This window comes from Equus przewalskii, chromosome 11, assembly GCF_037783145.1.
Source record: "Equus przewalskii isolate Varuska chromosome 11, EquPr2, whole genome shotgun sequence".
In the NCBI taxonomy this organism is placed as follows: Eukaryota; Metazoa; Chordata; class Mammalia; order Perissodactyla; family Equidae; genus Equus; species Equus przewalskii.
In genome coordinates this window covers 25,315,796-25,433,467 of record NC_091841.1, presented here as the reverse complement: position 1 = coordinate 25,433,467, position 117,672 = coordinate 25,315,796, and the positions used below count along the sequence as shown (strand labels likewise).

General features: G+C 42.0%; 2 protein-coding genes and 1 long non-coding RNA gene across 6 annotated transcripts; 1 reads left to right on the top strand and 2 right to left on the bottom strand.

The window, feature by feature from the left end:
• Positions 1-2,874: 2,874 nt before the first annotated feature.
• RTN3 (reticulon 3) lies at positions 2,875-65,550 on the bottom strand. Of its 3 annotated transcripts, XM_070564153.1 has the most exons (9): positions 63,620-63,970; positions 49,023-49,079; positions 37,239-39,587; positions 10,425-10,632; positions 8,274-8,412; positions 7,792-7,861; positions 7,281-7,327; positions 6,417-6,475; positions 2,875-4,987 (listed from the first exon to the last, which is right to left on the bottom strand). In XM_070564153.1, the coding sequence occupies exons 1-9, from the start codon at positions 63,762-63,764 to the stop codon at positions 4,942-4,944; spliced, it is 3,120 nt and encodes a 1,039-aa protein (XP_070420254.1). In that variant the 5' UTR covers positions 63,765-63,970; the 3' UTR covers positions 2,875-4,941. The 3 variants fall into 3 exon arrangements, with proteins under 3 accessions (XP_070420254.1, XP_070420255.1, XP_070420256.1); XM_070564154.1 differs by lacking the exon at positions 37,239-39,587 and having other exon boundaries at positions 63,620-64,135; XM_070564155.1 differs by lacking the exons at positions 37,239-39,587; positions 49,023-49,079 and having other exon boundaries at positions 63,620-65,550.
• A 4,495-nt stretch (positions 65,551-70,045) lies between these two features.
• ATL3 (atlastin GTPase 3) lies at positions 70,046-114,900 on the top strand. Of its 2 annotated transcripts, none has more exons than XM_070564158.1 (13): positions 70,046-70,545; positions 82,084-82,298; positions 82,439-82,582; positions 86,597-86,701; positions 87,496-87,546; positions 93,651-93,707; positions 94,505-94,597; positions 95,301-95,439; positions 106,852-106,979; positions 107,590-107,646; positions 108,752-108,823; positions 109,212-109,643; positions 110,420-114,900. In XM_070564158.1, the coding sequence occupies exons 2-13, from the start codon at positions 82,092-82,094 to the stop codon at positions 110,504-110,506; spliced, it is 1,572 nt and encodes a 523-aa protein (XP_070420259.1). In that variant the 5' UTR covers positions 70,046-70,545; positions 82,084-82,091; the 3' UTR covers positions 110,507-114,900. The 2 variants fall into 2 exon arrangements, with proteins under 2 accessions (XP_070420259.1, XP_070420258.1); XM_070564157.1 differs by having other exon boundaries at positions 70,191-70,885.
• On the bottom strand, positions 71,683-73,767 carry LOC139074374 (uncharacterized). The gene is made up of 2 exons (XR_011523935.1): positions 73,658-73,767; positions 71,683-71,950 (listed from the first exon to the last, which is right to left on the bottom strand). It is a non-coding gene; the product is annotated as an uncharacterized lncRNA (long non-coding RNA).
• Positions 114,901-117,672: the final 2,772 nt, after the last annotated feature.

The following is a 117,672-nucleotide window of genomic DNA, read 5'->3' as shown; positions in this document are numbered from 1 at the left end:
AGGCGGGGCGATGGGGCCCGGGAGCCCGCGGGGAGGGCGCGTGGCCCGCGGGCGGGGCGGGGGCGGAGCTGGGCCGGGCCCCGCCAGCCTCCCGGGCGGGCTCTGCGCTCCGCCGCCCCGCCCACCGCCGCGGCCCCTGCCACGCCCGCCCGGACGCGGTCTTGTATGGGATCAGCACTTTTTCCCTTTGCTCCCCGCCTGCTCCGAAGGCCTCCGTTCACCCCGCGGCTCAGTCAGGCGCTCCTGCTTCAGCGCCCCGCTCGGTCGGAGCCCGGGGCACTGGAGGTCCCGGCAGGTGGCGTTGTATCCCCGTCCCCTCCCCGTCCCCCTTTGTACGCGGTGGACGCGCCACCCGTTCTCAGCCCCCAGGGCCTGGGGCCGGGCCTCGGCCTTCCTTTCTCTTCCCCGCAGCAGCGCCAGGCCCTGTGGGGCCGGGAAGGGGCCCCGCGATCTCCCAGGCAGGTCCGAGAGGGATGTGTAGATTCATTCTCCCGTGGAGAACACGTGGCCCCGAGATCAGGCCCTTTTTGCTCTTTGTATTTTATTTTGAAACTGTATTTAATGCTTTTATATGAAAGGGGGAGGGGCGGAGAGAGCTGTCCCGGTCACCCTTATGTGCAAATGTCTTATTTATTATGCGTGTATCAGAGATAAGCTGTGAGGTGGTGGAGGAAAGACCTAAAGGAAGGAGCAAAGACAGAGGCTGGGATGGGAGGACCCCAAACACCCCAGACTGTGTGACTCTCCAGGCCTCTCCTCCAGGCTCTGGGCCCCACTGTCTTGCTCTTCGCATAACCTGGCCAGTTCCTTTGGTCGTAAAGCCTGAGAGCACGGAGTTCAGAGGGAGGGGCTTAAGGCCTGGGTCGGGAGGAGGGGACCCGGCCCGGGGGGCTGCCTCTATGGGTAGGAAAGCAGAGAGCGAAGAGGAAGCCCTTCCTCTCGTCCCAGCCCCCAGGCCAGAGCTCAAGGTTCAAGTGCCTCGGGCCCAGTCCCTTTGACTTCTAGATTGGGAACTGGATTTTATACCACGGATTTTATAGCATTTTTATATAATTCAAGACGATCAGAGTTGGAAAGACCTTGGAGACCAATTAGTACTCATCCCCACCCCTCTTGCAGATAGGTGAAATGAAGCCCAGGAACGGAAATGATCACACAGCCAGGTAGGAACAGCACGAGAACTAGAATAAAAATCTCAACTCCCAATTCAGTGTTCTTTGCCACTACGCCACACTGCCTTCCCATCTCTGCTAAGTGGCTAGAATTTTTTTCCCCATAAGGCCTGCCAAGGGCTGGCACGTGCTGGGCGCTGCAGGCCATCACAGTGCGGTCGTGACCTCCTGGGGATGGCAAAGAGCTGCCCTCGGCCTTGGAAGGAGCATCACAGGGGAGCTCTTGCCACCACAATTTCGGCTGGAGGGTGCGGGCAGCAGCCTTCTCCATCAGAACTCCAGAAGTGGGGCTGGCCGCCATCTGGCCCAAGGCCTCCCCAGTAGGGCCAGGGCCCTGGCATTGTATTCTTTGTTCTTCATGCCACCAGGAATTCAGGAAAGACTGCATGGTCTGTCAGTTGAGAATTCCCAGTGAGTTGGGACCTCCCGGGTTTTGAAGCAGCATTAAAAGCTTGAGAACAGGCATTATGGATGGCACCAGGCTGGGCACTGCCATTCTTTTATTTTCTTTCATGCATGTTGTTTTCAGCTTGACATTCTACCACTTTTGCCACTCTGCCTGCTCAAAAACAGCAGGCGAGTTGGGGCAACCCATTAGAGTCAGCCAAGTCCACCGCCCAAGTTTAGGGGAGCCGGGCTGAAGGCGGCTAGGGAGTGGTTGCTCCCCTCCATCGGTGGGCAGCCAGCCTTAGGAGCACAGGAGCGGGTGTCTTCATGGAGAGGCAACCCGAGCCCTCCAGCGGTTCTAAGTGTGGCCGCCCAACCAGCAGCCTCACCTTAGGAACTTAGTAGAAATGCAGTCTTGGGCCCCGCCTCACAGAATCAGAAGCTGGCGTGGGGCCCAGTGACCCACTCTGATCAGCCCCCCAGGGAGCCTGAGGCACAGGGACGTTCTGAGCGCCCATGGTCTAGGACGTGCCACTGTACTGACTCCTACTTTTGATGGCAGCTGTGGCCTTGTGGGTTGGGGTCAGGGGTCAGGAGGTCATCTCTAGCTGGGCCTCCTTGCCTCGGGAGTCTGACAGGAACAGGTGAAGCTTCATGAATTTTTTGTTAATGGTATGCTTGCTATTAGGGCCAATATGTAAATGTTACTCTGAATACATATTTATATACCATGTTAGTGACATTATTCAAACATTTGTATGCCTATTTGTGAAGTTGTTTGCATCAGTTATTTTTTAAATTTCAGCCTAAGTTTTCTAAGAGGTATGTTGAATAAATTTAAAAAATCCAGCTGAAGGGTCACGGCAGCCTTAGTTTTGGAGAAGAGCAAATCCGAGGTGAGTTCTGTCAGCAGAGACCTGATGTGTGGAGGTCTGATGTGTTTGCTGTCCTTGGGGGCTGACAACTGAATCGCAGGGACTGGGGGGTTTGCAGGCCGCCTCTTGTCGCGGGCGGGGAACCCTCCTAGGTTGGCGTGAGGCTGAACTGGGATAACAGACCTGTCTGGCCACTTCCACTCCTCATCTTCCTCCTAAGGCCACCTCTTAGAGGGTCTCATTTCCATTCAGAAACCAAATGCACACTTTTGCTCCACTATGGAAATTCCACAATCTGGGGAATCATTCCCAGTATTGACTACGAGTCACTTTTTAAAGCCTCAAAAGTGGAGTAGGGGTGGGGCCGGTGGCAGCCTTGTCTGGTTCTTACTTTACCCAAACTGTGTATAAAGAATAAAGTTAGCAGAATGACACCACGGTCACTGTGTTGTTGCTTTTTTTATTAATAACACATCAATTTGCAGTTTTACAGGAACCAACATTCAAGCTCCTTAGGTGCTACTGTATTTTTATGTTGCACGCACATATACGCACACAGTTTCATTAGTAATTTTTCATCTATAGGTTTTTCTTAAAAAAAAAAATTCCCGTGTGGCACAAAGATCTGTCCAATTATCTAAACACAGCAGTAACAAAACGAGAGCTGGGTGTGGAGGCTTCCAGTGCAGAATAAGGTCCTTTGAAGGGGAAGCCCAAAGTGATGAGCAGTGCTCTGACTTCCTGGGAGGGCAAAGGACGGGGATGGAGAATGCATTTCCTACTAGGACATGAAATCAGGTTAAAAATCGAGAAGGATGTGGAAAGGGGGCTAAGGAAATAAGAGAAGTAAGGCAAAGGTACCTTTTACTCATCTAAAGTCCTAAGTAATTTTCCCAAAAAAGTGGAAAACTTCCTTCCGCTCCTTCTACAGAGTTGCGGTCCATCGGAGATTGTAGCCCTTACTTTAAAGTCACCAGCGCATATTCCCTCTGGATTATCATGACTACGAGTTAGAATCTGAAGGAACTCACAGACGACTTTTTTTCCAAGTTTACCGAATGTTCATGTTGGAAGGGGAGGGAGATGCTTATCAGCCTCAAAGGGAATCAAAGATGCCCAACCGCGCTCCATCCATGCCAGCCCGAGCTGCTCCTGTGCACGGAGCCCATCAGCACAGGCTCACCCGGCCTGGCTGCCCTCACTTAAAGCTTAGGTTTTGGAAAACACTCTCAAAAGGAGCACCCCGGGCCAGGGCAGAGGGGCTAGCACATTTTATGTGCCTGAAAACGAAAAGAGCCCTCAAAACATAACACACACCCAGTAAGCTAGCCTCAAAGTCAAAACTCCAAGTGAACCACAAAATGCACTTCCTACGCTAATGTGTGGTCTCTCGACCACAGACACACACGGTCTCCTCTCAAGCCAGCTCGGCTGTGGTCCTTCGGGCAACGTGATGAGCAAAGGTTAAAGATGTAGCTGCGAAGGAGGGAGCCGTAGGGAAAAGATCAAGAAAAAAGGCCTTTAGTACAGTTTCTGTAATTCACCTCTTGAGAACGTTTCCCCCCCACGGACTGAGGATTACAATAACTCAACAACTGAGGAGCCCGCATGCAGAGTAGTTTTTTCTCTAACAAGTTTACAGCAGTGTACAGCAGTTACAGACATTTATTTCATAATAAGAAAAGTACAACCATATTTATTAAACTTGAGGTGAGGTGGGTAGGAAAGAGGGAGGAAAGCACATTCAGGGAAGAGTTCTCAAACTCAAGCTCAGAACTGCTGCCCAACAGAAATGACAGAGACAGCACCTTCCCAAACGGTGGAGCCCGCCTTCCCTGGGCTGAGGGGGCGGGAGCAGTCTCAGCAGGGCTCCGGGGACTCCCTCTCCAGCCCCCCTTTCTGTTTCCATTCTTGGTCATCGATGGCATTCTGGGAATCAGGAGTCACTGTTACCACCCAGAAGTCCCTGGGAGTTGGAGGTTCCAGCATTCAGTGAAGAAGAGGACTATACAGGAGGAGCTGCTCACACTGGGGGGCAGGAAGACGGGAGCGAGGGCACCCCACTCTTGTCCCAGATAATTTCTTCATAAGTTAATCATTATTTCTTAACTTAAATATAACGGCAAAACTATGATGGGAAGCTGACTGGTCCTTGAAAACGGAACAGGAGGACCCAAGAGATGTGTTTCAGCTTTCGTTTTCTCCTTTCCCTCCCACCTTTCCCCTCTCAAGCTACAGGCAAAAGCTCCACCACTGACGTACTGATTTATCCTATTCAATTGATTCTTTCGGGTTCTAAGATATCAGTTCTTTTTTTAATCCAACAATTCTTGTGCTTGATACTGCGGGTAAAGGGAAAGGAGGGGAGAAACACCAAATTAAAAAAAAAAAAAGCTTGGAATGCAGGCTCAAGCTGACACTGAGCACGTTCCTTCATAGTACAAGTAACAACGTTATAACTATTAAATGGTGTTTTAGTAATGGTTGCATTTCTGGTTTCCATGTACTTAATCTGCCTTTTTTTTTGCGATTCCAGGTAGTTTTGCTTGGATCCTATTGAGGAAAAGAAAAAAAAGGTGAAAACACAGCTATTACATTAGTTCTAGGTTTTTCCTCTAACAGTGATGCTAGAAGATAGTCCAGGACTTGCTGGAGCAGCGTGAGAAACATTCCCTCACTTCCGCAGGGCGGCTGGATGAGGGAGCAGGGGCCGAGACTGGTCTGGGAGGAGCTCAGGGGTCCACCCAGATCCACTCCAGCTCCTGCCGCCGCTGCCTGCTGCTGGCCTTTCACTGCCAGAACCTCGGGTCCTTCACTGGGGTTCCAGAGAAGAGTAAGGGGTGTCTGGGCATAATGCCTGCTGCCTGTGCTCTACACACTGGCAGTGCAAGAGCCACTTCTCTGGGAAGGCCAGGTCACCCACGAGTGCCACAAAAAGAACCAGGAGTCAAGGGTCAAGGAGATACATAAAAAAACTAACCAGAGGAGCTGGCAGTAGTCCCCAGCCCCTCACAGGACACCACAGCTGCCCTTCACCGTGTTCATTAAGGTCATTCACATCCCTCAGCTAATGGGAAAGCTCCTTCCCACAGCAGGGGCCCCGTCAGCTGACACCCCTCATCAAGACACCAGGTTTAGGGCTAAGCTGTGACCATCTTTCACGATCAGGAGCAACCAGCAACCAGATACGTACTTGTGCTAACTGTCCTTGCCTGGTTTTAGCTCCAATGCGTATCTAAAATAGCAAAAGAGCAAGTACAGACCCTGACATCCAGCCAGAGCTGTCTGGATGTGGTCACAATTTCCTCTTATCAAAGCTGGAAAAAGCACTAAAATCTGGGGTGTGAAAGGGATGCAGGGGGGCCCACAAAGGGGATGTGATTGTTTGCCATGTTTTGTTTCTTAAAGAATATCTGAATACGAAAAAATGTTGACATTTTAATCTGAAGCATTGGGTTCATAGTGTCTGCTATAAATTCAGAATTAAAAAAAAGAAAACAGTTCCTTGATACAGGGAGTCATAAAAATGTCTATCAATATTTTATTACTTGATTTAAATACTAAATTAGTTTAAAAAAAGAGGAAAACAGAGGGATCTGGTAGTCTTAAAAAGAGGTAGTGTAAACCCTTAACTCATGTATTTTACTAAAACTTTTGTTTCTGGAAAAAGAAGGAAGAGTTTGGCTTAAAACTGACAAACTATGTGAAAATAAATGAAGGTGGAGACAACCATGAACATTTAAAAGCCAGTCCAAAAGGCACACTGGTTCTGATTCCATTCACCCTTATTAATCTAAGATACGAAGGACGGTTTTTTAAAGAAGTGGATGAAGTACTTTCTAGTCAAATCAAACTATTAACCGAGGTTTTTTTTCAGCGTGAAAATTACTTTCTTTAGCATCAGCATTTTACACAGGGGACTAAAAATAATCGGGGGGAAAAGCACACGTCTCGATGAAATTTGGAACCTATGCGTACTCACTTTTCAACGATCGACTTGGTCTGATCGCGGGCGATGCCAACATAGTGATCAATCTGGGTCTTTAAAGGAAGGAAAAGCGACTCAGTTGTGGCGACACAGAGATTAACAATCTTCCTGAAGGTAACGTTCTTTTGTCTAGTTTAACCACTTTTTAAAAACACTATTGAATATTCTCGAGAATAAAAATAACGCCCAATTTTAAAAAGCATTTTAAAATTATGCCAGAAACACCGCATGCTCTGTTGAAGTCAGACTACTCCTTTCTCTTGCAGGGGTAAGTCTCACTTGCTAGGTCTTCTTTAGGGACACCAGAGTATGGCATTTTCTGAATACCAGAAACTGTGTCTAACCTATATTCTGTCATCACAAATGTGTTTTGGCTCTTAAGTAAGACTAATTCATTTAACATCAAAAAGCCATAAATAAAGTCAGCTGACGGATGACTTACTCCATGAGAACAGCGTCACAGCACGCAGTATACTCTACACCCCACCCACAACGCAAGCATCTGTTCACACCGATGGAGTCCCATAATAGTCTTAATAGTTTACATTTCTTTTTAAAAGATACCAGCTTTTATTTATTTAAGCATTTTTCAACTTTTTTTTTTAAACAGATAAGCACCCATGTGATAAAACCTCAAAAGGCACAACGAGGCATAAAAGCAAGTCTCCTCTCATCCTTCTCCCTCCTAGACATTCAGTTTCTCTCCTTGGAGAAAACCACTGACAGCGGTTTCTTATAGGCAGCTGACTTACAAAATGAGACACTAGAAATGGTTAGAAAAAGACTGCTCCAAACTTTCAATGCCTAAAACATGAACTAACAACTGGTATATCCTATTTGAAACAGACAAACGCTTACCTTGTACTTCTCATAGACAATTGGAACGCTGAAAACGAGCAGTTCGGCTGTAGGACAGAATCACAGGACACGGCATGTATAAATGTCAGACAGTCATAAAGTCTCAAGATTCAAGTAACACAGACACTTCTCCTCTTGCAACAGAAACAGCTCTTCAATATGAGAAACCCTGGCGACAGCTCTCAATTAAGGACAGTCAGATGTAGGTACACAGATGCTTTCTTTGTACCACAAATAATTTCCGAATTATGAAAATGGTTTCTAGAAGTAAAATCCCCAAATTTAAGCCGAATCCAGACAAGTTCCCTTTCTTCTGGCTGTTTTGCTATTTCTTTATAGTTAGGACCATTTAATACACAGACGGCCATAAACACAGGTTCCTCCACTCAGGTCTGTGCGGAAGCTGAAGGCTGGGCCACACGGGGGAGGGACGCCCTGGGGAGCAGTCCCTTCGCTCTCACTCTTACCAATCACTTCAAAGAGCGCAGAGCCACACTCCTTGCTCCCTTACCAAGAATCAGGAGGGTGATTCCATTGAAGACAGCGCCAACATAGGTCATCAGCCACATGAAGACAGCCAGCTGTGAAGGCCAACGTCAGAGGGTTAGCAGGAATAACCACAAGGCGAAACTCAGGGGAGCCGATGCCATTCTCCTCTAGCTAAGTCTGCGTAAGGTAATAATCTCAGAATGAAGGCCACCCCATTTGCACTATACAGTTGAGGGTGCATGAGGGAAGTCTGTAGTTCGTTTCGGCCTGAAGGACAGACCGCCCTTGCGTTTCTGTCAATTACATCAGTGCTGTTCTGATGTTAGTTCTCAGGGTGCAGGGGACGCCTTCTCTAGTCACTCCCATGCCCACTTCTACAGGCCGATGGAGATAAGCATACATTCTTCTGTCTGATAAAACCCTATGTACTGCTTTTCCTTTGAATCACAACCTCACCCCTGGTTTTCCTCAGCCTCATCACCAAAAGCTGTAGAAACAACTAACCTTCAAGGAGTCGACCAGATCTTCCACCAGAAAGAGACGGATGATGAGCTTCAGGGCCCGGTTGACGTGCACCAGGGCGGCATTGACGTAATTATGGAAAGCTTCTGAGGACAGAGTGATGTCCACATCCAGGTAGGCTCTTCCGGGAGAAGAAACAACAGTCACACATTGGACCAGGAAGGAAAGGATCTCTTTGTTAGCAGGGCGATAGGGCGATTCTTCAGAGTGAAAGCCCCCAAGGGTGCCTTTTAAAAACCTGTAGGGGCATTTTTTGCTGTCCTGGGAGGGGTGGGGGCACCACTGTCATCTAGTGGGCAGAGGCAAAGACGCCAGATGCCTGCAAAGGATGGGACAGTCACACACGTCAAAGAACCGCCTCTCCTACGTCCTGCTTAACTTTTACTGCCCCAGAGGAAGTTCATGAAGGTGAGCCATTTATAATCATCAAGAGCCCAGAAGACAGAAAAACAAGGTTATATTTTCCCCACGGTTTTAACATATCCTGAATCTTCTAAAATTGTATTTTGTTTATGCTAAAACTATACGATGATGGTTTTCACCATTTTGGAAAATCACATCTGTATTAGAGATTACACATGTAGGTGCAAATACCTGATGTCTTTATTGTTTCTTTGGTGTAGTCATGTCCAAGCAATTAAATATTGACTGGAATACATATTATTTTATTATAAATGGCTTTCTGTGTTATGGCTCCTTTATATTACAATTATAATCTATTTTTGTTTATAGATATATTATCTATGAATTTCATTTCAAAGTGATAAAGGAGGAATTATAAAATATTTGTTAAAAAAGAAAAAGGAGAGGGGCTGGCCCCGTGGCTGAGTGGTTTAGTCCGCGCTCTGCTGCCGGCGGCCCCGTGTTTCATTGGTTCGAATCCTGGGCGCGGACATGGCACTGCTCATCAAACCACGCTGAGGCAGCGTCCCATATGCCACAACTAGAAGGACCCACAACGAAGAATATACAACTATGTACCGGGGGGCTTTGGGGAGAAAAAGGAAAAAATAAAACCTTAAAAAAAAAAAAAAAGAAAGAAAAAGGAGAGTGGAGATAGTAAGTTTGATAGTGCTGAAAACTAGAGGAAAAGACGGACAGACTCAGGTTCTGTTCCCAGATGACTACAGAACTGAGACGTAACCGTGCTCACAACTTGTCCCCTCAGGCAGAACTTCCTGAGCGCCCGGGGCCGGGTGCGGGCTATCCCGGGAGAGGAGGCTGCCTTTGCCTCAAAGAGCACACAGCCTTGCAGGAAAAACAGCAGAGTAACAGGCACATTTTTCTTTCTGATTTATTACGAAAATATTTACTACCAAACACAAAAGTTATAAAAATTAGATGTTATAATTCAAACATCTTAGCAAAACACATTTTATAAATAAATCTACAAGGGTGTCACGCAAAAGGGAAAAAAATCCTGCTGAGACATAACGACTTTGTGGGCACTCACTCATTCAACCACCGTCAATTTGTTAAAACTAATTTGCAAGAACTTTTTCAAGGCCACAGGGTTTAAATCATGCCTTCTGTTTCCTCTGAGAGAAAACACAAGGACCAGAGCGACAGCTAGACAGCTGTGTGTCATGGTCCTGAGGGTCACAGCAGGGCTTCCTCCTCTGTGAGAAAAGGGTTTTAAAAAAACTGTCATTTGCTAATTTTAAATGGATTTCCGTGAGGAAAACATTTGTTAAAGTTACAGCACAGCCAGAAAAGCCAGCAACTGGATTCCAGAAATGCACAACCTACTGACTTCATCAAGACCGCCAAGCCTCAATACCAAGATTTCAAAGCTGTTTGCAGATTTAACTCTGGGGGGCCCACCGGTGTACCCGGGACCCCTCTAACTGAGCACTGCTCCAGATGCTCTGCCGCCCTGACTCTGCTCAGGGAATTTAGACCGTCCTCTTGAGTCTTAAAGTGTGAGCTTCTAGTTTGTCCAAAGGTCTTGGCTCTAACTCGGTCACCTCTTCAGGCGGCCCCAAGGTTCCCAGCTGACGTTTCCTGCCACCGACCAGCCGCATTAGGCCCTGGGATTCTTGAGTGTTAGTCAGGGCTGACTTCTAGCCCTGACCAGCCTCAGCGAACTCCTTCACTAAACTGCAGAGCGTTACTCGTGATACTTCAACTCACTTGAATGGATGGCCTTCTTCTGACTTCTGTACAGCCTGGATGACAGACTTGTAGACCCTGAAGCTGATGGTGACAGAGAGAAGAGCCAGGATGAGGTAGGAAACCACACTGATGACACTGAAAGCTGCCAGGGAAAGCAGCACGATCAGCGTGGTGCCAAAGACAAACCCAGTCTTCTTCACATCTCGCCAGAAAATCAGATCGTGCACTGCCAAAGAAAAGGGAACAGAGTTACATAAACGCCCACGAGCCACAAGGCCAGGGAGGCTCGCGGCTGAGCAGCACGACGCTGCACAGAGGTCCAGGAGCACCCTCCCTAGGAGAATCTCATCAGTGGAATCACACCAGGACTGGGGTGAGCATTTACACTGCAAAGGGTTCCTCTGGCTTCCGGATAGGTTTACAGAAACTTAGGAACTTATGTTTTAGGGATGGCCACTTAAGTACAACGGGGTAAAGTGTCACTGACTTTAAACGTTTCAGCAGAAAGGATGGTAGAGCAAGTCTGGTAAAATCTTCATGTACTGTTGACTAAATTAAGCAAACCATGCCTACAAAATAGTTGGGTCAACAGACTACAAAACCATCTAACTTAAAACGTATCAATTGGGGTGGTGGCAGAGAGAGTGGAGAATAAAAATAAACCAAGCCCTATCAGTGTTAGTCACAATGAAACACCAGTCCCTGTGTTCATCCGAAGAGAACTCAGGAAGCACTATGGGTAGGGGACCACACAGTTATCTAAACCATGATACTTCTGAAAATGAAGTATTCATAACTATTAAACTATTCATAACTGTTAGGAGACAGGTACAGACCAAGACTGCCCCAGGCAAGTGGGTTCCATGGTTGGAAAACTGGAAAGATCTAAGTTCTTCTACTTAAAGACACCTCAAAAACTGGGTGTAAGCTGCTAGCCATCTCCGCCCGGCAATGACAGTGCATTTGATTTCCACCTGTGACGGCGAACGTCCACGCTCACAGCCCTGTCGCAAGTTTCTTCTTTGCTCCTTGCTTATAACGAAGAGCACGGGCTTTGGAGCTGGAGAGACATCAGTTTGAGCCCGGGTAATTTTTAGCCATCTTACCTTAAATAACCTTTCTAAACCCTGTTTTCTCTAAAACAAAGAAAGTGATACCTACTCCCTGGAGTTGTTTTAAGCATTCTATCAGGCTAATGCATGCAGCATGCTGAGCACTGCAAACGACACGCAGTAAACGCTCAAATTTTAACTACAATCAAGATATGGTTTGCCTGGAAGACTGACTGACGGTTAAATGAACTCGAATCTGATTCAAGCTGAGCCACTGGCACCTAATTCTTCCCCATATTCAGCTACAATACTCTCCTCTGAAGCCTGAGCTTGCTAGAGCCAAAGGAACCCAACCTGAAACTAAGAAAACACTCAAGAGATGCTGGTTGTACAGAACAAATCATCACTGGCTCCGCGAGTCCGGCGATGGGATGTGACTTACTAGGAGAAAGAAGAGCTATCGCGATCCCTGATGGGAAGCCGAGGGTCCCAGACAGAGATGCTACAAAGGAGAGAAGGCAACGGAGGCCCACCTGATGGAAGAGGAACGCTGAAGAGGATGCTGCGTGTTCACGAGAGCAAACACTAAGCGGGAGAGTTCCCACAGCCAGAGTCCAGGTGCATCCACACCACGGTTCACACGGCTCCAAGAGCAATCGCAACACGGAAGGCTTAGAGGACCGAGAGCAGGTCCGCACCGAGTGCTGAGTCACGGAGCAAACTGACCCATGCGCCTCCTGATGGAACGCCCCGGGAGGGACGCAACATCACTTCTGGGCTATTCCTGCCAAAATCATAACCCGAGTCTAACGAGAAAACACCAGACAAACCCAGATTGAGAAATAGTTTACAAAACAACTGGCCTGTATTCTTCAAAAATATCAATGTTGTGAAAGACAAGGAAAACTGGAAGAACTTTTTCAGATTAAGAGTAAGGAGACTCGACAACAGATAGGTGCAAAGTGTGGTCATACACTGGACGCTGGATAAAGGGATAAAAATAGTTATAAAGGACATCCCTGGGACAGCTGACACCATTTGAATGGGGACTACATAATTGATACAAGTACTGTATCAATGTTAAATTTCCTAAATTTGGTAAGTGTACTGCGGCTATGTAAAAGACACACAAATTCGTGTCTGAGAGAAACACACTCCAAGTATTTAGGGGTAAAGCGGCCGGATGTTTTCAACCAGCTCGTACATGGTTCAGGAAAACACACGTATCTGGAGAGGGGGGAGGGAGTAATAAAGCGAAAGTGGACAAATGTCAACAAGTGGTGAACTAGAGCAAAGGTTACATGGGAGTTTTTTGGATTACGCTTGCAATTCTTTAAGTTTGAAATATTTGAAAGACAGAAAGAGAACAATCAAGAAAAGCTTGGAGCATAAGGCTGGGGCCCAGAGAGAAAAAGATCTTGATGCATCAGAGAAGGAAAATGGGATAAAAACACTGGCCTAAATGCAAACCTACCTTTGGGCAAGTTAGAAAAAGCCACCCTGTTCCCATGAACTCTACTGCCACCTGCTGGAAAAGAGTCATAAGAAATACTCAAAGCTACAGAGCCCACTCACGGGAACGGCCCCCCTAGGTATGCAGCACATACTTACAGAACAGTGGAGAAGGCCGTGGGCTTGGCCTTCAAATCAGCAGTAGAATTATGGTCTGGGCTGGAAGGGGGACACACCATTTAAAAGGGGGACAATGGAGGGAAAGCCAGGCAAAGATGGCTCGATACAGTAAGCCTCCGTCTGGGACGCTCCCCTCCACAACTTCCCGTGGCTGCTCCTTGACTTCATGCAGGTCCTGGTTCAGGGATTCCTCCTCAGAGACGGCCCATCCCAAGGTCCCCTCCTTTCATCACTCCCCATCTCCCCGTCCTGCTTTATCTTCCTCCCTAGCACGTATCACTATATTTATTTACAGCGGGCTCTTCTCATCTGTTGCTGAACGCTTAAACGCCTAAGCTAACGGCCAAGAGACAGCAAAACCATGCTCTCCTGTGCTTCCCGATAACCCCTCTCCATCAGGACAAGTGTCTGCACCTGCGTCCTGCTAAGGACAGTGGGCCAAGGATCCTGAGTACACAATACCAAAGAAAGGACACTGGCATAGTCTGGAGACATGATCCTCTCTGAGTCTTGAGGAAGAGACAGGAGGATGAAACATATGAGGAAAAAGCAAGACAGTTTCAGTGTTTCTTTCATAACCAGGAAACCAAGAGGCTGCCATGGTTTGATTCCATGAAATGCTCCTTCAGTCTTCTGTCATCCATCTGCTCCTACTACCTCAGCAGAGGACTTTTTAAAACAGGAAATTCCTCACTTTCAATGCGTTCTCTTTCCTTCCTTTCCCAGCCTGCTCTTCTTCCAGCAAGCTCTAATCAGATGCCTACCATGTGGCAGGCAGGTTCTAGGCACTGGGAAGAGAACCCACCAGTAAATAAGGCAAACAAGAGCCTTTCTGACGCTCTGGTGGGGAAGGAGGTGATGAACAACAAACGAGCTCCCAGAGGCCTGTAAGGACACAGACCCACTGCGCTACGATGAGGATAACGTGCATGCAGATGTGCGTGTGCGGACGGCGGTCAGGAAAAGCCTCTTTGAGGAGACGACGTTAAAGGTGAGACACGAAGGATGAGGAGCTGGTCACGCAAAAGCAGGGGAGGGTGTTCTAGGCTTGAGGACACACACACAAGGACTCTTGGCGGGGCGGGGGGCTGTCGGGCATGGCTTGGGAAAGGTCAGAAGGCCAGTGTGGATGGTACGGAGTGAGTGGGGGGAGTGTGGTGGAAGATAACAGCTGCAGAGACTGGCAGGGCTGGATCATGGAGCCCTGCCTCAGAGCAGGGTAAGGAGCTCAGGGTAAGGATTTTACCTCAGGCGAAACGGTGAGTCACTAAAGGACGTCACGCAGGGGAATAACATGCTATATTCCATTTTTAAAAAAGCAGTTTTCCTGCGGTACAGAAAGTGGATTGGCGTGGGGCACGAGTGCAGGCAGGAGGGAGCGGAGTGGACAGATCTGAACCACATCTGGGGGCAGAACAGGCAGAACTTGGTGATGAACTGGATGCAGGATGTGACGGGAAGAACTGTGGATGACCCCTGGGTTTGGAGCCTGAGCAAATGGATGGATGTGGTGTCATTTACTGAGATGAGGAGGAGCAGAGTACAGAACATGTTAACTCTGGGATGGACGTCTAGAGATATCCCTTATTAAAGAAGGTGGTTAGACCTGCCAGTGTGGAGCACACAGGATAGTTCTGAGCTGGAGAAACACAACCGGAAGTGACCAGCACACAAACAATGTTTAAAGTCCTGGGGAAGGATGCGGTTCCCTAGAACTGACAGGGAGGGAGGCCCAGGTCTTCATTCTGAGGTGCTCCAATATTCAGAAGTGAGTACGAGCAGGGAGCTAGCGAAGGAAACAGGAAACACCGAGTGTGGTGGGGGATAACCAGGAGGGTCCGGTCTCACAGAAGCTGACAGGAGTGCCTGGAGGAGGGCGTGGGAACTGCCTCATCCTGCCGCGCTTGACTAAGGAAAAAAGTGACCCTGGACTTGGCAAGATGGAGATGGCTGGTGATCTGAACAAAGGTGCTCAGTGGAGGGACAGGAACACGAGCAACTGGAGGGAGCTGGAGGAATTAGTGCTGAGACGTGGAGGCAGTGTGAGAAACGCCTGAGAAACACGTGAAGGGGAGCAGAGCCACGTGGAGCCAGGGAACGGTTTTTAAAGATGAGAAACACGGCAGCATGCTTACATGCAGATGCAGACAAGGAGAGGGAGCAGAAGCAGTGAAGTCCAGGAAAGGGTGGGTGGCGGTGCAGAGTCCAGGTGAAGGGGCCGCTCCTTGTCAGAGTCAGGCACAGAAGAGGACGAGGAGAGACACAGGCCCACCACAGGGCTGGAGACTGGAAGAAGAGGGGTTGCTTTCTCAATAAAAAGGAGCTGAGATCATCAGGTGGGGTCGGGGCAAGGGGGAGAAGCAGGTTTACAGAGAGAGAGAGAGAGAGAGAGAGAGAGACAGAGAGAGAGAGGAAATGATTGTTTCAGAAAAGTGAGAAAATGTCTTAAAACTCTTAGAGTAAACCTTTGTGGGCTTAGGTTACGCAACAGTTTCTCAGATGTGACACCAAAAGCACGAGTGCCAAAAGAAAAAATAAACTGGACTGCATCAAAAATAAAAACCTTTGTGCTCTAAATGGTACCAAGCAAGTGACAGGAAAACTCAGAGAATGAGAAAATACCTTTGCAAATTACAGAACTGATAAGGTATTTGTGTCCAGAATATATAAGAATATATAAAGAATTATAACAAAAAGAAAAATAGCCCAACTGAAAAATGAACAAGGAATCTGAATAGACATTTCTCCAAAGATAGACAAATGGCCAATAAGCACATAAAAACATGCTCAACATCATTAGTCATCAGGGAAACGCAAATCAAAACCACAACGAACTCACTAGGATGGTTTTAACAGAAAACAGTAACAAATACTGGCAAGGATGTGGAACTCTCATACATTCCTAGTGGGGACGAAAAATGGTGCAGCCACTTTGGAAAACAATTTGGCAACTCCTCAAAAAGTTAAACAGAATTATTATATGACCCAGCAATTCCACTCTTAGGAAAATACCTGAGAGAAATAAAAACACATGACAACACAAAACTTGGTGTACACCAACGTTCACAGAAGCATTAATCATAATAGCCAAAAAGTAGAAACAATCCAAACTTCCACCAACTGATAGTGGACAAATAAAATGTAGTATATCCATACCATGAATTATTATTCAGTAACAAAAAGGCACGAAGTTCCAATGCCACTTGCTACAACATGAATAAAACTTGAAAATGTTAGGCTAAGTGAAAGAAGCCTATTATAAAAGACCACATATTCTATGATTCCATTTATATAAAACATCCAAAATAAAAAATCTATAGAGATAGAAAATAGATTAGTGGTCGTTTAGAGCTGTGGTGTTGGTCATGGGAAATGGGGAATGACTGCTAATGGGTATGGGGTTTCTTTTTTGTGGGAGGACTAAAATGTCTAAAATTGGATAGTGGTGATGGTAAAAAATATTTAGCTGTACACTTTAAACAGATAAATTGCATGGTATGTGAGTTATATCTCAATAAAGACGTTAAAAAATGTGCAATTATAGTCAGAGTTCAACACTGCACTCTCAATAACTGATAGAACAAGTAGACAGAAAATCAATAAGGAGATAGAAGACTTGAATTCTATTAACCAATTTGACCTTCTTGACATTTATAGAACACTCCACACATCAGCAGAATATATATTCTTTTCAAGTACATGTGGAACATTTACCAAGATAAACCAGATCCTGGGCCATGAGACAGCCCTGATAAATTTACAAGGATTCAAGTCACTTTTATGTTTTCTGACTACAAGATAATTACCTTAGAAACAGTAACAGACAGATATTGGGAAAACCCCCAACATTTGTAAACTAAACAACCCATGAATTGAAGAAATCAACATGGAAATTAGAAAGTTTTTTGAACCGAATGAAAATAAAAATTCCCTAAAGCAGGACATAGTATGAAAGTGTCTATAACAGGAAAGAAGATGACAAATCAGTGATCTCAGCTTCAACCTTAAAAAACTAGAAAAAGAATAACTTGAATCCCAAGTAAACAGAAGACAGGAAATAATGAAAATCAAAGCACAAATCAATGAAAGAGGTAACAGAAAAATGAGAGAAAAATCAATGAAACCAAAATTGGTTCCTTGAGAATATCAATAAAATAAATAGAACTCTAGCTAGACCGATCAAGAAACAGTGAAAGAATACACAAATTGCCAACATCAGGAATAAGAGAGGTGACATCACTACGGATTCTACAGACGCTAAAAGGATGATAAACGAATATCATGAACAATGTTATGCCAATAAATTAGACAATTTCGACAAAGTGGACAAATTCCTACAAAGACCCAAACTACCAAAACGCAAGAAATAGGTAAACCAAAAAGCCCCACATCTATTAAAGAAATAAAACTTACAGATAAAGTGCTTCCCACACAGAAACCTCCAAGCCCCCGTGGCATCACTGGGGAATTCTGCCAAACATTAAACAAGAAATCATACCAATTCTACACAAATTCTCCAGAAAAATGAAGAGAAGGTAATATTTTCCAACACACTTTATAAGGCCAGCAGTACCCTGATCCCAAAACTAGATAAAGACATTACAGGAAGAGAAAACTACAGACTAATATTGTTTATGGACACAGATGCAAAAATTCTTTTCTTTAAATTATTATTTATTATTATTTTTTTGGTGAGGAAGATTGTCCCTGAGCTAACATCTGCATCAATCTTTCTTTATTTTTTTGTATGTGGGACGCTACCACAGCATGGCTCGCGAACCCCAGGTTGCTGAAGTGAAGCATTTGAACTTAACCACTACACCACTGGGCCAGCCCCAAATGCAGAAATTCTCTTTTTTTTTTTTTTTAAAGATTTTATTTCTTTTTTCCTTTTTCTCCCCAAAGCCCCCCGGTACATAGTTATATATTCTTTGTTGTGGGTCCTTCTAGTTGTGGCATGTGGGACGCTGCCTCAGTGTGGTTTGATGAGCAGTGTCATGTCCGCGCCCAGGATTCGAACCAACGAAACACTGGGCCGCCTGCAGCGGAGCGCGCGAACTTAACCGCTCGGCCACGGGGCCAGCCCCAAATGCAGAAATTCTTAACGGATATTTTGCAAATCAAACCCAACAATATAGAAAAAGAATACATGATGACCAAGTGGTGTTTTTCACAAAAATGCAAGACTGGCTTAATATTTATAAATCATTTAATATAATTCACCATATTGACAAACTGAAAAAGAACAACCATATGATCTCCTCGAAAGATACAGAAAAGGTATTTAACAAAATCCAAGATCCCCTCTGATAAAACCTCTCCAGCAAACTAGATTATAGAAAGGAGTTTTCCTCAAATTGATAATGGGAATCTACAAGAAACGTCATGTTTAATGAAAGAAGGCAAGGATGTTCTCTCTCACCACGTCTATTGAAGACTGTATTAGAGGTTCTGGCCACTGTAGTAAGTCAAGAAAAAGAAATAAAAGGGGGCTGGCCTGATGGTGCAGCAGTTAAGTGCGCACGTTCCGCTTTGGTGGCCTGGGGTTTGCTGGTTCGGATCCTGGGTGCGGACATGGCACTGCTTGGCAAGCCATGCTGTGGTAGGCGTCCCACATATAAAGGAGAGGAAGATGGGTATGGATGTTAGCTCAGGGCCAGTCTTCCTCAGCAAAAAGAGGAGGATTGGCAGCAGATGTTAGCTCAGGGCTAATCTTCCTCAAAAAAAAAGATGAAGTAAAACTGTCATTATTCACAGAGGCATGATGGCCTACGTGGAAAACCTGATGGAATCTACAAAAAGCTATTAGAATAAGGTTGCAGGATACAAAATCAATTCTATTTCCATCTATTAGTATTAACCAATCAAAAATTTAATTAAAAATAGCATGAAAATATGGAATATTTAGGTACAAATCTGACAAAAGATGTTTAAGACCTGTACAGTGAAATCTATAAAATACTGCCGAGAGAAACCAACGAAGACCTAAATTAATGGAAAGCTATACTGTTTTCATGGGTTAAAAGTCTCAAAATTGCTAAGGTGTTAACTGTCCCCAAATTTATCTATAATTCTATGTAATTCCAATCAGAATCTCAGTAGGTTTTTTCCGTAGAAATGGACAAACTGATTCTAAAACTCCTATGGAAAAGACCTAGAAGAGCCAAAACGACCTTGAAAAAGAACAAAGGTCAAGGACTAACACTGTCTGGTTTCAAGACATCTAAGGCTACCATTATCAAGATGGTGTAGTATTGACCTAAAGACAGACAACAGAGCAATGGAATGGTAACAAAGTCCAGAAACAGCCACGTATGCGGACAAACTATTTCTCGACAAAGTTGCAGAGATGACCCAGTGGAGAAATAAGAGTCTTTTCAACAAACGGTGTCAGAACAACTGGATACCCATAAGCAAAAAAAGAACTTTGATCAGTATCTCACATGACATGCAAAAGTTCACACAAAACGATCACAGACAAATGTAAAATCTAGTACTATGTAATTACGCGAAGAAAATCTTGTGCCCTTGGATTAGGAAAGATTTCTTATATAAAACAATAAACATCTGGTACATAGAAAAAATCGACAAATTCTATTTCATCAAAATTTAAAACTTCTGCTCTTTTTGAAAGATACTGTTAAGAGAATAAAAAGATAAGCCACAGACTGGAGAAAGTATTTGAAAAAATATACTGATAAATGACTTGTTTCCAGAATATATATATATATATATATATATATATATATATATATATATATATTATGTATGTATTTTCTACCACTCAAAAATAAACACAATAAAAACTCGTCAAAAATTTAAACAAACCTTTCCTCAAAGATGATACATGGATGGCAGGTAAACACGTGAAAAGATGCTCAACATCATTACTCATCAGGGAAACGCAAATTCAAACCGCAATGAGCTCCCACTATGCACCTGGTAGAACGTCTAGATTTAAAAGACCGACCACACCAAGTGTTGGCAAGGATACAGAGGAAGCGGGACTCTCACACAGGCTACTCGGAATGTAAAATAATGCAAACCACTTTGAAAAGCAATTTGGCAGTTTCTTACAAAGTTAAATACAACTATCCTATGATCCAGCCATTTCACTCCCCAAGTATTTACTCAAGAGAAAAGAATATATTATGTTCTATAAAGATTAGCACATGAACATTTACAGCAGCTTTATTCGCAAAATAAGCAACACTGAAAATTAAAAATGTCAGCAAAAAGCGAAAACAAATGTCCATCAACAGATGGTATATCCATACAATAGAATACTACTCAGCAGTACACTCATCAACATGGAGGAATCTCAAAATGATTCAGCTGAGTGAAAGGAGCCAGACCAAAAAAAAGAGTACATACTCTATGATTCCATACGTATATAATTCTAGAAAACACAAAGCAATCCAGCGATAGCAAACAGATCCGTGGTCGTCTGGCAGGAGGGAGCACAACGAGGCACAGTGAAGCGCCTGTGTGATGGAGATGTTCACTATCTTGACTGTGGCGAGTTTCACAGGTGTCTACATAGGTGAAAACTTCTCAAATCGTGTATTCTAAATATGTACAATTTACTGCATATCACTTATACCCCAATAAGATGGTCTTTTAAAAAAGTTAAATGATCACATGGTAATATTTTTGGTCTTCAAGTGTTTAACAAATTAAAAACTTGATGCGTGAGACAGAACTGGAGGCAAAGGAAGAACAATAATGTACGGTAAAACCTTTTAATTTGAAGTCTTTTACTAGGAACTCAAACTTCATAATAATCTAACTATCCCAAGCTTGTACTGTATTGTCTATAAAAGCGTCTGCTAAAATAATCAACAGTGTAAGCAACATGCCCGGGGGAAGGACTCCTTAACAGTTTCCTGATCCCTCAAACTACTCAGAAGCACCATTTTTAAACAATTTATGTATAAAATCTTATTTAAAAATGACCGACAAAGAAAACTTCACTCTAGAAATCTGGTTACTGTGTCAGAGAAGCACCTACGGTCCTTTCATTACCAGAGATGATTACGGAAGACACAGTTAGACGCAGCTTTAGGTACAACTGTGTGCTAAGGGATGTTGACTTTAGAGATTATCCCAGCATTCTCTTTGGAGCCCCTTCACACCTTCTGGCTTCCATTTGGCCCCAGATCCCTACCTGGTGACACACTTTATCCCCCGCTTTAGAGACATGACAGCAAAGAACAAACTCTGCCCCAGACTGTCTCGGTTTGCGCCCTCTTCCATTTACTAACCCTGTGATTTTCGGAAGACACTTAACGTCTCTGTGCCTCGGGTTCCTCATCTGTAAATGGGACAATGCAGTATCTGCTCTATCGGGATGCTGCCAAGATCAAACAGGTCAACGTGCAGAAGTGCTGAGATCAGGCAGTAATGCAACACGAGCTATTACTATTCTCACTTCACTGCCAATCCCTGCTACAAGCATAACGCAAAACTGAAGAACTAAAGTGAAAATCTAAAGAGAAGTACAGATTTTTCCCCTCTCCTTTCTGTTGCTAACAAGATACTGAGAGAGAAGATCGGGGGATTACAAGGGACCCTTTCAACCAATCAGCTCCTTCTATCTATTTTACCTATCAAGCTTCCACATAGAATTTCCTATGGAAGAAAGGCTGCGCCGTCAGCACTATGATTAAACAAAGAGAATGATGTGTAAAAGGTCGGGGTGGGGCAGAGGGGGCTAGCATAGATTGCGGAGCTATCAACACACAGGCGGGAATGTGAAGCCACGGGAACAGAAGAGATCACTCAGGAGCATCTCATAGTACCTCAAACTCCTCACATCAAAGAACCCATTATCTCCCCCGGCCACTGCTCCCTGTTCAGAAAATGGTGCTAGCATCTGCCCAGTGACTCAAGACAGGGATACGGAAATAGGGCTCACTCTCCCGTCTCCCTTATCCGCCCACTCAAACAGCAAGGCCTGACAGAGTCTACCTTCTTGAATCTACCCACGGAAAGTAAGACCTTAACTGAGAGCCAGTGGGCTGATAAACTGCCAGTCGAGGGCACTATCTTAGAGACAGAATGAGGCCCTGGCTGGCCTCTCCCTGATGAGTACTGGCCCAAGCTAGTCCAACAGACACTGGAAAAACAAAAGGCGAAAGTTCTCAAAAGTGCAGTCCGTATTCCCTTACTTTTCAGGTCAAACTTTATCTTTAATATTACATCACCTAAAACTTATTTTCATTTGAAAGACTGACTTTTTTCTAGTTGTGCTTCAATATGTTTAAAGTCTTGTCTTGTACTAATTATGTCTTTTTTTTTAAAGATTACCCCAATGATTTTATTTTTTTTTATTTTAGAGGAGGATGAGCCCTGAGCTAACATCCACTGCCAATCCTCCTCTTTTTCTGAGGAAGACTGGCCCTGAGCTAACATCCGTGCCCATCTTCCTCTACTTTATATGTGGGACACCTGCCACAGCATGGCTTGCCAAGCAGTGAGCAGGTCCACGCCTGGGATCCGAACCAGCAAACCCTGAGCTGCCGAAGCAGAGTGCATGAACTTAACTGCTGCACCACCGGGCTGGCCCCTATGCCTGTTATTTCTTAGAATCCATTTCAATACATAATACAGCCTCTGTCTAAAACTTTATGAAAGTAAAGTCAACTATTTCTTGGTTATTTTAATTATCTTGCTAATGGCAGAGGAAACATCTGACAAAGAATGTCTGTATTCACCAAGAATGTTTATATTGCTGGTAGAATTATGAGTGATTCCTTCTTTTCATTTTCTAAATCTTCCATAACGTGACCACTTTACTTCTATTTTAAAAGCTTTCAAGGATGTCTACCTCTTGCCTGTATTATTCAAAGTCGCCCACTGCAGTACCCTTCTTACACCAAAAGAGGGCACTAACACATCCAATGGCATCTCCAGACTAAGGAGAAACAAATGGGTCCCTGCCAATTCAAGCACAGTGCAAAGCTTGTTGATTCCCCACCCACAGATGCTTCCTACTGAATTTGAGGAAAGTGCTTAGTTTGACTCCAACTTCAGCCATTCCCAAGGCTCAACTGACTTTAATCCACTCTCCCAAGAATACATCTCAAAGAAAAGAAAGGCTGGTCAAATGCTTATTCTGGAAAGGAATAAACATTCAAGAAATTTCAAGGTTTAGTAGTCAACCAGCTTTAACTTCATTTTTAAAAGTAAATCTCCAACTCAAGGATCCATACAATACGTCCTATCTTCTGTGCTTCAGTTTTTCAAAATTTGTAAATATAGGTGCGCCCTGCTTCAATGGTCTGGGTTCGGTTCCCGGGTGCGGACCTACACCACCTGTTGGTGGCCATGCTCTGGTGGTGACCCACATACAAAACAGAGGAAGACAGGCAAGGACGTTACTCAGGGCAACTCTTTCTCAGCCAAAGATTATCAATATACATCTCTAAGAAAATTTAAATGTGGCTGAAATAACTAAAAGAAAAAAAGCCCCAGATTTTAGGACCCCAAAAGGGAAACTGCTCATTACTAACGGGTAAATAGGGAGTTAAGCTTTTTATATGAACAATTATTTACATAAAGAAAAATATGTAGACGTTTTCATGATTATTTCTTTCCCTTGTTTACATTAATAGTTCACAATAAATGAAGCCACTTTTTGAGTTGCAAAAGACATTGGATTATGTGTTTATAAACTCAGATCCAAATTTTGTGGCTGCCGAAATGGGTTAATAGTCTGCTCTGCTACAGATTTGCCCTGAAACAAAGATATCCTCTTAAAACGGCACAGAAGGATCACTGACAGAATACAAAGCTGTTGCTGTCAAAGACAGACACACATGCTCTCAGTCACAGACGCACCTGGCAGCAGGCCAAAGACACTTGCAGGAACCCCTTCCAAACTAGCATTTCTCTCAGACTGTCAGGAAAAAACAGTTTTTTGTCCATTAAAATAACCACACATCCCCTTTGCCCTCAATTTCAGATTTATAAAGCACAGAAAACAAAATGGCCCTGACTACTCCTTCCCAATGGAATAGCTAGGTGGATCTGAATAAGGGAAATTTTGAACTCAGTTATCTAAAGAATATAATTAAAGATAAACGCAGTGCTGAACCACGATGGAATGGACAAAGACACAAAACTCTGGCTCTCATTTTCTATCCTTTTTGTTCTTCTAAGTCTAGTTGGTTCTTTGCACATGTTGGACAACCACTAAATGCTCCAATAAAGCAAGTAGAGACTTAAGTCTGCAGAAGACATCAGATCCACTCCAAAATTAAAACAAAACACTAGTTAATTGCTAAAAATTGTGAAAGCCCAACCAAATGTAAGGTGATTTTATGGCCTTGCACACATTTATTTCTAATTCAATTTTCATGCTAGTCACGTCACGGCAACATGAAATTTCTCCTAAGGTCATGATGCACTTGGACTTGAATGTCTCTTTGACAGTCTGTTGGGTAACACCGATGAGTGACATGGTATCAGACTGTAACAGTACGTGACATAAAATTCTTCTCTTCTAAAAAAGTTAAGTCTCTAAAATCTTTACCAGTAATAAGCAAAATAAATTTTTAAAATGAAGGGTTAGGTAATACATACACCCTTGACTTCTGAGATCTTACTCTATTTCCCTAGTGGCTCTGCTGAGTTCCCCCATGGAAATAAGGGGACTCTGATCATAAATGGGACAGCTTTTCTCCTCCTCTGCTTTATTTCCTTCCAACATTTAATTCCCTCCCCCCGCCAACATATAGCAAAGTCGAAAAGAGCTTAGAGGGAATATCCATATAATCACTATCTAGATTTTATCATTAACATCTTATTTTTATTATTGTCATAAAATACATATAACATAAAATTGACCATCTTAACCATTTTTAAGCATACAGTTCAGTGACATTAAGTACATTCACATTGTGGGGCAGCTGTCACCACCATCCACTACTGTTTTACTATACTTAATTATATATCTGTCCCTCAGTCTATCTTACTTTTTATGTATGTCAAAGTACAATACAAATATCAGGAAATCAATGTCAGCTTGCATGTCATTAACTAAAGTCCAATATTTAGTATTTTTCTTTTGATGTAAAATTTACAAACAATGAAACACAATACATTCAGACTTTGGACACATGCATACCCCTCTGTAACCCTATCAAGCTACAGAAGATTACCATCGCCCCAAAATTTCCTTAGGTTCCCTCCCAGTCAACACCCCAAGAAGTAGCCACTGCTCTGATCTTTTCCTACACAGAACAGTTTGCTTATTCTGTAATTTCACATAAACGGAACTGCAGCACGAATTCTTTGTCCTGCTTCTTTCACTTGGCATAATTTCTGAGATTCATCCTTACTGTTGCAAGTATCAGAAGATGACTAGCTGGACCACAGGTTATCTAGTCCCTTCTCGACGGACAACTGGCTGTTTCCAGCTTTGAGCTTTGATGAATAAAACTGCTATGAATATAAACAAGTCTTCATACAATGACACGCTTTCATCTCTCTACAGCGGAGCTGCTAGATCATGGAGAAGGTGCATATCTAGCTCTCTAAGAAACTGGCCAACCTTCCTCTCAAGTATCTGTACCATTTTACATACTCACCAACAGATGGAGAGTTTCAGTTGTTGCACAGCCTTGCCAACATTGGGTGTTTCCAGTCTTTAATTTTAGCCATTCAAGTGGCTGTGTAGTGAGTGATTTCTTATTTTGATTTTAATTATGTCAAGACTCTTAATGCTGAACACATTTTTTTCAGATTACTGATCATTTGTATATCTTCTCTTGTGAAGCGTCAATCTTTCTGCCAAATATCTTTATTGTGTGTTGGTCTCTTTATTGTTGAAATGAGTTGTTTTGGTTTCTGGGTTTGTTGGTGAGGAAGATTGGCTCTGAGCTAACATCTATGCATATCTTCCTCTATTTTGTATGTAGGACACCGCCAGAGTATGGCTTGAGGAGCAATGTGTAGGTCAGCGCCTAGGATCCAAACCCATGAACCTGGGCCACCGAAGCAGAGTGCACGAACTTAACCATACCAGCACCAGGCCAGCCCCCTAGTGAAATAAGTTTTCAGTATTTCCTGGATACTAGTCCTTCATCAGATACATGTTTTGTAAACACTTTCTCCCAGTTAATGGCTTGCTATTAGTGGTGTCTTTTAATGAGCAAGTTTTAATTTTGATGTCTAATTTACTGATTTTTTATTTTACGGCTAGTGCATTCTGTGACCTAAGAAACCTTTGCCTAACCCCTAGGTCACAAAGATATTCTCCTATGCTTTCTTCTAAAAGTTTTATGGTTTTAGTTGTTTTTAAAAAGTTTTTTAAAGATTGGCACCTGAGCTAACAACTGTTGCCAATCTTTTTTTACTTTTCCTCCTTCTCTCCAAAGCCCCCCAGTACGTAGTTGTATATTTTTAGTTCTAGGTCCTTCCAGTAGTGGCATGTGGGACACTGCCTCAGCATGGCCTGATGAGCAGTGCCATGTCTGTGCCCAGGACCTGAACCAGTGAAACCTGGGCCACCGAAGCAGAGTGTACGAACTTAACCACTCAGCCACGGGGCCGGCCCCTGGTTTTAGTTTTATGTTCAGGTCTTTAATGTATTTTAAATTAATTTTTGCATATCACCGGAAGCAGAGACTGTGGCAGGCAGAATGCTAAGATGGTCCCCAATACTCTTGCCCCTTGGTGTACACATCCTGTATGATCCTTCCTCCTGCCCCAAATGTCAGCAGAACCTGTAAATACGATGGGACAGTCACTCTCGTGTTTACATTTCAGTTCTGTAAGATCCCGTAGCAGCGAAATTCTCCTGATAGCTTTGAAGAAGTAAGCCACCGTGCTGTGAAAGGGCCAAGAGACTAGTATCTGAGCACAGCCTGTGGGCGCTAAGCATGAGCCCCAGCCCAGAGCCAGCAAGCAAGAAAACAGAGATCTGGTCTTACAACTTCCAGGAACTGGATTCTGCCAAAAATCACTGAGCTTGGACTGGACGTGGTCCCTGAGCCTCAGATGGGATCACAACCCCGGCGATTTCAGAATCACACTTTCTTTCAACCTGCTGAGATCCTGAGCAGAGGACTCCTGATCCGTGAAAGCAGTAAGATAATCAAGTCGTGTTGTTTCAAATTGCTCAATTTGTGGTGGTTTGTTATTTCTGGATTCTCTGTTTATTCGATCTTTTTGTTGACTCATTTGCAAGTACCACGCGGTCTTTATGACTGAAGTTTTACGTCCTGAAGGGAGTATTCCGAGTCCTCCAGTTTTGCTGTTCTTCAAGACTGCTTTGGATTTGCTAAGTTCTGTGTATTTCCACAGAAATTTTAGAATAAGCCTGTCAATTTCTATAGAAAAATTCCTCTGGGACTTTGAATTGTATTGAATCCACACATGAATCTGGCTGGGACTGGCATCTTAACAATCCTGGGGCTTCTAATCCATGAGCACAGCACCGCTCTCCTCTTGGACAGTTTTTAGTTTCTCTCTGCAGTCCTGTAGTCTTCACTATAGAGGCCTTGCACATTATTTTTGGTGAAATTTATTCCTACTTTATGCTTTTGATGCTACTGTAAATGGAACTTTTAAAAAAATTCCATTTTTCTGATTACTTACTGCTGGTATATAACAAGTAAAACTGAGTTTTGTGTAGTAACCTGATATCCTGTAACTTTGCTAAATTCATTTAGTCTTAGTTTTTTTTCTTTTTTAAGATTGGCACCTGAGCTAATATCTGCTGCCAATTTTTTTCTTCTTTCTTCTCCCCAAAGCCCCCCAATAAATAGTTGTAGATTCTAGTTGTGGGTCCTTCTGGCTGTGCTATGTTGGACTCCACTTCAGCATGGCCTGATGAGCTGTGCCACGTCCGTTGCCCAGGATCTGAACCAGCAAAACCCTGGGCCACCGAAGCAGAGTGTGCTAAAGCACAGCGCGTGAACTTAACCACTCGGGCACAGGGCAGTGCCCCTAGTAGTCGTTTTGTAGAATCCTTAAGATTTTCCATGTAAACAATCATATCATCAGTAAATTAAGACAGTTTAACGACTTCTTTTCCAATTTTCCTTCCTTTTATTTCTATTTTTTCTCATAATTCAACAGGTAGGACCTCCAGGATGATGCTGAAGACAAATGGCGAAAGTGAGCATCCTTGCCCTGTACCCAGTCTTAGCGGAAAAGTGCTCAATATTTTGGCATTAAGTATGAAGTCAGCTGTAGAGTCAACAGATGCTGTTTATTAGACTGAAGAAATTACCTTCTATTCCTAGTTTGCTGAACACTTTTACCAGAAAAGGATGCTGGGCTTTTTCAAATGGCTTTTCTGTATCGATTGAAATAATCACATAGTTTCTCTGTTATGTTGTTATGGTGAATTATGTTGATTGATTTCCCAATCTTAAAACAGGCTTCGGTTCCTGGAACAAACTCCACTTTGCCATGCTGTATTAACCTTTTGATATATTGCCGGATTTGATTTGCTAATATTTTGTGAAGGATTTCTCATCTTACTATGTTTACGAGGGATACTGGTCTATAATTTTCACTGTAATGACTTTGCCCAGTGTTGGCATTACTATACACTAGTCTATGAGTTGGGAAGTGTTATCCCCTTTTGCCTTAAATGTTTGTAAGAATCCCCCAGTAAAATCTCTGGGCTTGGACTTTTTTACGTGAGATTTTTGATAATGAATTTAAAAGAAACTGTGTTAGCTTTGGTAAGTTGTATTTTCCAAGGGATCTGTCCACCTCGTCTAAGTTGATGACTTTGTCGGCATGAAGTTGTTCATACTATTCTGTTATCCCTTCACTTTGTAGGATCTGAAGTGATATCCCTTGTTTTATGCTTGATATTGGTAATCTGTGTTCTCTTTTTATCTTGATCACTCAAGAAATCAATCTTGTTGATCTTTTCCGGAAACCAAATTTTGGCCTTGTTAATTTTCTTTTTTATTCCATTCATTCCTGCTCTTATCTTTATTATTTCCTTCCTCCTACTTTCTTTGGGTTTACTTTGCTCTTCCTTTTCTAGCTTCTTAAGTTGAAACCCTTGACCACCGAATTTTGGTATTTTCCTTTTCTATGTAAGTATTTATTGCTATAAATTTCCCTTTTGGCACTACATTCTGCAAGCTTGATATATTGCATATTCATTATCATTCAGTTTAAAACATTTAAAATTTTTTCTTGTGCTTTCTTCTTTGAGCTATAAATTGTGTAAAAGTGTCTTGCTTAATTTCCAAATATTTGGAAATTTTCCTAGTTATCTTATTTTCATCGTTTTAAAATTTAATTTCACTATAATCTTAGAATATATTTTATATGATTTTTATCCTTTAAATTTATGAGTTGTTTTATGGCCTAGCATATTGTCCATATTGGTGTCCTTGGAAAAAATGTGTCTTCTGCCACTGCAGGGTACAGTGTTCCATAAATATCATTTAGGTCAAAGTTGTCGATTGTGCTGTTTAGATCTTTGTGCATGAATAGCTGGTCTATCAATTGCCGAAAAAGAGGTATTAAAACCTCCAATTAAGATTATAGAATTGCCTGTTTTTCCCTTTAATTCTGTCAATTTTTGCTTTGTGTACCCTGAAGCTGTTATTAGGCACATACTCATTTATGACCGCCAGACTTCCTGATATCTTTTATCATGATAATATGTCACTTATTATTTCTGGTAATACGCTTTGTCTTCTTATGCTTACTTCTGCATGGCATACATTTATATATTTTTTGGTATACCTTTTTCCATCCATTTACTTTCAACCTATCTGTGTCTTTATATTTAAAGTGCACTTTTTATAGTCAGCCTCCAAGTGGGTCTTGCATTTTCATGCAGCCTGCCACAGTGCTGACTGCAGTGTTCCGCCCGTTAACATTCTGATATGGTTGCATTAAGTTTCCCATTTTATTCCCATCTTTCCTCTGTCTTTTGTTACCCCGTTCTTCCTTTCTTGCTTCTTTTTGATTATTTGAAGATTTTAATTTATCTACTGGCTTTTTAGCTATGTGTGTTTGCCTTATTATTTTAGTGGTTGTTTTAGGGAATACAACGTACATCTTTGACTTTTCAGTCTACTTAAAATTAATATTAATATTTACCCAGATATTTACCATTTCTGATGCTCTCTGTTCCTTCCTCAAGGTCTGAGTTTATATCTGATATCAATTCCCTTTAATCTCAAGCACTTCCTTTAGTGTTTCCAGTAGTGCAGGTCTTCTGGTGATAAATTCTCTGAGTTTTCCTTCATCTAAAGAAAGTCTTTGTTTTGCCTTCATTTTTGCAGAGTTTTTTTTTTTGCCAGATAGAGAAATCTGGGTTGACAGCTTTTTCCCTGTTTGGCACTTCAGAAGATGTTACTTCCCTGTCTTCTGACATCTGTGGTTTCTGCTAAGAAGTAAGTTCTGATTATAATTGCCATTCCCTTGTACGTGTCATTCTTCTCTAGCTACTTCCAAGATTTTTCTCCTTACCTTTGGTTTCAGCAATCAACTATGATATACTGTGCAGGAAAGGGCTAACTCAGCAGGCCTGGGATGCTCAAATCCTGCACAAGTCAAAGAAAGGTCTGTCTTCAGGACTGGCTGACTCCTGGGAGATGAACTCTGAGCCCTTGAAATATCCTGGCTGACAGGCACGTCTGCGTGCCTGGGCCTTGGGCCATGCTGTACCCGTGTGACCAGGGAAGTTCATCCTAATAATATGATTTATGGCAACACTGGTTTTTGCTCTGGGGGCTGAGTAGCTGAGGTCAGTCACGTGGGCACTGCACACCATCCTGGACACAAGGATTGACTGAGCTTCCCTAGTTGGCAACGCTTTGCACACGCTGTCACATATCCCTGATGGAGAGTTAAGGACACCTCTGTGTGACTCCAGTGGACACCTGGGAGCTTGCAGCTGATTTCTCCTGGACTTTAACCCATATGCCTTTCTCCTTTGTCAAATCTCATCTCTGTCCTTTCACTGTAATAAACCATTGAGTTTAAAAGCTTCTGAATCCTGTGAGTCCTTCTAGCAAATCACTGAGCCTGAGGGTGGTTGTGGGGACCCCTGACACATGTACCAAAGTATGGTTTTCTTTGTCCTTATCCTGGTAGGTGTTTGCTAAGCTTCTTTAATCAGTAAATGTGTTCTGCATAAAATCTGAGAACTTTTTTGCCATTTTATCTTCGAATATGTCCTTCTCCAGTCTCTCACCTTCCTCTCCTTCTGGGACTCCAATTATAAAGTTAGAGCTTATATAATATTGTCCCAAAGGTCCCTGAAGCTTGGTAATATTTTTTCTTTCTGTTCTCAGGTTGGACAGTTGCTTGTTCATCAAGTTCACCGGCTCTTTCCTCTGTCACATCCACTTTGCCGATAAGGCCACTTGGTGAATTTTAATTTCAGCTGCTGAATCTTACAGTTCTAGAATTTCCACTTGGCTCTTCTTTTTTTCCTATTTCTCAGTTGAGATTTCCTTTCTTTCATTCAGGGTAAGCATATTTTCTTTACTTTACTGAACAGTTACAACAGTTGCCTTAAAACCCGTCTCCCAGTTCTAACATAGAAAGTTAGTTTCTGTTGGTTGTCTCTTTTCTTCAGACTGCATCGTATTTTCCTGGTTTTTAAAATGTTGTGTAGTTTTGGATTATATCTTGGACATTGTGAATATTATGTTGTGCAGCCTCAGGACTCGGCATATCCCTCTGGAGAGTACTGATATTTCTGTTTTAGTACGCAGTTAAATTTGGCAGGACCCAAGCTGCAAATTCCTGTCTCCTGGGCAGCACCTCACATCTTAGTTCAGTCCCTTTATCTTTAGCTGGGCTGCCTGTGGGCTTCCATGCACATGCGTGGTTCAGGGATTAAATAGAGGCTCATACACAGAATTTTAGGCTCTCACTCTCCGGAGCTCTCCTTTCCAGGATTCCCCCTCCCCTCACTTTCTGGTGGTTGAATGGCTGACCTGAATTCTGTCCTCTGCTCAGTTTTCTACGAGAGTTTTAGCCAACCTGCCAGGTGCCAACTTCAGCCTGTCCTCTGGCTAAAAGCAGTACAAATGGAAGACTAATTTCACACAGGTCTCGTCTCCAAAGTCTCAGCCCTTTTTCAGACTCTGCCTGCTCTGTTCATTTTCCAGTACCTTCAGGTCTTTCTTTTTGTTTCCAATCTTGTCCAGAGTATACAGTTACAGCTATGCACCAGACAACGATGTTTCAATCAACGATGGACCACATACACGGTGGTGGTCCTGTAAGATTGGTACCATACAGCCTAGGTCTGTAGCAGTTTAAACCATCTCCAAGTATGTTCTACGATGTGCAAGTACACTCTACAATGTCCACACAATGACAAAATTGCCCAACGACACACTTCTCAGAACATATCCCTGTCGCTAAGCGACATGTGACTATATGCAAAAAGGTCAGTTCCAGTAAAAGCCTACTTGGCCATACTATAAGAAGAACTCTTTTGATCTTGTTTTTAAAACTTTACTTCAGGTTCACTGTGTGTAGGGAATACAGATTCACTTTTTTTTTTTCCAGGAAGATTAGCCCTGAGCTAACATCTGCCACCAATCCTCCCTCCTCTTTTTGCTGAGGAAGACTGGCTCTGAGCTAACATCATGCCCATCTTCCTCTACTTTATATGTGGGATGCCTGCCACAGCATGGCGTGGCAAGCAGTGCCATGTCCACACCCGGGATCCGAACTGGCAAACGCTGGGCCACGGAGAAGTGGAACGTGCGCACTTAACCACTGTGCCACCGGGCAGGCCCTACAGATTCACTTTTACTAATACTAAAATGGGGATTATTCTGAACACCTTGTTTTCTAACTTTTTTTCCCTACTCTAAGCATTCATCATATAACAAAAACTCTGGTAGGTGTTCAGTAACGTAGTTCTTATTAATAAAATACCTACATTTTCACATAACAGTAGAAAGTCCAACTTTGACAGCAAATTGACAGTTACCAGAAAAATCACGCGCATACCTAAAGTGAGATTGATAAGCAGTGGCACACTGATCCTGGAGATATCTGTATATGTATAAAAACAGAGAAGTATAAGGATGTCAACTTCGGCGCTGTCCATAACAGTAAAAAATGGAAAATAACCCAAATGGTAATCAAAAGGGAAATAATAACATAGCAATAAAATGGACTACAACATACCTGTTAAAATGAGTAAATTCTATATTTTTCAACATGAAAGGAGTCAAAAAACCTAATGTTGAAACAAGTTACATAACAAACAGGATACTATTAACAAAGTTTTAAAAACACAAAACAATACTACATATGCACACATTTAAAATAAACTGGAAGGATCTATCAGGTGCATGATGGCGGTCACGTCTGGGCAAGGGGAGAAGCAAGTGGTCAGGCGGTAGTCAAAGGGTCCTTTAGTTTGGAAGCAAATATGACCACTAATGTTAATAATTAATAGAAGTTAATGCTATATACAGAAATACGAGTATATGTCTTTTTGAACTTTTCTATATTTCTCCACTTCTTAAAATAAAAACCTCTAACAACTTGGAAGGCTACGTAACATTCGACTGCATGGACATGTCAGAACATAGCGGACCATGTCTAACTGTTAACGACACCGAGGTATCTGCTCTATCGCAGACAGGCCGACAAAGAACACCTTGTAGTTGTTTTTGCACGTCAATTTTTTTGCCCTTACCATAAATTCCCAGAAACAAATCGCTCAATTCTAGGTCTTTGTTACACATTGCCAAACTGCCTTCCAGAATAGTTGTCACAACATACGAACCTATCACCAAACTCTATACCCGCCTATTTCCTTGCATTTTTGCCAAGCTGGATACCAAAATTCAAGAAATTATCTCCACCTAATTAGGTATATGAGACAGGGATCTAATTTTTTTCCAGAAGATTAGTCATACCACAGATCAGACCATAATTACTGAGCAACTAACTATAATATCATCTAGGCTTCACTATACAATCAACATACATATACAGACAGCATGTTGTATACAACATACCATAAAATAGCAAAAGAAAAAGACCATACATTTTTTCCATTGTTTCTTTGGTCTATTTTCCCCAACAACTTTAGGCAGAACTAACCACACAACTGGTTTTCCTTGAGAAAAGATGACCATTCAGATATACTACTTCAAACTAGAGACTGATGTATTTTACTAAAGTAGTTTATATTTTAAAAGATTTACTCATAAAGTAAGACAATTTAAAAAGGTTTTCAATTTGGAAACCTGCAAAGACCTTTCAGCTTCTTGGTCTAACTATACCAGACTTCTTTAATATTATCATCTAAAAATATCTACTAACCAAAGAATTTGGTCATTAACAAATATCCTAACTTCCATAGCCCTTGTCATCTCTCACACTAGATTAAATAACTCAGCTGAGAATTACTAATAATTAGTATTAACACTGTACTTTATTTACTACAACACTACAAAGCAGGGCAAAGCAATTACCACCACATTAACAAAGGAAGACGCTGAACCAGCTAGGCTAGTTGTCCAAGGTCACACCAAAGCAGGAATTTGCCAGAATTAGACAGTGGCGCTCTTGGAGCCTAATTCCTGTCTGCCTATCACTCAAAGGAACTACCTGTAAGAATTACGACAACAACTCACGGAGAAACCCAGGATATGCCAGAGTCATAGGATCACATCACTGAAATGATGCTGAAGACCATCTACATCAACATCCTCACTCTACACACAAGGAAACCGAGGCCCTAAAAGGTGACGTAACCTACTTGTTCAAGGTCACACTTCAAGACACAATAAAGCAACAATCAGAATTTAGTACTCCTTAATCTAAGATCAATAGTCTTCAATTACTACAGTATTAACAGCTATCTTTAAATGCCATTAAAACTTTTGTTTATAAAAAAGTCTCAATGTTTTCACTGATAACTATTAACAATTCATTCACTTAATTAACCATTAAGGAATTAACAAATAATTATCCAGTACCTACTCTATGCCATGTCCTGTACTTGGTGCTGAATGAGTACTTACTGTGTACTCCATTACCTGCATTTTCACGTTTAATCCTCACGTTATAATAAGGTAAGCATAATTATTATCTCTATTTTAAGGATTAAAATATAGGAAGATGAAGTCATCTGCCCATGGTCTTCAGTAAGGAAATGGCTTTATAAAAAGTAAACCGTGCCCTTCTGCCGCAGCAGCCGTGGCTCCGTGGTACCCCGCGGCCGAGGGGGCCTCAGCAAGGGCCACAGGTAAGCAAGATGCCACCAAGCCGAGGCACAGCTGCTGGCATGGGCATCTCACCAGGCACAGCAGGTCAGCGCCGGATGAGACCCAAGAGGTGTGTGGCTTTGTTCCTCATGAAAGGCGCCCCCGATGGGAGGAGCTGAGCAGCGTTCTGGCTGCCACCAGGAGAGGACGGTGGCTAAGGACAGAGACCCCTCCCCAGTCCGTGAATAATAAAACCTTTATAGAAAAAAAGTAAACTATAATCACACTTGTAAGTTTACCCTAACAAAAATCTGATTTTTGTTTTAAACATTGTAACTTTCTGTGCGATTCCACTTAAAAAAGGGGATCTACTGTCTCCTCAAAAAACTAAAAATAGAACTACTATATGACCCAGCTATCCCAGTACTGGGTATCTACCCCAACAACTTGAAATCAACAATCTAAAGTAACATATACATCCCTACGTTCATTGCAGCACTATTCACAATAGCCAAGACATGTAAGCAATCCAAGCGCCCATCGACCGATGATTGGATAAAGAAGATGTGGTGTATATATACAATGGACTGCTACTCAGCCAGAAAAAAAGACAAATTCATCCCATTTGCAACAACATGGAAGGACCTGGAGGGGAATCATGTTAAGCAAAATAAGCCAGACTGAGAAAGACAAACACCAGACGATTTCGCTCATATGTGGAATTGAACAAACACATGGACAAAGAGAACAGCTCAGTGGTTACCAGGGGAAGGGGTGGGGGATGGACACAGAGAGTGAAGGGGAGCACTTACGTGGTGACAGACAAGAAATACTGTACAACTGAAGTCTCACATCGATGTAAACTATTATGAATTCAATTAAAAGAAAGGATCTATTGTCAAAAAAGTCTGGCAAACCAGAGATCCCTCCGTGGCACCTAACACTGCACTAACCACACAGGAAGTGCAGAACTGGGTATTCGAGGTTGGGGGACCCTTTTGAAGAGCTTTAAATAGCCTGTTTTCTTACACTTTCCAAGACCCCAGAACAGACAGTATTGGAAGTAATTTGACTGAAGGCCACTGCTAGGAAAGCAATCAAATAACGGAAGACAAAGGGAAGGGCTTTTAATACCACGTAATAAGTTTTGGCCTGAAGAAAATCAAATAAGGTCCAAAGGAGAAGAAAGCAGGAGTTCTCTTAAGTATGACTCACCAAACAGTTCTACAAAACTGGTTACCTACTTTCAGAGCATAAAATCTCTGCGGTATAAGACTAAATTAGTTAAAAGTTTCATTTACCGTCTTTCCCAGCAGGAATTCCTTTATCTTTGATTGCTAAATAGATTTCACGAGGCCCACAGCAGCAACATACCCAAGTGCTAAGCAGAGCTCCTGTTATGGAGCTTTTAAAATAAGCTTTGTAAATAAATAAGAGCCTAACGCGATATTCTGAAAAGCAACAATCACCCTAAGGTCACCTTGTAAGGAAAGGAGAACCTTGGAAAAACTGGAGCATAAAAAAATTCATTTTGGGGGCTAGCCCCAGGGCCGAGTGGTTAAGTTCGTGCGCTTCGCTTGGGAAGCCCAGGGTTTCACCAGTTCGAATCCTGGGCGCGGACATGGCACTGCTCATCAGGCCATGCTGAGGCAGCATCCCACATGCCACAACTAAAAATACACAACTGTGTAGCAAGGGGCTTTGGGGAGAAAAAGGAAAAAACAAAACCTTTAAAAAATCATTTTAAGGAGAAAATTGATTTTAACAAGTGGTCTACTGCTTTGGGAAATATTTGTATAAGAAAACCAAATCAAGCAACCATTAAAAGAAACAAACCACTTTTCCTCATTATACAGTGTGTTTTTATTCTAGCTATAACCTTGGTGACGTAAGTCAGAGGCTAAGAAAAATGGCACTCTGATGAGTAATCAATGGCATGCAGTATGTCCAATGTAAACGGTTACCTGAGAAGTCTGTCAGAAGTCTTGCTAGGACATGCTTGTTCACTGGTTCAGTCTTGCTAAGGCTGGAAAGAACATCTACCCTAGCAGTCTCTTTGAGAACAGTGGGCTTTCTGGAAATCCCAAGATCAGATCCAGTCTTGACATCTGTGTGTTCTAGGACATCATACGATTGCTGTGGCCAAGAAGATTCTGGAGCAAATGTTAAAGTCTCCTTGAGTATTTCTTCAGAAGGTGATTCCACTTCATCCTGTGCAGAAGCGCACTTCTCCTGCCTTTCACTCAGTTCTTTAAGGGCTCTGATTGTGAGCTGTTCCTGTTCCAAGTCAAGAGATGCTGCTGGAGTCCGTCGGGTAGGGAAAACATCCAGAAGCTCACTTCCATTTGCTTCTCTGCTTTGTTCAGTGTATTTGCCTTTTACGTCTTTAATTTCAGAACCACCTGACTCACCTTCATGCAAGACTTCTCCCGGAAGAGATGGTTTGAAGCCCGCAGTCTTCTCTGAGGTTGCTGCACAAGCTTCACCTTCATCTACTATTCCTCTCTCTCTGGTTTCTGTAAAGGCTGCTACCAGGTCCTCTGGGGAGGAATCATCTGTATCTTTAACACTTTTTTCATGGAATGACCCCAAACAGGCAGACGTTGTCACATTTAGTGAGAATTCTGTCTCATTACAAACATCTGGAGATGCTGAAGGACGTTTTGGCCTCTCACTTGTCACAGGCCTTACAGGAGAAACTTCCCTCACACTACCTGGCTGCTTCACCTGTTCCGACAGGACACTCACATCAGGCACGTGTGCACACGCCGCCTCACCACCAGCTGGGCTCCCCTCAAGAACATCAGGCTGAACCGGCCGTGGCTCAGAGTCAGTGACTGACCCTTCCAAGTTCTCAGATGTCTTGCTTCCCCTGTTACAACTGAGAATCTTGTTGACTTCTCTTTCATCTGTTTTTACAACAGCACTTGGAACGGGAACGGGTTTTTCAGCCTGAATTTTGTTACCTTCAAATAAAATATCTGCTGTGATGTCCTCTATTACTGTGTCATCAGACTCACCAGAACTATCAGCCTCTGTCAATTCTCCCAACACAGAGCTCTGCCAGTTCATCTCACCTTTCACGTGGCCATCAGGTAAAACCACCGTCACGGTGTCTGCTCCAGGACCCAAAGAGACGCATTTCTCAAGTGGGGACCCAGCTGGCTCTGAAAGTGTGCCACCTTGTTTCTGCACACTGCCTCCTACACCTTTGGTACTGACCTCCTTAGTGGAATCAAGACAGTCTGGTGCAGGTCTTTCAGTGAAGGCACTTTCTTGTGGGAGAGACGCTTCTGTCCAATCACTCGTTGATTTGGTGATGCGAGTGCTCCCATTAATAGAACGTACAGGAATTTTCTGATGAGCGTTAGTTTTAAGATTTACAACTGGAATCTCTGAATCATATTCACTCATGTCAAGTCCTATAGTTTTCGTGACGCAGTCAGATTTTTCACTCTGCTGTTTCACTTGGGGAACCAAATCCCAAGTCAATATTTCATTGGTGAAGTTATGCATATCATTCACACATCTAGACACCTCTTGCAATGCTGCAGTTGTGTGTGAAAACTGTCGAGTGAGCAATGCAGAGGTTGGGCACCGCCCTGCCTCTTCATTTCGCAGTGGAAATACTCCGTCATGCGACTCTGAAATTTCTGCTGATGATTCGCCATTAGTGTGCATCGCCCAGCTACCAAAATCATTAGTGCTCTCCTTATACGCGTCTTTAAACTCTTTGTCAAATGCTGCTTTGTCAATAATTACTTCAAATGGTGATTCAGGAGAATCCTGCTCAATAACACCACCTCCTGAAACTTCAGATGGGGACGAAGAATCTGTACAAACGTCTTCTGCCTTCGACGGCTTGGTGGGTGTTTTCTGGGCTGTCAGCAAAATGAACTTGTCTTCAGCACCTAGGGCAGTGTTATCGTCCCTACTTGCTACCTCATTTGGGTTCTTGGACTCTTGATCTCTATTTCTTTGCTGTTCCACTTGACCAGCTTCCTTTGAGAGAAAAGCAAGGTGCTGTGGGAAACTGGCTGGAACGGAAGGACGGTTACAGTGAACTCCTGCAACAGAAACTGGGGCGCCCGCTGTGTCTTCACTGGCCCCCTGAGGCTTGTCCATCTTTTTCACATCTAGAAGAGCCAAGTGGTCTTTTCCTTCTTGGGCTAAAATGGGCTGGCTGCCTAACTCTTTGCTTTTTTCTCCATGTAGTATTGTAAGGTCAGTGTTACGTATTTCAGAAGATGACAAAAAGGAGGAAGTCATAATTTCTGAAGGTGGCTCATCAGAGCAAAGAGAGCTCAATCCCTCTATGGTTAGAATTTGAAAGAAGAACAATTGTTTACCAGGTACAATTACACATTAGCTAGGCAGCCAAGCAGCATGCTTTTTATTTTTGAAATCATATATATACACACAGGATGTATATATACACATACACATAAACATGTAACAAAACAAGGATCAAAAGTTATCCCGTAAGACATGCATAAAATTGCCAATGCTGAAACAGAAAAGCCTTTTGCATCATGCTACAAATTGCAAATGACAAAAAACTGTCATGACAAATACTTTTCAGTCTACTTTCTCCACTGTAAAGGTAAAGCATAAAGAAGGGTAATGAGACTGGGAAACCCGGGGAAGGTTCTCCCCTTGTTTTTCGGTAGAGCTATTCAACAGAAACAACGTCATCCAGACAGAACAAGGAGCTTGATGTCATGGAGCACCGCCACGCTCCTCTAGAAGCTGACTATTCCACACACAGCACTACTACAAACCCACTGGGATGGTCTGCAATCTGAGAAGGAAAAAACGTAGCGACCAGAGTTCTTTCCGATTTTCAGGAGATACAGCAGACCCCTCCTGAGCCTAAAAATCAGGCTTGAATTATTCTATTCTGTTCACAGTGACGATCGGTCCCAGGGACAGAAGACCTCAATGTTTTAAACTAAAGGGTACTAAAAAGGCTGGCGTGCTCTAAATTAACCAAAAGTGAACCATGCAAATTGGTTTCTTTGGTTAAGAAGGGTTAACTCTAGAAATCCTTTTAAAACAGAAAATATCCCTCTAACAGTAATATATTGTCTTATCAGTTATTAATACCACAGGACCATTGATTTACCACATTGTTTTCCAATTTTCCAATCCAGCAAGTTTTTACTGTGGAAAAAGATCAAAACAGCTGTCTCGAGGGACTGGCCAGTGGCATACTAGTTAAGTTCTCATGTTCTGCTTTGGTGGTCCAGGGTTCGTAGGTTTGGATCCCAGGCAGGGACCTAGCACAGCTCATCCAGTCATGCTGTGGTGGCGTCCCACATAAAACAGAGGAAGATTGGCAACAGATGTTGGCTCAGGGCCAATCTTCCTCACAAAAAAACAAAAACAACTGCCCCAAGGGCAGGCACTGTCTTCCTCGCACACTGTTGTATCTCTGGAGCTGGAACAAGCCAGGACTTAAATAAACGGTTCCAGATGAATGAGTCAAAGACTCAGCTCGGTCAGGCGAGACCCGAGTGAGCTCAGGACAGCAACGCCTTGGGTGTGAATGAGTAACTGGGAAGACGTGAAAGAGAAAAAACCTTTGGGATCACCTTTATTTGGTTTATGTTCTTTCTCATGTGAGAAGCTGAATAATAATTAGACAAAATCAAAATTACGACCTTATTCAAAATCATTTTTTAAAGACGGAAAGAAATATCTTACTGCAATAAGTAAAATTCCACCATAAAAATGATTCCAAATGCCAGATAACGTTCCTCTATTTCAACACATCACTGAAATTTGATCTAATAGGATTTGACCTTTAGAATAGTGTAACTGTAATCTGGGCAGTGGGGAAAAAGTCTTTGTAAATTGAGGGAAAACAGGTAAAGTTTGATGGTACCAACTGTACTAGTGGGACAGACAACAGGTGAAATAAGCCGTAATTCATACCTAGTTCTAACGTAGCAAACATGGTTTCCCATCTACTATCACATAGTATGGACATTCAGCAAGCCTGGATTAAGGATATAATGGAAATGAAACTGAGCACTGTAGCTTAAAAGGTTCAAAAACCTGAAATTTAAAGAAGTATAGGCTACATCTAAATCAGAAATATTCCACACTCTGAGCTATGTATTGTTAATCAACTTTCTGGTTACTGTTTCTATCAGGAAACACGCAATGGACTGAATCTGGATTAAGGGAGAACTGACTGGGAACCCTTCCCTTCCAACAGGAATGGAACCTGGAGGGGAGCAAAACTGACTCCACCTCACAGGGAACACCGTTCACACGCCTCTAGAGATTGAGATCTCAGACGAGCCAGACTCGTCAGCTCACACACACAAGCGGACAAAATGAACTAGCAACCATTCAGCAGAAATTTACTGAGTGCCAATTACGTGTAAGACAGTTTTAGAAATCAGGTTAAAAGCAGTGAACGAAACAGAAAAAATCCTTGCCCTTGTGGAGCGTACAATACAGAGGGGGAGACAGACAAGAGGCAGAATCAGTAAGTAAAATGATGACGATGAGGTGGTGGGCTTGAGGAAATGAAAAAGAAAGTAACCCCAACGAATGCTATCACGCAATGCACACATTACCGGGGGAAAAGCATGGGAGGAACGTTCTCCGCCTTGTCAGGACACACACGTGTCCGTTTTCCAAGCCTTGTTTCTCTCCTATCTTCCGTGAACTCTTAGTACTCCCCAAGCCCTGAGTTACGTATATAATAACTGAGATAGAGCTGGAAGATTAGGTTAGAAACCCTCTTCTCAGAACACCAGCAAGTCATGTTCTGAATGCCGTGACTGCCCGACAAACTTCAAACACTTTACTAAAGATCCTTTAATGCGACAGAACTGTACAAAAAGAACTTTAACCATGTTCCCTAATAGTAATTGTGTGACTTAACATTTGGGGTGGCGAGCTTCGGAGGTAGGGTGCGATGCTGCATTCCTTACTCAGTGATGGTGAGATGCAGGTGCTAGCTCTCAGGACTGTCAATCAAGCTTCCCCACTCGGAGCAAAGTAAGGTAGCATCCTCATCTGTGGTTTAATTTTAAATCATCTTGTTTAGAATCTCAGCAAATGAAAAGAAGTTTCTTTGGCTAGTTGAAACCCTAACAAACTTGGATAGAACTGACTTGTACCAAGTCAATGGAAAAAATTGGGCTGGAAGAGTTTATAGAGGCGTGAAAATATTAACCAGAACAAAGAGCAGAATCTAGTACACCTTTTAGAACAGATTCCGTAAGTGAAGACTCTTCCAGGTAGTCAGTATGGCACTTAATAGTCATTGGTGTTGTCCAATGGAAATCTGAAGGTAGTTACCTTTGAAAATACTATACACAGGGGCCGGCCCAGTGGCGCAGCGGTTTCTCGGCAACCCGGGGTTTGCCGGTTTGGATCCCAGGTGCAGACATGACACTGCTTGGCAAGCCATGCTGTGGCAGGCGTCCCACATATAAAGTAGAGAAAGATGGGCACGAATGTTAGCTCAGGGCCAGTCTTCCTCAGCAAAAAGAGGAGGATTGGCAGCAGTTAGCTCAGGGCTAATCTTCCTCAAAAGGAAAAAATAAAATAAAATAAAATACTATACACAGTAAAACTGCCTCATGGAATAACTGGATTATCTTACATCTCAGTAAATGTCCACTACCTTTCCTTTTTCAAAAGATCCAGCCCTTCAGACGCACTACAAAAGACTTTCAACATTACTCAAAAAATCTCATTATGAATATTTTCTAGATTAGTTATTTGCTGTATTGGGATTTAATGTGAATATTCATTTTCAGGAATTCTAATCCCTTAAAAATATGGTATTACTCTCATTATTAACAAGAGTTATACATCTAATAAATCTGTTAAAAGGGAGTCAACATATGGTAAGAGGGGAAAAATGTCATAACCCACAGTGATCATGAGAATGTTCCCAAATTTATCCACTACTGAGCTCCTTGCTTACCTATAATCTTCTCAAACTCTAAATACTTAGAAGTCTCCATTTAAGTATATTATCTGAAATAAGACTAGGAAACTAAGTGGGCAGTCATATTCTAAATTTCTAGACCACTCCCCAAACAAAAATTCCTATTAAAAGATGCAAAATCCTTTTATCACACTTACTAATCATGTGGCCTTGGCAAATTGCTTAATCTCATCTAAAAAAATGGGGATACTGAAGCACCTACCTTGAGGACTGCTTAGAAAGTACCTGGCACTTAGCAAATCCTCAATATATGTCCCCAAACACCACATTCTCAAAAAAAAAACAAAAACAAAAAACAAAAACAAAACTCTCCCGGCACAGAAGCTCCAGAACATATGCCTTTTTGTTAGAGGAGGGAAAAAAGGCACACTGTCCAGTCATAACCACCATCACCTGGTACGCGGCACAGAAAATCCTCATTCAGAATTTTAGACACACTGCCCCCCCCCCAACATTCACACATAAAAGGAATTTAAAGAGTTTTATCTATTTCAAAATTTTGGGAAATGCAACTTCTGAATCAGTTGGTACAAACCAAACGCCTATGACATTCCAAGAACTGTGCTAGGTTCTACGTGGATAAAGACATTTAAGAGAGTCCACTACATAAAAAATTTCGAAGCCAAAGTTGAAAGAGAGAAGAACGAACTTTCCCTGAACACTGTCTCAGCAAACGCTCTTCACCATCAAGGTCAAAGTATATTTTAGGTCAATGTACAACCAGCTGAACAATTTAACCACCTCGCAGGAATGCAGCCTTTGGCACCGTCGTTTAGTCTCTTTCAAACTTGGAAGCAGCTACTAGCACTTTATGGGCTTTATCTCTGACTTTCTGACTCAGAATTTCCTGAGGAGGACGGAGCTCAGAAATCTGCATCACAAGTTTCCCAGGTAATGAACCTGGCTTGAGAACCACAGCTTTACCGCATGTTATTTGTTTTAGAAGGGTAGAAAAGCCAAGCCGTACTTCCGAACTCTAGTCCTGCAAGCGCCCACAGGAGATGAGACTGACACTCTCCACTCTCACCCCAGCTCAGACCGTCTCCGTCCAGGAGCACAACTCACAGCGGGGTAGGGCGTGGGGCAGGAGTGGGCCTACGTGCCTGCCTTAAGTACTTCCACACACTAATTTTTTATTTTTTTAATCAAAGATTGGCACCTGAGCTAACATTTCTTGCCAATCATCTTTTCTTCTTCTCCCCAAAGCGCCCAGTACACAGTTGTGTATTCTAGTTGTAGGTCCTTTTGGCTCTGCTGTATAGGTTTTCCTACACTTGAATTTTCTCATGTTCACAGAACAAGAAGGAAAGACAAATTATCGTGCGAAACAGTCAGCAACTTTCAGCCACAGCATCAGCATGACCTGATGAGCGGTGCTGGGTCGGTGCCCAGGATCCAAACCAGCGAAACCCTGGGCTGCTGAAGCGGAGCGCACACACCTAACCATTTGGCCACAGGGCCCGCCACCTACACACTAATTTTAAAATAGATTAACTCAAAACTTTGATTGGCAAAAGCTCCATTTGACTAGAGAATGTGGAGTGGGAATTGAGACTTTTCTCTCCTCTATGCCCAGAGGGTATTTTATCTCACAGAGCAAGGTGGGGACAAAAATGACAGATGAAAAAACAACTTCCAAATGAATACTGTGTTCGCATCAAGTAAATACATTCAAACTGAAAAGAAACCCTTCATACACTATTCACTCTATCCTTCAAAATACCTTCTCTTTACTTGGCTTCTTGTTCCCCAAACTGTCTTTCAGAAAGAGTAAATTTAGAACTTTTTTATTCAAGTGTTTATAATTTAATTACTCAAAACATAATGTGATCTAGAAACAAGTCAACAATAATAAATTTTATATCCTCTATCAGAGTTCTAACAGAGTGAATAGCTTAAAATTAATATGGTTACTTTCCCCTCTTCACTTAGGAAATTCATTACTTTTAACTAAAAAGGATACCTGTAACATGGAAAAACCATACACATCAGTAAAGAAGTGATGCCAGCCTGCAGTAGCCACGAAGTTACTTTTCCACGTACATAATATGCATATTCACACAAGGCAGGCTTGAAATATTCAGGTATAGGTTTTCCTACACTTGAATTTTCTCATGTTCACAGAACAAGAAGGAAAGACAAATTATCGTGCGAAACAGTCAGCAACTTTCAGCCACAGCATCAAAATAGGAAGTTAGCCAGCAGACACTCTGCAGCCACGCTAGATCCTGAACAAAAAGGCTCTTTTGTACAAAGAAAAATGTTTTGCTTTTGTTAAAAAAAAAGGCTGTAACTGGCAAAATTTTTCTCCTCAATGTTTGCCCCAAAGTTCAGTGTTTAACTTCCTATTCCAGATGCCTACTGCATTGCTCAGATCGAATGCAAGTGTTCATTACTGCAAACGTGCTTCCAATTCCGCACGGTGCATGGATCCCCTTTCCAATCTTATTTTCACTTACTTTCCTTCCAATGTTTTCTAAAGAAAATTGCAGTATTTTCCAGCCTCTACTCTTATGAAAAATAGAAACCAAATTTCAGTCTGATTTTGTGTGTGATGGCGGGAGCACATCCCCCAGGTGATACTAAATTTCATCAGCAATAGCAATAATATGGCTAAAATAGTAATCTCTGCCTCTTCTGCTCTCATAATTTTAACATGAATCCCAAAATGACATCTCTAAAAATATCTGTAAACTCTAATACCCAACTAACATACTTTGTCATCTTTACCATAGGTAGGTAGTAGTTTTGAGCATGGACTTGGAGTTCTAGGTCTGACTCACTGTGTGACCTTGAACAAGTCATTTCATCATTTTAAAACCTCCGTTTCCTCAACTGGTAAAAGAGCTGGTAGCTTTTCAGTACAACTGGCTGTGAGGATTAAATGAGATGATTTACATAAAGTACTGAGCATCATAAAATAAAAGCTCAAGAAAAACCAGCTACATACTACATCTATACCTGTTAATATCTTTATATTACATTATAGGAAAATGTCATTAAAATTTACTCCCCCATTTTGAAATGCTCAGGGCTTAGACTGAAATTTAACTCTGTTAAATGAGAAAAAAGGAATCAGTAAGATTACAAAGGACCTACTCAGGAGTACAACTCATTTAAGAAGGAACTGATTATGCCATTGGCATTTTCATCACGAATCTATTCATTAGCTTTCAAAAAGCTCAACCTGCTAGCTTGAGTAGCAGTATACTTCAAAGTAGTACCATTTAATAAATACTGCATAGTTTCCTTTTGAAAAATTTAACTGCCTTTTCTTTACTCAGTCCAAATTAATGAGACTTTTTGCTACATGCATCTCCCTGAAGCCCAGTAATGATACGTATATATTTCAGGATTAAAAATGCCATTCTTAAATATGAAAATATCCTATTTAATTATTGCTACATATGCCTCAGTATGGTTACATCTGTAAAAGCAAAGCACAGCTCCCCAAGGCTAAACGCCTAAGGAGTGTGGGCGCCCAGACCAGCAGTCAGCTGGATTAGTGCTGTGACGGACCCCAGGTGCCAGCTGGGGCAGCAGTCGGTCTGAAAGGCCTGCGTTGGCCCAGACTGGTCCCGGCTTCTCTCCCCAGAGGTTTTTATCCAGCTAACCAAGTACATCAACAACTTCCTCTTCTCTTATTTTTAGCAAGGCAGACTACAAGTTACCAGCGTTGGCTACCCTAGAACACACCTAATCACTTGCCGAGGGGTTCCTTCAAAAGCCGAACAGGCTGGTCTCTAGATCTGCCAAGGATGTGGGGAGCCAAGTGGGTTACTCTTCCATTATGTGTTTTTTTTTTGCAGGAGAAAACGCTGGTAATAGAGGCTAGATTGAAACACCTATAGGGTTATGATGTTTTAAACTGCCTCTTTACAATACCGTCTTAACAATAACACTATCCTGAATGGGCACTGGTCAAAATAACTCTTTATAAGCAAAAAGGAAGAACGACAAATCTATTTTCTTTTACAAACCTTCATACTCACTGTGAAACTAAAGCCTACTGCAACATTAGTTTTTAATTAGAAAATTCTTTTTTTATTTACCTCCACTCTACTTGAGTGTATGTCTAATTTTTCCTAACAGGGATTAAAATAATCCTTTAAGCTATGACAGTTATCTTCTCAACATTCCACTCATTAGTTATATTAGGCTTGGGTTGCAATGTTACACTATTTAGGATATCAATTATCCCCTTTCTGTATGAAAAAAGTGCTTGGAAGTTATAACTACAAAGAATGTATTTTAAAAGATCTGAAATATTTATGATAAAAAATTATTTGTTCTATTTACACTATGATATTTTTACCGGTTTATCATCCAGAGTAGAATAAATGTAATACTTACTTGCCTAAATTATTAAATTTCTCATGTGGGGAAAAAACCCTTAAAAATATAAATCTGGTTGGCAGAGGAGATGGGGGTGGGGGAGGGCAATGCGGTAAAGGGGCACATTTGTATGGTGACGGATAAAAACTGGACTGTTGGTGGTGAACACGATGCAGGCTATACAGAAACTGAAGATACCGTGACATACACCTGAAATGTACAGAATGTTGTAAGTCAGTATGACCCCAATAAAATACTTTTTTAAAAAATATATAAATCTGGTTGGGTTCCAGTTGTCAAGAATCAACTTTGTGTATTTGAGTTACTTTCTAACATTCACAAAATATCTTCTAATGAAAACAAGTTAATTTCAAAGGTCATGATTTGAAGAGATACCCAAATTCACACAATGAGGTACATTATAAAGGGGTTGGGGTCTCCAACGTTATGAGTTTGAATTAAAAACAACAAATTATCACTTAGAAGCAACAAATTATCTACCAAGTTTCCTAAGAAGAAGATTAAAGCCAGCAAAAATTTTACTAAGTTCATTTTATTCCATTATATTTGTATTCTTATAAGGTCAAAGTCTTCCTAACAAACCAGCATCCAGACTTCCCACCTAGAGAATTCCAGCTGGGACAATAAACTGCTTGCACAGGGCTTCTCCGACCTACCTAGTGAGTTTAATTACCTTTTTTAAAATGAGGGTTTTCCAGTGACCTATATTTGAGGTCGAGTACAACAGCACAAATGACACAGCGCCTATTATTAGTGCAAATCAACGAAGCACACAGTGCTCTCCTGCAGATTCTTGGCAGCGCTACCCCCCAAATGTATAGCCATCACACTCTGATTCCCTTCCTCAGATGAAAACAAAAAGCCAGTTTAATCTCTAGGAAAACAAACCTTGCTTGCCTAAAAGTCAACTGATTTGATCAACGTTCCTAGGCAATTTGGAACTAGCCTCGCTTCTGGGATAAATCTCATGCAAATTCGCACTAAAGTCCTCTAGCTAGGTGGGTGTTATCAGTAGCTTAGTGGAAGCACAATTTCATACTGTTTTTCCAGATCTCCTACCTCTCCACACCAGTACATAACTGCAAATCAATAAGTTAAATGCATTCTAGGGGCGGGTTGTCTCTGAGCCACAAATCTATCTGCTCCAAATTCCATGGGTGAGTTTTAATTTTTAAGAAATACTCAAAACTATGCCTAAAGTGTATGCTATGTTAAAGATCCACCTTTAGGGTTCATTTTATTTAACTTCTACAGGAAAGCCACTGAAAACTGCTAAATGTAAAGAACTGGCTTGTAAGTGACTTTTATTTTAAGGGATTTGGGGCCAATAGAAAACTTGTGCCTCATGCCCCCAGTTACAGCCTCTTTCTCAACATTTTTCTTTTATTAATGCACAAAAAAATGACAGACTTGCCTTGTGAGGTCGAAAATAGAGATACAGGCTGAGAGGAAGAGGAAGAAACAAAGGAATCTGAAAGAAAATATACAGCGTGAGAAACTGACAACCTCACATAGGAATTTTAACGTTCCTTTTTTTTTCTTTTTTGGCCAACCATCACAATTTCATTGGGTTTAAGCAAGAGGGGAAAACCCCAATCTGTATTTCCAATTACTGTTTTCACTCACCTGGCAGAAAAACCTTATTTCATTTTCAAGATGCATTTCTAAAAGTTAATCAATTCAGTTTTTTTGGTCAAATATTCTCACCTTCAAAGGAAGAAAAGAGAAACCCCTAGTATTTTTAAACAAATATAACCTCAAGGAAGATGATGCTCCCCTGCAACTGTGTGGGAAGAAAAACAGGTAGCTGAGAACTAATGGATATTTGCTTTTAACCATTTTCAACTGCATTTTGAGGAGTTAGTCACTAATATGAGCATTTAAACAGACAGTTGGCAAATATGCAAAGTTGACCCTGAATACTTAAAAAAAAAAATCACAATTAATCCTGGGAAAATAGGACTACATGATAAATCTTCCATTTCCTAAAATTATACTCTTGTAAATTTGGCAACATGTATCAAAATTTTAAACGCACATACCTTCCCCACCATCCCCTGTACATATTCTTTAACTCTGCAATTATACTTCTAGGAATTAACCTACAGAATCTATTTGCATATAGGGACAAAGACATGTGTATGAGGATATTCATAAGAACACTAGTTATAAATAATAGGAAAAATCTAAATGACCATCACCAGAAGACTAATTAGTTATATCCAAAGAATGGAATACTTGCTGCTATGAAAAAGAACGAGGTACAGCTATATATGTGGATTAAATTTAAAAAGCAAAGTGCAGAAGTGCATACAGTGTGCCCCTACTTGTTATGTGGCAACAAAAGGGACTTTGAGGTCTGGGGTGGGAGGGTGATTTGCTTTTCACTACAGCCCTTGGTCCTTTCAAAAAAAAAAAAAAATCAATCAAATAAACCAAGAATATAAATTATCTTTCCAGTAAAAATGGAAAAAAGTTAATAAAAACAGCACATGAAAAACAAAACCTTCTAAAGTTTCCCCAAGTTGTTTCCCAACATCGTAAATTTTTATGCACAGCAACTATTCTGGTACAGAACACAGACAACCAATAAGAGTTTTGCAACAATATTGCGTGAAGTCTTCTAACTCACAAAACCACACTACATTCACAGGCTGTATTTATGTTATAGGCAACTGAACTCGAGAATGGCAACCTTAATTCTCAAATGCCTTTAATTAAATCAAACACTATCTAGTTTGATTAGCTATTAACTAGTTCCAGGCACTGTATTTGCACTGCTAATACAGAGATGACAGCTGTGCCCACCGGTAACTGAAAAAGAAATACAGGCCAGGGGCCGGCCCGGTGGCGCAGCGGCTAAGTGCCCACGTTCCGCTTCTCCGTGGCTTGGGGTTCCCCGGTTCGGATCCCAGGTGCGGCACAGCACTGCTTGGCACGCCATACTGTGGCAGGCGTCCCACGTATGAAGTAGAGGAAGACAGGCATGGCTGTTAGCTCAGGGCCGGTCTTCCTCAGCAAAAAGAGCAAGATCGGCAGTAGCTGGCTCAGGGCTAATCTTCCTTTAAAAAAAAAAAAACGAAATACAGGCCAGTAAAACCAGTTGTGGGAATGCAGCGGAGGCAGTCACTGCTGTAAACTGCAGCCGAGATGGTAAACTTGGTCTTAAAGGGTGTTCATCAGGTGAACAGGCAGGGCAAGGCATTCTGGAGAGAAGGAACTACTGGCCAGATTCCAAATGGCTGCAAGCGTCATGCAAGGAAATTCTATTATATTCTGTGCGCAATGAGGAATCACTGAAAGTTTTAAGGTAAAGGAGGGACAATATCACGTGTTTTAAAAAGAACTCTGGCAGCAGGGCAGAGCATGGACCTAACTGGAAAGCTACTGAATAATCTTGGCATGACATGAGGGCCTGAACTAAGGCAGTGCGGATGGGAATGAGGGGCTAGATTCGACAAGAAGAATGGAGAGGACTTGGACTCATCTGGATGCTGGGGAAGTCAAAGCACTGAAGGACTAAACGAAATGCCACTGGGTGGGGTACGAACAAAGGAGGAGGAATTCCTTATATTAACTTTCTCTAAAAAGTAAGCTGTCCAAGGCATATCTAAAGTGGAAACTGTTTACCAATATGGACAGCTCAGGAGAGAGGCAAGGGCTACAGACAAACACCTGGGAGTTAACATGTGGGTGAGCACTGTCAGCACCGGAATCTGCCTGGGGAGCATCAGAGGTTTCACAACGGAATCTTGAGACAGACCAATATGTAAAGAAGACATGGAAGAAGAACCAGCGAAGGAGACAGAAAGCAGTCAACAGAGGAGAAAATGGCGTCACTTGGAGAATGCTGTGGAGAACGGTCAAGAGTCAAAAGCCCATGAGTGGTCCAGACTTTGAAATGGGTCACTGAAATTAAGGAATCAAATACTTTGGGATTGATGACCCTATAGCTGGGGTGGGGCAGACACTGGAGACCGAGGAATGAACGGAAGTTTAAAAAGTACTGACAGCCAGTATGGGAAGAATGGGTATAAACGGAAGGGCTAACAAGTGGGCGGCAGCTGGAGGGAGAGGCAGAGCCAGGGAAAGATTTTCAGGAATGGAAAATGATTCAAGCATTGTAGGAGAAAGGAAGGAGCAAGTAGAAGGAAAAAGTCTGAAGACACAGAAAAAAGAAGTAATATTTGCAGGAACAAAGCCCAGAAAGTTGCTGGAAGATAAGGGATAAAACAGCACAAGTGGATCCTCTGAAAATGTAATTTCAATAAATAAGCAGTCATCTGTCCAAATATGCAGTGATAGGATCGCTTATCACGAACAGGATTTTTCTTTTAAGGAAACTTAATAAGCTCTATCAGGGACTGGTTAAGTAAGTTTTGGGATATCCCTACAACAGGATACCATTCATTAAAAATTGTGTTATAGATGACAATTTATTGATACTGATAGTACACTGAATAAAAAAGAACATTACAAAGATGATTTAAATAATATGATCCTATTTTGGTAAAAAAATACAAATTCATGTGAGAAGAAACAGGGACAATGCTATTTACTGAGTAGAGGAGGGGTTATGGGAATTAAAATTTTTTTTGCTTTTCTGTGTTCGAGTTTTTGAAAATAACGAACATGTATTACTTATTTCAAAAAAGAGCTTTTTTTGTTACAAAATGAAAGGATATACATGAAAGTATTAACTAGCTAATATTACTGCCTGATTTTTAATTTTCTTTATATTTTTGTTTTCCTAAATTTTCTATTATGAACATGCATTTTCCTCACAATTCCAACACGTACCTATTGCCCCCACCTACATGAAATGGGTCAGCTACCTGAGAGGGGAAAGAGGACACTTAAAGCAGGATCCCTAGCAGGTCTTTCAATAAAACTGTTTGGTGAGTAATCTTATTAGTCTTCACACCGCTGGATTTTCAATCCTCATAATACTTTAAGCTGCAACAAACTGTCAAAGCTACAAAAAAAAAAATCCTGCCTCTTTGCAAACAGGGCTTCTGTTTACTTACTGAGGCCTGAAAATCTAACTGTGATAGACATGGGGAGCCAAGCCTTTAAATATGCATATTAAAACAAATCCTCACAACTGCACTTAAGACAAAAAACTGAACCTTTTACGTAAAAGTATCAGAATCAAGATTTAAACCTGAACTCTTCCTGAATCGCTGTGCCTTCCTTCTACATCACTCTATCTGCCAGTCAGATCACCTGTCCTCATCCGGCTGGTCTGAAACGTACTGTATGTGCTCCTTACCTGAAAATCTACTAGTCAAGTTCATATTTTAAAACTCTGTAATACTAGTAAGAAAAGACCCTGTCCCCTTACCAAACCCTTCTCTTCAGCAGCATATTGAGTGGGTGAAAAGTTGAAAAACAAGGAGGAAAAATAGCAAAAAGGTCCACGAATGTAGGTTTCAAATTTGAGTCAAGCCTGTGCTAGACGTGTTGTTGAGGGGAGGGAAAGAGAGGAGAAGCTTCGGACTGGACAAGAGATTCAAGTTTTGATGTACATCAGGGGGAAAATATACCACATAAATCTAAATGTTTGAATTTTCTAAGCCCCAATAAAAATTCTGTTTCAATGAATTATTCATTTCGGTGATAACTGTCTTTCACTACCAGCAGAATACAGGCTATATTTTTAGACAGAGAAGCAAGTTACCTTCAGGAACTCTGTAGAAGACTTCTATATCTAACCCCCAAGCTTTTCCTTTGTGCTAGCTTCTATACACTATTAAAAAAAATCTTCCAATACATAAGGAAAAGTGTTTGAAATTTTATCAATTAACATAATGAAAATTAGAAATGCGTGAGTTCTTTTAAAAATCTTTCCTAATACTCTCTGTACTATTAAAACAAATGATTTTATATCATTTACAGTTTCCTTTTTGCTTTATAGCTGGGCCACAAAAACAGTGGCCATTTTCCAGTCTTTCTTGCGACCACAATTCTTGATGGCAATTCATACCATCTCAGAAGCTGCTAAACTGAGCCAGTGAATGCCCCCTCCGCCATCAGAGCTCCGGGGACAGGCAGATTGACTCCCCACCAAACGTTCTATCATTTCTTTCTTTTTCTCATCTTTTTGTGCTGGCTAGGACCTCCTTGCATCTCCCAAAGCAATTTCTGCTTCACGATTAAGGCTTTCTTCTTCTTCTTCTTTTTTTTAACGTTTAGAATATTGTTATATTTAACATATATTTGGAACATGTTATACTTAACACTTAGAATTTAAACATTTTAGAATAATTTCAGATTTACAGAAAAGGTGCAAAGACAATACAGTGTTGCCTTACATCCAGCACTCAGTTTCTTCCACTGTGAACATGCTACATCAGTATGGTGGTACATTTGTCACAACTAATGAACTAATATCGGTGCATTACTAGTAACTAAGCCCCATTCTTCATTCGGATTTCATTAATTTTACCCTAGGGCCCTTTTCTTGTTCCAAGAGCACACCAACTCAGGATACCACACCACATTCTGTCATCTTATCTCCTTAGCCTCTTTTGGACTATGACAATTTCTCAGATTTATCCTTGCTTTTGATGATTTCGAGTTCTGACGAGTACTGTCAGTTATTTCATAGCATGTCCCTCAATTTGGGTTCGTGTGATGTTTTTCTCATGGTTGGCCTGGCGTTACAGGTCCTGGGGAAGGTTACCAGTTAGGTGAAGGGCCATCCCTGCACGATCACACCAGCAGTTCATACCACATCAACGTGACATCACCACTGACGTGAACCTTGATCCCCTGGCTGAGGGAGTTTGCCAGGCTCCTCTCCCCTCCCTTTCACACTGCACTCTTTGGAAGCAAGTCACTAAGCACTTCCCATACTTAAGGAGTGCGGAGAAGCTACATAAATCAGCAGGTTGATTTTTAAATACTTAGAATTAACATTACTGTAAGAACAGAACAATTAGTAAGGATTTGGTCCTCTGGAACCAATAAGTCTAGATAAGATCTACTATCTAGCTAAAAAAATCCAATTTATTTGCTGTTGGAAATAAATTCCAACCTAACTGGAAGCATCTTAGGGCTAAGGAGCATCTTACAGGTCCCTGTATCTTTCGTAAGGCAGACAGCCCGATGACCAGCATATAGGAGAAGGCACGGAATATGGAGGCCTGAACATCACAGAGGCTTAATAAACGTTTGGTGACAACCAGACTGTAAGAGATTTTTAAACCGTTATTTCAAAAAAAGACTCTGAAAAGCAACTGGACATTAGTCCTACTAATGCAGTAGTTACTAAGCAGTAGTTGCCTCCAGCATAAGTCAAGATGGTGCCTGTTATCAAGAAGCTTACTCTTCTATTGCAACACTAAAAAAGAGGCCGAAAGCTTTCTTTGTACATTTATGGAGCAAATGTACATGCAATCTAAGAGGAAGAACAAACATAATTCCTGTTGCAAAAGAAACAAAATTACAAAGTCTGAGTGACAGAAAGAAAATAGACTGTGTAAAGAGGAAATTGGTTACAAATATTTTAAAAATGCAACTTCTAAAATAGCACTACATTTACCTTTAGGAACGTCTTACCCTTCTCCAAATTATGGTCAAGATGTATCAAATCAAAACCTCAGATTTGTCAGGAATAAAATGGAAATTAAACTTATTTTAACATATTTAAATATTCTGACACATCAGACCAGCCTACCATTGAGTCCTTACTGCGAGTCTCTTTCTAAAACACCAAAATGTGGCATTTAAGTGGTTATAAAAAGACACTTTTCTGGATTAAAGTCATTAGTAGGAAATACCCAGAGTCTAAAAGAAAAGATAGTAAAAGAAGCTAATCTTAAACACAAGGTATATTTATTACAGCTAGAGTTTTCTGGGCTTACATGAAAACACTCTCCTCAGCATGTAAATGGATAGCCCCCCGTTATCTGTGGTTTCAGTTACCTGCAGTCAACCACTGTCTGACAATATTAAATGGAAAACTCCAGAAATAAACAATTCATAAATTTTATTGCATGCTGTTCTGAATAGTGTGAAGAAATCTCGAGCCATCCCGCCTGGAACGTGAATCATCCCTTTGTCCAGCATATCTACATCCACGCTGTGTGCGCTATCTGCCTGCCAGCCTGGCAGCCTCTTGGTTACCAGACCGATGGTGGCACATCGCAGTGCTTGTGTTCCAGTAACCCTTATTTTACTTAATAATGGCCCCCAAGTGCAAAAGCAGTGATGCTGGAAATTCAGATATTCTATTCCTGGGCTTAATTTATACATTAGACTTTATGACAGGTATGCATGCATACAAAAAAACACAGTGCATACAGGGCTCAGTACTACTGCAGTTTCAGCCATCCACTGGGGGTCTTGGAATGTATATTCCCCTCGAATAAGAGAGGATTACTATAATTCGATTTTCAAAAACCAAATGTTCTGGGGCTGGCCCCGTGGCCGAGTGGTTAAGTTCACGCGCTCCGCTGCAGGCGGCCCAGTGTTTTGTTGGTTCGAATCCTGAGCGCGGACATGGCACTGCTCATCAAGCCACGCTGAGGCAGCATCCCGCATGCCACAACTAGGAGGACCCACAGCGAAGAATATACAACTATGTACTGGGGGGCTTTGGGGAGAAAAAGGAAAAAAATAAAATCTTTAAAAAAACCAAAAAAAACAAATGTTCTGGGCCAGCCCTGAGGCCAAGTGGTTGGGTTCATGCACTCCGCTTTGCCGGCCCAAGGTCTCACCAGTTCGAATCCTGGCACGGACAGGGCACCACTCATCAGGCCATGCTGAGGTGGTGTTCCACATGCCACAACTGGAAGGACCGACAACTAAAATATACAACTATGTACCGGGGGGCTTTGGGGAGAAAAAGGGAAAATAAAGTCTTAAAAAAACAAACAAATGTTCTTAATCAAAACGGATTTCACAGCTCATGAACCCTGTGAAAGTATATGCAATACTTTGTTCATATCTATGTTTTTCTGGGAAGAGTTTCTCCATCCATTCATTCATTCCAGAAACATTTACTCAACACCTATTAAGAGTCAAGAACTAGTTTTAGCTGCTGAACAAAAACAATAAGGTCTCTGCTCTGATTCAAAAATAGCTGAGAGCTTGCTTTGTGCCAGGTTCTGTCCGGGCATTAGACATGGAGAAGAAACAACAAAAATCTCCACTCTGATGGAACCTATATTCTAGTGTGGAAGATAGACAATAAAATAAATACGTCAAATACAATAAGATAGATTATGACAAGTGGTAAGAAAAACAAAGCAGGGGAGGCCTAAAAAGTGTTCTTTTTCTTGTGCAATTTATATAAGGTGGTAAGGCAAAGAGCTAAAGGAGGTGAGGGAGTGACGAGCTGCCAGGATATATGAGGGAAGAGCCTTCTAGGCAGAGTGAACAGGAAACAAGACTCGGAGGTAGAGGGGTATTCTGCCACGAAAAACGGCAAGGTGGTCAGTGTGGCTGAAGCTGGGTGAGCAAGGGTGAGGCTGGGGCCAGATCCTACAGGGCTTCAAGAGCCTGCTACGGACTTTACTGCGAGCGTGATTGGAAACCACTGCAGCGTTTGCCCATGAGGGACATGATCCAACTCACATTTCTCACAGGCTTATACCAGCTGCTGTGCAGAGAAGAGACCGAAGAGAAGCAAGGGAGAAAGTACGGAGACCAGTTAGGGGCAAATGCAATAATCCAGGAGAGCTGTGATAGTAGCTTGCACCACGGTGGGGACAGTGGAGGCTGAGAAAATTGGTCAGACACTGGATATATTCTGAAGGTAGAATCAACAGGATTTGCTCATAGACATACGAAGGAAACAGAGGCATCAAGGAAGACCCTAAGCTTTGTGATTTGGGCAAAAGATGGCCAGAATGGCCAATTACTAAAATGGAGACGACAGTGAGAAGGACAGATTTAAAAATAAACATCAGGTGCTTAGCTTTAGACATAGTAAGTTAGAGATGCCTATTAGACATGGAGGCAGAAGATAAAAGATTTGGAAGTCGTCAATTTATACATGGCATTTCAAACCACAAGACGGGTATCTTAAATGAGCCCAACGAACACAGACTGAGAAAAGTTCTGAGAAGTGAGTTGTAGAGCACTCTAAATTTTAGAAGCTGGGGAGATATAAAAGAATTGGCAACATGAAACTCCCCAAATAAGGAAATCTCTAGAGTCAGAAGGTAGATTAGTGGTTGCCAAGAAATGGGGAGAGGGAGGAACGGAGAGTGACTGGTAACAGGTATGGGGTTTTTTGGGTGGGCAGGGGTGATGAAGATGTTCTGGAATTAGATAGTGAGGATGGCTGCACAACCTTGTGTATATACTAAAAACCACTTTAAAATGGTGCCTTTGATATTATGTGAATTGTATCGCAATTGGAAAAAAAAAAAGAACAAGCAAAGGAGACAGAGGAGTAGCCAGTACAAGTCTACGTGATATCATGGAAGACAAATGAAAAAGCTATTTCAAGAAGGAGAGAGTTGACCTGACCCGGTGGCACAGGGGTTAAGTTCGCACGTTCCGCTTCTCGGCGGCCCGGGGTTCGCTGGCTCGGATCCTGGGTGTGGACATGGCACCGCTTGGCAAAAGCCATGCTGTGGTAGGCATCCCACATATAAAGGAGAGGAAGATGGGCATGGATGTTAGCTCAGAGGAGGATTGGCAGTAGTTAGCTCAGGGCTAATCTTCCTCAAAAAAAAAAAAAAAAAAAAAAAAAGCCCCCTGGCTTAGGAACCATGGGACCAGAAATTAAGGTTTTAAAGTTAAACTGATAACTGAATTCAAGAGGATGACTAAGTCATTTTTATCACAGGTTTTTTCAAATTTTAAAGTGAGGCACTATGTATTATTTGAAAGAGAACTAAATTGGGCCCTCAATCCCTTAGTTGTATTTTACCCTTAACTTCACAGCCACAAACCTTTGGGTATATAATTTAATCTCTCTGAGCCTCATTCCTCATCTGTAAAATGAGGTTTATATCACTACCTACGTCACAGATAAACATAAGACAAGTCTTTCTCCTACCGAATACAGCCTCTAGAGGGATGATCCTAACTCCCACAGCACCTAACAAAAAGCTTTAACATATGCTCAAACATCTGCTGAATTCAGTTAATGTATGGGTACAGCTTAAACCATAAAGCAAGACACAAATCTAAGATACAAAAAGAAAATATTTCTCCCTCCTATGGAACATGAAGACAAGGCTCACTGCTGAAAAGCTTTCAGGTAACAGGACAAAAGGGGCCCCGTATTAGTTTTGCGAAGAACACTTTCCAGAATACCCTTCAACATATGCTCAGGGGCAAGCTGCCAATGAGGAACTGTCAAAAAGCTCACGTGTCCCTCCTGGTTAGGTTACGATCACATGCTTACAGCTGACTGGAGAAAGTGGGTAAGAATATTTCTGTGAAATTTAAAAAGGCCATCACAAGAGTGGGCTACCTGCTGACTATTTCCCCCCAATAATGTAAAATAGAAACAAAAATCCTATACAGTTTAAACGGATTCTCTCTGAAATTGCAATATCGCAGAGTAACAAGTCTTATGTAAGTCACAGATATGTAGTAAGGGACTTCAATGATGCAATCACAAGAAATACTGATTATAGCCAAACTTATCTAGCATATTCAACACATCTATAACATATTGAATGATCCAAAATAATTCTAGAATTAACAGCTGTTATAAACGAACAGAATAAAAGGTAAGTCAGTTTCCCGGGCAACTCCTGAATGAGTTACTTATATGAACATAATATAAATTTGGTAATTTTTATCTAAAAGGTTTTACTACGAAATTTATTATTATAATTTCTGACCAGCCTATACAGTTTAGGAGGCAGGTACAAAATCATCATTAACGATAAAGTTGAACACAAACTATAAGATAAGTACACAGAACAAATATGCATAGCGAATCATTTACTTCCAGCCTCAGAATTACAAAATGGGTAAATTCTAAGATTACGGCTAGTCTAAAGAGAAATGCCTTTCTACAGAACAAACAACCTCTTGGCTCAAATAAAACCGGAAACCTTAACTCTCCCTTTTCCCTTCAACGACACGTCACCAATTCCTTCACTATCCAGGATCATTTACAAGCGCCTGAAACACGCACAGGATTAGACAGGTGAATCCGATATCAGGAAGAATACATAAATTCCTCACTGGAGAATACAGCAAAAGCAGAAATATTAGTTTTGTTTTCAGACCATCTCTAAAATAATTAAAACAGAAACACTGATGCTCGTACCAGCAACTTCATAAACAATCTCTCAGAGATTTCAATTTAGGGCTAAGGTCTGCCTGTTAAATATACGTAGACCGGTTTGTTTCATCAGAGTGCTTAATTATTTGTGAATTTGACTCTAAAAGAAAACAGCATTAAAAGAAACCTTTTATTCCTGGGGAATAAAAACCATCCAAGTCAACAGGCATTTGTAAACCATACTGACACGACCACTCCTGCTGTCTCCTGCCCTCTTGCTTTCACTGACAGGAGTTTCATAATGTGTCATAACTACACTTATTATGGTCAGAATGCTGCAGAAAACATTTAAGCATATTGATATCATGCCAAATCATCTACAAAACATCTTGGCTCCCCGGCCCACAGCTTTAACAGACAAACTGAGTCAAACGGGTGGCAGCTGTTAAAAGACTAAATTAAGGTGAGGGGTTCAAAAGCTGAAACAATGGACTCACTTTTAGAAAGAAGAAAAAGATATAAGATCTTCCCTTATAGTGAGGAAAAGCATGATTTATCACGTAATTCAATTGCTATTTTGTAACTATGTCCAAATAGTTTGTAACATGCAGATAGATGTATCAAATATTAGGTAGTGTCATTGAATAAAAGTTAGGATTTAAGGGTGCAAAGCCAATTCGTCTAGGTCACATCACTGAGGCTCAGGATTTGCACAAGGTCATGTAATTAATAAGAGACAGTGTCAGGATTGAAATTTAGGTGGCTCTGGGGCTCAAGTCTGTGTGTTTATCACCATGTCATACTGTCACTGATAATCTGACATGAACATAACACAGATCATGTCAGTGTTGAACAGGTGGTCAAATTCCTTTTTATTTAAGGGTTAAGATGGAAAATACAAATTACATACTCACATTTAATTGACATTTTAGAACAAAGTGTGAAAATGATGCCATAAAAAGTAACAAAACAACTAGGTTTCATGAGTGAGGAAAGAAATATTTAAAGCGAAAACACTGTTTTTTAATTGTTCAAGCTGTTTTTGCTTTGGGCTAATTTCCACAGACAGATATTAGAAATGCAGCTTTATTTTGGCATCACGAGTTTCATGGCAATAATAGAGAGCACTCTCCGACAAGTTATAAGATTTCAAAGGCTATAACCAACTATTAAAGCAGTTTTAAAGTTCAGGTATTCGTAAACCATTAGACATGTATCCACACTTGACGTGTAAGGAAGGCAACCTTCATCCTGAAAACAACACTAAATATTTAAGTGTCTTTTATCTCAACCTCAAATTTCTGCCTTTGAAATCTCTGGTTTCCTTCAAAGGCCGAAATCTGGGAAGCCAATCCTGGCCCCTGACCTCCTTCTCTTCTCCAAACATATTACATTCCTGGCTGCACTAGTACCCGAGGCAGCGGACCATAGCTCATTCTCCACCTTTGGGTAGGAAGGAGTATTTCTAAAATTTGTTACCGAACAAGTCAGTCAGGACTGAATTGTTTCCTGCAGTACGCCAAACGACCACTTACTCTTCTTTAACTTTTTGAAAGTCTCTAAAACCAAGAGGAGATCGGTGAAAGAATATAAAGCTGAAGGCTGATATCAACACTTGCAGTTTTTTAAACAATCAAGGTAGATTTCTTTAAATTAATTTTATTTATTTATTTTTGAGGAAGATCAACCCTGACCTAACATCTGCTGCCAATCCTCCTCTTTTTGCTGAGGAAGACCGGCCCTGAGCTAACATCCATGCCCATCTTCTTCTACTTTATATGTGGGATGCCTACCACAGCGTGGCTTGCCAAGCGGTGCCATGTCCGTACCCGGGATCCGAACCAGCAAACCTCGGGCCACCAAAGCGGAACGTGTGCACTTAACCACTGCGCCACTGGGCCAGCCCCCAAGGTAGAATTTTTAGCATCCGTTTTAAATGAGTTAAATTTTGGAATAGTAAGTTTCATCTTATTTTCATGGTGCAGAAGCCTGAGACATTTCCTCTGAGAGATGGAGAAAACATTCCGCAAGGAGGAAGAGCTTCTGCAATGAAATGATGACCATACGTTGCATTCTCTTAAGCTAAACTTTTCAAGTAGTGACCTGACGAATGAGGATCTTGCACTGAGCCCACCAAAACTGTATTAACGCTTTTTAGACATTAACATACATACATCTGTAATGGATAAGAGCTTAGGATAGAGCATCTATCTAGCTTATTTTTCAGGTTAATAAAAAACTTAAAATCAAGAAAAATCAAAAAGTATGCACAGGAGAGCCAACAACTGACCAGTTCGCAATGACAAATGATTATAAAGTCAAAACACTGAGTTGCTAAGTTATAGGGAAGCTGCTGTTCATCTGGACCTTTGCCCAGAACACAAAAATTTGGAGGAGAAACGCTGGTGGTTCAAAGGGAACACGGGTTCTAAATTTGCTGCCTCATTCTTCTATCTGGCCAGCTAATCTTGACCTCGCAGGAGCTTCCTCTAACACTGTTTCTACTGAAATGGCCATAACCACACTGGAAAATCCAACAGCTCTTATGTGGAAAGGTACAGTTCGAAAAACACATAGGGAGTATATTTAAAGCTGAGATCAGAAATTGTATGTCCTCTAGAACGATCAACCCAAGCTTCTGGCAGAGGAGACAATAAAGCATTTTAAAACCTCTCAAAATCCTTTAAGGAAGATAACCAGAGGGCAAAATTATCTGTATTCTACTAGTTTTATGGCCCTTCTTTTGATAAAAAGCCTTTTTCCCCCCTTCTTCAAAGCCTGAGTTCCTTTAAGAACCACCACTTGCTCGTGGTGCATTTTTTTCCCCCTCAATAAGGCATCTGCACTGCAGATCTCCGCACGAGGGGAGCGTGCCAGCCAGCTCCCACCGGCAGGCAGCCGCGGATACAATGGAAACGAAAAGCGGTCGCAGCTTCCCTCCTAGGCTTTCAGAGATGGGAGGAGAAGGGGGTTCAACCAGCCCCTTTGTCTGAATTGTCTCCCCCTCCCCCCTTTCTGCGGTAAACACCCCCTTTTGTTATACTGCGATCAATAACAGATCACGGGAAACATGGAATCAAAATACGTTGATGGCTTGGCGTGACTCTATTTATTACCTTCTAGAATATAAGCAACTGATTGCATGTCCCCACCCCCACGCCGCGCCAGGGAAGAGCAGACTGTGTTGCAGAGGCAGCCACGGATCCATCTTGAACCAGCAGGAGCTCCCTCCCAAATCTCCCTCGAGCTATTCTCATCACGCCTCCTTCTACCCGGGAGCCTCAGAAAAATCGGGCAGTTAGGGAGTCTAGCCTCAACCAATTCAAGGCAGATAAAAACAGTATAGAAAACGCCTACAATGTTTCCATTAAACTTCCTCATCCTCCCCCAGGGCAGCCAGAAAAATATGTATATTTTTGGAAGCCTACCATGCAGGTCTGATTATGTCGACACCTGTCTGCAAACCTGCAGTGCAACCCTTCCACCAGCATCGGCTCAAAATCTAACTAACCGTTTCTCCCACGACCAATCCGCCCCAATCCTCTCAATCTCCCTAATCCTCCACTAAATCGCCCGGTTCAGCGCACGGCTCCCCCGTACTGCCGTGTTTCCCCACCTGCCGGGGCTCGGCGCGGATGCCCACCCTCCAGACTCTCTCCCCGCCCCCACCAGTTTTCCGCACACCCCGTTATTCCCTCACCGCCTGCACGACCTCACGCTCCCCCCGCCCGGAGCCCGGCTTCCAGCCGCCCGTGCTCGGGGCTGCAGCCTCCCCCGACCCCCCGAGGGCGGGGGCCCCGGCGCCTCACCCGCACAGGAGGAGCCGCAGCTCTTCGCCCCCAGGGCGGGGCAGGCTCCCTGGCTCCCGCCGCCGCCGCCGGCCGCGGAGGGCTCGGCCCCGGAGGACGACGAGGAGACGGACGGGGACTGGGTGGCCGCCGACGGCTCCGCCATGGCTGCGCGAGCAGGAGCGGGAGACGGGTGAAGAGAGACGCGGGGCGGGAGAGAGGGAGGGGAAAGAAGATAATCGGCCAGCAGGCTCTCCGAAGTCGCTTCACACCTCCTGCTCCGAGGACGGACTCCGACAGACTGACCGACTCAGCCGAGCGCAGCGAGAGGGCGGGAGAGCGAGCGCGCAGGCGCACAAAGGGCCCTCGGGCGGGCGGCGGGGGCGGGGGCGGCCGCGTCGAGGCGCCCAGAGACGCAGGGCGCAGGCGCAAGAACTGTCCCTCCGCGCTCCTGCAGGGGAGGCGGGGCAGAGCGGGCGTCACGCAGCGCCCGCGCCAGCGGCGGCGGTGGGCCGCGCCCCTCGGGGGACCAGACGCACGGGGCGTGGCCCAAGCACCAGGCCACGCCCACCACTGCGGCCGAAGCGGGAGCGGGGCCTGCGGGTTAACGTTTCCTCACGACTCCTGTGAATGTTTTAGGGTCGGCAGATGATGTGTTTTAACGATAGAAGTTTCTTTTTGCTTCCATTAGCTGGAGACTATCTCTCTCATAAATTCCAGAGCCGATGTCTTTTTTCTGATGCGTTTCCGCCTGTGACTCGTGCAGAGAGAAAACCCCCATGTGGAGGAGACCCCCCACTGCAAGGTGCTGCATGAATTTTTCTGGATGTGTCGTAGTATCTCATCACCATGAGGCAGAGACGGCACGGTCTCCCGTTTGGTAGGTGGAGAAAGATACTGTACAGAATGAAAAGCTATTATTCATTCCAGTCACATTGCAATGCAGCTGCAGAACCTGCTTCATATTCTTATCGCGTTCCTATTCCCAAAGAGGGGTCCACCCTGGGTCTTAAGGTTGTCTTTTCCTTTGAATAGACTATCAGGGAAAGAAGACATATCTTGAAGGAAAAAAAGCCGAGCTAATGAGAAAAGCCAGGAGATAACATCCTGCTGTGGTTATAGGGGATGGTAAAATGAGGTATTAAAAATTGAGAATATGACATAAGATACACATAATTGAATTTCATTCGTAGCCTAAAAGGGGTCCTTAGCATAAAATGTATTTGAAAACTATTAATTTGCCTATCCTGAATTTTGTTCATTTTTTGGCTTCTCTTTGGTTGGCTTGAGAAATTCAAAGCCTTCTCTTTACATCAGTCAAAATATTTGAAATGTGCATAATTCTTATAAAAGGGAACATAGCCTGGAAATAATAAAAATGAAGGCCGTAGGTTTTGTTATTGCTAAAGAAGCAATTGATGACCCAAAGGACAATTGCAGAATCAGCAGATCCTGTAAGATGCAGCCTCATGAAGGAGAAGTTAGCCAGCCAGGTGGCCAGAGAGGAAAAGAGATCTGGCCACTGGAAATCTTCTAGAACAGGCAGTGGGCTACATTTGCCTTTGACAGTTTTTAAGGTCAGGTAAAGCCCAGACAGGAAAAAAACTCTTGGCCATTGCAATGCTCTGAAAAAATGCACAGCAGAATATTTCCCAAAATAACTTGGTGGCAAATATCTTATTCTGGCACTTACAAAATCAGGTGATAATGCCGCAGTCTGTCCTTTAGATGGCAAAGGGAAATACAAGCCAATCTGATAACCAAGCCAGTTATCTACTCATTCTGATAAATGCATAAATTTTAAAAATTTACATTATTAGGTGCTGGATAAGGAAATGAAGGATGCGAGTCTCTAACCCTGACAGCAACTGCTGAATCTAGAGACCCTGGCTGGAAAGGAAGCCCATTTCCATGATATGTAGAAGCAGAGAAAAGAAGCTAAAAATCAAGACATGGCGATGTGGTCTTGGTGGTCTTTTCTGACCCTTCAGATTTTTTACATAAGAGGTCTTTGTGCTTGGCCTAATTTCTGAAGCTGCCTTTCTTTCCTGCTCTCTCTTGCTGTATGAGCAAACTTCCCTGAGACTGACTCTTGCCTGGGATGTTCTTTGTGTATGCGATTTGTTCCACAAATATTTACTGATCACCTGCTGTGTGTTTGACACTATCCTGGAAAATCTGGAGAGATCCAAAACATATGTTTGTCCTGTTTTCAATGAGCCTACAAGCTAGTTGGGGCTTAGAATATACTCACATAAAGTTTAAAAATTGCAAATCAAATAGCAACCAAAAACAACCCCAAACAAGACAAAACAATAATGCTTTGATTAGATGGCAAGTGAATTGGATGAATTTAGGAGGGAAGGGAATCACTCTGGAGTTATAGAGGCTTGGGGAGGTTTTGTGAAGAAGCTCAAAGTCAGATAGGAGTTTGGAGGGGTAAGGAGGTCATAAAGGCAGGGGGAATGACGTGCAGCAAATGCAAGGCTGCTTTTGTGCAAGTATACAATAAGACCTCTTTCTGGGCAAACTAGTCACGAAAAAACACTCCTTGCTCCCAGCCTGGCCCATGATACACTTTACTGCCAGCTTGGCTAGCAGAATGTGGCCTAGATTTGATCCCCTCTTGCTCCTCCCCTCCCCAGGCTGCCTTAGCACAACACGTAGATTGCATAGCCCTCTGTGGTGGCTGGAGGCTCAGAAGTGTGGCCGTGTGTAAGGTGTTTTGGATGTGGTTAGCCCAGGTTGGCTAGAGCCAAGGGCGTGAAGTGGGACAAGGGGGAGGTAAATGGGGAAGATAGTTTGAGGCCAGAGTGTAGAGAAGCAGTAATATAGCATAAAGCACCAAGGCTTTATCTTAAGGCTAATGGGGATTCAGTAAAAGTTTTCAGGCAAGGAAGGGCTCTGATGGGATTTTTTAAAGATTTTATTTTTTCCTTTTTCTCCCCAAAGCCCCCCGGTACATAGGTGTGTATTCTTCGTTGTGGGTTCTTCTAGTTGTGGCATGTGGGACGCTGCCTCAGCGTGGTCTGATGAGCAGTGCCATGTCCGCGCCCAGGATTCGAACGAACGAAACACTGGGCCGCCTGCAGCGGAGCGCGCGAACTTAACCGCTCGGCCACGGGGCCAGCCCCTCTGATGGGATTTTTTAAATGTTCAGTGGAGCACAGCTGTTTCTCGGGAGTTCTGCTGAGCAATTTTTACTGCTGAGGCACTGAGCTAGGCCTCTTCTTCCTTGTCCTTGTCCTTATAGGACTGGTATTTACACGGCTAATTTCCCACCTCAGCTTCTAGGCCATCCCATTACCCCATTTTTTTCTTGACTTTTAGAAAAAATTTATATATTTTAATTAAAAAAATTTTTTGGGGGGCTGGCCCCGTGGCCCAGTGGTTAAGTTTGTGCACTCTGCTGCAGGCAGCCCAGTGTTTCGTTGGTTCGAATCCTGGGCGCGGACATGGCACTGCTCATCAAACCATGCTGAGGCAGCGTCCCGCATGCCACAACTAGAAGGACCCACAACGAAGAATATACAACTATGTACCGGGGGGCTTTGGGGATAAAAAGGAAAAAAAAAAATTGGGGGGGATATATTCACATCATGTATACATGTTCATAAACGTATATATTCAAAAGTCTATAGACTATAAAGGTTTCTTCTATCACTAACCCCTCTCCACCCACTGGTCTCCCCCTCTACACACACATGGGTAACTACTGTTAGGAGCTTTTTGTGGCAAGTGCGAAGTTGAATATAGCAAATCTATGTCCTCATCCACCTTTTTAACACAAATGATAACATGCTGTACACGCTGTTAGGTATGTTGCTTCCTTTCCTTAATGGGAAATTCTAGCGATCTTTTTTTCTTTCAAGATTTTATTTTTTTCCTTTTTCTCCCCAAAGCCCCCTGGTTCATAGTTGTATATTCTTCGTTGTGGGTCCTTCTAGTTGTGGCATGTGGGACACTGCCTCAGCGTGGCTCGATGAGCAGTGCCATGTCCGCGCCCAGGATTCGAACCAACGAAACACTGGGCCGCCTGCAGCAGAGTGCACGAACTTAACCACTGGGCCACGGGGCCAGCCCCTCTAGCAATCTTTTCTAGTATCTTTTTGAAGCGTTAGACAGCTGTGCTGTTGGCCAAAATAACAATAACGAAGCAGCTTACAGGTCTTGAGCTTTTACTGTGTTAGCATGTTGAGGGCCTGATATTCAACGTCATAACACACTATGAGTCGGGGTTGACTATTTCCTTTGGATAAATGAGGACACCAAGTCATTAACTCATTTTATATATGAGCAAAGTAAGGTCCAGATATTTCAATGATGCCTAGGGATGCCAGGAGTCGTCTGTCCCTTCTGAGGGCCCAGACTATGGCTTAAACATGGATCCTACAAGTAGGTGGTAGGAGAGATGGCCGAACTGTGTCCCGGCACAGTCACAGTGGGGGATAATTATGTATTTGGCTGTTTACTCCACAAGACTGTGAGTCTTTGGAGGACAAGAATGTGTCTTACACATCACTGCAGCATTACTGCCTAGCACTGTGCCGGACACGTAACAAATGCCCTATTTTTGGAAAGCTTTGGAACCTGAGTCACCGTGGATGTCACTGCAGAAAACCACTGGGCTATTTTTGCACTTCATAAAATACTTGAGTATCTTTAATATTTATGACTTTGTTTTGCTTTTTCAGAATGAATATGATGATGACCGTTTTTTGAGCACTAACCATGCATCAGTCATAATTGTCACTTACATCTCATTTAACCTACAACAACTCTGTGACTTGAGTATTTGAATCATTTGGCAGATGATGATGAAACGAGTTCAAAGAGGTTAAGTAACTTACCCAAGGTTGCACAGCTAGTGAGCATCAGAGCCAGAATTCAAAGCCAGGTCTGCCTGACCCCAAAGCCAGTGGCCTTCACCATTCAACCATGTCTATATGTCACCTACTTCTGGAAATCACAAGGAAAGCTCAGCCTCTGGTTGTGCCAAGACTCAATTCAGAGTGACGTGCCTGAAGGCAGGCTGTAATCAGCATCATCAATATTTAGCATTTTGAATGTCCACTGTTTTGATGACCCTGGATATTTGAGAAGGAAATAACAACAAAACATGTTTCTTGTTCACAGGGTTTGCTTTCTAAGCTGCGGCTAATCCTAAAGTCTACCTATAATTTGTACTGTGCTGTTCCAAATGCCAAAATCTTCTACAAGGTGTGGGGACAGCTGATGTGCTAACATTGACCTTGATGTTGTATTGAGACAGATGTAACGTCAATATTTGCTGGTCACTTCCTGACAGGATGGATTTCAGTGGATCTCTATTGGGAGCCTTTAAAATAGAACAAGGTATTTTGTTTAAAAGCAAAAATTAGGTACTTAATATTAAAGGAACAAGAAAGTGAGTGAGTGGTGTTAGGTGTATCATATGCTTGCTTTATTCATCCATTCAATAAATATTAATAAATATAGCAGTAAAGAGAAACAGACAAAAATTCCTGTCCATTTGGAACTTACATTCTAGTGGGAAAAGACAGACAAAAAAACCTCATAAAACGTAAGTCAGACGGTAAGAAGTCTTTTGGAGATGGATGGTGAAGAGCAATAGAGAAGGCTGCGACGTGTGTGCAATTTTAAATTCTTACACTGTGTTGTAATTGTGACAAGTCATGGCCTTTGGCCCCTTTCTCTTTCTGAGCATGCCACATAATGCCCTGGATTTGTGTCGCATCCTGTAGGTCCTGCCTTCTCCACACCCAGTGTGAAACCCTAGGAACCATTTGCTCTGATGTTCATGTCTAGTTTCTTGCACCCCCGAGTTGGTCTAATCGAGACTCAAATCTCAAGTCAAGGGTATTCAAATAGCCTTGAAAGTTTGGGGAGAATCAGAAGGGGCAGGGGAAGAGAAATCAAAACAGGACCTCTTTAGGTAAGATTAGGTAGAATTACCTTTACTCTTCACCTCTGGCCTAATCACTCAGTAAGTTAAAAACAGCTCAAGAGCTCGGCAGGGCTGGAGGCAGCTGGAAGGAGGTTCTGGGTAGGTTGTAATAGTTAAGGCAGAGGCAGAAAAAAGAAAGTGAAATAATTTGTTGAATGAATGAGGCAATGATGATGCCAGGAGGTGGTGGTGGTGGTGGGAAGAATGTGTTAGCCTCCCATAAGCTCCACAGCTACTTACCCTACCCCCGAGACGACTGCCCCACCTCAACAAGTCCAAAATAACAATATTCTTCAATTGTGGCAACTGACATTTTCTCCATCACATGTGAAGTGTGAATAAAAGCATTTTCAGAGAACCTTGTTTTGTATTCATCTACCGCCTTCCGAACGAGGTGTGGAAACCCGAGGTTTACAAAAGACTGCCATGGCTGAGGCGGACAAACCGGTGGAAGAGGTTTCACGGGACGTTCTCAGGTTGGGTATCAGAGGGGTGTTGGCGCACCCTCAGCTTGGCCAGGGACGGGACTGCGAGGGGCAGCTGCCGATGGCGGTAATAGTCACGGCCTCCCCTCCTTGTGAAGTCAAAATCGTTAAAAACCAGTGACGTTCTTCAGGGTTGAGGCCTCCCTTCGGTGCTTAAGGCAGAGCTCCCCCCACCGATGGCCCCGGCCAGCGTTAAACATCGAAACTGTCTCAAACGCGGCCAGTAAGAGCTGGAAGCCGGTTACCCCAAAGCCTCGGCCGCGGCCCCACCCGGTCTCAAGACGAGGCTCCGGGCCGGGCTAGCTAGCCGTCCCGGGTCCTGGCCGGCCCAGCCCTCACGCACGGCCTGCTGGGAGTTGTAGTTCGGTAGTCGAGGAGCCGAGCCCAGCCCCATCCCTCTCTTCCGCTTCCTCCTCGCCCCGGGTGAGCGCGCAGAGCGGGGACCGCGGGCGGGAACCCAGAGAGCGTGGGACTACAATTCCCAACGGACCGTCGCGCCCATTGCGCAGCTCCAGGTAGCCGGCGGTGCGCTTCGCGCTCCCGCGCACGCGCACTCGTGTTGGGCGGTGGCGGGATTCGGCAGCGTGCGCTTTCCCGCTCCGGCCCGCCCCGCGCTCGCCTTGGGCCGCCGGTCGCGCCTCGGGGACCCGCCCTGTGCTGGCTGCTTTGCGGTTCCGCGGGCCCCTCCTTTTCCCCAGTTTCTTCTAGAGCCCAGGCCCCGCCCGTTTCCCTCCTCAGGGCCTGGTCCGTTCCCGCCCCATCCCGGCCCTCGCTGCGCCCCTGCTGCTTCTGCTGAAGGCGGAGGCTCCATGTTGTCCCCTCAGCGAGTGGTAGCGGCTGCCTCGGGAGGAGCAGGTGAGGCGCCCAATTTTCCCCGGGCCCGCTCCGTGGCCACTCGCCGCCCTCCCTGCTGTCGCTCCGAGGAGCCCGCCTGCTCGCGCCGGGGGTAGGGTCAGGGTCCGGGACTGGGGCCGCGTCCCTCGCCGGGGTCCCTCGGCCCGCGAATTCGGCCGGTCGGGCGCGGGCGGCGCCTTCGGGGGTCGGGCCCTGCGCCCGGGGGAGGCCGCTCGTGCTCGCGCTGCCGCCTGGCACCCCCGGGGCGGTCCCGGGGCCAGTGGCCGGGGGGCGGCGTCCAGAGGCTTCGACCCCGCCCTGGGCAGCGCCGGGCGCCCCGGGGCTACTGCCCCCTCCCGGCCCGGGGCCTGCGGCCGGGGTCTCTGACCGTGTTCGCGGGCGAGGGGGCGGGAAGGTGGCCGCTTTATTGTTCGGCCGCTTGGAAAGCCCTGGAGGGCTGCACGGTGTCTCGAGTTGGAAGCTTCGTTCTTAGCCTCACGACCTTGAGGCGGTGACAACAAGTGTTCGGAGAGTTTATTTCCAGCCCACACTTATCTCCTTCAAGGAGATGCAAGAATGTGGCCTGAACTGGTTTTATAGGCAGTTCTTTGAGTACGTTTGGTACAGTCCGTGGTTCTTTGGCTTTCCTGAAGACAAAAAATAGGGAAAGTATGAATTAAGCACCAATCGTCGCCATACAGTCTGGGAGACGACTTCATCTGTCCTTTTACCTTCTCTCGTTTGATGGGTGTGCTGTGGAAGTGGGCAGAAGTTCACTTGCGAAATCTAAAGGCAAAAAAAAAAAAAGGGGGGAAACGTTGTTTGAAGAATCTTTTAATAAAAAAATCCAGCCCTGAAATTTGAATACGAAGTTGGGTGGAATGTTTTGTGAAAGGAAGGAGAGAACTAACGGCCCCGGACCGTGATTGCACATTTTGGCTTGCTTTGGGAGACGCGAGACCCACGTAGCTTTAATCCTTGTCGAGTATTCAGCATTGCAGCGTGCTGAAGTTCAAATGAGGGCTTTTTTTCACTCCCCGCAGAAACTAGCTTCTGGTCTAGAAATCCGTGTTGCTGCTCGGACACCTGTAAAGGAAACGCTTGGCTGAATCCACATAATGTAGCGTTACATTAGTGCAGCTTGTTGTACCAGCTGCGGTTTACTGTCTCGTTGGGGTAATCATGAAATTAACAATAGAGGATAAATACCTTGTGTGTTAGCATAATTTTCTTAGTTTTCGCTAAAGAGGACTTGCTTAGAATAGGCTTTTTATAAAAATTAGTTTTCTAGGCTGTCCCAGATGCTTTTTTCCTCTTTATAATTTCTAAATCATAGAATAAGGAATGTGCTCACTAATTATGTAAAATGAGATGATAGAGAATTTTAAGAGGCAAGAAATATAAAGATCTCTCTGTCTCCCCAGGTCCCCAGTGGTAGTAGTTATTAAGTTTGGTCACCTATTCCTTTAAGTTTTCTAGCTGGTACCTTAGGGAACCCTAGGTCTGGTGAACCCGTCTGAGAACTGGTTTAGAATTTGCCTATGATGACTAGGCATGCCTGTGAAAGTTTCTATCGCCTTGTGTTTCATATTGAGAAATCGTTCAGGTAACACGACTACTTTTTAAAGTTAATCTGAATTTTAAAACGTCTTCCTGAGTTATCTGTGAGGTTTAGGAGGACATTTTCTAAAAAACATCAAGGGGGGAAAAGGTGAGGGGAAAGCTTTTATTTAAAAGAATATTTTAGTTGCTGTAGAGCTGTGCTTCTCAGCCCTGCAGCATATTAGAATAACCTGGAGTTTTTAAAACCTGCCAATGCCTGGGATCCACTCACACATTGTGATTTAATTCATTGGGGGACCAGGCAACAGTTAAAAAAAAAAAAAGCCCAAGTAATTCTAATTTGCATATTAATATGTAATCAAATTTCCCAATAGGTGGTTGCTTACATTTGAGTTGATTTGTTACTTTATGGGAAGTGTAGTTTGTAATATCAATATTGATATTGAAAAGTTGCTCTTCTGTTTAAATTTCTGAAAAGATGCTTTTTACTGGTATGCATTTCGATTGTCAGAACATGTTAGATATATTTCACAGCTAAAGTATATTACAAATTAGGAAATAGGCTTTGCTGATATAGAAGATGAATAAGCAAACAGGAGTAGATTAACTCTTTTTATGCCTTGAAATGATAAGGAATTCAAGTCAAATAAACGTTGCCAATTAAGAAAGCCTTATTCAACTAGAACACAGATGATTAAATCAGGTAACCAGATTGATTTTGGTGGTGGTCTCATTTTTAGGGAAGAATCAAATAAGATGCATATTGAACTCATTCAATTAAAAAGATTTTGTTTCCCTGTAGTATAGCCTGGCATTATTTTTAGATTCAGCCTGGTCTCTGCATTTCTGAATCTTCAATACTGTTTAGGCATAATCTTCATAAAGCCTTGAAGCACAACAATCCTTTTTTTCAAATCCTTTTCAATCCTTAATTGACAAAAAGTGGTTTTGTTTAGCATTCTGGACTAAAGTACAAAGATTTTCTACAGATGGATTGAGAAAAAGCTTCCTCTTAAACCCTTTAGTTAATTAGAATGTAAATTTCCCCCAATATTCTGTTTAATTGGGTTTAACTAGTATTTTCCCTGAAATAATCTTAAAAATATATGTGTATCTCCCAGCACACTTACTACGTTAAGAAAATGTAGAGTATATAAAAGCACTCCCCCATCACCAAAAAGGAACCACACCCAGCAGTTCTGGAGTTGGCCGAGGCCTTAGAGCACTTACCCTCGCATATGATGTGTTTTCTCTGGCCTTGTCTGTGAATTAGCAACTTTAGCCTGCCAGCGAGAACAAGGCATGAAAATGTTATGCTTCTGCTTTCGGGTGTGTTGCTCTTGCCCTTTAGAGAACGTGGTATTTCCAGAGGAGACTGGAAAACTCAGGTCATAACTTTACCCTGAGTCATGCACTCTTCTCAGTGAAATGTTCCTATAACTGTAGTTAATTTGCTGTTCAGTATTCTCTGGACAGTAAGGATGAGCACTGAGCCTGGCTCTACCCCAGTGGTTCTTAACTCAGGGCGATTTTACTCTGGTGGGACATTTAGCGATGTCTGGAGACATTTTTGGCTCTCACAACTAGGGGGGAACGCTACTGGTATCTGGTGGGCAGAGGCCAGAGATGCTGCTAAATATCCTACAGTGAATAGGATAGCTCCCAAACAAAGTGTTACCAGCCCAAAATATCAGTAGCACCGAGGTTAAGAAATCTTGGTCTACACTGTCGAATTGATCAACTAAATTCTGTATGAATTTTCTGCAATAGCAATTGTAACTGCTTCCAATTGACTGGTTTCATTGAATTTATCACTGTTCAGGTGGTCTCAAATATTTGAGGGGCATTAAAACTTTTTTCCCCATAATGCTTTCCTGACAGAACTTATTTCTTAGAATTTATGTTTTCCATAGGACTGAAAAAGCCAATCATGATTCAGTAGTCTCATCTACTTTTATTTAACCTGTGCAGCTACTTTTTTTCTAAGTCCTTTAAAAATTCAGTTAGATAGTTCTAGAAAAAGTGCTGTCATTTGCACAGATCTCTACAAATTGTTCCTTATAATTAATTTTACCTGTTAGTCTTTCAGCTTCGTTCTACTTGTTGTTTTTGTCATTTTAGTGCAGCGCTAGTCTTTTGAATGCAGTTATTTCAGAGATTATTTGAACAGGCATATTTAAACCTGTTGGTTAGTCTGCATTAAGGTGTGTTGTGCCAAAAGTAAAGGATAAATCAGTACTTTAAAGGTAATTAGCAAAAAGGTAGTAGCTTCCACATAAACTATTGGAGTACTTTTTAGTTATCCAAATATTTTTCAACCTACTTAAAATGATGAGTGATACAGTATTACCATGAGCTATTTATGGCAATAATCAGAATTATACAATATTTCTACCACTCACCTTCTTTTTTTAAACATAGGTTTTAAGTTCACTTACATGTATATGGATGACGGATGTGACATGGTCAGGCTGTGTCTTTGTATGCGTACAAAATTGTCCCATCTCACAGTTACTCATATAAGTGAATGTAATATAGCATTGACTCTTCATATAAATGAACGTTAACTGTTCCTATAAGTGAGCATTACTGTTGTTGTCTCAGAGTGCATATCTAGACCTTGGAAAATAATTACTTTGCTAAAGGGAAAAGGCATATAAGGTTGCTACTTCAAGGTTTTTCTAGTACCATCCCTGGAGGTTAGATCGCCAGAGTTTAAGATCCTGAGAAGTGGGAGTAATTTCACTGCAATTAGGGGAACTTCCCTGAAAAAAAAACCCCAAAACAAAACCCCAAACCCCAAAATCTTTTGTGTGGATCCTTACTGAGCAAGTTGCTTTAATGTTTTTATCATCATAAATTTTGTTCTTTAGCCAGGCCTGTACCACTTAAATTAAGCCAAGGGATGAATAGGTTACCTAGCAAGTTTAGCAATTTAGAGATCCAGGAAATTTTTCATTGTTCAAGAGTCATTGAATTTTAGAAGCAGAAAATAGCTTCACCTAACTGCCTGAGTTTGTAGAGGAAACTGAGACACAGAGAAGTAAAATGATTTACTCCTGCTGTTACAGTCATTGCAAAACTGGGCCCAGAACTTGGTCTTTCTGGGTTGTTAGGGAGGGCCTTTCTCCTACCCACACTGCCTCACTAGAATAACAGCCTTTGCCAAAACGGGAGCTTAAATCATGGGAGAAGAAAGTGATAGGGTTGGGTGGCATATTGCGTACAGTAAGAGAGTCAGGGAAGATGTGGAGGCCGAGAGGTGGTGATTTGAGAGAAGTGGAGGAATGGAGAGGGTTCATTTTGATGATACTAAATAGAGACTTCAACTCTTAGTACTGGAAGAGTAGCTAGAGGTTAGATCTTGACTCATTTCGCTGTTGAGACTGAAGTCTAGACATGCCGAGGGTAGTGGTGGAACTGGAACCGGAACCCGTCTCCCGACTCTTGCGCCCTTGTGCTTCTCCATGTCCCTCCTGAGAGTGACGTGGTGGTGCAGTGTCCAGGCAAGTCTGTCTCGTAGGCAGTTGTACATTTGGACCTGAAATGCAGCTTAGAAATCAATGAAGTTGCATCACCAAAATAGAAGGTATAGTGAAATTATAAGAATAAAGAGCTCTGAGGGCGTGCATGAGACCTGCAGAAGACTGAAGCGAGCACAGGAGGCTGACGAGAAGAAAAAGAACTAGTGAAAGGAGGCGATACACGGCTTGGAAGAGAACTGGGAATGTGCACTGTCACTGAGTCCAAAGGTTTCAAGTTTTAGAAGTGAGTGGCAGTTGTATTTTGTCACAGAGAGATAGGGTTGAATGACAATCAGAAAAGGGCCATTGGATTTGGTAAGCGAGGTCATTGATAGACTAGAGAATAGTTTCAACAGGTTGGGAGGAAAGTCAGATTGCAAGGTGCTAAGGGAATGGGCAGATAAGTGATGAAGAAATACTCTTCAAGGAGTTTGACAGTGAAGGAAAGGAGACTGGGAGGGGGAAAGGGAGAAAGTGATTTTTACTGAGGTGCTTTACACGTACTGTTGGGTTAAGTGTACACAATGCTAGGAAACTATTCTTCCTTTGTTAGATACTGGGGCTGAATGTGACAGTTTCCCTACTTCCCAGGGGCTCCCCATGGGGTGATAAATCGTAATTACAATATGAGAGCATTATAATGAGTGGAATAATAGTATATGGAAGGTTTTAGTGGAAATAGGAAAGTAGGTCCACTTTATTGAGTCTCTGATAATGTCAGACACTGTGCTTCGGGGTGGGTATTAGTTTTATAAATACAGGGAGCAACAAGAAATATGTTAGAAATATGTCCATAGTCACGTTGTGACTAAGTGGTGGAGTTTATTCGTTTATTCCACAAATAATTACTGAATGTCTATTCTGTGTGGTCACTGTGCTGGGATCTTGGGGGATATAGCATTGAACAAAAGAGACAAAAATCCCTGCCCTCATGGAGCTTACATTCTAGGGGGGAGAGGGGAAGGACTGAAGCTCTGCCCTGTCTTGGTTCTAGAGCCCGTTTTCTTTTTAGTATACCACGTAAATGATAGGCTCTGAGGGTAGGGTGGGGATCAGGCCAAGGGAGTGTTGAAGGATGAGCATGCGTTTGCCTGGAGTCTGGGAGGAAGAAGCGTTTCAGGCAGTGGGAACAAATGATTGAATAGGGTGTACTTTTGAAATTTTGGCATCAAGACAAGGCTGGACCTGAATCCTAACTTTCTTCCAGTAGAAAGACCACTGAGAATAAATTTGCCTGGGAGGATGAGGAGAATAAGGAATTAGAGGAACTAAGGCAGTGGGGAGAATGGTGAAAGGCTTTGACTTATAGGATGGAGATTTTAGCTCTGAGCTGTCAGTCCGTAAAACGTTTTTGTATGTGTGTGAGGAAGATGGGCCCTGAGCTAACATCCATGTCAGTCTTCCTCTACTTTGTGTATGGGACACCACCACAGCATGGCTGTGAACCCTGGGCTGCCAAAGCGGAGCGTACGAACTTGAACCATTTTGCCATCGGGCCGGCCCCCATAAAATGTTTTTGATAGCCTTTTATGACGTTGCTGTCATGATATGTTTATGAACTGTAATGAAGGAGTTTAGCCCTGAGGGAGGAGGTGACATCATTAAAGCAACACTTGCAGATGGTGACTTGGATGATCAACCTAACAGGCAAGAAAGGCCGGAAGGTGGCATGGCCTAATGGAGAGGGCCCTATAAGGTTTTGATTAAGGGTCTAAGGGATTAGGGGGTCTGAGATGTGAGGATAAATCAGCAAAGGACTTTTACGTGACATTTATTTAGAAAGGAGTGAGTGGAAATAAAACTTTTTATTTGGAAGATCAGTAATATAGTCCTGTTGTATTAGGAAGTGAGAAACAAAGGTATTGTGATGAGAAGTAAACAGCTCTATTTGTTTAAATTGAATTATTGGTGATATGTACAGTTCAAAATGATTTTTCTCTTAAGTGGACCCAAACCAAAGGAATAAGATCATTTTTAATCTGGTGTGCCCAGTGTACTGTTGTGAAGAGAAATACAGGATCACCCCAGCTCCCTCAACTAAACGTAGCCTGGTCCTCTTCCTATTCACTGTGCTGTAGGCAGAAAGAGAGGAGAGATGAGCGAAGGCTTTATCACCGTTTTCTTTTTTTTTAACTGTCCTTCTCAGTGGTCTTCAGCTTCTCTTAAAGTGCAGTTCATTGTGCACAGCTGCATACGTTTTTGTCATTGGATTGTTCCATCTTGTCTATAGCTCGTGTGACCTTACCTTCCATGCCTGTTGCTCTGACGATACCACCTGCATCCTTAGGCTCTTGGGCTTCAGCCATAGTACAGTACATATCATTCGTTCTTTTTTTTCTTTTAAAGATTTTATTTTTCCTTTTTCTCCCCAAAGCCCACCCAGTATGTAGTTGTGTATTTTTAGCTGTGGGTCCTTCTAGTTGTGGCACGTGGGACGCCGCCTCAGCATGGCTTGAAGAGCAGTGCCGTGTCCCCGCCCAGGATCTGAACTGGCAAAACCCTGGGCCGCCGGAGCAGAGCGCACGAACTTAACCACTCGGCCACGGGGCCGGCCCCTCATTCATTCTTTTTGCAGTGGTTTGTTGTGTGCCTTCTGTGTGTCAGTACATTCACACTGCTCAGTAAACTTTAATAGTGAAATAGATGAAATTGAAAGAGCCAGTATGATGAATTTAATTGTCAAGTCCTGGGGGGCTGTTGTATGGCTTACTAGGTTTGGCTGTATCTGACAGAGCCTCCAAGTAAGTGATTTAAACAGGGTAGACATTTTTTGTTCTTTCATGTAAAAGTGAGCCAGCATGGTGGTTCTGCTACACGAATGCCTAGGCCCGACCTCTCTGGTTGCTCCAACATTCCTGGGGGATTGCCCTTGAGAGCCTGATCCCGGATGACTGGCTCCCACTTCTACAGCCAGCCAGCAGGAAGGGGGAAAATGCATGACCTGGAAGTTGCTGTGTCATTTCTGGTCAGAACTTGGTCTCTTGGTGATACCCTAGCTACAAGATTGGGTTGGAAATGTATTTCTTTTGGGTAGTTATATGCCCAGCTAACCATCTATTGCCATAGAAGAAGGGGAAAACAAGTATTTGGGGGAGCACCGAGCCATCTCAGGGTCTTTGTTTGGTACTGTCATGAGTACTGCTCAGTACTTAACACTGTGGCTTATCCATAAGGTCTGAATAAATTGTTCTCACTAGTTCTTCCATAGGAAAGATCGAAGGTCTTTAGGTGCTGGATTCATCTGCTGTTGTGCTAGTAAGAAGAACGGTAAGAGATTATTGACAGAAATGTTTCCCTTTTTTTTGGAGAAGAAGACTAGCCCTGAGCTAACATCTGCTGCCAGTCCTCTTTTTGCTTAGGAAGACTGGCCCTGAGCTAACATCCGTGTCCATCTTTCTCTAGTTTATATGTGGGACGCCTGCCACAGCATGGCTTGCCAAGCGATGCCATGTCCGCACTCGGACCCAAACCGGCAAACCCTGGGCTGCTGAAGCTGAACGTGCGCACTTAACCGCTGCACCACTGGGCCAGCCCCAGAAATGTTTCCCTTTTATCAAGCAATGATGGGAAAGAAAAGTCTTAGTATACATTTACTATAATGATAGTGTGTCATTTAGCCTATATTTATAACTTGTTTTCCAATAGTCTGCAAAAAATTAAAAAGTGGCAAGAACCCTTTTGTTGCGCTCTGATATTCTGAGTATAAGACAAGAGCAGCAGTTCCCGTAGCTGAAAGGGTGGAGTCCGGCAGTCAGGCTCTTCTGTCTGCTTTGCCTGCTGTGTTTCTTCAGTGTTTCTAAAGTAAGAGACGAAAATAATTTGGGGACCGTTTGTGATTTTTGGCCGTCTCTGCCTACCTGTGCTGTGTCTTACTTAGTATTTGTCCTTCAGTTTACTGTAAATTGATTCACTTTTTTTTTTTTTTAAAGATTTTATTTTTTCCTTTTGCTCCCCAAAGCCCCTCGGTACATAGTTGTATATTCTTCGTTGTGGGTCCTTCTAGTTGTGGCATGTGAGACACTGCCTCAGTGTGGTCTGATGAGCAGTGCCATGTCCACGCCCAGGATTCGAACCAACGAAACACTGGGCCGCCTGCAGCGGAGCGCGCGAACTTAACCACTTGGCCACGGGGCCAGCCCCTAAATTGATTCACTTTTAAACTTAGCCCCCTTCTACGCAATAATCTATTAAAACATGGTTTTGTTTCCTAATGTACATTAAAATATATAATTATTAAAATAAAAAAATGTACTTTTAGCTACCTAAAAACATCTCCTTTCATAGCAGTGGTTCGTACTCACATTAAGGAAATAGTCCTTTGCCTCGTTCCTTAGACCCTACTAGTTTTTTTATAAATTTTCCATAAATCTGTGGCTATTAAGTGGCTCTGAATTTCAAAGAATTAATCTTTGTGCTTTCTACTCTGGTAGGGAAACTACTAATTAGGCTTAATTTTGAGCTAAAGAATTAATTGCCTCTGTAACTTGGATTAAGTTATTAAGAGTGATCTGGGGACTGGCCTGGTGGCGCACTGGTTAAGTTCGCACGTTCCGCTTCGGCGGCCCAGGGTTCACTGGTTCGGATTCCGTGTGCAGACATGGCACAGCTTGGCAAGCCATGCTGTGGCAGGCGTCCCACGTATAAAGTAGAGGAAGATGGGCATGGATGTTAGCTCAGGCCCAGTCTTCCTCAGCAAAAGGAGGAGGACTGGCAACAGATGTTAGCTCAGGGCTAATCTTCCTTAAAAAAAAAAAAAGTGATCTGCAAAATGTAGCCACCTAAAGATCTTTTCAGGCTTTTCTCCAGGACCTGTTGGGCAAGATGCTTAATTTTTGTAAGCCTTGGTTTCCTTATTTTTAAAAAAGGGCAGTATCATTTACCTCGTAGGGTTGTTCTGAAGATTGAATAAAGTAATGTGTGTAAAAAGCCTGGCGGTGGCAGGCACCCTTTCTACTGTTGGTGGACGTTTGGGTTCTTTACAGTTCTGCACTGTTTTGAATAAAGCTGATGGAAACATTCTTGTATGTATGTATTTTAGTGGATGTAAGCATTTATGTCTTTTAGGTACATACCTAGGAATGGATTTGCTGGATCATAGGTATGTTTAGTTTTAGGAGATACTGCCACAGTTTCCCAAAGTAGTTATAGTCCCATCAGAATGTATGAGAATTCTGTGTGTACAGCCTCTCCTGCAGTGGATAGTGTCAGTCTTTTAAATTTTAGTCATTCTGATGGGCAGGTAGTAGTGTTTCTTTATGGTTTCAACTTACATTTCTTTGATAAGTAATGGTATGGAAGCACCTTTTCATATAATTATTGACCATTTGGATATCCTTTTTTTGTGAAGTGCCTGTTCAGTCTTTTGCCCATTACTGTTTTTAAAATTGGGATATTTATTTTTTTCTTACGGATTTTTATGTGGATTCTAGATATGAATCCTCTGGATGTAAGTGTTGTATGTATTTTCTCCTAGCCTGAGGCTTGCGTTTTTGCTCTTATTGGTGTCTTTTTTTTTCCTTTTCCTGAGGAAGATTAACTCTGAGCTAACACTTTTGCCAGTCTTTCTCTAATTTATATGTGGGTTGCTGCCATAGCATGGCTGATGAGTGGTGTAGGTCCGTCCCCAGGATCTGAACCTCTGCACCCCAGGCTGCTGAAGCGGAGTGCACCAAACTTAACCACTAGGCCATGGGGCCAGGCCCTAATGGTGTCTTTTAATGAACAAAAATTCTTAATTTTAGTCAAGTCTGATTTGTCATTTTTCTTTTCTTTTTTTTTTGAGGAAGATTAGCCCTGAGCTAACTACTGCCAGTCCTCTTCTTTTTTGCTGAAGAAGCCTGGCCCTGAGCCAATATCTGTGCCTATCTTCCTCTACTTTATATGTGGGATGCCTACCACAGCATGGCATGCCAAGCGGTGCCATGTCCACACCCAGGATCCGAACCAGCGAACCCTGGGCCTCTGAAGTGGAACGTGCGAACTTAACCGTTGTGCCACCGGGCTGGCCCCTGTCATTTTTCTTTTATGATTAGTGCTTTTGTGCCCTGTTTAAGAAGATTTTTCTCTTCCTGTGTTCAAAAATATCTGTTTAAAAAATATTTGAAACTACTTTTTTTGTCTACAACAACATAGGTGATGCCATGGAGAGTGGAAAGCCTGGTCCAGTGCAGGTTGTTTTGGTTCACAAAGAGCAACATTCCTTTGAGCTAGAAGAGAAAGCCTTGGCCAGCATCCTCTTGCAGGACCACATCCGAGACCTCGATGTGGTGGTGGTGTCAGTGGCTGGTGCCTTCCGAAAGGGCAAGTCTTTCTTTCTGGACTTCATGCTACGATACTTATATTTCCAGGTAAGGTAGAGTTATTTCATTTCAAATTAGAAAAGGAGACTTTTATGTCTAGAAGAGCAAAATAAGCTTGTGGATTATCCTTGATATGTAAAATTACTCAACATTTAAGATTTACTGGAAATTTCTTATTTTTCCTGTAGAAGGAAGGTGGCCGTTCAAATTGGCTGGGTGAGCCTGAAGAACCGTTAACAGGATTTTCATGGAGAGGAGGCTCTGACCCGGAAACCACTGGGATTCAGATCTGGAGTGAAGTTTTCACTGTGGAGAAGCCAGGTGGGAAGAAGGTAAGGAAGAAAAAGAGAAATTAAAAAAACAGCAAAATGAGAACTTTAATGTATATGCTAATAATCCAGTTAAAAATATTTTTATCAAAATGATATAAGTTCATGGTTTAAAAATAATGCATGAATACAGTTTAGAAGATCAGATAGTAATATAAAATTTCTAACAAAAAGTAGCTGTCGTGTGCCCCATTCCTCCCTCTGCTCATTTTCACTCCTCAGAGGCTAATGCTCTCAGTGGTTGTAGATGTTACTTCTTCCTTACTTTCTTCCTCCTGTGTGGGTGACCTAGACCTGGCTGCCGTCATTCTGGGAGCTGAGCAGGGAAAGGGCACTAGGGGACCTCACAGTTCAGGAGGTGGGCTTTCACCCCGCACACCTCCTGCTATCAGTAGTGCATCTTACCCCATCTCGTCCGTGCCTAGCCACAGCCATAGAGCCTCTCCCCAGATTTCTTTGTCTGGATCAGGAGGGGCAGGTTGTGTGAAGAGGGGATTTGTGGGTATCACTGTTTCTTAAACAGACTCTAACCCATTCCTTGTGTCTTTAGCCCCATCCTAAAGCATGCCTTCACAGCTGTTTGTGCCTCTCATTTTTGAGTCTTTCTAGAGCTTGAGGTTTCAGATCCTCCCTTCAGGGTGTGCAGGTTCAGCCTTTTCCTGAATGCTAAGTCATTCAGTATTTGGGCAGCTGGAGAGGTGGCACACAACTCTTGATTGCTGTTTTCATGTCTTCTATTTTTTTCCTTATACATTTCCATATTCTTTTTATATTTTATTTCTCTCTTATTTTTAGTGAGGTTTCAGGAGAAAGGTGTATTGGAAAACGCTTAATTTTTTTTAATGCATAATGCATAGATACACAGAAAAATGTGTAGCAATATGGGGATGTTATTGCACCTTTTTTTAAAGAAAGAGAATCTAGGAAATTCAGGAGTTATAACATTGAGATATAACATTGGGAACTTTTTCATGGAAGGATCTTTAGATATTATTTTATCCAACCTTTTAATTTTTTCACAATTCTGTTGAGATATAATTGACATTCCGTTTCATTCCTCCCAGCTTTTGTGCTGTTGTCACATATTTTACTTTAATAATATTGTTTCTATTTTTGTTTAAACAGTCGAAACAGTTATCTTTTAAAGATATTTAAATAATAAGAAAAAACCATTTACCCGTGTAGTTACCATTAACTTTTCATTTCTTCGTGTCCATATTTCTGTGTCCATTTTTCTCTCTGCCTAAAGGACTTCCTTTACTACTTCATGTAGTGCTGGTCTGCTGGTGAATTCTTTTAGCTTTTTTATAGCTGAAAAGTCTTTATTTTGCCTTTGTTTTTGAAAATATTTATGCTGGGAATAGAATTCTAGGCTGACAGGTTTTTTTTTTTTTTTTCAGTGCTTTAAAGATGTTGCTCTCCTGCCTTTTTGCCAATATTGTTTCCAGATGAGAAATCTGTCATCCTTATCTTTGTTCTTGTGTGCCTAACATGTCTTTTTTTTTGTCTGGTTGCTTTTAAGATTTTCTGTTTATCTTTTTTTTTTTTTTTTGAGTAATTTGATTATAATGTGTCTTGTTGTAGTTCTCTTCATGTTGCTTGTGTTTGGATTTTCTTGAGCTTCTTGAATCTACAAGTTTGATCAAATTTGGAGTTTTGGCGGGCCATTGTTTCTTCTAATATTTTTTTGTCCCTTATTCCCCTTGGGGACTCCTATTACCTGTATATCAGGCCGCTTGAAGTTGTCCCATAACTCACTGATGCTCTGTTCACTTTTTAAAAATTTTTATTTTTCTCTCTGCTTCCTTTTGGTAAATTTCTATTGCTGTTTTCAGGTTCACTAATCTTTATGATCTGCTATTAATCCCATCCAGTGTGTTTCCTTTCAGACATTGTGATTTTCATCTCTGATGGTTCACTTTAGGTCTTCTTTGTGTCACGACCTAATTTCTTGAATATATGGAGCACAGTTATACAGAGTACTGTTTTAAAGTTGTTTTCTGTTAGTTTTAACATCTGTGTCAGTTCTGCATTAGTTCTGATCGATCTTTCTCCTCATTTGGGTCATATTTTCCTGCTTTGTCTGCCTGCAGAGTTGTGATTGGATGCCAGATGTGTGAATTGTACCTTGTTGGATGCTGGATATTTTTGTATTCCTATAAAATGTTGAGCTCGTTTTGGGATGTAAAGAAATTTGGAAACTTAGATCCTTTCTGGTCTTGCTTTTAAGTTTTCTTCAGTGGGCCCAGAGCAGTATTTAACTAGAGCTATCTATTCCTCACTACTGAGGCGAGACTCTTCTGAGTACTCTCCCCAGTGCCCCGCAAATTATGGGTTCTTTGCAGTCTGGCTGGAGGGGACGACACTATTCCTGGCCTTCTTTGAGCACTGGGTCCTCATCCTCTAAACCTTTTGAATGTTCTCTGTCCAGCCTCAGGTAGTTTCCTCATGCACGTGTGCTGGTCAGTACTCAGCTGAACACTCGATGGTGACCGTCTGCAGATCCCTGGGGTTCTTTGGGCAGCTCTCTCCTCTCAACTGTTCCACCTGGGAACTCCAGTTGCTTTGGTCTCCCTGACTCTCAGCTCTGTCCCCTCAACTTGAAATCCATTGGCCTCTGCCTGGCTTCCCCTCCCTGTGCTTGGCTAGTAAGCTGGGACGACCGCAGGGCTCACTGCATCTGTTTCCTTTCTCTCAAGGATCATTATCCTTTGTTACCTGATGTCCAGTGTCTTGAAAACTGTTGTTTCATATATTTTGTTTGTTATTTTTTGGTTTTAGGTGGGAGGGTAAAGCTAGTCTCTGTTACTCCATTTTGACTGGAAGTGGAAGTCCAATCTTTTCATTTCAGAGATGCCGAAAATGGACTCTGAGTTAAGGGTTTGCTGTTGGTAACATAGCTGGCTGCTCTTAGAGTTGGCATTACAACAAGGCCCTGTGACTTTCATTTCAGTTCTGTTTTTCTGTGTTATTCTCTCTCTGTATTTCTGGTAGTGTGTGGTAGATGCTTTCAGTAATTTTTTTCTCTTTTAAAAAACCATCTTTATTAAGATATATATATAGAGAGTGTTAAAGATATATAAATTGTACATTTAAAGTGTACAATTAATGATTTTTAAGTGTCAGATTTGTATAATCATCACCAAAATCTAATTTTGGGACATTTTTCTCACCTCATAAAACAACTCTGTTCCCATTGGAAGTCGCTTCCCAGTCTCTAACCCTCAGGTCTGGGCAGTCACTAATCTACTTTCGTTCTCCGTAGATTTGCCTGTTCGTGGGATTATACCGTATGTTCTTGTATGTCTGGCTTCTTTCACTTAGCATGATATTTTCAAGGTCCACTCATGTTGTAGTATGTTTTGGTACTTTATTCCTTTTTGTTGATGAATAATATTCCAATGGATGGATATACCACATTTTGCTTATTCATTGGTTGATGGACATTTGGGTTATTTTCACTTTTCTGGCTGTTATGCGTAATGCTGCTGGGAACATTTATGTACAAGTTTTTGGGCAGACGTGTTTTCATTTCTCCTGGTATATATCAGATTATACTGTAACTCCATGTTTAATCACTTGAGCAACTGCCAGAGTGTTTTCCAAAGCCTCCAGATACCATTTTACGTTCCCATCAGCAGTGTATGTGGGTTGCAATTTGTTAAATTATCCATATCCTCACCAATTCAACAACAAAAACATCTGAATGACTGGCTGGGTGAGTGAGCTGATTGGCCTCAACATTTGGCTGTTTTAGTTGGAGGCGGGCAATACTCCCCTCCTTCCATATTGCTCTGTGCCCCTCTGTTTTGTATCTTCTCACCAGGTCAGAGTAGTTAATCTTCTCCAGCAAAGTTCACTGGTCCAAACAAGGCAGCTAATAATTGTGCTTTTCTGATAGAACCTACAGAACAGGTGCTCAAGCTTCATTTCAATGTCACCTGTGCTTTTCAATCTCTCCTTTACATTTTCCCCATCTCACTTTAGCATATTTTGTTCTTATTTTCCTTTTTTTAGGTTGCAGTTGTTCTGATGGATACCCAGGGGGCATTTGACAGCCAGTCCACCGTGAAAGACTGTGCTACCATCTTTGCTCTCAGCACCATGACTAGTTCTGTTCAGGTAAAACCATGGACCAAAAGAAAAGTGTGCAGAGGAGATACGATAAAGGGAGTCCATCTAGTTTCAGCTATTGTTCTGTTGTCAGAATTTCTATGATGATATATAAATGTTCTTGTTACACTATAGGTACATGTTAAGCTCAAGAAGGAACCTAACCTGTTTTTCTGCTTTGGTCATAAATATATGTAAAACGCTCCAAGAAAAGTCTGAAAAATGAGAATTTAAATTACATCAATTATGGGGCCAGCCCTGTGGCACAGCAGTGAAGTTCACACATTCCACTTTGGCCGCCTGGGGTTCTCCAGTTCAGATCCCGGGTATGGACCTTTGCACTGCTTGTCAAGCCATGCTGTGGCAGGTGTCCCACATATAAAAAGTAGAGGAAGATGGGCATGGATGTTAGCTCAGGGCCAGTCTTCCTCAGCAAAAAGAGGAGGATTGTCGGCATATGTTAGCTTAGGGCTAATCTTCCTCAAAAACAATAAAATAAATTACATCAATTACAGGAGGTGTAGATTAGACAAGAATTTAGGAAAGCTATATTTTAAACTGTAGGGGAAGAATTTCGTGATTTCAATTTTATATATGCATAGTTTTCTGAAAGATATAATATTACTGTTTGAATAGACCTCATGTTCTTATATGCAGACCTTTAGTTCTATAAAGCTTCTGTTCAATTTGGCTCATTTGGAATTTGTTTTAAATAAGCTCGAGTAGTATCAATTCAATTTGGCATATTTGGAATTTGTTTTAAATAAGCTCGAGTAGTATCAATCTGGATTTTTGTTTTCTAGATTTATAATTTGTCCCAGAACATTCAGGAAGATGATCTTCAACAGCTACAGGTATATGTTCCTCATAAAAAATTTAACATCATAATATATTGTTTAAAAGTTTTAAGACTAAGAAAAATTTTACAATTGAGTAGTTTTAGCAAAAGATTGAAATATGGAGGAAGGTTTTGCATTCATGGTAATCCTACGTGGTATCTGTTGCTGGGGTGGAGCTGGGGTGGTCAGGGGAGGCCTTACCGAGTTGAGCAGGGAACAGAAGAAAGTGGGTGAGTAAGCTCTGTGGACACTTCTCAGAGGAAAAATGTTATAGGAGAGGGAAGAGCAGGAAGAAAGACCTCGAGGTGGAGTGTGCTTGGCAGGGCCAAGGACCAGCAGGGAGGCCAGTGGGTGGGCTTGGGGGCTGTGACGGGAGGAGGCTAGGTGATGCAGTCAGAGGGGCACTGAGGTCCTGGTGATGTGGGGCCTTTGTAAGGACTTGAGCTTTTCCTCTCGGTGAGACGGGAGCCGTGTTGTGAGCAGAGGAGTGATGTTATGTGACGTATTGTAAAAGGATCCCTCTGGCTGCTGTGTTTAGAATGGATTTTTAGGGGGGCAAGCCAGCATTCAGTGAGACTGGTTATGAAGCTATTGCAGTAATCCAGGTGAGGTGAAATACATTAATGTGCCTGGAACAATAGTATGTGCTTAGTAACTGCTGCCCATTATTTCTCACTACTGTTACTACTGCTATTATTAGTCATGGTCTTCTGTTCTCCATAGCAGCAGTTCTTATGTTTTTCTGTAAAACACTCTTCTGTGGGTATTGCAGAGTCGGAATTCCACTTCCCCCACTGACATTCAAGAAAACATCAGAATGTGAGAGAGTGAGGCTTTCATTTCTCATAGGGATTAGCCTTGAATTAGTTCTAATTTATATTCATTTAAAAAAAACAAAATAATTCCTAAACTTTTGCCTTTAATGTTACTCCTAGCATTCCTTGTACTTCATAATTGATGGTTCTACACCAGTGCCATGACTCAGTGGTTGAGAGCTGTTGCTCCTTAAAACATTTTCATCAAAACTTGAGCTTGACACCTTTTCACCTGAAACTTATTCTTCTCTAAGCTCCTTCCTCTTGCGTATTTTTTGGAATGCCTGCCTTGTGTGAGGCAGTGGACCCAGTGCTATAGATAGACGTGATTCTTGTCTGTATGGATTTTATAGTTCGGTCAGTGAGAGAGAGACATAAATGAATAGGCATGGATGGTGTATTAGGACTGCAGCAACAGTACCACGCACTGGGGCCTTAAAACAACAGAGATTTATTGTCTCACACTTCCGGAGCCTAGAAGTCAGAAATCAAGTGGGGAAGGGCCGTCTCTCTGCAGCCTGTGGGAGAGAACCGTTCCTTGCTTCTTTCCTGCTTCTCGTGGTTTGCCGGCGATCTGGCATTCCGTGGCTTGCAGTTGCAGCACTTCAGGCTCTCCCTCTGTCTTCACGTGGCTGTCGTCCTTCTGTGTCTTCACTTTGCCTTCTTCCTGTGTATCTGTTATTTCTTCTTGTAAGGACATCAGTCATTGGATTAGGGCCCATTCTAATGACCTCATCTTAACTTGATTACATCTGTGAAGACTGTTTCTAATAAGGTCACATTCACAGGTACCAGGGATTAGGACTTCAGCATACTTTTGGGGGATAGGAGGAACACAATTCAACCCATACCAAGTGGTAAGGAAATTATGATGCAGTTACAGAATTCTCCTATGATGCTGTTCTCAAGAGCTCCACCATCCTCTGGTTCCTCAAACCCAAGATATGTTTAAGCGTGTCTTTCTCATAATCGTTTCAACATCAAGCTTTCCTGATTCTTTTAATCATGTCCTACTGCAGAGGAGGAAAAGCATCTTCCCTCTACTCCTCTTAGGTTCTTGGCTGAGGCAGGGAGTGAATGGAAGTGCCTGCTTTGATGAAGACTGGGACAGGGCCAGAGTCCTCGATGGATGAGAGGGAGTGACCACATGGTTAGTAGAGGGACAGCAGTAAGGAATAGGGGGAAGAGGTTCTACAGAATGGCAAGAATCCTAAAGGAGCAGGCTTTTTACAAGGGGACGGAGAATCAAGTCTTAGAAGTGATAAACTGAAGCAAGGAATTCACCAACCCAGCTCTCTATCCGGAGACACAAGGGGTTTGAGAGAATAGTAGCCACTACTTGAGATATCTACAGGGAAAATTGTGCCCTCAGGTTTTAGTTAAAGCAAGGAGGTAGAAGAAATGCTCAGAGAAGCAGCTGGAAATTTTGGGCAGTGTTCAATGTGCATCTGAAATTGCAGAAGATACAGTGGAAGTGTCTGGTGTGGGGGAAGGGAGGTCTGGAGTATTATTTGGATGAGGTGCCAGTGCCTTAGGCCAAGTAGCTCGGGGCAGGGATGGGGCTACAGTTAGGGCATTGGTTGGTGAAAATGGGGATGGTAGGTGTGGTGGATTTATTCTCTATAGAGGCTGGCCACTGGGCCTAATGGCTGGAGGACTTGTCTCGCTTGACAAGGCTGATTGATGGTGGAGCCAGAAATTGCATTAAAAAAGAGGAAAATGCTATTCTTGTGTGTCTGGAAATCCACAAGAATCAAGTGGAAAACTATTTAGAATGAAAAAAATAATTAGATAACCATCACAAAATAGAAATACAGAAATCAATAGACTTTCCTATCTACCAACATTAACCAGTTTAAAAATGTAATGAAAACATTCGCAACAAAATATTAAAAATATTGGAATAAATAAATATTAGAATAAACCTACAGAGATCTTTATTCTTCATAACTGAGGCTCATTGTGAACTATGGTTGCATTTCTTGTAATTGATTACCTTTGTCACCTTTTTCATTAGTTTAGTGTTCTATGTGCTTATCACTAACGCATCCGCAGAGGATAGGCTGCTAACCCTTCTTAGCATGGTCTCATCGCTTCAGGTCCTGTTTCCTTTTCCCTGGGGAGGCGTCCCTCCTGCTGCTGTCTTCTCCTCTAGTTGGGACGGCCTCTTCTCAGCCTGGTGCACAGTCATCATCCTGGCAATTGCTTTTCAATTCCTTGGATCAGTTGGATCCCATTTGATCTTTTATTTGTTTATTCTCTCCTTATTCCTATGCATTCTCCAGTAGCTTCCTGAGAAAGTATAGAAAGCTTGCATAGGAGGTAACTTTTTTGAGGCCTTGTAAGTCTGAGAATATTTAAATTTTATCCTAGAATTATAGGATGGAATAATTTTCTTTTAGACTTGAAGGCATTGCTTCATTCATTGCCTTCTAGCTTCCACTGTTGCTGCTGAAGTCCCACACCATCTGACTCCTGATCCTTTGTGTGACCTTTTTGTTTCTCTCAGAATCTTAAGATCTTATTCTTCGCATGAATTTTCATGGTAATGTATCTTACTGTGAGCTTTTTCTTCATTCTTTGTAAACTCGTATTCTCAGAAAGATAAGATGTTGCAACTGTTGTAACCAAGAAATAACAGGATGCTGTTAAAAAGCCGCCTTCAGAAAACAAAAAAAGAGCTCCTGGAAATTAAAACTATGACAGCAAAAATGGAAAATTCAGTAGAGGAGGAGTTAGAAGATAAATTGGAAAAAATTTCCCTAGCAGATTGAATGAAAAGACAAAGAGTAGAAATTGGGAGGCCTGCCCAGTGGCACAGCTGTTAAGTGTGCACATTCTGCTTTGGCTGCCTGGGGTTAGCCAGTTCAGATCCCCGGTACGGACATGGCACCGCTTGGCAAGCCATGCTGTGGTAGGTGTCCCACATATAAAGTAGAGGAGGATGGGCATGGATGTTAGCTCAGGGCCAGTCTTCCTCAGCAAAAAGAGGAGGATTGGCAGCAGATGTTAGCTCAGAGATAATCTTCCTAAAAAAAAAAAAAGAAAATTAAAAAAATTAAAAGAAATTGGGAAGAGGGGGAGTGAAGCAGAGAGATAGGGAAGAGAAGAGAGAAGGGCAGGGTGGGGGGGAGGGGAGACAAGGGAGAAGGGGGGAAGAGGAGATGGAGTGAGGGAGGAGAGACAGAACGGAAGACACATAAAAAAGGAAAATTTGAGGATTAATTCAGGAGAGGTTTAACATGTTAATAACAGGTGTTTTGGTAAATGAGAAATGAGAGAAAGAAACTATAAGAGGAATAATATAAGATGGTTTTCTAGAACTGAAGGACTTGAGCTTCTCTCTTTCCTGCTGGAAGCTTTTCCCAAAGGCCTGGTTTTGACTGTGTTTAAGAGTGAGCCCCTGAAAACCCGCCTGGGACCTTTGGTGAGAGGGTGGGCCTTGTGTACTGGTTTGGATAACCGTGAGGTGATTGGGCAGGATTATTTAGCTATTTTGTTGCAACCCCTAATGTCTTCTTTTCTAGACTGTTATTCTTGGGCTGTCAATTTCCCCAGAGACTTCTTTAACCTCCTGGCTGGGTGGGTGGAAGCTTAGGGTGGCTCCAGCAGGGTGAGAGGGCTAAGGAGTGTCACTGTTCAGTAGGTAAACTGTGACGTAAGTACCCATTTCCGGTAAGGTAGGGGACTTACTCCTGTCCTCAGCTGAGTTTGGCGTCAAAGTCTAAATTCTTGTTGCTTTACCCTCTCCAGAGGGTACATGTCCCATCTCTGTGGGGCAGGAAGAGGATTGGAGCGGGGGAGGGAGCAGGATCTGGGAGTGTGGGTGCTCTCTCCAGAGACATTCAACCATTTCTTAGTTTTCAGCCCTCTCCCTCACCCCTCCTTCAAGGTGACTGGGGCTTCTAATTTCTGAGCCTTTCAGAGAATCTGCTAATTTCTTGATGGCTCCTGCCTCTTGCGGATTTCTTAGCAGAGCAGAGAAAGCCCAAACCAGACACTTCTTTCTCATTTGTCTGTTTTCCTCCCGGAGTATTTTTAATAACTCTTCTCTGCTGTCATATCATTTCTCATCCTCTTTGTCCTGTGAGTTTATAACTTTTAAACTTTGTTTTGCAATACTTTTAGTAAGGCTTCATGAAGAGATAGAGGTAAATGTATGTATAAACCTTAACCTTAAAGAATTCGTTCATTCAGGGGCTGGCCCAGTGGCACAGGGGTTAAGTTTGCATGTTCTGCTTCTCGGTGGCCCAGGGTTCGCCGGTTCGTATCCTCGGTGTGGACATGGCACCGCTTGGCAAAAGCCATGCTGTGGTAGGCGTCCCACGTATAAAGTAGAGGAAGATGGGCACAGATGTGAGCTCAGGGCCAGTCTTCCTCAGCAAAAAGAGGAGGATTGGCAGTAATTAGCTCAGGGCTAATCTTCCTCAAAAAAAAAAAAAAGAATTTGTTCATTCAGTTGTTTGAATGGCATACATATCACGGGCCCAGGGCTCTTCTTACTGTTGGAGGTGCACAAAACAGACGAACATTCCTGCCCTCATGGAATTTACAGGCTAGCAGTGAAGACAGACACTTGTCAAAATAAGTAAAGGTATAGTGTGCTGGATAGTGAGATGGGTTAAGGAGTAAAATAAAAAAGAGACATGAGGTAGGAAATACTGTATGGAGAGTTGTAATCTTGTTAGGCAGATGGCCTGGAAGGCTTCATTGAGAAGGAGCCCTCTGAGTAAAGACCTTAAGAAGTGAGGGAGCTGATTGTGCATATTTGGGGGAAGAACACTGCGGGCTGAAGGAGGGATAAGAACAAAGCCCTGAGGCAGCAGTGTGCTCAGCATGTCTGAGGAGCAGCTGGGAGGGCCAGTGTGGCTCGATCCCGGTGAGGACTGGCTGTTATACTGAGTGAGGCTGGGGTTGTGAGCAGAGGCGTGAAGTGACCTAGCTAACCTTATTTATGATGAAGCCACTGAGGCTGCTGTATTGAGAATAGTCCCTGGGGGCGGGGACTGAGAAGGGGAGCCCAGTTAGGAAGCTGCTGCAGTGTCCAAGCCGCGAGGAAGCTGTGAGTGAGGAAGCTGAGTGCTCGGATTCTGGGTTTGCTAATGAGTCGGCCTGCGGCATGTGAGGGAGAACCACCACCAAGATTACTTTAAGGTTCATAGTTCCTGTGCGCTTTTGAAACTATATAACTTTGGTCTCATACAAGTAGTATTCAGTCTGTTAAATGAATTCTTTGTTGAAGAATAGCCATAGAAATATTTTAAGTAATTTTGCCTTACAAATCATAACTCTTCTTTTTTAAAGCTCTTCACAGAATATGGTCGTCTGGCGATGGATGAAATTTTCCAAAAACCCTTCCAGGTAGAATGTTAACTATAAATGTAATTCATATGTTTGTTTTAGTTGAGAGACCAGTGAACTATAGCCCGCAGGCCAAATCTGGCCAGCTGCCTGTTTTTATATAACCTGTGAGTTAGGAATGGTTTTTATATTTTTAAATGGTTGGAAAAAATAAAAAAGAGGAATAGTATTTCATGATGTGTAAGTTGCATGAAATCTAAATGTCAGAGTCCATAGCTAAAGTTTTATTGGAACGCAGCTGTGTTCATTTGAATTGTCCATGGCTACTTCTTCTACGACAGCCTGAAATATTCACTCTCTGGCCCTTTACAGAGAGTTTGCTGACCCCTTCTTTAGCTGATTGTTTCATGATGATGAGAATGCACAATAACCTCAGTAAGATGAGAGGACCTTTAAGTATTATTTAATTTAGTTTTCTTTTCCTTCCCCCGGTTACAAGTAGGTCTGATTCTATGATCAGCCTGTGCCATGTTGTCTTCTTCTCCTTTCCCCGTTTCTCCTACTTGCCTAAAGAGCAGAGACTTAAATTTAACATTTTCCCATCAACCTCTTCTTTCTGTTCCTATTATCCGTGGGAACAAGAATAGCAGATAGAATATGCAGACCTCACATTTGGCATATCCATGTCGTTCTTGTGTTTTTAAGGTTTCTAAGCTGGTACAGAATAGATAACATCCTTCAGCACATTTTCTTGCCCCCCTTTGAAGAAGCTGGCATTATGCAAAGAAGTATTTCACTTGGTATTTTGAAATGCATTTATGCAACACTGTAAGATGCTCTGCTTTTTTCCTAAATAGACACTAATGTTTTTGGTTCGAGACTGGAGTTTCCCTTATGAATACAACTATGGACTACAGGGAGGAATGTCATTTTTGGATAAGCGTCTACAAGTAAGTAGGAATATAATCTTCTGGGGGATTACCTAAAAGTAGTGATAACTTTCTCATTGGCCTTTAGTTGTTGTATTTAAAGCAGATTATGGAAAATTATTTTAAGTGTGTTTAAATGCTTATGAATATTAGCCCACACTATTATAATTCACGGTAAGATTAAAGATCCTGGGTATATAATGCACAGGGACTGTAGAGAAGAACCCTGGGCAAAAGTCCAAGCTTTGATTGTAATTTCCATTCCATGTTTTACACCAGCTTCTATATGTGCATTTAGAATGTCACATTCGGAACTTTAGTTCTGTTACTCTTATTCAAAATTCTGATTTGTTTTGGGGCGGATATAAACAGGCTTAGCCTGTTCTCCAAAATTAAAACACAGGAGTCCTTTGTCAGTCACTGCTAACTGGTTAGATCCTCCTTCATGCCCACAAACCTTTCCGTGTTCTTCCTAACTGTTGTGCAATACTCTTTTTTAAGGAACTCTTTAGTACCTGTTCTTTGGTAGCTATAGGAGTCAAGCCACGGTTAATCAGATTTATGCATTTATTGCTACCTGGGGTTCTAATGTTTCTCATTGGACATAAGACAGGCCACTGTGATCCATCAGAGCTGGGAACTCTTCTGTCCTTTGTCCTATACTAGTGGTTCCTAGTGAAGAACAACAAATGGTCTTTTGTAAATTATTGGTCTTCTTTGGCAGGTGAAAGAACATCAACATGAAGAAATTCAGAACGTCCGAAATCACATTCACTCATGTTTCTCCAGTGTCACCTGTTTTCTCCTACCACATCCAGGACTCGAGGTGGCCACAAGCCCTGACTTTGATGGGAAGTTGAAAGGTGTGTTATAGATGACGTTATTTTAAACGTGTAATTTGGTCTCTGGAATTAAATAGTGACCAGAAAATGTCAATTGTGAACCTAGTGAGTGCTTAAGAGAAACAGCGTGTTCTCTTAGAACAGCATTTAGAGTCTAGTTCCGTTTTTGCTCTGCCTTACTGCAACTGTCAATTAGTTTACCTTAGTTTCTCCATCTGAAATGGTGGTGGTGATATCCATTAATGATCTTTCTAAGAGACATGATTACTGATTTACAAGAGATAAAAGTGCTAAATAAAGGAAGGCTAAACATTAGTCAGCTAATATTTATCAAGTAAAATTAATTTGCCACAGAAAGGTAACATGATTCATGGCATGGCTGTTTGTTTTTAAAGCAAAACCTGATGCTGGGTCGTGTGTTAATAGCAGGAAGTGCTGACTAGATGCTAGCTTGGAGAAATCAGAGTTGGGACTCTTGGGTTCCATTACCTTATTTTTGTTCCTTATTCATCGAGACCTTGAGTCATTTAATGGCTAGCCCTCAGTTTACACATATGTTGAACTCTAAGCACTTTTGTTTGTGAACTTATCTGAGTTTCTCAGGTTCCCGGTAAAGTAGAAATAATAAGAGCTGCCATTTTTAGAGGCCCAGTAGTGTTCCCAGCTGTCAGTCTGTTTGGGCTGCTCTAAGAAAATACCACAGACTGGTAGCTTATCAACAACAGAAATTTATTTCTCATAGTTCTGGAGACTGGAGAGTGCCTGCATGGTTGGGTGAGGGTCCTTTTCCTGGTCTCAGACTTCTGGTTGTGTCCTCATGTGGTGGAAGGGGCCAGGGAGCTCTGTGGGGTTTTATGGAGCACTAATCCCATTCCTGAGGGCTTCACCCTCTTGACCTAAGCACCTCCCAGAGGCCCCACCTACGCTAATACCGTCACCTTGGGGTTAGGACTGCAACATAGGAATTTTTTGGGAGACACAAACATTCAGCCCATGGCACCAACACTGTGCTAGTTACTTTCATGCTTAATTCCATGCAGCTGTTAGGTTCCGGAAGTTAAGTGACTTGCTCCAAGTACTCAGCTAGTAAGCGGTGGGGCAGATTCCCATCCAGATCCTTCTTACCCCTAAGGCATACTGTGCTGAAGTAGAAGTTCTTCTGTTACGTTGGGGAAGTCGTTTAGGGGGTCTGTGCTGTTTAGTTACCAGGAGAACTTGCCTCTTGAAGTGGAAGTTTTTCATAGCTTCATATTAGACATAAAATGCACCATTTTCAGTTTATTTGACTCAGTTGATCCAAGAAAGTTAGATCCAAGAAAGTTAATATACTTGTTCAACTTAAGATTTACGTAAGTAAATCAACTTAAGACCAGCTCGTCTTAATATTACAAAAGAAACCGAGTGTGAGAGACTTACCTTTACCTTCTATTAGTCACTTGTATGATATTTTTATGTGGTTGGCAGGTTTCCTGAGCAGGAAACTTCCACAGCCTGTCAGATGGCAGTTCAAAAATCCAAGTTCGAGGGCGGCCCGATGGTGCAGCAGTTAAGTGCGCACGTTCTGCTTGGCAGCCTTGGGTTCGCTGGTTTGGATCCCAGGTGCAGACATGGCACTGCTTGGCAAGCCATGCTGTGGTAGGCGTCCCACATATAAAGTAGAGGAAGATGGGCACGGATGTTAGCTCAGGGCCAGTCTTTCTCAGCAAAAAGAGGAGGGTTGGCAGCAGATGTTAGCTCAGGGCTAATCTTCCTCAAAGAAAAAAAAAAAATCCAAGTTTGAGGGCTGGCCTTAGGGAGACGTGTGCTTAGGCAGCACTGGAGCTAGAACCTTTTCCCTGAAAAGGAGTTGCTCCTCTGAGCTGAGTATGGAGAGAAAGTTGAGTGCGTAGGTGATGTGTTCGTTTCGGGTTCGAGCACTCCATTATTAGACATACTTTCACCAAACCTAAGCTCTGCTTTGTTCCTCATTGGTAGGGCAGATGCTGAGTGACATTCTTAGATGTGGACGTTTAGGAGAGGGTTAGTGAGAGTGACTCCTGCCTTTCCTCTCGCCTCAGGCTGCTCTCAGGTTATCGGACATAAACGTACAAAGTGGCCTTCCTCCATATTTTCAAGCATTTTACTATTTCAAGACGTTCTGTTTTAAAATTCACTTTTATCATGTCATTCCAGGAAATAGAAATAGTTTTTTAAAGTTCTGTAGCCCCGACTTTTGAAATTTTGTATCGCTTTTGAATATGCATGTCATGTGAGTTTCCTAGGACCGCTGTAACAAAGTACCACAAACCGGGCGGGCGTCGGCAGGGCTGGTTCTCTGTGGAGGCTCTGACGGAGAGTCCCTCCCATGCTTCTCTCTTAGCTTCGGGTGGTTGCCAGCAATCCTTGTCATTCCTTGGCCTGTAGTTTCATTGCTCCAATCTCTGTCTCTGTTGTCACATGGCCACCTTCTCTGTGTGTATCTATTTCTGTGTGTTCTCTCTTCTTAGAAGGACACTACTCTTTGGATTTAGGTCCCTGAATCCAGTATGGTCTCACCTTAACTAATTACATCTGTAAAGACTCTGTTTCCAAATAAGGTCACATTCTGAGATTCCAGGAGGATGTGCATTTTAAGGGGACACTGTCCAACCCAGTGTATATGTTTACAGATTATGAATGGTTTATTACTAAACATTAAATATGCTAAGTTTCATATTTATTATATTTATAAAATAGGGAACAAATTCTATATGGGTAACCTTTAGTTTCATAATTATGCACTGTTTCTCTCATCCATGATTAAACTTTAAAACATATTTACATGTTAAAATCTTCCTTTCTTACTTGAAAAGGCAAGTCCCAAAGAAAGAAACACAAATGGTCAGTATATACTCATGAAAATATGTGTAGCATCACAATAAGCAATGAAGGGAAAATGTATTGGTATAAATTCTTATAGTCTTTATGTGACAGTATCAAAATTTAAAATGTTCACATCCTTTGATCCAGTATCTCATTTTTAGGAAATTATCCTAAGGAACTATCCAAATAAGTAGATAGAAATGTATGGACAAGGATATATACTACTGTAGCATTATTGTAATCGAGAATAATTGGAAACAACCTGAATATGTGTTTTTGAGGAAGTGGTTAAATTATGAGGCATCTGCACAAAGGGATAAAATGCAGCTATTTAAAAGGATAAGGTAGGTAGATGGACCTATCTGTATTTACATAGGAAGATGTCCATGACATGTTATTAAATATAAAAAGATTGCAAAGTGGCATATGTTGTATAATCCTATTTATTTAAAAATGTACATTTAAAGTGTATGTATATATGTTTAAAAATGTATGTTTTTAAAAGGAAAAATTTGAAAATTAAAAATTTCTTTTACTTCACTTGGTATTGATAGTCTGCCCTGTGTGTCTATTTAAGGAACTGTAATCGTTAGGAGGATTAATCGTGAAGAATTCTTATTAGCTCTGCAAAGGTTTATGTATTTTTTAGCTCCCTAATGTTTTGTAATTTTAGGGAACCTTTTATAACTTTTTAAAAAAATTAATTTCCTTGAAATTTTATGTTTTCAGTTTTCACATTATAATTTATCATCTAATTTGGATCCAACTCATTTTCCTAATGGCTACCCATTTGTTCCAACAGTATTTATTGAATAGTCCAACTTTCCCGCACTGGTTGAAATGTCGCCTTTATCATATATTAAGCCACTACTCCATGTGTAATATGGGGATTAATCCCTTTTTAAAGCTGCTACAGGCCATGCTCTGGCGCCATCCTGAGGAGGCTGTAGAGTATGAGAGTATTTAGGTGGAGATTGCTACCATTTACTTAGGTAGGATGGATTAAAAAACTTCTTACATTTTTTGATGTCAAGAGATCAATGATCAGTTATTTAAGATGGGATGGGAGTCAGTGGAGATAAGAAGTGCATGTTGCTATTGAGAGGAGAATCTCATGTAGATTATGAGCCATAAATAAATTCTAGGTAGATTACAAAGTTAAGTTATAAACATTAAGGCATGGGGAAAAAGTTAATTTTATTAGACCATTGGAATTAGGGAAGGACTCTTTACAATTAGAAGGAATAAAAGAAATTGTCAAGGAAACGTGTCACAGATTTGAATACATAATAATCTTATGCATATTTAAAAAGCGAACAAACTGGATAAAATATTTCAGTGATCACAGTACACGTAAGGATAGCGTGTTGATTTGCTTATGAGGAGTGACTGCATTCTAAGATAAAGGCCTATAGTAGAGAGTTCACTGAAAAGGAAATCAGCTGGTGAACAGATACGGAGAAAGTTTGCCCTAACTAGTAATAAAAGAAACAAAATAACGAGCCACTATGAAATTTTTAAATGTACTATTAGATATCTAAAAGAATACAGAAGTATTACATATGAAAAAGAAGACACACAAGATGTATATGTAAGGTATGAAACATAACATCATGAACATCCTGCCCAGCTTTGTGTCTAGAACTGGAATTGGAAACTTTTGTAATGGACCACATAGTAAGTGTTTTAGGCTTTCTGTGCCATACAACTGCTCAGCTCTGCTGTTGTAGCAAGAAAGCAGCCAGAGACAACGTGTCAATCAATGGACCTGGTTGTGTTTTCAATAAAGCTTTATTTACAATTGAGTTAGCAGGCTGTTTTGGTACAAGGGCTGTCGTTTGCCAGTCTCTGTCTAGAACACTAGCAGTACTCTTTCCTGTACCTGTGTGCTGCTTCCCTGTCCTGTTTTCCTGCCTCCCCACGGAAAGAATCACTATTCTAAATTTTGCTTATTCTGTCCTTGAATTTTTTAAAAAATTATTACTTGTGTTTGATTCGCTTAATACTCTCTCGCTGTTTCTTTAATTTTGAACTTTATAAAAATATAGAATGTGGCCAACTTGCATTTTCACTGAGTGTTTTATTTCTAAGATTATCTGTGTTATTGCACGTAGTTGTGGTTCATTCTCTTTCATTGTTGTACAATAGTCCCTTTTGTGAATATAGCACAGTTTATTCTCAATGGAAATTGGAGCTTTCCCAGTTTTTTGCTGTTAAGTACAATGCTACCGTGAACGTTCTTGTATATGTGGATATATGGGAGTTTCCCAAAGGCGTGTCCTTAAAAGCGGGATTGCTGGATGTTACAGTATGTATGCTGCACCTGCACCAGAGAATGCCAAATGGGTTTTGAAAGTGGTGGTTCCGGTTATACTCCCTTCATCAATGTGTGTAAAAATTCCCCTGATCCATATTCTGGGCAACACTTGGTGTTGTCAGACATCTTAGTTTTGCCAATTTAGTAATATAAAATAGTATGTCATTGAGGGGTTAAATCATGTTTCCCTGATCACTGGGATTGAATATCCTTTCATTTATTTATTTCCACTCATGTTTCCTTTCCTGTGAAATTCCTGTTGTCCAGTTTTTTGGTTGGGTTGTCTGTCTGTCTCTGCCATGTAAAGATCCTACATGTCTATTTGAAGATAGGAACTTTTGTTGGTTATGTGTTGCAGATGCCCTTTCCCATCTTGTGTCTTGACTTTTTTTCTATATGCCTCAGTTTTTTTTGTTGTTTTTTTTTGAGGAAGATTAGCCCTGAGCTAACTGCTGCCAGTCCTCCTCTTTTTGCTGAGGAAGCCTGGCCCTGAGCTACATCCGTGCCCATCTTCCTCTACTTTATACGTGGGACGGCTACCACAGCATGGTGTACCAAGCAATGCCGTGTCCACACCCGGGATCCGAACCGGTGAACCCCAGGCCGCCGAGAAGCAGAACGTGTGCACTTAACCACTGCGCCACCGGGCAGGCCCCTATATGCCTTAGTTATAATGTGGTTGAATTCATTCACCTTTGATTTTATGTAGCACTTTTTGAGTCTTGTTTTAGAATATCCTTTCCTTTCTCTACACACACACACACACTCTCTCTCTCTGTCTCTCAAGTTTTGTCTTTCATATTTGTGTTTAATCCACTGGGAATTAATTTTTGTGCATATGTGAGGTAGAGATCCCTTTTCTATTTTTCTGTGTAGATACCAATGCTTGTAACTTTATTTATTGAATACTTGATTTTCCTATTATTTGCAGCTTCTTTTATGTTTTAAAAGAAATGCCTTTCATATATGCATGGGTCTCATTCTAGGCTCTTTATTTTGTTCCACTGACCATTTTGTCTGGTCATGTGCCATTACTATATTATCATAATTATTTTATAATAAGAGTTGATGTCTGGTGGAAAACTTCTCTCCCTTTTTCACCCTTAGTCATCTTCAGGAGTGTCTCTTTTTTTCCAAAGGTATTTTTGTATCTTTGGTTGTTTTTAAAGATTGGCATCTGAGCTAACATCTGTTGCCAGTCTTCTATTTTTTTTCTTCTTCTCTCCAAAGCCTCCCAGTAAGTAGTTGTATTTTCTAGTTGTAGATCCTTCTGGTTGAGCTGTGTGGGACGCCTCCTCAGCATGGCCTGATCCAAACTGGCGAAACCCTGGGCTGCTGAAGCGGAGGTGCGAACTTAACCACTCAGCCCCCGGGCCGGCCCCAGGAATGTCTTAATTATGCTTTAGTCTTTGCTCTTCTATGTAACTTGGAATCAGCTTATCAAATTTATTAATGTCCTTGTTTTGGTTTTGATTGGAATCATATTGAATCTATAAGTTGATCTGAGGAGAATTGGCATATATTTATGATAATAGGTATTCTTATCCTGAACAGGGTAATCTCTCCATTTATCTAGGTCTTTAACTTCTTTTTATGAAGGATATGAAAACTTGATTAAGGTCTTATACATGTTTTATTACATGTATTTCTAGTTTCCTTAGAACTTAGAAGTCCTAAAAATTATTTTTCCTAATTATTCGTGTTGGTATCTTGAAATACATTTGATTCTTCTGTATTGTATGTACAGCTATCTTGCTAAACTCTCATTATTTCTAGTAATTTATAGTTATTAGGTCTTGTCTGTGTCACTAATGAAGAATGAAGTTTTTACTTTTTTTCACATCAAATTTTGTATTTTTAAATTTTGTTCTTATAGGAAGACTAGGACTCCAGTATAATGTTAAGCAGAAGTGACAATAATGGGCATCTTTATCTTGTTCCTGATTTTAAAGGGAATGCTTCTAACAGTTTACCATTATTGATGTTTGCAATAGAGTTTTGGTATATATCCTTTTTCATATTAAGGAAGTTCCCTTCCATTCCTATTTTGTCAAAAATATTTTAAAAATTATATATTGATATTTTGTCAGATGTTTCTTCTGCGTCTACTGAAATGAACATGTGGTTTTTCTACTTCAGTCTGTTAATGTGATGAGTGACATAGTTTTGTTTTTTTTTTTTTTAAGATTGGCACCTGAGCTAATATCTGCCTATCTTTTTCTTCTTCTTCTTCTCCCCAAAGTGCCCCAGTACATAGTTGTGTATTTTAGTTGTAGGTCCTTCTGGTTGTGTTATGTGGGACACCGCCTCAGCATGACCTGATGAGCGGTGCCATGTCTGCACCCAGGATCCGAGCCAGCGAAACCCTGGGCCACCAGAGTGGAGCGTGCAAACTTAACCACTTGGCCATGGGGCCGGCCCCTGATGTAGAGCTTGCTAATGCTAAACCACCTTGGCATTTCTGGGATAAATGGATCCTGATGTATTATCTTTTTTCTTTCTTTGAAAATAAATATCTGTCACTGGATTTGATTTCCTAATATTTTGTGTGGAATTTTGGTATCTCAGTTTATGAGCAAGATTAGTCTATAGTTTTCTAGTCTCACCTGCCACCTCCTGGTTCTGATGCCCTGCTCTCATAGAATGACTTGGGGAGTAGTCTCCTCACTGTTTTCTGGAAGAGTTTACATCACGTTAAACAGTGTTTGAAAGTGGTAGAAGAAACCTCCAAAACTCCTTAGGCCTGTGTGTGTGTGAGAATATTTTTTGCTGTTTATTCAGTTTCATTATAGAATTAATTAAACTCATTTTTTTCAGATGGTCCTTAAGTCTTTTTCTTTTCTTTTTGCTGAGGAAGATTTGCTCTGAGCTAACGTCTGCTGCCTCTTTTCTCTTCCTCTTTTTTTGCTTGAGGAAGATGGTCCCTGAGCTAACATCTGTGCCAATCTTCCTCTATTTTTTGTATGTGGGACGCCTCCACAGCATGGCTTGATGAGTGGTGTGTAGGTCTGTGCCTGGGATCCAAGGCTGCAAATGCCAGGCCGCTGGAGCGGAATGGGCGAACTTAACCCCACTGTGCCACCAGGCCAGCTCCCCTAATTTTCCTTTTTAATAAAAGATTTTTAAGGCTGTGAATTTCTCTTAGTACACTTTAGCCCATTATGCTAGGTGGCATTTTCATTATCTTTCACTTCTGAATAGTATTTTATTTATTTTATGATTTCTTCTTTGACCCACACCTTATTTAGAAGAACGATTTTTAATCTCCAAATATATATGAATTTAAAAACTTTTTAATGCTCTGATACTTCTGCTTTTGATGATACATTTTTTGACACATTTTATCCAGTATGTTGATAGCGTGTGACTGCTGTGATGCTGATCCTTAGAACTTTGCTGGTATGTATTTCATGACCTAGACTTTTTTACATGTTCCATGTGTGCTGAACACAGTGGCTATTTGTTTAATTTTTGAGTGTGCAGTTCATTTTTCTCTGTAAATCCTGCTTGTTAATGTGTCACTTTCTTTATCTTCACTGATCTGTGTCTCCTTGAGTGTCAGTTACACGTGTGTTGATCTTCCTCTGTTTTGCTGCTTCGTCACTGCCTCCCTGTCGTTCTGTTGTATGTTTTGAGGCCATTTTAATAAGTGTATTCAAGTTTAGTATGGTTACACCTTTCTGGTGAATTGAGGCAATCGACAGTAACCCTCTCTAGCCCTAATAACTTTCTTCTTGTTGTTTAAGCTTGTTTTATCTTTAATAACATGGCTGTCCTCGCTTAGTTGTCCTAAGTATTCATTTGTGTCTCTTTTTCTGTCTGTCATGTTCAACCTCTCTGTGACTCTGTGTTTCAGGTGTATTTCTTATAAAGAGCATATATGTGGATTTTAAAAAATCCAATTTGAAAATCTCTGTTTTTTAAATTGGTACGTTTAGTCCATTTTCTGATTCCTGATACATTTGGTTTTAAAGCCATCGTCTTGCTTTTTGCTTTTTATTAGTTTTGCTCTTTCTATGCTTTTTCCCTTCTGTTGGTCTTTTTTTTTTAAGTTGAGCGTTCTCCACAGTCCCCACTTCCCCACTAATATGGAAGTTACACACTGTATAAAAATAAATTCTTTTAGTTATCTTTGAAATTTTACCACACATACGTATTCAGAGTGTAAACGAGTAGCTTAATCTCCTTCCTTCATAATACCAGAGCGTTAGGACAGTTTAGCTCGGATTACTTCCTCCCAGTTAGTGTCTTAGTTCTGTCTTCTTTTTGACCGCGCCGGTTAACTGTCATTATTATAACATAAGATGATATTTGTTTAGCTTTCCCTAGATGCTTTTTATTTCTTTGCTCACCTTCCCTTCTTGTATTGCAGGACTTCCCTCTGAAAACGTTTCTCTGCTTCCCAAAGGTCTTTGCTGTGCTACAGCTTTAATGTTGTGGTGTATTGCTTTCTGTTTAACCTACTTGTTATAAGCTGTGGTCTGAAGCTGTGGATTCATGCATTTCATCAGTTCTAGAGATTTCTCAGCCATTATCCCTTCTATTATTGCCTCTAATGCACCCCTTCATCTCCTGGGACTCCAGTTAGACATGTATTAAATCTTCTCATTCTACTTCTCTTAGCTTATTTTCCCCTTACTTCCCATCAGCAGATCTCTCTGTGCTGCTCTTTGGGTACATTATTCAGATCTCTTTTTTTCCTCCAGAGAAGATTTGTGTTTGCTCCGTCAGGGAGCTGGGGGCTTTCTAACCTGGGGCCATTCCAGCCCCCTTCCAGGATCCACCTTCGTATAGGAGTTAATTTTGCCCAGAGTTTGGTCACCCTGTCGCCGTGAGTGGCCTCAGATGAGCCACAGCTCCATGTGCACTAAGCTCTCTGCTCTGTCACCTGCTCAGCGCCTTGCAGCTCTCTTTTGTTTCCAAGTCCAGCAACATAATGGAATATATCTTCATCAGGATCTTGTTAGAAGAAGGTCCCTTCAGATTCTCCAGTCTGTAGTACTGTCAGAAGCAGAAGCCCCAGGATACTGTTTTTTACCAATGGAGGCAGTAAAGATTTAAAAAGCAATATAAACCTCTAGTGTATTTGAAAGTAGTAAACCTGCTTGCTCATATATTGGTGGCAGGGTATAAATTGGTACAATCTTCTGCAAAAAGAATTTAGCAATGTAGACGAGCCTGAAAAATGAAAGGGGGCATTTTAAATGTTAATTACGATTGTCTGATGGTGAGCTTTATGGATGGTTTTTTTTTTTTTTTTTTTTTGAACTTTTGAATGTTTTCCAGGAGTCTACATTGTCATTACAGTATCTAGTAATTCCTCTAAGGAAGTAAAAGTTACCTGAAGTTTTTTCTGCAGATTTTTATGTTGATATGTGTAATTGGAAAGATTTAGAGACTGTTTATGTTTTCTGTACTGCTCTGTCCCCAACTCTTACAACAATGCCTGCCTCAGAAAGGTGCTTGAAACTGTTCAGTGAGTAAATGAAATAAGGTCTCGATTTTATAAATTAGGGTTACGGAGTGTTGATGTGTTCCTGCTTTGATGTGGGTTCCCACCCGCTGTCTGTTCAGTTGATGGTTTGAGTTAATTGGGAACCTGGGAAGAAGTTAGATTATAGAAATCAGGTGCCTTGTATTTTAATTCCTTCATCGTTGGACCAGCTGGTTCTCACTTTGAGGCGAGAGCTCTATGTAATGGCTCTCCTGAGCCCTCTGGGGGAACTTTGCAGAAGCTGTCACCTTCCTGAGACAGTGGTCTTTTCCCTTGGGGTGGCCCAGGGGTCCTCCGAGGAAATAATAGGTAATAAATATCATGAGGTACAGGTGCTTCTACTTCTTTTAGCATTAAAAAATGAACAAAAACAGGGAAAATGGACAAATAATGGTTTCTAATGGATTTAAGGGGGAGCGTGAGGGTGTGGCAAGGGCCTGGCCTGAGAGAACTTGAGGGGTTGATAGTTGATTTTTTGAAGACCTTGTTAATGAAATTCTTTGAAAAGTGAAATTTCTTGAAAGGGTAAGGAAGAGACTGAAGCTCCCAGAGTGACAACCAGGGTCTGGATGTCCTGCGTCTTCTCCTCTGGACTAAGGAGACAGGCGTCCATCGGGACAGAGATCCAGCCAGCCAGAAGGTGTCAGTCTGGGACCCTCCCCTCCCTTTCAACTAGAAGATGTTGAAACCGCTAGATAGGCGGTGAAGACTGTTTCCTCCTCACTTGGGTTGAAGATATCTGTTTGGCTTACTGTTTGCTTCTTCTTGGTCCTGTGAACAGATATCGCCAGTGAGTTCAAAGAGCAGTTGCAGACACTGATACCATTTGTGTTAAACCCTGCTAACTTAATGGAAAAGGAGATCAATGGCTCAAAAGTCACCTGTCGGGGGCTGTTGGAGTATTTTAAGGTAAATATGTGTTTTAATGATTAAAATGTTGACTTTTGGCAAAACTGATCTGGGTTGTAAGCTAACTTGAATGTCAGTATTTTAAAGTGTAGGGGAAAGTTTCACCGCGGAGATGGTGGGAGGCATTTTCAGGTGTTAGTGTCCTTCCAAGAGTGGGCCACTGGGGGGCAGCATCTGTCCAAGAACCAAATGGATATTCTCTGCACTCTCTTAGAGGAGTAATTACTGTGGCTAAAGGAAGATTGTTCCTCAAGGAAGCTGGTGTGGACAGGAGGTGGTTAGGAAGTTGCTGTGAGTAGGAGGAGACGGCATCTAGATGTGACACGACTACCTCAAGGCGGATGGTCACTGCCCACAGGTGGTGGTGAGGCCAGTGTGCATGGGGAGTCTGGTGGGAGTCCTAGCCCTGGTAGGCTCGTGCTGCTTGAGAACATTTTTAGTTAACTAAACATGCTAACATGCACTCAAAGGTGTGTTGTGTTTTTGCTAATTCCTGGGTGTTGATCTAGGTCCTTAGGAAAATGCGGTTGTATGGTCACTGTTTCTTAAACTATGATTAAATATGACTGAGTGACATTTTTCATAATCATTTTTATGTTTATGTTCTAAGGCATATATTAAAATTTACCAAGGGGAAGATCTGCCTCACCCCAAATCCATGCTCCAGGTAAGCAGTTCTTTGACGTCCTCAGTGATGTCTTGGTTACTGGAGTTGACCTGTGTACGCCAGGCCAAGTCCTTGGAGAAGAGAATGCTGTCGTCTCCTTTCCCATTGTGTGGGTCTGATAACAGCACGTTTCCCAGCAGGGTGACTGCCTTCCGGTTTTCTTCTCTGTTCTCATGGTGGTGCAGTTAAAACAGAACGGCCTCTCACAGTGCCGGTCTTCCCACCAAACACAGTGTAGAAAACATTGTCTTATTATACCCAGATAAAACATACCCAGTTTTGTTAGGTCATTTTCCTGTTACCTGTGGTCTACTTTAGTAGAGCATGTCCTGACGTACCTATTTACTATTTGCTCATCAGGTTTTTTATTTTCAACTACTTTTATTTTCAACATTTTGATATTTTCAAGATGTTATTTTGTTAAAACATATACTTTCCAACTTTCGTGTGTTGAACCTAAGGCTGTTTACTGCCAAATGTTTATTTCTTTAGTAGCAAAACATTTTCACAAAGGAAGCCTTGAGCTTGGGATGGATGTTGTAAAGATAAACTTTTTCCCTTTTTTTTTTTTTTTTTTTTTACTTACGTCTTTTTTTTACATTTAAAATTGAAGCAGGGGCTGGCCCTGTGGCTGAGTGGTTAAGTTCGCGCACTACGCTGTAGGTGACCCACTGTTTCGTTGGTTCGAATCCTGGGTGCGGATATGGCACTGCTCATCAAACCATGCTGAGGCAGTGTCCCACATGCCACAACTAGAAGGACCCACAATGAAGAATATACAACTATGTACCGGGGGGCTTTGGGGAGAAAAAGGAAAAAAATAAAAATCTAGGGAAAAAAAAATTGAAGCAAAAGAAATGATGTTTTCAGAGGTTTAATTTATGATAAAGATTCTTATGTATAAGAACATTTTTTGGCAGAAAATTTGGCAGAAAAAGTGTATTTCAGTTCATAAATTGAGCTATATAAAAGCTTAAAATATAGCAGGAGAATAATAAAAAAAGGAAGAAGGAGGAATAGAGTGAGAAGAAATTTTGACTTGGTTATTTGTGGAAGAATGTTAAAAGAGGAAGGATTTATAGTTTCTGTTTTCCTTTCTTGACAGGCCACTGCCGAAGCCAACAATTTAGCAGCTGCAGCCTCTGCCAAGGACATTTATTATAACAACATGGAAGAGGTATGTGGGGCATGTGTCTTGCTCGCAAGTATCTACAGCCTGGGCATTGTTGCTGACTTCAAAAGCCCAAACTTGATCCTGTTTAATGTCTCTTAAGATGATGAGGCAAAATGCTGTGTTCAGGTCATCCTGGTCCTTGGGCCTTCTAACCGTTACCATTTCTAACAAGGCTTCCTTACCGTGTCTCTGCTCTCATGGATCAATTGCCCTGGCTGTTAAAGTGTGCTTTTCAGAGGCGGTGAACTCAGAGTTTGTTGGTCTTGGTCATCATTTTAAAGTTAATTTCTAATATCTAAGAATATTCTAACCTTTTCAGTGTTTTCACTTGTTTTATTTGGCACTTGTTTTTGAAGGGATCTTCAACAAGTTGTGTCTTTATTCTTCTTAGGTTTGTGGGGGAGATAAACCTTATTTGTCTCCAGACATCCTAGAGGAGAAGCACTCTGAATTCAGACAACTTGCTCTAGACCATTTTAAGAAGACCAAGAAGATGGGTGGGAAGGATTTTAGCCTTCGTTACCAGCAGGAGCTGGAGGAGGAGATCAAGGAACTCTATGAGAACTTCTGCAAGCACAACGGCAGCAAGAATGTCTTCAGCACCTTCCGGACCCCTGCAGTGCTCTTCACGGGCATCGTGGCTTTGTACATAGCCTCGGGTCTCACCGGCTTTGTTGGTCTTGAGGTTGTGGCCCAGCTGTTCAACTGTATGGTTGGACTGCTCTTAATAGCGCTTCTCACCTGGGGGTACATCAGGTATTCTGGTCAGTACCGTGAGCTGGGCGGAGCTATTGATTCTGGTGCAGCGTATGTATTGGAGCAGGTAAGTGGTGCCAACGAGGAGGCTGAGGGTTGGTAATAGACAGATGTTTGTGCCTCTATTGTAAAGTATCTCTGTTTGGAAGAGTTTCATAGTGAAAGAAGGCATGAGAAACTTCCCCTGGCCATTTCTTTTCTGATAGGCATTATGTTTTATTATCCTTCTTTAGGATGGTAATATTTATTCCTAATATCTTGTTTCCATGCCTGAAAACTGCCCTTTAATGCAAAAAAAGTTGCAAACATATTGTGTCCCTCACGGGAAAATTGTAACTACATGTTCTTCAGACAGAGTTCCTGTCTGATTCTCTCTCCTATCCAAGGCTAGTTTACTTTACTGAAAATCAAAGAGCTTTGAAAAATATGAACTTAACAAAATTTTGTTTTGGGTCCTACTAATGGATGGCATCTCTTTAAAAAATCTTCCAAAAAGCCAATGGCTTTTGACGCTGACATGATCTCTAGGTGTGCAGGTACTTGCGACTCTGATTGGTTTCTTTTTCTGAGTAGCATGAATAGATCAGTTAAATTAGGAGCTTGTGGTGAAGCCGGGAGAGCTGCCCGCCCCACGCCAGTAACACCAGAGGCTCAGCTGACTCTCTTGGGAGGTAGCTGCTGCCACGGGCTCCCCTGGCCCCTGCATTTTCATTCCGCTAGTTTCTGTAATATACCACTGATGGAGACAGAGATTTTTGAAAGTTTATCCCCAAGGACTGCCTGCTCTCTTGATGCTGTGCTGTATTTTATTGACTCATGTGTTGCATAAATGGTCTTTTGCAGGCTACATCTCATATTGGCAATTCCACTCAGGCTGCTGTGAGGGATGCAGTTGTTGGGAGACCACCTGTGGATAAAAAAACTCAATAGCATCTTAACAAGAGAATCCGACAAGAACCTGAGCAGTCCCCACTGATTTCTGGGTTTCTGCCACGGCCACAGGTTCGAGTCCGGAGGATTGCAGATCTGGGGCCATCCGGGAAGAGCTGAAACACGGCACTAATAAACAAACAGACCTGTCCTGTGGCTTCAAATTCTTAAACACACTTCCATTTCTGTTGGGACCATTTCTTTTCTTTGCTGATGTAGGTCCAAGCCTGTGTCTATTTTTCTTACTGCTCTGCTTTGTGCACTTTATGGGGGAAAAAGCTAAAGGAAAAAACGGAAATGTGGTTTTAAGTCCTTTATGTGCCACTTAGTGCCTTTTTAAGATTGAATCCATGCTTTTGAAGACATGATAGGGAGGGGATTGAGGATAACCTCATGAAAGATGCAGTTTTGGGGTGAAACTTGTGAGTTCTTTTATACCTTACTCTTTTGGGAAGGATTCTGTTTTTAAAAGTTTACAAAACTTGCAAAAGCTTCAGAACTAAAGACTGACTGAAAATGATGCCATTACACTTTTAAAATCTTATAAGAGTAGAGAATCCTGTTTGCCACGTAGTCTGGAAGAATCATACCATATTTAAATCTACCGTACGCTGAAATTTAAAGTCTTACCTGACAGACTGGCAGTTTTATTGGAGCATACTCTTTTTTTGCCTTCATTCCTCCAGCTTCTTTCTAGAAAAGAGGCAAGCATGCCTTGAAAAGCCAGAGTAGGTCATAATAAAAGGAATGACTTGATACTTTAAGAAAAAAGCTTGAATCTAAATGAACCATGTGACCTCTGATAAGTCACTTGAACTTGTGCCTTGGTCAGATTCACTGTTTGTTGGTTTATGTACGTGTCTGTCTTCAACAGGACTCACACTAACACACAGCTGTCGTTTGAGAAGTTTTGTTTTTGAGAGTTCTGCATGAGAACAGAACTTTATTAAGGATTCGAGGAAAGACATTACCAAACATTACTGCCTTTACTTGATGTCCTGTTTCATGTGGCTTAGCAGTAAATCAGGTCTTTATCCAAAACGTTTATTTGCATTCTCCTATGCACTAGCTGGTATTTTTATTAATAAAGCTAAAACTGTCAATTTTATTTAGCGAATCTTTCTTTTAACTTTGCTTTAGTCTGGTAGCTTTAAAATAGCTTTGGCTTAGTAAGGCCCAAAGTCCCACCCAAACATGGACAAAGCCTTAGAAGTAGCTAAGAATTCTTTTTTATTTACCTTGCTTGTGTGATAAAAAATTTTTATCTATTAGTTGCCTTTTCCTTTGATTTATAATGGTGAATTATTGTGGATTTTAAAACTTCATAAAACTTGCCTGCAAATATGTATATAAACATTCAGGTATGTGAGCCTTAATTCTTAAGATAATTTAATTTTTGTTGTGGGAGGGAGGTGGGAAAGCTTTGGCAAAATCAGTGTAAATTCTACATACGTGAAGTATGAATGGAAGGTGGAAGAAAGTAAGTCTGCTAGTATGTAATCTCTTTATCAAAGAATTTTCTTTTGACCACTTTAACACTTTACCACGCAAGTATTTTTATAAGTCCTGAATTAATTCCAAGCATTTTATATATTTTTTGTATTTACATACCATCTTGCCCTGAAGTTCTTGCTTTTCTGTTTAGTCGCTGTTAAATTTTAGAAAAATTTCATCTTGTTCTAAAAACTGTTGACTTACGTATCGGTGATGCTCAGCTTTGACTGTTAGATTGAAAGCTTTGTTTTGAAATTTTGGTACATTTTTAGGTGGCCTCTCATTCTTCCTGAAGGTTCGTACTTATTAGCTAAAGGCCTTACAGGTGTTGAGATTCTTAGCTTTTAATGCATTCTAAAGCACATTTATAGATTTCAGAATAATTGTCTAAAGTGACCCTACTTTTAATGATGAGGAAAGGATGATGTGTCTAAAACTTATTTTAATGCAAAAGTATTAGATTTTTTAAAATTTAAAAATGTGATAATGTATAATTTAATGAAATCTTAGGGTTTAGTTACTGTTTAAATTCACCATTTCTGTTTTGATCTTAAAGGAATAACTTGGTTTAATTACCCCAGGGAAGCCTTATTTTTTTGTCTTTATTGGTTAACAACTTCTGCCTCTGGAAAGTGTGTGTAAAGTTTTCTCAGTGAGGATTCTTATGGGTTTTCTTTGGCTCTTTTCTGCTTTTACAGTAAATTGGTGGTTTTATATCAGCTTTTTCAATAGAAGATGCATTCCCATTGCTGGCTGTAAGTAGTCCTGGGGAGATTTATAACTGGGTTGAAAGAATGTCTTTTACCTCTTAACTTCACTCAGCCTTTAATCTGTGGGTCAAGGACATGACTGAGGAGCCCAGACTGCGAGTGTTTGCTGGTGTTTGTGGCTCTGCCACTCCTGGGTGGGCTTTCCACGCAAGCGTTCTTAATTTGCACATTCCCAACCATATATGGGGCATGATCCTAGTAACATATAAAAGGAAGTTTTTAAAACTTTCTATGAAAAGAATTCATTTCAGGAGAAATTAAATGTTAAGTTTTTTAGTACTTCTAGTTAAGAATTTCCAGTTCTTATGGTAAAAATAGTAGAATAAAAATTCAGAGTTTTTCACTGAGAAATCTTTCTAGATTGGTTCGTAGACAGAATGAGGGCAAGCTGTCAGGTATGATGATGGAGCGCCTTCAGTCTGTACCCCGTCCAGCAGTGTACCGAGAAACCTCTTGGTTCACGGAGGGTCGTGTGTTAGCACCTACTTTATACTGCGTAACGTTGCCTGTGAAGATTGTTTTTCCTTTACCCGTTCTTTCTCTTTTACTCACGTGAAGTAAAATGCTTTAGACAAACAGACAAATAAACGGACAAAGAAACTGCCTTGTCCTGGCAATATGCTTCTTTGGCAGGTCGTACCCAGCGTTCACCCCTGCCCTTTAACAATGGTGTCTGGATAGGGCAAGTTTGGATGAGTGTGTCTGGATGGGTGAGTTACAGAGAAGTTAAGCAGGGTGATTTAACTCCAGGCAAAAGCGATAGAGAACAAATAGTTTTATTTTTTCCCCAGAACTTTTTCTTTTTGGAATGTAACTTATTTGGAAGTCTTCATAGAACTTTTTTCCCCCATAGAGTTATTGAAATGTAATTGAGGATGATTAGGATGGATGTCATCTAAGGTAGCCAACATGGGCTACATCATTCCTCTTACATTTATATCCAACCAAATTTTAGTCAAGGAATAAAGGCATAATGAAGACCAGCTAACAACAACAAAAAAGTACAGACTATTTGTTAAAGTGATTTTTGTAAATGGCATTAAGAAGCCCCTTGTAAAAGACCATCTGCAATTAAATGGTTTTCCTTACATTAAGTCATATTGGAGCTGTGTTTTGGGTCGTGGTTCTCATCTGCCTTGGAGTACGTAAGACTCACCTGGGAGGCTTCTTTAAAAAAATTCATACTCCTGCCTTTATACCCAGGGATTGCCCCAGTTGGTCTGGGCTGTCGCCCTGAACTCACCATTTTTATAAACAGCATCGCAGGTGGTTCAGAGACCACGGGGAGAGAGGCTGCTCCGTGGATGGGAAAGTGCAATTCAGTATTGTCTGGAGGCAAGTGGACAGTTTTACCAGAGGCTCAGAGTAGGGAGTCCACTGGCAGATACAGTCACAGAGTTCACAGTGTTCAGAGTAATAAGGATGTCTTTAATGTACAGGGTTATCTAAGCTCCTTAAAGCCATTTTTGTAAATTAGGATGTCGTAGTGCCTTCTCTGAAAAATGAATGTACAAGTATCCTATTTAGGATGTAATTAGGATTTAAAAAAAAGTATTTTGAAAGTTTTCTTTTAAAAAGCAAAATTCAGCACTGTGACTTGAACCCCTAAGTCTTTGATGCCCCGAAAACCTTAAGCCATAATAAAGATAGTGAACAGAAAGGAAGGAGAGGATCATAACTTTGAAAACTGGAGATAAAAGTACCCAGATGAGGAACCTTTCAAAATAGATCTAGGGGCAGAAAGATTTTAAAAGAAATATTTCTTCCGTGGGACAGAATTTCATGTGGCAGAACTAAAATATACGTGTAGTGTCCTTGTGACCAAGGGAAGGTTGCGTTTGGTTCCCAGACTTTCCAAGTTAGATCGTAAATCCTGTTGTGGACTTAAACCTCAAAAGGAGTTAATATTCATCTTGAATATATACACGTTTTCCTCTCAGATTTCTTTTTCTTTAAAAAAATTGTTAAAAGTACTTTCTCCTAGACCATTTTTGAATGGCTTTAAAATTTAATATACTTTTTAAAAAGTGCAATGGGATGAGATGATGCTATTAGTATATTAAAAGATGCACATTTCTGTTTTTTAGTTGTAAGGTCATGTAATGGAATAAAGATCACAGCACCATGTTACCTGTGTTTTTTTTTCTTTCTCTGTCTTTAATATGGGGAGATTTATGACACAGATTTGGGCTTGGCAAGGCAAATAAGGTATCTCAGGGGAGGGATAACTCGGTGTTGGGGTGGTCATGGTAATGGGGTTTGAGTGCGTCCGCTCTCCCTGCCCCACAAAGCAGTGCTGACTGAGGATCCTACAGGCGTGCGGCAGGGGCTGTGCGGCCGGCGCCGCTGCTTCACGTCAGACACCAATTGTGTTTACAGTAACTTGGGTTTGTGAGGACCCCTTGGATTCGTAGCACTTTCATTTGGTTGCCCCATATAGCGCCAACTGGTTAAATGGTTCCTCTTTGGGGTGGGGTGAGGTGGAGCTCTGTTGGGAGCTTTCTCTTTCACTTGGTGACCTTGGAGGCAGTGGGGAGGCTGCATTGAACTTCTCCAGCACTGACTAATCACGAGACATGCCCTGTTTAGCCCTACGATAAAAAGATTTCTTCCTAGTTTGAAATACTGGGTGAGGTCAGTAGCCTGGTGATCATATGGCAGGTGCCGTGCTAGGTTTTGCACTTGAGTTCATCACAGCTTAGTAGGGCAAGGGCAAACCTAGAAGTTGCTATGATGTGAGGGTTATGGTGAAAACCTGAGGGCTGCCGTTGGAGGGTTGATGCCCTGTCAGCATAAGCTGGAGAGAAGGGAAGTATGGAGGAGTCAGGCAAACTGGCTTGTCTTTGGTACATTGACATTCTTGCCATTATTTATTTATTTATTTGTTTTGAGGAAGATTAGCCCTGAGGTAACATCTGCTGCTAATCCTCTTTTTGCTGAGGAAGACCAGCCCTGAGCTAACATCCATGCCCATCTTCCTCTACTTTATATGTGGGACGCCTGCCACAGCATGGCTTGATGAGTGGTGCCATGTCCGCACCTGTTATCCGAACCGGCAGACCCCAGGCCGCCAAAGCGGAACGTGAGCACTTAACTGCTGTGCCACCCGGCTGGCCCCAACATTCCTGCCTTTAATTACCATATATCAGTTTGCCAAAGATGAGTGGAACTCTAATTAGCTTAATCAAAAGAAAAAAAAGAACTGTGACTAAATGTCTAGGAGTAAAACTGACATCAGGCACTGGAAGAACTCAAATGTCAACAGGGCTATTATCTCAAGTACATACTGGCTGCTTATCTGCTCTTGTAGATGGATTTCCTCTGAGCTGCAGGGGAGGGCAGGCACAAATGGTTCCAGGCTTACATCATCCGACTTTAATGTCCCGAGAGGAAAGAGGTGTTTTTTTGTTTTAATCCACTGCCTATTAAAAAAATGTGTGTGTGTATATATATATATATATATATCTCCATCCTAGAGAAAGCTTCTAATTGGTCTAGCTGGAGTCAGATGCTCCTTCTAGGGTCAGTCACTGTAGGCTGGGGGCTAGGCTGATAACCAGCCAGATCTAGGTCACAAGTCTCTAGTCAGGGCAGTGGGGCACTATGATTGCAGCCCCACCAGAACCATAGTGTCACGAAATGAAAGTGCCGAACAGACAAAAACAAACATCCACTACAGTGACCGGTTACTCAAACTGGTAATTTAACGTAGTGCAATGAGAGAGCCTGAAACGTGTCAGGAATGTTCTTTTAAAGGGCAGTGGAGGTGGTTATGTTGCACGTTTACTTGGAATGTTACTGGATGCAAATACAGGTTCGTTATCCACTGCATAAGAGGGGCCAAGTAAAAACTGGAACTTGAGGCTTATGGCAAGGATAGAGTTTTTATTTCAGGTGACATCAGCTGGAAGACAAGAGTCAGCCTTTAAATTCGTTTGGTCTCCCCAAAGATGGGAGGCAAGGGGTTTTAAAGGTTGCGAGGAACGTGGTTGCTTGTAGGGATGGGGAGCCTGTGGCCTTGCTGGTTGGCACTTTCCCACCATCCTGCATTTGGCCTTGTAAGGCTGCTTGCGGGAAGAGGGATGGCAAGATAAGAGAATCTGCAGGTGGATGTCCTTGGTTGTCTGCTTCTGTGATGGGTGGAGTATTCTGGTGCCAGGAAGCCAAGGAGTTGGGGTGTGGGAAGCGTCAGCTTCTAGATATTTTCTGGATATGAGTTTCCTTGTAATAAAACTTCAAAGGACCGGTAACTAGCCAAAATGTTAGCATGAGGCCACCTGGGCTCTAAGAATTTGTAACTTCTATTTGCCTTGTAAAATTCAGGGATACAAAGATTTAAAAAAACCAATATTTACATAAGAATATAACTTAGAGAAGCAGGGAAAGGGAATGAGTACCATGTATGCTGGGTTTAATGTAGGGGATCCATATCAGGGCTGGTATAAGTCCCCCCTATTTTATGTTCATTGCTCAATCTTGAGGGATTTGGGGCAATAACCAATCTAGCTAGTTCTGAATTCTGCTGATTGCTGTTGAATCGAGGCATAGGTCTGTGTTTGAAGAATGAGACTGCTTTTCTTCTCCCTTTAGGTTGACATTTTTATTAGAACTTTTGTACCTTGTTTAACAGTTTGGAACAACATCCAAAGGCACAAGTATCTGACCAGAAGGATAAGAAGTATAGACAGCCCAAATTTTAACAGTCCCTGAAAAATAGACAATCCCTTGGGGAATCCAAGAAAATAGTTCTGAAAAGCAATCTGGACCTGGTACCGCTGAGGATACCTGCTGATAAGGGACATAGCTTGAACCATCTCATTGAACCAGTCTCTTAGTAAGGCAGTGATGCAGGTGGACTCCCAAAGTTAGGCCTATATTGTGTAAGCAAGTGACCAGGTATTT

What these genes read in the sequence shown, in the direction of transcription:
- RTN3 (XM_070564153.1), bottom strand. Translation starts at nt 63,764, where the DNA reads ATGGCGGAGCCGTCGGCGGCCACCCAGTCCCCGTCCGTCTCCTCGTCG. An exon ending in ATCTGGTCGACTCCTTGAAG is followed by an intron (nt 7,862 to 8,273) that starts GTTAGTTGTTTC and finishes TGGCCTTCACAG; the next exon opens with CTGGCTGTCTTCATGTGGCT. An exon ending in AATCACCCTCCTGATTCTTG is followed by an intron (nt 7,328 to 7,791) that starts GTAAGGGAGCAA and finishes TCTGTCCTACAG; the next exon opens with CCGAACTGCTCGTTTTCAGC.
- ATL3 (XM_070564157.1), top strand. Translation starts at nt 70,840, where the DNA reads ATGTTGTCCCCTCAGCGAGTGGTAGCGGCTGCCTCGGGAGGAGCAG. An exon ending in CTTTGATGGGAAGTTGAAAG is followed by an intron (nt 95,440 to 106,851) that starts GTGTGTTATAGA and finishes TCCTGTGAACAG; the next exon opens with ATATCGCCAGTGAGTTCAAA. An exon ending in ACCCCAAATCCATGCTCCAG is followed by an intron (nt 107,647 to 108,751) that starts GTAAGCAGTTCT and finishes CTTTCTTGACAG; the next exon opens with GCCACTGCCGAAGCCAACAA.